The sequence below is a fragment of the Dromiciops gliroides genome, chromosome 4 (genome assembly GCF_019393635.1).
Source record: "Dromiciops gliroides isolate mDroGli1 chromosome 4, mDroGli1.pri, whole genome shotgun sequence".
Lineage (NCBI taxonomy): Eukaryota > Metazoa > Chordata > Mammalia > Microbiotheria > Microbiotheriidae > Dromiciops > Dromiciops gliroides.
In genome coordinates this window covers 239901077-240045255 of record NC_057864.1, presented here as the reverse complement: position 1 = coordinate 240045255, position 144179 = coordinate 239901077, and the positions used below count along the sequence as shown (strand labels likewise).

General features: G+C 40.3%; 6 protein-coding genes across 7 annotated transcripts; 4 read left to right on the top strand and 2 right to left on the bottom strand.

Annotated features, from left to right (window-relative positions):
* The first annotated feature begins 11478 nt into the window (after positions 1 to 11478).
* LOC122726294 (olfactory receptor 10C1) lies at positions 11479 to 12799 on the top strand. Its single transcript, XM_043963943.1, has one exon. The coding sequence runs from the start codon at positions 11853 to 11855 to the stop codon at positions 12792 to 12794; it is 942 nt and encodes a 313-aa protein (XP_043819878.1). The 5' UTR covers positions 11479 to 11852; the 3' UTR covers positions 12795 to 12799.
* Positions 12800 to 36694: 23895 nt separating this feature from the next.
* LOC122726132 (zinc finger protein 34-like) lies at positions 36695 to 54162 on the bottom strand. 2 transcript variants are annotated; one of them, XM_043963660.1, is made up of 5 exons: positions 53851 to 54162; positions 53168 to 53238; positions 52538 to 52664; positions 47073 to 47189; positions 36695 to 41984 (listed from the first exon to the last, which is right to left on the bottom strand). In XM_043963660.1, exons 2-5 carry the CDS (start codon positions 53198 to 53200, stop codon positions 40789 to 40791), a joined length of 1473 nt encoding a protein of 490 aa, XP_043819595.1. In that variant the 5' UTR covers positions 53201 to 53238; positions 53851 to 54162; the 3' UTR covers positions 36695 to 40788. The 2 variants fall into 2 exon arrangements, with proteins under 2 accessions (XP_043819595.1, XP_043819596.1); XM_043963661.1 differs by lacking the exon at positions 53168 to 53238.
* Positions 53199 to 72387, top strand: LOC122754936 (putative olfactory receptor 2I1). The gene is given in 5 exon segments (XM_044003363.1): positions 53199 to 53204; positions 53424 to 53702; positions 53830 to 53939; positions 54094 to 54214; positions 70894 to 72387. Coding segments are annotated over 5 exon segments (1485 nt in total). The 3' UTR covers positions 71863 to 72387.
* A 13458-nt stretch (positions 72388 to 85845) lies between these two features.
* Positions 85846 to 103624, top strand: LOC122754934 (putative olfactory receptor 2I1). The gene is given in 3 exon segments (XM_044003362.1): positions 85846 to 85879; positions 86413 to 86441; positions 102656 to 103624. Coding segments are annotated over 3 exon segments (1032 nt in total).
* On the bottom strand, positions 103039 to 110997 carry UBD (ubiquitin D). The gene is made up of 2 exons (XM_043999661.1): positions 110909 to 110997; positions 103039 to 105673 (listed from the first exon to the last, which is right to left on the bottom strand). Exons 1-2 carry the CDS (start codon positions 110933 to 110935, stop codon positions 105212 to 105214), a joined length of 489 nt encoding a protein of 162 aa, XP_043855596.1. The 5' UTR covers positions 110936 to 110997; the 3' UTR covers positions 103039 to 105211.
* A 10143-nt stretch (positions 110998 to 121140) lies between these two features.
* On the top strand, positions 121141 to 122079 carry LOC122755921 (olfactory receptor 2H2-like). The gene has a single exon (XM_044004884.1). It carries the CDS (start codon positions 121141 to 121143, stop codon positions 122077 to 122079), a length of 939 nt encoding a protein of 312 aa, XP_043860819.1.
* The last annotated feature ends 22100 nt before the right edge of the window (positions 122080 to 144179 follow it).

Below are 144179 nucleotides of genomic sequence, written 5' to 3'. Positions count from 1 at the left end.
GTGGTGCAGTGGATAAAGCACTGGCCCTGGATTCAGGAGGACCTGAGTTCAAATCCAGCCTCAGACATTTGACACTTACTAATTTGACCCTGGACAAGTCACTTAACCCCCATTGCTCTGGGGGGGAAAAAAAGGTTTTTTCTGATAAAAGCCTCATTTCTCAAATAAATGTAGAGAGAACTGAGTAAAATTTATAAAAATATGAATCATTCCCCAATTGTTGTTTATCCTTATTGCTTGAAGAGGACCAAAATGACATCACAATGTCAGGAATAACATATAGCGTGTCCAACTGTGGATGATAAGAGCAATATGAACTGGGAAGCTCTACCACGAGTCAGGTACAAATACAAATAGTCTCTATGGATGTTCAGAATGGAGATGCCTCTAAATTTGTACATCTCACATTTCTTTTGAACTAATTTTATTTTGCTTTGCTCATAGAGCACAGTGTCTTCTTTGATGCAGTCATGCCACGCTAGACAGTCCTTTGCCAGTGTTAGCCATGTCTCACAATCAAAACAAAGTTCTTCAGAGAGACCTTGAGAGTGTCCTTGTATCACTTCCTCTGACCTCCACGTGAGCATCTGCCTTGTGTCAGTTCTCTGTAAAAGAGTCTTTTAGGGAAACATATGTTGGGCATTTAAACAAAGTGGGCAGTCCATGGAGTTGTGATTCCTGCAGGAGAGTTTGAATGTTTGGCAGTTCAGCTTAAGAAAGGACCTCAGTGTCTAGCACCTTATTATGATAGATGACCTTCAGAATCTTCCTAAAACAATTCAAATGGAAGAAATTCAGTTTCCTGTCATGGTGCTGGTAGACTGTCCAGGTTTCACAGGCATACAACAATGAGGTCAGCACAGTGGCTCTGCAGACCTTCAGTTTGGTAGGCACCCTTTTCTCCCATACTTTCCTTCAGAGCCTCCCAAACATTGAGTTAGCACTGATAATGTACCCATCAATCTCAACTCTGTGTGTACATCCTTGGAAAATATACTGCCAAAGCAAATGAATCCACAGCATTCAAAATCTCTCCATTTGACATAACGGATGGTTCCATGTATGAATGGTGTGGTGCTGGCTGGTAGAGAAACATTTTTTTCCTTGGTGTTAATTGTTAGGCCAAAATTAGCACAAGCAGTAGAGAATCAATCCACATTTTGTTGCATCTCAGCCTTAGAGGCTACATTGAGTGCGCAATCATCTATAAACAAAAAGTTGTGCATCAACTCTCATTTCACTTTAGTCTTGTAGCCTTTTCAAGTTAAATATTTTACTGTCAGTGTGATAGCTGACCCTGAAGTTTTCATCCTCATTAAGGGCATCTGGCAACATTGCAGAAAGTATCATGCTAAAAAGCATAGAAGTAAGTAAGTAAGTAAGTACATAGCCCTGCTTCACTCCACTGGTGACTGTGAAAGCATGATAGCACTATCCATTAAATTCTGTCATGAAACTAATATACCATACTGAATTTCTCCAAGCAACCAAATTTTGCCATAATTTTTCATAAGCCCTCACAAAGGACAGTGTCGAAGGCTTTCGTTACGTCTACAAACATTGTGTACAAATTTCTGTTCTGCTCCTGGCATTTCTCCTGGAGTTGTTGAGCAGCATACACCAAATCCAACATTCCTCATCCCTTTCTGAAGCTACACTGGCTCTTGGGTAGGTGACCATGTTCCAGGTGAAGAATCAGCCTATTAAGGAGGTCTCTGGCAAGAACCTTGCCAGCAACAACTAAGAGAACCCTACCCCACACCTCCTGTGATTGTCAGAGGACAATATTTCCTTTATAGGCATGGACAATAGAAACATCCTTGAACTGGGAGATAACCTCTTGCCATATAACCCAAAACATTTCTGTCAGCTTTTATATAAGCATTGGGCTCCCTATCTTGTAAATCTCACCTGGAATAGAATAAGCACCAGGTGCTTTGCCACATGAGAGGAGCCTAATGGCATTCAAAACCACTTCTTCAGTTGGAGATTCTACTAGAGAGAGATTGACTTCACCCTGAGGTAAAGAGTTGAATGGCTTCATATTAATTGATGATAGTCTATTGAGAACACTATGGAAGTGTTCAGCCCATCTCTCCAAGATCACATCATCACTAAATCAAAGTGGCTCCATCAGCACTGAGTAGTTGAGATGCACCATAGGTCTTTGGCCCATAAATAGCCTTCCAGGCATCATAAAAGTGCTTCTGTTTGTTACTATCAGTGTAAAAGTGAATTTCATCTGCCTTCTTACTAAATTCAAGAACCCTGCATCTCTTTTGTTTTTTGTTTTTTGTTGTTTTGGGGTTGGGTTTTTTTGCATCTCTTTTGATGAAGCTAAATGCTGCCTTCTTAGAGACAGACAAACTATCCTGCTGGTAAACCCTGTGGATTCTTGTTCCTGTTCTTATTCCATTTAGCAGCTTCTGAATTTCCCTATCATTTTCATCAAACAACTCTTGATGTTTTCCAGCTTTCTGGCCCAAATGAATAAATATAGTTCTGTACACCAAATTTCCTAAAGCTTTTTTGTGCTTCACAGTTGCCAACCATGTTTTGGCTCAGCTTTCCCTTCAACTTAGCAACAAACTGTTCCCACTCAGAGAAGCACTCTAAGCTATTGACATTAAGTCTTCTGGTAAATACTTGGATATCTACCTGCCAAGACAAATCCAGGAACTATATGTCCATAACTATAAAACACTTTTCACACAAAAAAGTCAGATCTAAACAATTGGAAAAATATTAATTGTTTATGGACAGGTTGAGTCAATATAATAAAAATGACAATCCTACCTAACTTAATCTATTTATTTAATGCCATGCCAAACTATTAAAAATATTTTATAGATCTAGGAAAAATAATAACAAAATTCATCTGGAAGAACAAAAGCTCAAGGATATCATAGAAATCAATGAAAAGAATGTGAAGGAAGGTGAACTACCAGTACCAGATATCAAACTGTATTATAAAGCGGCAATTAGCTACAGGCTAAGAAATAGAGAGGTTAATTGGTGGAAAAGATTAAGTACAAATTACACTATAGTACATTACTATAGTAACCTAGTAGATGATAAACCCAAAGATCCAAGCTTTTGGAACAAAAGCTCATCATTTAACCAAAAACTCCTGGGAAAACTGGAAAACAATGTGGCAGAAACTAGGTATAGAACAACATCTCACACTGTATAATTCGTTACTTTCACATAATTCTCTTCACAATGATATTGTCTTTTAATGCCAATGTTTGCTGTGAGGGTGAAGTTTTATTGCATTTAAGTAAATAGGAGACAGTGTTGCTGGTGGGAAGTTCTTGAGATGCACAGGTCTTCAGTAGTAAGTAACCTTTACTGTTGTTTCTGATTCCATTCCTCCCAAGAACTCTCTACCAAGTCACCCAGAATCATAAGCTTGTCCTCTTTCTGCACATTGATGATAAGGATCTCTAGGTCCTCATAAAATTTTTCTTTTACCTCATCAAGGTTTGTTATGGTGAGAGCATATGCATTGAAGATAGTGGCATGACACTTTCCTGAAAGTAAATTGCATTGTCCTGAGCCTGTAATTCACTCCTTTTGATAGGCATATGAGTTTATTGATTAGATTAGTTTTGATTACAAAACCTATTCCTGCTTCACAGCACTGCTCATCACTGCCACCAGAAAAACATGCATCCAAGTCTGACTTCAGTAAGTTGGCCTTCATTCGCCAGACTTGTTTCACTCACGGCTTCTTGGAAGCAATACCTGCTAAGTTCTCTTACAATAAGAGCTATTTTTCTTTCAGGTATACTGGATTTTATGTTGTCCATAAGTGTGCACACTTTCCACGTACTGATGGTGAGTAGACTCCCTTTCACAAAAGTTTTTGTACATTTTTTTGTGTTTCAACCACAAGGTAGAATTCCCCACCTGCTGTGTAAAGCAGCCCAGGGTTGGGTGAAGCAGGCAATTTTTTCCTCCCACCAGGAAATGAGCAGTGTGGTACTTAAATAAGAATGCCCCAAAGAGTTGCCAAATTCCATTCCTGCATCAGTCCTATACAAAGATAACTCTATGGGGGCATCTAGATGGCGCAGTGGAAAGAGCACTGGCCCTGGATTCAGGAGGACCTGAGTTCAAATCTGTCCTCAGACACTTAATACTTAGTAGCTGTGTGACCCTGGGCAAGCCACTTAACCCCAATTGCCTCACCAAAAAAAAAAAAAAAACCAAGATAACTCTATGACCTGGGCCACCTATATGCAGGATTGTGACTATAACTTCCAGTGCATTTGCACCTGCTGTTTCATCACTTGCATGTCACCACAGGACTTTGAAGTAGGTAAAAATGGTAAAATTGTATGTTGAGTATCTTTTGACTTGTGCATAAATTGGATTTAAATGAGGCAGAGTTGCTCAAAGTTGTTGGCGTCATTCTCACTACCAGAGTCATCTGCGTCCAGCAATAGTCAAGCTGACTGGCAATGGCTCAGAATATAGTGGATGACCTTGGTGTCTTTGATGTCTAACCAAGTCCTAAATTCTGCATAGCACCTGCTTCAGCCATCTTCATGGCCATTAGAACAAATCTTTCTCATCTAGCCATTCCACCTGAGGAGTCTTCACATGCTTGGGATAAACACCCCCATAACTCAATGACAAGTTTGAGACTCCTCGATGACCCTTAACCTGGTTTAGCCCATCTGCCAAAACAGTTTTCCAGGATGTGGCCACTGTGCATGCTTCTTGGAGTCATGAGTGAGAATTGGGTAATTCAGGACACCAAAGGTGGAAAGTAGGTCTGAAAAGGGCTTGGCAGCCCGTCACACCAGGGGTACTAGTCTTCCCTGAACACACTACATCCCATTAAATAATGGGTGCTTAACAAAGATCAGTTCCCTTCCCTTCTCTCTCTTCTTATCAACTTTCTGATGAGCCTCTCCACATGTAATTAGATTTTCCCTTGAGCAACAATTCAATTTAATTCAGCAAGCATTTGTTACATGCCTACATGCAAAGGCATTGTGCTAAACCTTGGCACAAAAAAACCAAAATACATACAGAACCCATCACCAGGACTTACTCTGAGCCTTTCAAGGTTAACCTATCAGAATTGGTGCTCTGGTTCTAAGTGGAAAGTCAGAGGGAAGCTACTGTATCCATGTATCCCACTCCTCTATGAAGAAAAGGGAATGAATACTAACAATTAAGAGAACCATGAGAGATTGTACACAAGTTGAACCTTGAAAGAAACAAGGGATTTTAAGAGGGAAAGGTGCAGAGAGAGGAGAGGTAGAGAGATGGAGAGAGAAAAAGAGAAAGTAAATAGGGGTAACCTCAAAGGAGGGGGGGGGGGGTTCACGGGGGATGGGACAGCACACACACACACACACACACACACACACACACAGACTGAAATTTGAGCTTACACTACTACTCAAATATCTCTGCCGCCAGGCTTCCTTCAATACCAGCTACAGGAAGTCCTTCCCCTCTCTTAATTATTCCCTATTTATCCTGTACATAGCTTGTTTGTACAAAGTTATTCACATATAGTCTCCATTAGATTGTGAGCTCCTTGAGAGCAGGGACCCTCTTTTGCCTTTGTAGCCCCAATGCCTGCTTAATAAATGTTCATACTATGAGACCCTAAAGCACTATGTAAATGCTAATTGATTTTTTTTTGCTATTACTTGTTATTGTTATAATTTACATATTGTATTATATGAAGCTTAATGTCATATTACATATATTATTATTACAATTGATCCTGGAGATAATAAGAAGCCACTGGTGTAGTGGGGGAAGGGTTTAAATGATAAAATTGATTGTGAGGCATCCCAAAGAATAAAAGGGGGAAAAAAAGAATTGGTGCTCTGCTAGCACAGTCGTCAGGAACCTAGGGTCAGTTGCACAGCCCAGTGATGTTAACAGAGCAGGGCTTAATAAATAGGATAATATATCTTATAATAAAGTAACAGTCTTAGTTCCCAAACTAGTTCACTGAAGCCTACCTTTGTTCCCAAGGATATACCAGGATTATTATCCAGGAACCCTCTAAAAAATCTCAAGCACCTTCTCTCTGACCAAGACAACTAAATAGGAAAGTGCCACACCAATATTGACCCCATTATTATTGAACTGAAGAGGTTGACAGAAATGTTTTTTTTTTAAGTTGGAGGATCAAGATGATGATAGAAGGAGGGGGGGAGTTCAATAGGAACTACATCACTCTCTAGCCTCCTGAATTATTCTCAAAGGCTTAGAATGCCTTCCCCCTCCAGCTCCACAAGTCAGAGCCCTTGCTCATTCCTGCCTTCTCCAGGATGCCTTCGTAAATTGAAAGTTAGAATTAAAATGTGTCGGGGGCAGCTAGGTGGTACAGTGGATAAAGCACTGTCCCTGGATTCAGGAGGACCTGAGTTCAAATCTCACCTCAGACACTTGGCACTTACTAGCTGTGTGACCCTGGGCAAGTCACTTAACCCTCATTGCCCTGCAAAACAAAACAAAAAAGAAAATTAGTTTTGGGGCAGCTAGGTGGCGCAGTGGATAGAGCACCGGCCCTGGAGTCAGGAGTATCTGAGTTCAAATCCGGCCTCAGACACTTAACATTTACTAGCTGTGTGACCCTGGGCAAGTCACTTAACCCCAATTGCCTCACTTAAAAAAAAAAAAAAGGATTAAAATGTGTCTAATGACACAGCTGATATACATGCATATACACACACACATACTCACTGTCACTACTTCCCTTATTATGTGAATGTTTAATCCACTTTTTTCAGTCTTTAATATAATGTCATCCTTGTTCTCTTTTATGGGAAAATCAATACCATTGCCTTCCTAGTCATTACCTTTTGCATAGCCCCGTATTGGGCTGTAGAGCAGCTAGGAGAAGTAGAAAGTATGGTCCTTACTGGGTGGTATTAGGAGATAAAATCCATGTAGCCCAAGAAAGACCATAAGAACATTTAAATGTTAATATTACCAAGAAGTACAAGTGAATAGAGTACAAATTGATCAAAACGGGGTAAATTAGGTTTGCTTAGAGGAGAAGAAATATGGAACATTCAGAAGAGAGAACACACTTTAGCAAAGAAAATCCTGGAGAATGCCTAATTTAAGAAAGCAATTTATGCAAAAGTTCACAGAAAGGAACAAGAACATCATGTGTACTGAATAGGAAACAAATAAGAATGGACAATTTTTTTAATGAAAAAATATGCAAAAATCTGGGAATATATATATGAAGTGAAGCAAGGTAGCATGTAGCAATTACACAAGTTACAACTATGTAAAAATAATAATGGAAACAATTCCCCCCCAAAAAAAAGTGCAGAATAAAATTTCATGTATATGTTTTTAACAAATTTTAGATAATTTGGAGTTTGGTGTTTTATGAACTTTTTATTTTGCTAATTCATACTGTTTATCATTTAAAAGTTTAAAGATTTAAGTTTATCATTTAAAGGTCTAAAAAAAGTTTTAGAATAGCTGAATCATAGGTTCAATATAAAAATAACTAAAGATGACTATAAAATCCCTGCAGCCCATGCTCTCTGATTATCCCTCCTGAGCTCTCTTGACCTCCTGTCCCAAATTTAACTATCTCACAGAAGTTCCAACTAAAGCAGGTTAATTGTCTATATGGGGAATTCTCCTCATTAAGGTGATGAAGTTGTCTAGAGACTGAAGGCTCCAAGGAACTTAAAAAGACACCATGACTATGTGTTCCATTTTACATGATCTCTTCTATATGAAAAAGGAGCCAATTCCCAAATTTGGCTGGTGCAGGCACCATCTCCCTTCACCTGTTTTTTTCTTATAGTCCAAAGTCAGAGCAACAGATACCATCTCTTCAGCCATATATTAGAAGTGCCCTGCAGAGTTCTGAAGTAAACAAGGATTCACTTTCTGCAAAGAGATATTCACATGTGTGTTTGTATTTCTGCATATGTGTATTTATTATGTTATTTCAGGGTATGTATATTTATACATACATATGCAGGTAACAATATGGGTTCATTTTTATGTGTAATTAAGAATGCATATCAATGTGTGGGTGCTATTGTGCTGTTTTAAATGTTCACATGTACATGCTATGTGGGTTTGTATGATTGTTTTTCATGTTAGAATGTTGCCATATGCATTCATGGTTTTTGCGTATTTGTGTGGTTTTACATTATTGGTGAATATGTTTGTGTGGCTGTTTTATACACTTGAGATGAGACCAGGGAGGTAATCAGACACTTGAACAAGCAATGGAGTTTCTGTGTCTCTTTCTACAGGCACTTCCAAATACAAGAGAGCCTGGATATTTTATCTGCTGACCTGAAATAGAGGCAGGGGGGCTGAATAATATGAGGTTTTTGTGGTTCCTTCCTTCCCTAGAGGTCTGAAATCTAAGTCATGAGAAGGAGAAAGGAGACTAGGAAAAGTCAAGGCACATTGAGTTGGGAATTAATCAAAGAGAATCAAAGGAACATAAAAGACAAAGGAAAAATGAGAAAGGAGATAGAATAAAGGGTATGGAAAAGATACAGAATAAAGATCAAACAAAAGAGAAAGTTAAAAGGAAAAAGGAGAAAAAGAACAGAAAGGGTAGAAAGAGTTAAAGAACAAAAGAGAAAAATGTTGGAGGACAAAGTCCCCTCACCAGGAAAAGATTTTTTTCATAACATGAGAAAGAAGCTGATTCCTGGGTGTGCTTATGACAAACTGCCAGGAGACACAAAGTGCAGAAAAGTGTGAATGGCAAAAGAACAGTTGAAATGATCCAATCTCCCATCTTAAAGGGAAGCCAAAAATAAAAGGTTGCCCTCCTTTTCTATATACTCTCCCCTGTAGGGAGATGTCAAAGAAAAAGAAGATATAGTCCTTGCCTTGAATTGTTTAGAATCCATGGTCCAGACCTGTGATTTCATCATCATAGGGAACTCCTAGTGTGGAAATTTCCTCCACCTATGCAGATCAGGCCCCTATTCTTAACTTATAATCATAAAGAGTTCTCTGGAACACTGAGGGGATAAGCAAATTGTCCGTGTTCACATAGTATGTGTCACAAACAAGACTTTGGCCCAAGTCTCCTGACTTCGAGTCCAGCTCTCTACATCATGCTGCCTTTCATTTACAAAACACATATTGGGAGACAAAACACAAACAGGAGATGAAATTATTATGAAGAAATATGTCAACATGTACAAATGAATACAGTTCATAGAACACAGAACTGAAGAATCAAGGAAAGCCTTCTGAAGGAGAAACAATAGAAATGGCATTCATGTATCCCCTTCAATGTTCCAACTCATATGGGGTGATATAGGGAGTATACCCTTCTCCCTCATAAAATTACAAAATCTTGTAGTTGAATCCCGAGGAGCATCTAAAACTATCCATGCTTGAACCAGAATCCACTCTACAATATTCCCATCCAGCTTTTGCTTAGTCTCTCAAGAGGTAATGTTTTCCACTCTGGGACAGCTCTAACTATAAAAAAATAAAAAATAAAAAAATTTTTAAAAACTTTCTATGAAGCCAAAAAGATCTTATCAAACACTTTCACCCATTACTCCTTGTTCTGCCCTCTGGTGCCAATAAAAACCATATAATACCTCTTCCATATGAAAGCCCTTCCAAATAAATGGTGGCAAAAGGAAGGAGAACTAAGAAAGATCCATGTTCCTGGAGTACCAAGAGAACTACTTGTTATAAACAGGGACAGGGAGGATGGCAGAATTCAATGGTGATATTTCTTGTCTTGGCTCTCAGGGAAACATGTTGGTTGACTGTTCACATACTAGATCTCAATTTTTTCTTCAGCTTTGATGGAACAAAAAAGTCCTTTGACTTTTTTAACTTTCCCCATCCAAAAAAAAAAAAAAAAAGCCTAACAGAAACTAATAGGAAGAATGAAACTGCTTTGGATCAGATACTTACAAAGATAGCAGAAATAGAAACATGCTCACATTATCAGTATTGCTTCTATGATAATGAAAGGTAAGATGGCATAATAAAAAGAGTCAATATACTATACGTCAAAGAACTTGGATACTTGTCTTGGATCTTCCTATGAACTGGTCACCATGTATAAACTCTTTATGACTCAATTTCCTCATCAGGGAATTGAAGGTTATACCAAAATACCCACCCACACCCACAGGAATACTGCAAAGATCTACTGGAATATCATGTGTGAATGTGCTTCATAAAACTGTAGAGGACTATATAGGTTGTTGGGTTTGGGGTTTTTTAGTTTGTTTGTTTTTTCAGTCTAAACCTGTGATTTTATCAGTCAATGGAAAACTACCAAAATAGAAATTCCTATTATGCTGAAGAAGAAACTTTGTCTAGTTTATCATTGTAAAGAATTACTTTAAGTGCTAATTTAGTCATGGTCACAGCTAACCTGTGTCAGAAGCAGGGCTTCTTGATTCAAAGACCACACTTCTCTGTTTCTCTTCATAAATATATATATATATATATGTTTTTAATTACTATTACACAAGAAACCATATGCTTGTAAACCAGACTTTGAAAACTGTTCTACAATAAGCATTTGCATTTATGATTCCAGTCCCTAACTCACTGTTTACCATGCTATACTTCCATTTACTCCTCTGTATGATGCTAGCAGCATCTGCCACCATTGTATACTTTGAGGACACAGTGAATAAGGTAATACTATAGAAAACAAACACATGAAGTCTTGGGGAATAGAAGTATTTAGAACATACCCATGAAAAGTCAGGTGCTGTGAAAGTGCAGTATCAAAATAAGCCTAACACCAGTCAGTGGTAGAAACAATAAAGCCACACTGTAGAAATCTGAATAATTTGGTTCTCCTAGTGAATGGTGAGTGTAGGTCACAATATCCATTCATGTAATTCATTGAGGACCAAAAAAGTGCAAGGTATTTTTAAGCAGGAAAAATCAATAATGAGAGATACCTTTTATCAGCAAGGAATAAGATGCATGAAATGTAAAATGAGTTATAGCTCCTAATTTGCATTATTATGAAATCATAGCATATTTATAATTCTTTTTCTGTGATGAACAGTTTATTACAGAAACAGTAGCAATGTTTAACATGTATCTGGGTTCATTCATGATAATAATCACTAGTCTTTTTAAAAAAATTACTATCTTCACCACTTCCTTGCCAACTGTCCCCTGATTTTGCCAACAAAAACCTAGTTTTCATCTGTTTGACCTCAAAAAGCCAAAAGATACAAACAATGAGCCTTGAAATTGCTCCATTAAAAATTCATGTTTTGGGGGCAGCTAGGTGGCACAGTAGATAAAGTAACAGCCCTTTATTTGGGAGGAGTTGAGTTCAAATCCTACCTCAGACACTTGACACAAACTGTGGGACCCTAGGCAAGTCACTTAACCCTCATTGCCCCACCAAAGAAAAAAATATTCGTGTTTTATCCAGGTGCCCCCCCCCCAAGAAAATAATCCTTTGGTATAAATTCCCCAGAAGTCTCTTTTAAAACGCAAATAGTACCAGCATCATAGCATACTGAAAACAAAGCTGGAATTGGATTCAAGAAACCTGAGTCCTAACCCAGACACTTAACTAGTAGTGGCACCTGTGCTAAGATAATTCCCTTCTTTGAACCTCAATACTTTCACCTCCTATTGTTGGGGAAATTGTTCCCATGAGGGCTACAGAAATGCTTCTTATGAAGGAGTCTTAGAACAGGGGAAAACAGACACAGAAATGGGAGGTGGGGTGGGGGAAGGCAAAGTGCCAACATTCACTTGAGCATTGCGTAGGGTTGGGCTTGTGACCACTGGTCTTAAGTAACTCAGACTCTTCCTTGGCACCCTCTTCTTCGCCCAGCCCCCGGGGAATTTGTGACGCAATGTCCACCAACACCTCAGGGGTCGTAACAGATTTCATCCTCCTGGGCTTCTCTCACCTCATGGGTTTCCAGGGTCTCCTCTTCACCCTCTTCCTCACCATCTACCTGCTCACCGTGGTTGGCAACCTCCTCATCGTGGCCCTCGTCTCGGTGGACGCCAAGCTTCATTCGCCCATGTACTTCTTCCTCCGCATCCTCTCTGCTCTGGAGATCTGCTACACCTCGGTCACCGTCCCGCTCGTGCTCCATCACCTCCGGACTGGGCGGCGCCGGATCCCAAGAGTTGGCTGCGCCCTCCAGATGTTCTTCTTCCTCTTCTTTGGGGCTACCGAGTGCTGTCTCCTAGCCGCCATGGCTTACGACCGTTACGCAGCCATCTGCACCCCACTCCGCTACCCGCTCCTGCTGAACCGCCGAGTGTGCCTGCAACTGGCTGCTGGAGCCTGGACCTGCGGGGCGTTGGTAGGGCTTGGCCACACCTCTTTCATCTTCTCTCTGACCTTCTGTGGGCCCAATACAATCCCTCACTTCTTCTGCGAGATTCAGCCAGTGCTACAGCTAGTCTGTGGAGACACGTCCCTGAACGAGCTGCAGATCATTTTGGCCGCCGCCCTCATCATCCTCTGCCCCTTTGGACTGATCCTGTTCTCATACGGTAAGATCCTAGCCACGATTCTACGGATTCCATCTGCTGCAGGCCGCCGCAAAGCCTTCTCCACCTGCTCCTCACATCTGCTCGTGGTTTCCCTGTTCTACGGCACAGCCATTTTCATCTACATTCGCCCTAAGGCCAGTTATGACCCGACCACTGATCCACTGTTGTCTCTCTTCTATGCGGTGATTACTCCTATCCTCAATCCTGTCATCTACAGCCTTCGGAATGCTGACGTCAAGGCAGCCCTCAAGAGGATGCTCAAGAAGATAGGTTCCAAAGAGATCTAGGGCAGCAGTGGTCATCACCCAGCATCAGTGGAATCTTGTAGAGTAAAAAGAACCAGAAAAAAAAAAGTTACCACCACCACCAGAACACCTAACCTGCCGGGGTGGACACAGTCTCTTGACCTTGGGAATTCATGACTTTGATGTGGAAGACTGTGGATCTGTCTTTGAAAATGCCTCAGACTGAGGAAAGTACGATAAACATAAAGAATTAGGATCAACCAGCTACTAAAAAGTATGTCTCTAAATAACCCTTCTTATTAGCTGTTGTACACAATGCTGTATGGAGCTATTTATTTTTAATTAATTGAGATGTTTTGTTACCAAAGAAGTAATACATTCCCTAGCTCCCATAATAATTATAAATGACATTTATATAATTTTTATAATTTATACAACCCAGGGAATGATGGCATGCTGTTATTATTCCCATTTCACATGAGGAAAGTGATGTGAAATGACTTGTCCCACTTCCCACAATTAGTAAGTGGTATAACCCATACTCCAAGTACAGTGGTCCACTACATCAAACCTTCTCTCCATTTCAGGGATTCTTAAACTGGGGTCCGTGCATTTTTTTTAACTTTGATAACTGTATTTCAATACAACTGGTTTCCTTTCAAATCTTGTGTATTTTACTTTAGGCATTTAAAAACATTCTGAGGAGTTCATGGGCTTCACCAGACCATCAAAGAGATGTGTCACACACACACACACACACACAAAGTTAAGAACTCTTGATTTCAGAGTCTATAACTATAAGAAAAGAGACCTCTATAGAAGGGGTGAACTGAAATCTTACATGCTCACTTTACCCTGGGGAGCTGCTATTATTTAGCATGAAGTGATAGAAAGCTAAAAGACTCAGGAACTAATGGTGGCACTAAAATTTGTTGACCAGCAAAAGACCCTGAGAGAATCAAGCACAGAACAGGGAAAGTTCAGGATGGAAGACAGAGGAAGTCTGATGGCAGAAGGGAAAGGCAAAAAAAAAGAGATACAAAAATAACATTAGGGAGGTAAAAACAGCAAGATTTGGCAACTAGTAGTATATATGGCGTAAGTGAAAGAAAGGAGTCAAGGATGAATGATGCTGAGATTGCAAACCTGGTCATTGTGAAGTTCAGAAAGATGGGTTTGGAGGAAAAGGAAATGACTTCTATTTGGAGCATGCTGATACCTATGGTACATCCAGTTCAAAATGCCAATTAAGCAGTTGGTGAATCAAGACTGGAGCTCAATAGAGAGATAAGAGTAAAAGATAAATAGAAGAGAAAGAGACAGGAGGTGGGGAAGAAGTCTGGAAGTCACCAAAATAGACATGATAAGCCAATTTGAGCTGATGAGGTCACCAAATCAGAGAGTAAAGAGGACAGGGTGTGGACAAAGCTTTGGTATGCATTCACATTTAGGGAATGGGATATGGATGATGGCCTAGAAAGAAGAATGAGAAGAAGTGGTTAGGCAGGTAGGAGAACCAAAAGGGAGCAATGTTACAAAGACCCAAAGAAAAGAATTTATCAGGAGAGGTTGTCCCGATGTTGTCCATAAGATTGTAAAGTCCTTGAGGGCAGGGACTGTGTTCTGACTCTTTTCCTATCCTCAGGACTTAGCACAATGCCTGGCACATAGTAGGTGCTTAATGAATGTTTACTTAGTGACTTATTGAAATATTTCAGAGATGTCAGGAAACATGAGAATTGAGAAAAGGTCATTTCATCAGATGCAGCCATAGAGTCCATGGGTAAGTTTGGGAAAAGCAGCTACATTTAAAGAGTTGAGAAATGAGTTACAAGAAGGAAAGAGAAGCAATGCATGTAAACAGGATTTTCCAGAAGTTTCAATGAGAAACTATAGAAAACAATAGCTAGAGCAGATCATAGGGAGGATTTTACAAAAGTATGTTTTAAGGATGGGGGGTTTGGGGGACCTTTTGCCATGACTGCTTTCAAGTGAGGTGATAGAAATATTGCAAGCCTCCAGGTAGGGTCAAACTTAACAGGTACTTCCACTATCTGGTGGCCTTAGTGTCTTTTCTCCCTGCATAGATTATCATGTGACTGAAAAAGAAAATGGTGCCTCCCAGGATTCAGAAGGACTTGAGTTCAAATCCGACCTCAGATGCTTGACACTTACTTTCTGTGTGACCCTGGGCAAGTCACTCAACATTCATTGGCCCACCGTCCCCCCAAAAAAAAAGAATGAGGAAGAGGGGTATATTTGTAGATGGCAAGGAAGGTCCCAGTAAATAGAGAGAAATTGAGGATTAGACAGGAACTGATTGTGAAAGAAATCTGCTGGAGAAATGAGAAGTAATGGGACCAAAGGTATATGACCTTGGTAAGTCATTTAACTATTTACTAGAGAAAAGGTGGAAGAAAAGGGGATAATGTCAAGAGATTATGAGCTCAGATGCAAATTGAGATTTTTGAGAGGGACATGGCCGATATGAGAATTTTATAACAAGGCATTTGTTTTTCTTGCTTTCTCAATAGGGTGGAAGAGAGAAAGAAAAGATTTTTATTTGAGAATAAAATTTTCTTTCTTAAATAAGAGAATATGAGCTCTGGGAAAAAGAGACAAGGGAACTCATAGTGAATGGTCTCTAGTTTCTAAGTAAAGTATGAGACAAAGTCCTCAGCTGAGAGAGTTGGGGAAGGGGTGTTACAGGAAGCTTGAAGAGAGAAGAGGTTTGGAATAGTTACTGTGGGGATGAGATAGCAAATTAGTGAGGGGTAAAAGGACCTATTTGCTTCAGAGAAAGCCAGTGGAGAATAGAAAACAAAAAATTGTAGTGGACCTAAACAAAGTGTGACTTCCTCCAGCTCCATTGAGGAGGTGGATGTCCCTCTGATGAAGCTCTGTGCTCTATTATCTCAACAAGTTGATTGGAGAACTTATCAAATTGATCACTAAGGTTCCCCAATGATCCCCTGTCAACTGCCTGCTGGACTTTATTTGGATATTCCATGATCAAGTCATGATGACTAAAACCAAACTCAATATGTCCTCCACAACCAACCATTCCCCCCCCCCAACAAAACAAAACAAAACAAAAAACAGCATTCTCTCTCCTAACTTTCTTAGCAGTCTTCTAGTCAACCAAGTTCAAAACTTCAACTTCTTTAGACCCTCTCCTTTTTTTTGTCTCCTATATTCAATCAGTCATCAAATTTTGTGTCTTAAATCAGTTCCCTCCTTACCATTCCTACTGTCACTTTACACCTGGCCTACAATAATATAAATAAGTATTAGAAAAGAAAAAAATTTTTAAATACACAATCTGAAAGTTAAAAGAACCTAACGCTTTATATGGTCCAGTCCATATGTATAGCATAATCTACTTAATGGTATAACAATAGTAACTAACATTTATATAGTCCTTTAAGGCTTACCAAACACACTATAAATATGATCTCATTTTACCTATAAGGAAACTGAGGTTGAGCAATTAAGTTACTTGACCAGGGTCACACAGCTAGATTTGAACTCAGGTCTTCCTGACTCCAGGTCCAGCACACTATCCACTGTACCACCTAGCTACCTCCCCAGCAAATGTTTATATATCCTTTGCTTGAAGATCACTAGGTAGTACCAAGCCTGGAGTCAGGAAGACTCATCTTCCTGAGTCCACATCCAGCTTCAGACACTAGGGTGAGGAAATAATGGGTTGGGGGGAGGGGGGAGGGCCAGAAGGCCCCCACTCAAGGGCCTAACTCAGGAGCCTTGCCTGATCTCTTTCAGAGCCAGCCCAGAATCAGTAAAGTTGAAGCTAGGACTCTGAATAAAGACAATAGAGATTAAAACCACACCTACCTGAAAGCCTTTCCCCTCAGAGAGTCTATCCTCTGGACTCGGACCTCAGCATCCATTTTAATATGGACCACCCTCAAGTCCAGTAAACCAATAGATTTGAATGATGCTAGCCAATTAGCTTTGAGCAGTATATAAGGGCTGTCTTTCCTCTGCACCACAGGGAGCTTAAGATCTCTCACACAATCTCTTGGCCTGAGACAAAGGAGGAGGCAGACACACTGCCCTGGCTCTCTTCTTTATCTAACTAGGTATGTAGGGCTTCTGAACTTTTGGAGCCATGTGCTCTTTACTGACATTTAATATGCTTTAATAAATGCTTAATGCCAAAGACTAGGGATATAGCCTCTAATTTATAAGTAACAATATATTAGAAACCCGAGCTAAGTTCCCTAAAACCTAGAACAGAGACAGGCACCCTCATATATTTTCAAATGACATACTAGCTGTGTGATCCTAAGCAAGTCATTTAACCCTTTTTGCCTTAGGTCCTCATCTGAAAAATGAACTCGAAAAGGAAATGGCAAACAACTCTAATATCTGTGCCAAGAAAACCCCGGGGACAACTAGGTGGCACAGTGGATAGAGCACCAGCCCTGGAGTCAGGAGTACCTGAGTTCAAATAGGGCCTCAGACACTTAACACTTACTAGCTGTGTGACCCTGGGCAAGTCACTTAACCCCAATTGCCTCATTTAAAAAAAAAGGAAAACCCCAAATTGCGTCATAAAGAGTCAGATATGACGGAACAACAGTAGGAACAAGTAAAGGAAGAGATTCTCATAAAACCCCAAGTCCATTACACCTTGGAACACTACACTTAGTCATTTTTTTTCTTATATCAGTCCTAAAATACTCCTTTCCAACTTTCATCCATCACTCATAGTGTTGTCCTCTAATGCCAAGAAGAAGAAGCATAATTCCTTTTCTACAATACAATCCTTCAGATATTTGAGCACATCCATTATGTCATTCCTACACCTTCTCTTCTCTAGGTTAGAGATGCAAAGTTCCTTCCGTTCTCATAAGGAAAGGAATTGATGGCTTTCACTGTCCTGCTTATTTGTCTCCTTACCCTCCAGCTTATTAAGATACTTCATAAAATGGGATATGCAGCACTTAACATAATACCCAAGATGTGTTCTGCCAAGGCAGAGTATAGCAAAACTATCACCTCTTTATTCCTAAAAGTTATGCCTCTCAAAGCAGGCCACAATTTCATTAGCTTTTTTTGTTGTTGCTATGTAATAATAACTAACATTTATATAGTACATTAACATTTCTAAAGAGCCTTACACACTTACTTATTTGATCATCACAACAACCCTGTGAGTAATTTGCTATTATTATCTTTATCTTACAGATGAGGAAAACAAGGTTGAAAGAGGAAAGGGATTTGCCCAGAATCACATAATGAGTAATTGTCTGAGAAAGGATTAGAACTCAGGTCTTTCTGATTCCAAGTCCAGCACTCTCTGCTATGCCAGCCAGCTATGTCACACAATTGATGCATACTAAGCTTACAAACCCAGAAATTCCAAATTTTGCTCAGAAAATATCTGTCCAGCCAACAATCTCTTTTGATTATTGCTCTGTAATCCAATATACTAGTTTTCCCTCCAATCTTTATGTCCTCTGTAGATTAGGTAAGCATGCCTTCTATGTCCTTATTGGTTCCAAAGGTTTGTCATGCCCGGATGGGAGTGGGGATAAACTCCCACTCTCTATAAAATGCTCCAATAGCCTGCGTCTCAAATAGCCTCTGAAAACCGAAGCCCAACTCCTGGACTTCTCTTGGCAGAACTGAAGGTGAGTCACTGGCACCTTAAAACCAGTTGCTTCAGCAGGTGGGGCTCATTAGCCTTGGCAGGCAACCCACCTAGGGGAAGGAAAGCCTGATTTTAAACCTCCACTGCCTTGTGGCTATATCCATATATGGGAAAGGCTTCAGGAGTTAACCCGAGGAAAAGTCAGGAGTCGGAGTCCCTTAGGCAGTTGGATGTTGGACATCACATCCCTCTGGCAACTCCTGCAGTGGCACTGGTGCCAAACTATATTGGCTCTGCCTCTCCTTTGGATCCACCAATGTCACGGAGAGGGAAAACCTGCTGCATGGGCAACAGCTTGTTTTGCATATTGATCTGCCCAGGCCAGTGCCCTGGAGAGGACACTCCAGCTACTCCTCATAGGGTAGATACAACACGGGATGCGGCAATTACCGGTTCTAAGTCACTCAGGAGCTGCAGCTCCCATATCAGACTGCATAGCCACACGGTGGCCTGTGGCTCTTCAAGGTGCTGATCCATGGTCGTCTGAGACTGGTGGAGGCCTACTAGTACTACTACTATGTCCTTATTGAAGACCCTGAGGGCTGGGGGTGGGGGTGGGGCAAGGAGGGAAGTGTTGAACAGCAGAGGGTCAAGGGCAGATCCCTAGGGCACTCCAATTAAAAACTTCTCTCCAATTTAACACTGACACATTAATAATCTTTGGATTCAATAATCCAACTACTTCTAAAATCTCTCCATCTTCTTCACAAGGATAGCATGAGAGTTTGTCAGATGCTTTGCTAAAATCAGTGTAAATGATTTGCACTGAATTCCATTGAAAGACCCATCTAGTTACTTTATCAAGAAAATGGGATATTAGGAGGCAGAGAGGTGGAAAAAAAAACTATTAAAATAGAGGGAAAGAAAGGAGGGGTGAACATTGTTTCAACCCTACTCTCATTAGATTTGATTCAAAGAGGGAATAACATATACGTTCACTGGGATAAAGAAACTTAGCTCATTCTTTAGGGAAGCAAAAGGGGAAGGGAAAGGGGAGGACTGATAGAAGGGAGGACAAAAGCAAGGGAGAAAAGGATAAAGATAAGAGAGGGGAGTGATAAAAAGGGAGGGCAGATTGGGGGAGGCAGGGGTAAGAAGTAAAGCGTTGGTGAGGAGGAATAGGGTGAAAGAAGGGGGGGAAAGTACAGAGGGGGTAAACAGAATGGAGGGAAATAGACAGTCAGTAATAATAACTGTGAATGTGAATGGGATGAACTCTGCTATAAAATGGAAGCAAATTGCAGAGTGGATTAAAAACCAGACTCCTACAATATGCTGTTTACAAGAAACACATTTGAAGCAGATACACACAGGGTAAAGGTAAAAGGCTGGAGCAGAATATATTATGCTTCAGCTAAAGTAAAAAAAAGCAGGGGTAGCAATCCTTATCTCAGACAAAGCGCAGGCAAAAATAGATCTCATTAAAAGAGATAAGGAAGGAAATTACATCTTGCTTAAAGGTACTATAGATAATGAAGTAATATCAATATTAAATATGTATGCGCCAAGTGGTATAGCATCCAAGTTCTTAGAGGAGAAGTTAAATGAGTTACAAAAGGAATTAGACAAGAATACTATACTAGTGGGGGACCTGAATCTCCCACTCTCAGAATTAGATAAATCTAGCCAAAAAATAAATAAGAAAGAAGTGAATGAGGTGAATAGATTACTAGAAAAGTTAGACATGATAGATGTCTGGAGAAAATTGAATGGAGATAGAAAGGAATATACCTTTTTCTCAGCAGTACATGGCACATTTTCAAAAATTGACCATGTATTTGGGCACAAAAACATCATAGTCAAATGTAGAAAGGCAAAAATAGTAAATGCATCCTTCTCAGATCATGATGTAATAAAAATTACATGTAAGAAAGAGCCAGGGAAAAGTAGAATGAAAATCAATTGGAAACTAAATAATTTCATTCTAAAGAATGAATGGGCCAAACAAGAAATCATAGAAATAATCAATAACTATATCCAAGAGAATGACAATAACAAGACAACATACCAAATTCTATGGGATGCAGCCAAAGCAGTGCTTAGGGGAAAATTCATAGCTCTAAATGCTTACATGAATAAAAAAGAGAAAGAGGAGATTAATGAATTGGGCATGCAACTTAAAAAGCTAGAAAAAGATCAAATTAGAAATCTCCAATTAGATACTAAACTAGAGATCCTGAAAATTAAAGGAAAAATTAATAAGATTGAAAGCAAAAAAACTATAGAATTAATCAATAAACCTAAGAGCTGGTTTTATAAAAAAAAAACAATAAAATAGATAAAATATTAGTTAATTTGATTTAAAAAAAAGAAAGAAGAAAACCAAATTACCAGTATCAAAAATGAAAAGGGTGATGTTACCACCAATGAAGTGGAAATTAAATCAATAATTTTGCCCAACTGTATGCCAATAAATTTGACAATCTAAATGAAATGGATGAATATTTACAAAAATACGAACTGCCCAGGTTAACTGAAGAGGAAATAAAATCCTTAAATAAACCCGTATTAGAAAAAGAAATTGAACAAGCCATTAATGAACTCCCTAAGAAAAAATCCCCAGGGTCAGATGGGTTTATGGGTGAATTTTACCAAACATTTAAAGAACAATTTATTCCAATATTATACAAATTATTTGGAAAAATAGGTGAAGAAGGAGTTCTACCAAATTCGTTTTATGACACAAATATGGTGGTGATACCAAAACCAGGCAAAGCAAAAATGGAGAAAGAAAATTATAGACCAATTTCCCTAATGAACATTGATGCTAAAATCTTAAATAAGATATTAGCAAGGAGATTACAGCAAGTGATCACCAGGATAATACACTATGACCAGGTGGGATTTATACCAGGAATGCAGGGCTGGTTCAACATCAGGAAAACTATTAACATAATCAACCACTTCAATAAGAAAACCAACCAAAATCATATGATTATCTCAATAGATGCAGAGAAAGCTTTTGACAAAGTACAACACCCATTCCTAATAAAAACACTAGAGAGTTTAGGAATAGGTGGAGCTTTCCTTAAAATAATAAACAGTATCTACCTAAAGCCATCAGCAAGTATTATATGCAATGGAGATAAATTAGAGGCCTTCCCAATAAGATCAGGAGTGAAACAGGGATGTCCATTATCACCCCTATTATTTCATATTGTACTAGAGCATTTTTTCATATGGGAATAGATAGCTTTGGTTTCTTCATCAGAAAACTGCCTGTTCATGTCCTTTGACCATTTCTCAATTAGGGAATGACTTGGATTCTTATAAATTTGATTTAGTTCTCCATATATTTTAGAGATGAGGCCTTTATCAGAAGTACTGGCCACAAAAATTGTTTCCCAGCTTTCTGCCTCCCTTCTAATTTTGAATGCATTGCTTCTGTTTGTACAAAAATTTTTAAATTTAATTTAATGTAATAAAAATCATCCATTTTGCATTTTATAATATTCTCTATCTCTTGTTTGGTCATAAACTGTTTTCCTTTCCTCTCCTAATTTTCCTATGGTATCACCTCTTATGTCTAAATCATGTATCCATTTTGACCTTATTTTAGTATAAGGTGTCAGATGTTGGTCTATGCCTAATTTCTGCCATACTATCTTCCAGTTTTCCCAGCAGTTTTTGTCAAATACTGAGTTCCTATCCCAGAAGCTGGAGTCTTTGGGTTTATCAAACACTACATTACTAGTGTCATTTACTACTGTGTTTCCTGTGCCTAGCCTATTCCATTGATCCTCCACTCTATTTCTTAGCCAGTACCAGATAGTTTTGATGACTGCCACTTTATAGTAAAGCTCCAGGTTTGGTACCACTAACCCACCTTCCTGTGATTTTTTTTTCATTATTTCCCTGGATATTCTTGATTTTTTGTTTTTCCAGATGAATTTTGTTATTATTTTTGTTATTATTTTTTCTAGCTCTATAAAATAATTTTAGGTAGTCTGATTGGTATGGCACTGAATAAGTAGTTAATTTGAGGTAGCATTGTCGTTTTTACTATATTATATGAAAAAATGCTCTAAATCTCTAATGATTAGAGAGATGTAAATTAAAACAACTGAGGTACCACCTGACACCTATCAGATTGGCTAAAATTACAAAAAAAGGAAAATAATAAATGTTGCAGAAGCTGTGGAAAAATTGGAACACTAATGAATTGTTGGTGGCGCTGTGAACTGATCCAACCATTCTGGAGAGCAATTTGGAATTGTGCCCAAAGGGCTATAAAGCTGTGCATACCCTTTGACCCAGCAATACCACTTTGGGGTCTTTTTCCCAAAGAGATCATGGAAAGGGGAGAAGGACCCACAGGTACAAAAATATTTATAGCTACTCTTTATGTGGTGGCAAGGAATTGGAAGTTGAGGGGATGCCCATCAATTGGGGAATGGCTGGACAAGTTGTGGTATATGAATACAATGGAATACTATTGTGCTGTAAGAAACAATGAGCAGGAGGAGTTCAGAGAAACCTGGAGGGTCTTGTGTGGGCTGATGATGAGTGAGATGAGCAGAACCAGAAGAACATTGTACACAATATCATCAACATTGTGTGTTGATCTACTGTGATGGACTATATTCTTCTCACCAGTGCAATGATACAGAAGAGTTCCAGGGAACTCATGATAGAAGAGGATCTCCAAATCCAGGAAAAAAAAGAAGAACTGTGGAGTATAGATGCTGAATGAACCATACTATTTCTTTTGTTTTTTGGTGCTGTTGTTTTTCTATTTTGAGGTTTTTCATCATTGCTCTGATTTTTCTCTTATAACATGACTAATGAAGAAATATGTTTAATGTTATTATGTACATACACACACACACACACACACACACACACACACACACACACACACACACACACACACATATATATATATAACCTATATCAGATTACCTGCTGTCTAGGGGAGAGGGGAGGGAGGGGAAGGAGTGAGAAAAATCTGAAATTGGAAAGCTTGTATAAACAAAAGTTGAGAACTAGCTTTACATGTAACAGGAAAAAAAAATAAAGTACTTTATTAAAAAAAAGAATCGGGGGCAGCTAGGTGGCGCAGTGGATAAAGCACCAGCCCTGGATTCAGGAGTACCTGAGTTCAAATCCGGCCTTGGACACTTGACACTTACTAGCTGTGTGACCCTGGGCAAGTCACTTAACCCCCATTGCCCCACCAAAAAAACCCCAAAAAAACCAAAACAAACAAAAAAGAATCCATGGCGTAATCAACAGTGAATAACAGCTCACCTCAGCAATACAGTGATCCAAGATGATACCAAAGGACTCATGATAAAAAATGCTATACACATCCAGAGAAAGAACTGATGGAGTCTGATTGCAAACCCAAGCAGACTATTTTTGCTTTCTTTACCTTTTTCATGTTTTTTCCCCTTTTGGTCTGTTTTTCCCCCACAACATGATTAATATGGAAATATGTTTTACTTGATTGTATATATTATAACATATTTAAAATTCTTACCTTTTTAGGGAGAAGGGAGGGGAGGGAAGGCAAGGAGAAAATTTGAAACTCAAAAAAGTTTTTAAATGAATGTTAAAAATTGTCTTTACATGTAATTTGAAAAAATAAAATACTATTTTTAAAAAATAAAAAATATATTGTACTAGAAATGTTAGCTTTAGCAATCAGAGAAGAGAAAGGAATTAAAGGAATTAGAATAGGCAAGGAGGAAACAAAACTATCACTCTTTGCAGATGATATGATGATATTACTTAAAGAATCCTAGAGAATCAACTCAAAAATTACTTGAAACAATTAACAACTTTAGCAAAGTAGCAGGATATAAAATAAATCCACATAAATCATCAGTGTTTCTATACATGACCAACAAAGTCCAGCAGCAAGAGATAGAAAGAGAAATTCCATTTAAAGTAACAGTAGATAATATAAAATACTTGGGAGTCTACTTGCCAAGACAAACCCAGGAACTCTATGAACACAACTACCAAACACTCTTCATACAAATCAAATCAGATCTAAATAATTGGAAAGATATCAATTGCTCATGGATAGGCAGAGCTAATATAGTAAAAATGACAATGCTACCTAAATTAATTTACTTATTCAGTGCCATACCAATCAGACTACCTAAAAATTATTTTATAGAGCTAGAAAAAATAATAACAAAAATAATAACAAAATTCATCTGGAAAAACAAAAAATCAAGAATATCCAGGGAAATAATGAAAAAAAAATCACAGGAAGGTGGGTTAGTGGTACCAAACCTGGAGCTTTACTATAAAGTGGCAGTCATCAAAACTATCTGGTACTGGCTAAGAAATAGAGTGGAGGATCAATGGAATAGGCTAGGCACAGGAAACACAGTAGTAAATGACACTAGTAATGTAGTGTTTGATAAACCCAAAGACTCCAGCTTCTGGGATAGGAACTCAGTATTTGACAAAAACTGCTGGGAAAACTGGAAGATAGTATGGCAGAAATTAGGCATAGACCAACATCTGACACCTTATACTAAAATAAGGTCAAAATGGATACATGATTTAGACATAAGAGGTGATACCATAGGAAAATTAGGAGAGGAAAGGAAAACAGTTTATGACCAAACAAGAGATAGAGAATATTATAAAATGCAAAATGGATGATTTTTATTACATTAAATTAAATTTAAAAATTTTTGTACAAACAGAAGCAATGCATTCAAAATTAGAAGGGAGGCAGAAAGCTGGGAAACAATTTTTGTGGCCAGTACTTCTGATAAAGGCCTCATCTCTAAAATATATGGGGAACTAAATCAAATTTATAAGAATCCAAGTCATTCCCCAATTGAGAAATGGTCAAAGGACATGAACAGGCAGTTTTCTGATGAAGAAACCAAAGCTATCTATTCCCATATGAAAAAATGCTCTAAATCTCTAATGATTAGAGAGATGCAAATTAAAACAACTCTGAGGTACCACCTGACACCTATCAGATTGGCTAAAATTACAAAAAAGGAAAATAATAAATGTTGCAGAAGCTGTGGAAAAATTGGAACACTAATGCATTGTTTGTTGGTGGAGCTGTGAATTGATCCAACTATTCTGGAGAGCAATTTGGAATTATGCCCAAAGGGCTGTAAAGCTGTGCATACCCTTTGACCCAGCAATACCACTTTTGGGTCTTTTTCCCAGAGATCATGGAAAGGGGAGAGGGACCCACGTGTACAAAAATATTTATAGCTGCTCTTTACGTGGTGGCAAGGAATTGGAAGTTGAGGGGATGCCCATCAACTGGGGAATGGCTGGACAAGTTGTGGTATATGTTTTGTTTTGGTTTTTTTGTCGTTTTTTTTTTTTAGTGAGGCAATTGGGGTTAAGTGACTTGCCCAAGATCACACAGCTAGTAAGTGTTAAGTGTCTGAGGCCGGATTTGAACCCAGGTACTCCTGACTCCAGGGCCAGTGCTCTATCCACCGCACCACCTAGCTGCCCCTAAGTTGTGGTATATGAATGTAATGGAATACTATTGTGCTGTAAGAAACGATGAGCAGGAGGAGTTCAGAGAAACCTGGAGGGTCTTGTGTGGGCTGATGATGAGTGAGATGAGCAGAACCAGAAGAACATTGTACACAGTATCATTAACATTGTGTGTTGATCTACTGTGATGGACTATATTCTTCTCACCAATGCAATGGTACAGAAGAGTTCCAGGGAACTCATGATAGAAGAGGATCTCAAAATCCAGGAAAAAAAAAAAAACTGTGGAGTACAGATGGTGAATGAACCATACTATTTCTTTTGGTTTTGGTGCTGTTGTTTTTCTATTTTGAGGTTTTTCGTCATTGCTCTGATTTTTCTCTTATAACATGACTAATGCAGAAATATATTTAATGTTATTATGTATGTATATATACATATATGTATGTATGTATATATGTATGTATGTGTGTATGTACGTGTGTGTGTGTGTGTGTGTGTGTGTGTGTGTGTGTGTGTGTATATAACCTATATCAGATTACCTGCTGTCTAGGGAAGGGGGGAGGGAGGGGAAGGAGTGAGAAAAATCTGAAATTGGAAAGCTTGTATAAACAAAAGTTGAGAACTATCTTTACATGTAACAGGAAAAAAATACTGTATTTTAAAAAAAGAAAATGGAAATGGGTTATGCTGCAATGAACTAGTCTTGACAAAGTCATGCTAGATTTTCATGATCCCTGTTTCCCTTTCTAGGTCTTTGTGTCATTTCTTTAATAAAATGTTTTAGAATTTTGCTAGGAATCAGGTGGGGTGCCTTAGAGTCTATTATTTGGAGTGTGGTGATAAATGGGTTAAATAGTTTTATCCCCAGAGCAGCAAATTTTGAGAGCCTTGTACAGCTTCAGCATTCATAAACAAGAGAATTCCACATGGAGACAGTAAGTAAAATTAGTGTAGTGAGGAGGGGGGAGTGGCCAGTGAAGTCCCAGACCAAGTGGAACATTTGGAAGTCTGTTTCCAGAAATAAATGGTTATGCCTAATTGGGAAGCTAGAGCATTTTGCTCCAGGTTCACAACATTGGGCAGGTATACGGTGGCTGTTGCCTATCAGCTTGCCACATCATGACTAAACACTCTTTGATTGGCTGCTGAGCCAAAACCAAGTGTGCATACAAAAAGGACAAGCATACAAAAGACCTTTTGCCCTGGCTGCTTTCAAGTGAGGTGATAGAAATATTGTAAGCCTCCAGGTACGGACAAACTTAACAGGTGCTTCCACTGTCTAGTGGTCTTGGTGTCTTTTCTCCCTGCCTAGGTTGTCATGTGATTGAAAAAGGAAATGGTGCCTTTTATTATTCCTATCTCTATTGTGTTTCTTTTTTTCCTGATCTTACATGAATGGTATCAGAGATAGAACAGACAAGGTCATGATTTTGTGAGTTTTGAAGATTAGAAGAAACACCAAAGGTCCAGCAACTAAAGTCCACAAAAGATTCTTCAGATAATTGCATCAACCAAGTCAGCCCTGATGAGCAACCTGCTTGACCCAGACCTTTAGTGAATCTCCCCAGCCACCAAGAAACCATGTTCTACACCCAAGGGAGGGATTTTTCCATCAGCTATGCCATATCTAGAAGTGAACTTCATATGGGCATGCTGAGTACACTCTTACCAAGGTGGTAAAAGGAAGTATACTCCCAGTTTCAGAGGTTTTTATATTTCAGGTCTTGATATATCTTCTCCATAAATATCTCTTTGCAAAAGCTAATTGGTAGTAAGTGATTAATTGATATTATGGGGAAATCAACGAGTAAATTGATTTGGTGATAAGGAGATGGTAACTGGTTGATACTGGGAGAAAACAACAGATGGGGACTTGTGAAGAATAGCATTAGAAAGACACTCCCAGGTTCCTCAGAGTTATTCCTAAAATTCTGAGGGGAGAAATAGCCATGCTCTGTGATCCTAAATTGCTAGTGTAGCTTCAGAGAGTAAGCCTAGAAACTAAGTGGTACATTAATCATAACAGTAATGAATTAATAAATAAAAAATTATTAAGTACATAAGTGCCAAACACTATCCTAATACAAATAGAAATTTGAAAATATTTCTTCATTATGAAGATTTCACATTCTTAATGTGTCAGACAACGCATAAAAAAAAAAAATTCAGATGAAGGACAGATGGTAATGTCCAAGGGTCTGTAAGGTATATCAGCAAATGAGGGTTCTTGATGGCATGGGAAAAAGTCAGATTGTGAATCTAGGTAATCCTCCATCTCCCAAGAATAATTAGAGTTGGTGACTCCTGTCAGTGTGAACTGTCTCATCGAGATTCCCACCTGGATACCTCATGGGGTCAAGGTCGGGGGAATGGGGAGATGGCATGGAGGGATAAAAGGATAGCAAGGAAGAAGGGCACACATGATAGCAAGTGCATATACCAGATGGGGCTTCCTTTTTCATAATAGCAGCAGGATCCTACAAGAGTTCCTCTTCAGCTAGGTGGTACAGTGGATAAAGCACTGGCCCTGAATTCCGGAGTACCTGAGTTCAAATCTGGCCTCAGACACTTGACACTTACTAGCTGTGTGACCCTGGGCAGGTCACTTAACCCTCATTGCCCCTCAAAAAAAAAGTTCCTCTTCAGACTGGCCCACACATTGTTCCCCACCATCACCCTTCCCCTCCCATCTGAACAGTAGTATTACAGTGCCCTTATTTCTCTCTCCCCATGGAGACTTGCATTTTGAGGTCTCTCACCACCCCTTATTTGAAACTTCTCCTCTTCCTTGTTATAGCTCTGGTTTATAGATCTCAATCTCTTTCCTACCTAGTACAGACAAACAGACTGACTCTCTCTCTCTCTCTCTCTTTCTCTCTCCCTCCCCTCCCCCCCAACTCTCCATCCCCATAATTTTTCACAGTTCAGTAACTTCTCAAATTAATTAACCAATTCTTTCACTGCCACCAGATATCATTTGTCTGACCTTAACTGACTTGAACCCACCATGATTATCTCTTATGGTCTTCTAATTCACCTTGTGTTTCAGTTTCCTATTAAACATTTTTGTTCTGTCCTTTCTGGCCAAAAATTCACTGTCCTTGTATAACTATAAATAATGATAAAGTGAAATAAGTGGAACCAGGAGAACAATTTGGTTGATGATTATAATAATGTAAAGGAAAACAACTTTGAAAGATGACATAATTCTGACCAATAACAGTGACAAATCATGGTTTCAGAAAACTAATGATGAAACATGCTACTACTCACTTCTTAGCAGGAAGATGATGGACTAATGGTACAGAATGAGATGTATTTTCAGCCATAGTTAACGTGTTAGACTGTTTTGCTGGACTGTTACAAAAGAGGATTTAATTTATTAGGGGGAGGGAATTAGTGTGTAATGATAGATGCAAAAAAAATTTTAAGAGAATGATATCAAAAAATTCTAAATACAAGGAACAACAAAATTTATAAGGGGACAAAACCATAAAGGTCAATTCTGTTACTATGTTAAATTTCATATTTTTTAATTTAAAACTATAACATTGTTTTATATGCAATCCTTATTTTGTCCTTTTGGGCATATTGAAATATTCATGTTTGTTGAAAGTTGTTAAGGTTAAATAGAAATCAAATAGAAAATGTTTTAAAAGTAAACAGAAATAAAAATAACAGTTGAGTAGTTATACCTCTTCTCTACCATTTGCTATTATCATTGCATCTACCCCCAAGCAGTGGTTCCCATTACTCCTTTTTGCTTCTTTCACCCCAATGAAACTTTTTTTAAAACTTTGTTATCCTTAGAATTTATCACCAGGCTCAGTTCAATCTGAGGTTTAGAACTTAAAGGAATATGGCAGTCTTTTGAATATGTGCCACATTATTAGCACTTGAATCAATCATTTATCTATATTCTTTGAAATGTAAGTTGATAAGTTCATTTCATGATCCACATCACCATTTCTAGACAGCCTTCCCATTTCTTCCTTTTTAAATTAAAATTTATTTTATTCAACCAACAAAAATCTACTTTCTTTCTCACTTTCCACCTTCTCCCACCAATTAACAAAGAAAAGGGAGGGGAAAAGAAACCCTGTTATAATTGCATATAGTCAAGCAAAACATATTCTGTTTTAATCATGTCCAAAAAATATTTCTCAATCAACATATCACCTTCTTTATCAGAAGGTTGGCAGCATGTTTCATCATGGGTTTCCCAAAGTTGCTCAGACCATCTAAGATGGGTCAAAGTTTTTTGTTTTTACAGTATTGCTATTATTATATAAATTGTTCTGGTGCTCCTCACTTCACTCCACACTAGCTCATACAAGTCTTCTCAGGTTTTTCTGAAACCATCCCCTTCATCACTTCTTATAGCACAAGAGTATTCTATCACATTCACACTTGTTCAACCATTGCCCAAATAATGGGTTCCCCTCAGTATCCAATCTTTGCCACCACAAAAAGGGCATCTATAAATAATTCTGGACATCCTTAGAGGCTGTTTGACTTAGGACTTCTCTCTCTCTTAAGCTATCCTTTTTCTTATTCCTCCCCTTTCCTCTCTCCTTTTTCTCTCCTGTTTTCCTATAGAACTAAATGTATTTTTGTACTCAATTGTATGCATGAATTTTTGAAAAACCCCAAAATTCCAAATTTGACTAGTTCCTAGTGAGATTTAAAATATCAACTACTCCCCCACCCCTTATTCCTTCTTTGTGTCACATAACTGGAGTGTACTTTTACTTGTTCAACTTGATTAAGTGATATGGTTTTCCTCATCCTCACTCTCCCTTTTTACCTCTCATGTATTCCTCTTCTCTTTCCTTTCTTATTTTAAGATGATCAAAACATAACAGAAGCATTTCCCAGGTCCTCTGTTTGATTAGACTCTCTATGACCCTTGATGATGCGTTTTGAAATGACGCATATATCATCCTCTCCTACTAAAATGTAAATAATTTATCCTTGTTTAATCCCCTATGTTTACCTTCTTGTGTTTCTCTTGGTGGTGGTGTTTGCATTTCAAATTTTCTATGCAGCTCTGGTCCTTTCATCAGGAATACTTGGAAGGCTTCTATTTTTAAAGGTCCTTTTTTTTGCTTTATAGAATTATATCACATTTTGCTTGGCAAGTTTTTCTTGGTTATAAATTTATATCCTTTGCCTTTTAAAATATATTATAAGATCTTATCTCCTTTATAGTAGTGGCTAATAAATGATGTGTGATCCTCAGTATAGCTACTTATTATTTACATTCTTTCTTTCTTACTTGCAGTATTTTTTCTTTGACTTGGAAGCTCCAAATTTTGGATGTTTCTGGGAGTTTCCATTTTGCAATTTCTTTCAGATGACTGGTGGATAAGTTCTATCTCTATTTTGCCCTCTGATTCTAAGATATCTGAGCACTTTTCTTTAAATTTTTTGAAATATAACATCTTGACTCTTTTTGTTCATGGCTTTCATATTATCCAATGATTCTTAAATTATCTCTCCTTGATTTTTTTTCAGATGAGTTGTTTTTGCTATAAGAAATCTAATATCTATTTAATTCATTCTGATTTTCAGAGGGTCTGTTGGTGAGGCAAGATTTAAAGCCTTCTGCCTCTAATGGGGGAAAAACCCCTGTTAATTTATGTTCCAATTTTTTCTTCCATAGTTTTCATTTCTAATCAAATTTTTCCTTCAGAGCTCTCATTTCATTTGTAATTTTTTTTAACTCTTGCTTCATCTTTTCCAGGATTTCTAGCTGAACTTGTGCCCAAGCTATATTTTTCTTTGAGGCTTTGCCTGTAAATAGTTTGGGATAATTCTTTTCTTCTGGGTTTGTGTCTTGAGCATTCCTGTTAGCATAGTAGCTATTTAAGTTGGAACTATTTCTTCGATCATTATTCCAGCCTACTTTATAACTTCAGATTTTGTTAGGGCTGAACTCTGGAGAAAATGTCTAGGCTGGTCTTGCTGCTGCATTCTTGGCATATTAAGAATTGCGTTATTCCAGTATTTTGAGGACAATTCAGTCCAGGGACTTGCAAGCTGTCAGTGTTTTCAAAGTGCTCTGATTCAGAGAAAAGTGTCATTTCTGCCCTCCTTATTTAAGTTCTGCAAATTCTTCACCTGGATGTGTCTAAGCAAAATATACGTGGGTTTGACTTATTTGTAATTCTAGTAAAATGCTGCAAGACTCAACCACTATAAGCTACCTAGAAAGCTCTCCTGATTCAGAGTGATAGAACTTCAGGCTCCCTTTTTAGTCTGGGATTCCTGACATGGTTATTCTATTGCAGGCTTCAAATTGACCTGGAGGCTGGAACTGAGAACCTGTTTCAATTCAGGAGTAAGGACCACCCAGCAGCTTTCTTCTTCTGGATTTTCTCCTTGATCAGTAAGGTCCACAGATCCACAAATGGTCCTCATCCGGGACTGCCAACCCTAGGCACAGATCCCCACATCATTCTGCCTTGGAGCTATGACTCAGAACTGAGCAGTGAACTGCCACGTGGCATCTGTTCCTCCATCCTACAAAAGGTTGGGCCTATCTGTGCTGTATTTGTAACTTCTTGCCTTGTGCGTAGCCTTTCCTCATGCTGGAATGCTCTGCATTACCATTTCTGGCAAAACTTTTATTCCCTGTGTCTAGAGACATCTCTCTGTCTCCCTATGCCAAACTAGGCTGGGAAAATGATTCACTGGTTTTTTTCTTATATTTTTTTTTTATTCAGGACTCAATCTGGTATATTTTCTAGATCTGATTTGAGGTATTGGGCAGGATGGGGGGAACCAGCTCAGCTAAATTTCTTCCTGTTATTCTACCAACTTGGCTCTGCCTCCCCCTTTTCTTCTCATAAAAAATCAATTATGTTCATGTCTTCAGGATTTCAGTCTTAAGGGGTCTTGTTGAGAAATGATAAGGATACAAGAAAGGATATAGATGAATGTTGTTACAAAAGTTGAAGAGGATCATGTTCAAAGATGTTATGAAAAATCATAGGATCACTGATTTAGAAATGGAAGGAACCTCAGCAATCATCCAGACCAGTACCTCACACACACACACACATACACACACACACACACTCTTCAGATGCAAAAACTGAGACCCAGAAAGGTTAAGTGATTTATCAAGGGCACACAGGTATTAAGTGGCAGAGCTGGGATTTGAACCCACATCCAATATTCTTTACACTATACAAAGATATTAAATTTTATCATTGTAGTTCCTGATGTATCTCACAACAATAAATTGTTTTTGACAGTCAAAAAATTAATCAGATCACAGCCAACCTAATGATAAGCCTCTCTGAACTGAGTCAGGGCAATTCTCAAACAATAGACATATAGCCCATTACAAGGCCCATACTGGTAGCATAACCTATTGAGGAAGTAAAAATTAGAATTGGAAGACAAGTGTGATGAAAGAGGCTACACTGTGTGTTGTTAATCCCAATCATCCCCATGTACAAAAATATTTATAGCATCTCTCTTTGTGATGGAAAAGAATTGGAAATCAAGGGGATGCTCATCAATTGGGAAATGGCCAAACAAGTTGTGGTATATGAATGTAATGGAATACTATTGTGCTGTAAGAAATGATGAGCAGGCAGATTTCAGAAAAACCTGAAAAGACTTAAGTGGACTGATGTTGAGTGAAGTGAGCAGAACCAAGAGAACATTATACACAGTAACAGCAACACTGTGATGATCAACCATGATAGACTTAGCTCTTCTCAGCAAAACAATGATCCAAGACAATGCCAAAGGACTCCAGAAAAAAAGAACTGTGGAATCTGAATGCAGATTGAACCATACTATTTCTACATTTTTGTTGGGTTTGTTTTGTTTTTTGAGGTTTTTCTCTTTTGTTCTGATTCTTCTTTCACAACATGACTAATGTGGAAATAGGTTTAAGGTGATCATACATATCTAACCTATATAAGATAGCTTTCTGTCTTGGAAGGGAGGAAAGGAGGAAAATTCAGAACTCAAAAATCTTATAAAACAAATGTTGAAAACTATCTTTAGATATAACTGGAAAAAATAAAATAGTATTATGATTTTTTTTTAAAGTTAATCCCTATCTTAAAAGAAGTTCTATAAAGACCCAAGATGATAGGATTCACATAACTATTCCTGTTCAAATATCAAGTAATCTGGAAGAGAGATTACCTCAACCATGAGACATCCACAAACACTGAGTTGAACCCTGTTCAACTACTGGATACTTGTATAAATGTCTTAGTGACCAATAGAATGCTGGCCCAGACTCAATCCTACTGTCTCCCAAATAACCTACTAAAGAAAAAACAATTATAGCATGTTCTGCATGTGCAGGAAAAAACAAAAACAAATTTATAAACAAATTTTATGGGCTGGATGGTGGAGCACAGGACTTGTGGTCAAATCCTGCCTCAGACACATACCAGCTATGTGACCCTGGGTAACTGACCTCTCTGATTGTTTTGTCATCTATAAAATGAAGGGGATGGAGGGGCAGCTAGGTAGTACAGTGGATAGAACACCAGTCCTGCAGTCAGGAGGACCTGAGTTCAAATCTGGCCTCAGACACTTGACACTTACTAGCTATGTGACCCTAGGTAAGTCACTTAACCCCAACTGCCTCACCAAAAAAAATTAAGGGGATGGATATGATGGCCTCTAAAATCCCTTCTGGCCATGATCCTTTGAGGTGTAAGGGCGTGTGTCTGCATACTACTGGACAACATGCTTCCCCCCTACAAAAGAGTACAAAGGCATTGGTCCAATATTCAAGGGGCTCCAGTCTAGCCCTAACCTGAATCTCCAGTCTTTTCTCTCACTAACCTTCTTCTATAGTTTAACTGGTCTGATCACTCTGTTTTAAATGCCCTTTTCTATCTCTGTACATTTGTTAACAAAGTCTCCTCTGCTAAGAATGCCCTCTGTCTTCCTATCCAAATTGTACCCATCCTTTAAGGCCCAAGTGTTCCAAGAAGTCTTCCTGGAACCCCAGCCAAGAACCCATGATAGTATCAACTATACCTCTCAATTAGAAATATGCATTTACTGCAGAATATTCATTCCCTTGTCCTATGGTTGTCTGGTCTGACTAGGCTGTAAAGTCCTTAAGAGAAAGGGCCATATCTTTTAACTGTATCTACATCAGCACCTAGTTCAATGCCCTGATCACAACTAGACACTCAACAAATATTTTTTGAGTATCTTTCAGTTCTTCCCTTTAAACAACATAATTCTCCACACTGAGAAGGAACTTATTATCCCAACAGTAAATGACCAAAATGCACATCTGTTTAGCTTTGAAATATTTAGGGGTAGGAGAAGGGGAAGGCAGTTTACTTACCTTCTTGGTCATAAGACTCCTCTTTCAGAGTCCATTTTAATTTTTTTTTGAGGCAATTGGGGTTAAGTGACTTGCCCAGGGTCACACAGCTAGTAAGTGTCAAGTGTCTGAGGCCAGATTTGAACTCAGGTCCTCCTGACTCCAGGGCCAGTGCTCTATCCACTGTGCCACCTAGCTGCCCCTTACCTTCTTTAAAAAAAAAAAACTACAACTGAAGAAGTAGTAATAGTAGTGGTGATGTGGTGGTAGTGGTGGTAGTGGGTAGTAGTAGTAGTAGTGGTAGTAGTAGTAGTAGTAATGCTTTCATCTACAGAGTCAGCATGGCTGAATAGATAGAGTTCAAGTTGGAAACAGACAAGATTGTTTCAGATCCTGTCCCGGAGTATAGTGTCACATAACCTTTCTAAACTTTTACTTCCTCACTATGACATAGGAATAAGAGTACTTGTAAGTTATTGTGGAAAACTGCTTTGCAAATATTAAAATGCTATGAGCACTTAAAGGTCTACAAAGTGCTTTCCCCACAACCCTATAAAGTGTTATTATTCCTGTTTTACAAGAAAGAGACTTCCCCAAGCTCCTGATGTTAAGTGTCAAAACACAGATTGAAACCAGGTATTCTGGCTCCAAGTCCAGTGGTGTTTCCACTACATCATGTTTTCAATGCACATATTTTTTTTTAAAGAGAAGGTATTCAAGGTATTGTTTCCTAGGAAGAGGGAAATGTATCTTATGGACACTATAACATTAAAGTCACTGAAAGAGGAAATTATGCAAAAGGTCTCTTCTTCCTGTGAAAATTCAATCAACAAGCATGTATTAAGTACTTGCTATGGGCCAAATACTATGCAAGGCACTATGTATACAAAGATATGTAGTTAATTTTCTAATTAATAAGATGTAAATATACCTCCTGGTTTTCCTAGGAATCAGGATAAGAATATGAAAATGATTCAAATTAAAAGTTTTAGTGAAGGGCAGCTGGGTGGCGCAGTGGATAAAGCACCGGCCCTGGATTCAGTAGTACCTGAGTTCACATCCGGCCTCAGACACTTGACACTTACTAGCTGTGTGACCCTGGGCAAGTCACTTAACCCTCAATGCCCCACCCAAAAAAAAAAAAAGAGACACATTTAAAAAGATGGAGAACAGACTTAAAACATTCTGTCAGAGGTAAAAGAACATGGTAAAGGAAGAGTAACATGAGGTAGGAGTTTCCATTTCTTTTGAGATCTCTATTTAGGAGCTGTATCCCACCTGCTCTTCTCCTATCCCTTGCCATACCATCATTGGTAGATGATCTTCCTTTGGGGACTGTGACTCATGACTCTTGAATTGTTTTGTCTCCAGAAAGAGGCAGGTAAAGCTTCCATTCACTAGAGACTGTAGCCATTCTGTTGGCACGGCTGCCACCAAATCTGAGCTCAAACCTAAGCCCTAGCTATGGCCCAAATGAAGTCAATCTAGGAGGCCAGAAGATTTTTAAATATTTTATTCAGTCCCAGCAAAATTAACAAATAAGCACATCTCAGGTAAGGGAGGGAAGGGAAACAGTGGCAGAGTTGGGGCAAGACCGACCAGAGAGACTCTCACAGAGAGCAAGAATCCACTTTCCCTATAAGCTATACACCTCCTCCCACCCCCTAAGTTTCTTTCCACTTCTTTCTGGCAAAACCCCCAATTAATAGAAATGGATTAAATGATCTCAATCTGAAAAGAACCTTAGACATCACCCTGACCAACCTCACTTTAAAAACAAGTAAACTGAATCCCACAGGTATTACCACAGATAATAAGCATCCAACTAATGATCTAAACCTAGATCCTCTGATCCTAACTTCTCAAGTCTTCTTAGAAGACTAAAAAAGATCACCTCTGGTGTCCTGTAAAATGGTCAGAAACTCCACATCCGGCCATTCATCCCTACATGCTATCTCTAAAGAGTCATTGAGGGGCAGCTAGATGGCGAAGTGGATAGAGCACCGGCCCTGGAGTCAGGAGTACCTGAGTTCAAATCTGGCCTCAGACACTTAACACTTACTAGCTGTGTGACCCTGGGCAAGTCACTTAACCCCAATTGCCTCACTAAAAAACAAAAAAAAACCAAACAAAAAAAAAGAGTCATTGATGGGGGCCAAGAGGCTGGAGACCAGGGCCATTTTTCTAAATAGGCAATCAATTCTGAGATGTGATGAACGGAACTCCAGCCATCAACCACAATGGCTACAAATGATAGCAGAATTTTACCATTATAGATTTATTCCATTGGAAATAAATTGCTCCAATGCATCCCTCCCTCCAGGAGAAAGAGAGCGCCCCAAAGGCAGGATTATTGTGGTTTTTGTCTCTGTGTCCCAGTATCTAGTGGGCTACCATTGCACACAGCAGGCACTTGATATGTAAATTGTTAAATTTGAAGGTCTTGAGTGTATTTTATTAAAAGAAAAATACTTCTGGGAGGGGCAAAAATTAACCCCTTTTTCAGCTTAAATCTTTCTGAGGAGAGTAGGTTGTTAGCTGGCTGAAACTGCAGACCTGGAGAAACAGAACAAGGAGAAGACAAGGAAAGGCAGGGCTCTAGGAGAATGAGGGACAGAAAGGGTTTGATGGGGGTATATCAAAAACAAATGGCTTAATTAACATTTTTGCCCGGCCTCTTGGAATCAAAGATTTACAATGGGGAAGGGCCCTTAGAGGTCAAAAGTACAAGTCTCTCATTTCATATGAGAAAACTGAGCAAAGAGATTAATTAAAATCTTCACCATAGGGGGGCAGCTAGGTGGCGCAGTGGATAAAGCACTGGCCCTGGATTCAGGACTCCCTGAGTTCAAATCCGGCCTCAGACACTTGACACTTAACTAGCTGTGTGACCCTGGGCAAGTCACTTGACCCTCATTGCCCTGCCTAAAAAAAAAAAAAAAATCTTCACCATGATCAGAGATGGTAACTCCAAGATGCCACATTCAAACCAAGTCTTCCTGACTACGTCCATTGCTCAGTGTACTACAGCACACTGACTCAAGGCAGTTATTTCAACTCTACTCTCGTTTCATAGTCTCTGCCTCTATCTTGTATACATATAAAAATATCAAGATACAAGCCTTGGCATCTCCATCACCTGCAGCCTACTTTTAAATAATTTGACACATTGTTCTTTTGGGTGCAATGGGACATGGGGTCATAGGACTAATGACCCAGCAAACCTGTTGTGAGGTGCGGTGCTGGGGAGGTGGGATGAAGTCCTGATCTTGACAAACTTCATCTAAAAATAAAAATGCAACAAAATGCAACTGCATTCATTAGGCTATTCCTAAATTTCTGTGGTACCAAGTCTGAGTAGAAATTTTAGCAGGAGAGAGTAATTAGATATTAAGATGAACTGTCTCTCATAGAGGGAAGAGTAAGTGGGTCAGACCTATCTCTCTTCCCAAACCAAAGATGCCTTCCTCCTGATGATTAGTAATATGCAGACATCCCACTGTGGCCAGTGGCACACAAACATGAAGACTGACACCCAGTTGTCTTTGGCATGTCCACAATCACTCTGTCTCTCTCTGTCTCTCTGAGAGATTCTGTAACTTCCACCTTCTAAAATGCAGCTTTCTTAGGTTGAGGTTAGAAAACAGGATCCTTCTACCAGCATCTTGCCTCATCCCCAATCCTCCCCAACTCTCTAGGTTTTAACTTTTCTGGGCATCTCTACCCTTCCCTTCATGAGGGACAATTCATCTTGATATCTTACCACTCTCTCTCTCTCTCTCTCTCTCCTGTTAAAATTTCTACCAGGATCTAGTACCACAGAAATTTAGAAATGATCAAATGAGTGCAGCTGCTAGAGAGAAAAATTAGATGCTGAGCCATCCTGTTTGCCCCAAGTTTCCTGTTGTTGATGTTTATCAGTCAAGAAAGTCAACAATGTCAAAGTAAGAATAGGAAGGATGTGTTTTGGAAGGGTTGTCAGGAAATCATAGAGTTCAGAACAGCCTTTTGGTGGTAAAATCTAATTTAGTTTTTTTGCAAGGCAATCATGGTTAAGTGATTTGCCCCGGGTCACACAGCTAGTAATTGTCAAGTGCCAGATTTGAACTCGGGTCCTCCTGACTCCAGGGCCGGTTGTTCTAACCACTGCATCACCTAGCTGCCCCTAAAATCTAATTTAATTTTAAATGATGTTAGTCAATTGCTTTCTCCCCCTCCTCTTCCCGCACCCTCTTTATCAGCCCTCTTAAAGATCATCCATAATGCCAGGCTGTCAAACTCCTCACAGCTCTTTGGTGTTAACTACATTTAGAAGAAAACCTGTGACCAGTTTGTAGGAGGAACATCTAAAACTAATTTGGATAGAGGAAGAATGTGCAATAGGGAATGAAAAACAGATTAACCACTAACATCAGTTAGAGAAACTTAAAAATAAATAAACGCTGAATGCCGAATATCTTCCTTCCCAGCCCTACATTACCTCTTGTCCTTTTACTCCACATTTTATTCTCTTAGCTATTCCCTTTAGAGTTGAGATCCCCACACACAAAAAAAAAACCCACAATTGAGCAATTCAGCATTTGCATTCTAATCACTGGGGCTACCTATATTTCTCCAGGGGAGGGTGACAGGTAAGAAGAACAAGCATCAAGGGCTTCAGCCACTGGATATTTCCTACTATCACCTTTGCCTTGACTGCTTTGCAAAACTGATTTCCACTAGTTGCCTCAGTTTTGCAAAGTTCTTCCCTAGGATGTATTCAACCTACTTTGCAGAAAACCAATTCAATCCTTCTAACTTCTCAATCTCTTTTGCAACTAGATGGTGCAATAAAGAATGCTGGATCTGGAATCAGGAAGACCTGAGTTCAAATTCAGCCCCAAACACTAGCATGTGACCCTGGGCAATTCATTTAACCTCTTTTCTGCTTCCTCAACTGTAAAATGAGAATAATAACAGCACTTACCACCTAGAATTGTTGTGAGGGTCAAATGAGATGACATTTGTACAGTACATAGAACAGTGCACAGCACATAGAAGGCACAATATAAATTCTTATTCCTTTCCCCCTTTTCCTGCATCCAATCTCTAATGCTCACATAAGCATATGACACAGATCATCGAGGCTTAAAGAGACCACTAAAATAATCTGGTAAAAACTCCTTCCTATTATAATGAGGAAACCAAGCTCCAATGAGAGGAAATTATTTACCTGAGGTCACAAGGCCAGTGCCAGAGCCAGAACTTAAACCCAGATCTCCTGATTTCCATGAGGGGGTTCTTTCTACTATTACCACTTTGAGAAACTCTTAAGATTCTGCTCAGGAAATAATGGGGTACAAGGATCAGCAAATAACCAATCCCCCATTTGGAGCAGGAAGCAGCTCCTGGAAGCCCTGCATAATGGGAATATCAAGAAATTTTTCCCTTCTCATTCTCTTGCCTTCACCCTAGAAGTCCCCCAAAAGGAGCCATTGAAGCTATTAGGCAGTAAACTATTGAGGGCAGAGACTGTCCTTTTTTCATCTTTGAATCTGTATTATCTCATAGGCAATTAATAAGTATCCACTACATTAAATGTGTGGGACAGGAGCTCAAGCTTCTCCCCCTAGCCTGGTAATCCCCTGGGAAGCTGCCCCTCTTACTACCCCCTTCTCCATCCCATGTAGCTTCTGGTGTGTGAGAAGATTGGTCCTCTGGCTGAAGTTCTTCCCACACACTCCGCAGGAATATGGCTTCTCACCAGTGTGGACTCGGCGGTGGGTAATGAGGTAGGAGCGGCTGCTGAAGCTCTTCTTGCAGTCACCGCAGCGATAAGGGCGCTCTCCAGTGTGCCCCCGCTGATGAATGATGAGGTGTGAGCTCTGGCTGAAGCTCTTCTCACAGTCTTGGCACTTATAGGGCTTCTCCCCTGTGTGCACTCGTTGGTGGGTAATGAGGTTAGCTCGATGGCTGAAGCACTTGGCACATTGGCTGCATTTGTAGGGCTTCTCACCTGTATGGATGCGCTGGTGCTTGATGAGGTCCGGACTGAGGCTGAAGCGTTTGCCACAGTCTCGACACTGGTAGGGCCTCTCACCAGTATGAACACGCTGGTGTGTGACCAGTGATGAGCTGCGGCTGAAGCCCCGGCCACAGTTCCCACAGCAGTAGGGCTTCTCGCCCGTGTGTGTGCGTTGGTGCGTGACCAAGTCCGAGTTGCGGCTGAAGCACTTGGGACACTCTGAACATCTGTAGGGCCTTTCACCAGTGTGTGTGCGCTTGTGGCGCGTGAAGTCAGAGCTGTGGCCAAAGCGCTTCCCACAGAGTGGACAGCTGAAAGGCCTCTCGCCACTGTGTATGCATTGGTGGCGGGTGTAGTCAGAGTTCCAGCTGAGCTGCTTGCTACACTGAGGGCACTGATAGGTTCGCTGGTAACTAGAAAAGTTGGAAAGTTGGAAATCTCTGCTGCTATGAGAGCACTTGGAGGGGTTGGGGAGGTCTGGGGTTGGCAGTGGAGTGAAGTCCACAGAACAAGGGATCAGCTCCTTGTTGTCTGATGCACACCAGTAGATAATTTGGGTCGGAGCAGCTCCAAAGGTCTTGTTCCCATCCAATGGAGCTCTGGAAAGTTGTCTTTCACAGGTTCCCACTTCTTCCAGGCCCTTCCAGACCCTGGGAGGAGTGCCTAGCTTGTCCTCTGCTGGAAAAAGTGAATTATCTGTCTGGGCTCTGGAAATATGTCCTTCAAGGGCCCCCACTTCTTCCAGGCCTTTCTGAAGCCTGGGAGGAGTCCATGGCTTGTCCCCTGCTGGTGAACATGAAAAAGAGTTAGAAAGGGGAAGGACTGTTTGTGAGCCATCTCCCTAATCATTGATCAGGACCCAGTGGGATGGGGCTTGCAACCTGAGGCCTGCCGGAACTCTCTGGTCAGCAGATTTTGTAGGTAGCTATTGGCATATGTTTAACCCCATTAAAATGTGAATTCCTTGAGAGCAGGGACCATGTTTTTGCATTTCTTAGTTTCCCCAGTATTTAGCCGTGTCAAGAACATACCGGGCACTTAATAAGTATTTGTTAGCTGACTCTACTCTGTTACATTGGGTTAAGTCACAGAATCTAGTTTTTTTTAAGGAAGAAATCATCCAACCAGCACAAAGTTGTTAGAAAATTAAAAAAGGATCAGATATTTAGAAGTAGAAGGGACCTTAGATATGATCAGGTCCAAATCTTTCATTTTATGGATGCAGAAACTGAGAACCTGAGTGGTTACGGTACTTTCTCACAGTGTGGCAGGATTTGAACCCAGGGCTTCCTGACTCCATGAAGCTGGGAAAACACTATGGAAAAAAAAATAAGAAGAAGGAAAGAATTGACCTAGATAATCCTAAATAAAAATCATTCTATTTTGGGGGGGTGGAGACAACAGGGCAATGAGGGTTAAGTGACCTGCCCACAGCTAATAAGTGCCAAGTGTCTAAGGCCAAATTTAAACTCAGGTCCTCCTGAATCCAGAGCTAGTGCTTTATCCACTGCGCCACCTAGCTTCCCCACAAAAATCATTCTTAAAGCCACTTCTGTGTGGTTCAGTCTAGATTCAAAGACAATTAGAGCTAAAAAGGACCTTAGAGATCGCCTGACCTAACTCATCTTACAATTGGGAAAATGGCTAATGAGGAAGTAAACTTGCCCATCGTTAACATGATTCAGTCACACAACTAAAACTCTCAGACTGTGATTTTTCCACTAAGCCCACTGCCTCGAGTATGTATCCCTAGATAATTCTGCTGCTTGACTTGCCAATTCTGGTGAGCTCTGACTGATCTAAGATCCTCTCAAGGTCTATAATCCTATGGTTCTAATACTAAACAAGGGTGCATTTCCAAAGTACCAAACAGTGATGAGAAAAAGAGGAGCACTGAGGAAAGGCAGAAGGGTACTCGGATGTCACCCAGACTAAGACTAAACAGTTGCCAAATAAAATAATGTTTAAAGTAGATAATTTGATAGAATTGGCTAAACTCTTCACATTATCAAGAGGTTCAACAATGCAGAAAAACCAAAGAAGGAACTTAGCCCAAATGTGTCTTTTCTCTGGGGAAGAAATGCCTTTTTCTCTTTGTCCATAAAGTTGGGCATGTGTAACACTCTGAGAACTCGAACTCAATTAATTCATGACAATAGTAACTGGAAAACTATTGAGTTTCCCCATGCAGCCTCTCCCACCCATTTAGGGATGAATGGTATCTCCTCTAAAATAAATGAAAAGCACAAAACTAAAAAAGATGGGCTTTCTTTCTCTCTAAATGTGCTATTTTTCCTGGAGGGAAATACAGTTGGCAATAGTAACTGTGAAAAAAATTTGAAGTAACTATGTTTGATAGGCCTCAGTTCTCAAACATATAAAGAACTGAGTCAAATTTGTTCAAATAAGAGCCATTCCCCAACCGATAGATGATCAAAAGACATGAAGTGTTCAGATGAAATACTCAAAACCACCTATAGCCATATGAAAAAAATGCTCTAACTCATTATTAATTGGAGAGATTCAGGCCGAAACAATTCTGAGTACTACCTTATACCTACTGGATGGGATAATAGGACAGTAGAGGAAAAGGACAAATATAGTAGGGGATATGGGGAAAATGAGACATTAATACACTCTTTTTTTTTTTTTTTTTGCGGGGCAATAGGGGTTAAGTGACTTGCCCAGGGTCACACAGCTAGCATTGATACACTCTTGGTAAAATTGTAAACTGATTCAAACATTCTGTAGAGCAATTTGGAACTATGGCCAAAGGGTTATAAAACCATGCATACTCTTTGACCTAGTAATTTCACTACTAGGTTGGTATCCAAAGAGATTTAAAAAAAAAAAGTTGAATATGAAATTGGGGAGATGCCCATCAATTGGGGAATGACTGAACAAATTGTGGGATGAGATTACGATGGAACACTACTGTGCTATAAGAAATGATAAGCTGATGCTCATTCTCATGCTATCAGAAAAACCTGGAAAGACTTACATGAGCTGCTGCAAAGTGAAATGTACTGTATACAAAATAACAACAATATTGTAAGATGATCTGCTATAAATGACAGTTATTTTCAGCAATGCAATGATCCAAGACAACTCTGAAGGACTAATGAAAAAATGCAATCCATCTACAAAGAAAGAACTGATGGTATCTGAATACAGATTGAAGCATAATGTTTTGCTAGTTCCTTTTTCTAAAGTTTTTGTCTGTTTTCCTTTACAACCTGACTAATAAGGAAATGTTTTGCATGACTACACACATATAACTTATATTGAATTGTTTGAATTCTTATGGGGGGGGGAGGGAGGGAGGAAGAGAATGTGGAGCATAAAGTCTTAAAAATCAATGTTAGAGGGGGCGGCTAGGTGGTGCAGTGGATAAAGCACCGGCCCTGGATTCAGGAGTACCTGAGTTCAAATCCGGCCTCAGACACTTGACACTTACTAGCTGTGTGACCCTGGGCAAGTCACTTAACCCCCATTGCCCCGCAAAAAAACCAAACAAACAAACAAAAAAAAAATCAATGTTGAAATTTGTCTTTACATGTAATTTAGGAAAAAAATAAAATAAAATTCTAAATAAACTTGCTATCTTTCCTGGATCATGCCCTCCGTTTCCTATGTATGGGGAAGAGTAAGGAGGTGAAATGGGGGAGTTAAGTGTTTTGTTTTGTTTTTGCTGCTATGGTGAAAAAGAGAGAAATTATGTCCAATAGAGCTAGAAGTAAACTTATGTAAGTAAATTTTATGGATGAGGGAACAGAGATAAAACGTCTCACCCAGAGTAACACAGTAGATAAGCCTAAAAATCCCCAAATTCTTAGTTTAGTACCCCTTCTAAAATACCAGTCTACCTCCTGAACACAAGTGGTACTGAAACCAACAAAGAATTTAAGAAAGAATAAAGAGGGGGCAGCTAGGTGGCACAGTGGACAGAGCACCGGCCCTGGATTCAGGAGGACCTGAGTTCAAATCCATCCTTGGATACTTGACACTTACTAGCTGTGTGACCCTGGGCAAGTCACTTAACCCTCATTGCCCTGCAAAAAAAAAAAAAAAAAATGAATAAAGAGTAGTTTAAATTTGAACTTGAGACAAGATTTACCATAGAGAATCAAACATTCCCTAAGGTGCTCTAACAACTATTTTTTATGGACCGATAGAATCCTAGCCCTTGAATAAAGCTTAGAAACCATTCTCTCAGTCTACTTAATTTATAAATAAGGAAACTAAAATTCAGAAAGATCAGGCAGCCAGAATCTATTTTGGTTTGTTTTTGAGATGGAATTTCCCCTTCTTGCTCAGACCTGAAGTTAAGGGGCTACTCGTACTACTAATTGGCCCAGGGAATTGGATCTGTCTGTTTCTGACCTGGGCTAGTTCATCCCTCCTTAGACAACATGGTGTCCCATCTTCCACCCCATTCCAATGACCCATAACACTGATGCAAAATAGTGAGAACTCCCCATGGGCACAGCTCCCTGCAGTTCAGAGCTCCCAAGATTAAGAAATCTACCAGTTCCAGCCTCCCTGGTGGATGGGATCCCAGAAGTACACCACGCTCAGCTCAGAGACAGAACCTGAACCAGCCTATTAAGGCATCCAATCTAATGAGGTTTTTTTACATTATAACATTATCACATTTCCATATGACAGCTAAGTGGTGCAGTCTAAGAGGGCTGGGTCTAGAATCAGGAAGAGCTGAGCTCAAATCTCTCCTCAGACATTAGCCCATGTAACCCAGGGCAAGTCATTTAAACTCTGGCAGGCTCTGTTTCCTCATCTGTAAAATGAAGATAACATCACCTGCCTGCCAGGGTGAAGGTAAGTAAAGAGAAAATTAGACAATATTTGTAAAGGATTTTTGCAAACCTTAAAGCAATATATAAATGCTAGCTAATGTTACTACTGGGCTGGCTCTAGATGAAACCCCCCAAACATCTCCATCACCAACCTGCCTTTGGGACCCCTGTTCCTTTAGATGTGGTCAGGAAATGCTTTCATTAGAAATATTCAAGGCTTGATAACAAAGATGGAGCTAGTCTGAAGTCACTATTAAAATGTAACTCATTCCCTTGATAGGAGAAATGTGGACACTGTACATGAAACTCCTCTTCCACATATTTATTAGGCTAGATCAATTTGCCAAAGCAACTTAATCATCTCTCTTAAAAGAGAGAATAAGGGGCAGCTAGGTGGCGCAGTGGATAGAGCACCAGCCCTGGAGTAAGGAGTACCTGAGTTCAAATCTGACCTCAGACACTTAACACTTACTAGCTGTGTGACCCTGGGCAAGTCACTTAATCCCAATTGCCTCACTTTAAAAAAAAAAAGAGAGAGAGAATATAAGATGAAGGAAAAGGAAGCTTCACTTGGCTGTGGGGAAAAGAGAGACCACAGGCAGCCACAGGACCACAGATGTAGAGCTGGACAGAGCTTAGAGTTCATTGAAACCAACTTCCTCATTTGGCAGCTGAGGCAGGCAAACACATCAAGAGAGGAGAAGTCATTGGCCCATGGTCACACAGCTTGGTCAAGATGATATCCAAACTCAGGATCTCTGATCCCCAGATCCAGTATCCTTTCCACTACACCAGGCTGCTTCCCAGGTAGGACGAGCAGCACTGGTCATTGAGACAGGTAAGGACAAACCCAGAACAAAACCCGGTCCAAGATGTTTTTCTGGCAGGGGGTGTCAGATAATACTATCACCTCCCCTTCATAATTGTGATCAAAGCAAAAGTAAACAGGCTATATGACTAAGGGAAAAATTTATTTTTTCTCACCCACAGCCTTTTCTTCTGGAGCATGAACCCTCCCTCCCCAAGTTCTTATCCTCCTTTCTGCTACCAGTCTCCTCACCTATGCAGAAGAATAGGATCCTTCTCCTTTCTGAAGATCCCAGGCCATCAGGTAGCCACGGTTCCTCACCTCGTTCTAGGCATAAGATGAGCTCTGGTTTGGGAAAGGGAAATCCTACTTCAGAAGAAAGAGAATCAGATCAGGGACCAAACTCATCATTCAACTTTGCTTCACCCCCCACCCCCCCACCCCCGCCTCCCCACCCCCCACCCCTCTGACCTCTGAAAGCTCAAACTCAGGCAATTTTCCAACCTAGGCTCTCCTCCATCTCAGAATCTCCACATCCTCCCCACCCCTACTCCATACACATATGATTTACTCAGCCCCTCTTCCTCCTCAAAAACACTTAATGGCTCCTCAGTGCTTACAATTCAAAGCTTTAGCTCACTAGGAAAGGAAGAGAATTTAGATGTCATCCTGTCCAAACCCCTCATTTTGTAGGTGAGGAAACTGAAGGTCAGGTAGGATCAAGCTCAAACTTCTAAGCCTGATAGTCAGAGGCCCCCTGAAACATACCCCAACCTTACTTTTGCAGGCTTTTCTCCTCTACCTCCCTATCTGAACCTTCCAGTCTGGCAAAACTGTACCACCTCCTGTTCCTGCAAAAATGTGGGTGGAGATTTTCCAACTCAAAAATCTTTGTAGGCATTATTCTCCCCACATGAATTATCCTCCCTATACCCTATCTGTTTACCTGAATTCTTCAAGGCCCGGATCAATTTATGGGCAATTTCTTTGCCCATACAAATACATGGCACCCCTAAAACATATCTAGACCAGGTTAAGAATCCCTATTATCTAGACCAGATTAAGAACTCCAATCTAGACTATAAAAATAACATAGCATAAATTATTCACTTCCCCAAGACTATAAATTCCAGGAAGACAGGGATTACATCTTATACTACTATCCCCTTGGCACAGTGCCTTGCAATTAAGAAATATTTAATGACTGTTGATAGAAGTTGGGATTGTTTGGGAGAGAGCCCCAACCTCTGAGAAGAGTGTCCTGGAAGACAACTGTCATGTTATCCTATAAACTGTTCCTTGGTGTCTGAAAGACAACACTAGACTGAATGGACCATGAGCTTGACCTAGTGTGGCACTAAGTCTTATTACTGGCACCCAAAGTCATCAACCATCTCAATGTATACTGTTTCCCTAACCTACCACCCTCCCATTCCTCCCATCAGCACTTAGCAACTATTACAAGACTCTGGAAAGAATCTGCAAAGGGAAGAAACATAACTCTGGCTTTATTCTCCTCTCTAATTTCAAACCATGAGTAAATCACTTCAACTCTCTATTGTCCTGTAAAGTCCCTAGCCCTGGATTACTCCTACCTTCCACCCACTCTTGTGCTGCTGGAGGAAGTCACAAAATCTTGCTGATGGGGCCGCTACAAATTTGTTATCCAGGCCCTCATTGCAATATGGCAATCCTAATCCTCATTAACTTATTTTTCTATCCCACTCACCACAATGGCTGTTTCAATCTTTCTCTTTTCCCCTCAAGTCAAACACAGGACCCCCCTCTCATCACCCTCTCAGCGAATGACCTCACCTCATACTTCACCAAAGAGGCCATGTGACCCACATTCCCTCATGTTCCCACCTCCTCACATCACTGACCTTTGTCCCTCAATATCTCTTCTTTTAGCCTCTGATAAAGAGGTGGTCATTCTCCTTGCCAAGGCCAATACCTCTACATGCCTTTCTCTTCCACTTACTTCAACACAATGTCCCTATCATCATCATCTCTCCCTGTCATTCTTTCTCCATCAATCTCACCCCTCTCTGTCAATCTTCTCAGTTAATACCTCCTGGTCAGTCTCTCTACTGGTTCCTTCCCTGCTGCTTACATGCTGTCTACCATCCTTTAAAAAAAAAAACCTCACTAGACCCTACCATCCCCACTATCAGTTTTGTATTTCTTCTCTTCTCATTTAAACTCTTTGAGAAAGTCTTCTGCACTGGCTGTTCTCACTTCTTCTCCAACTCTTCTTTAAACCTTCTATAATCTGGTATCTGAGATCATTCAACTGAAGCTGCTCTCTCCAAAATCATCAATAATATCTTAATTCCCTAATTCCATGGATTTTTTTCTCAATTCTCATCCTTTTTTCACAACATTTGACAAAGCTGACTATTTTCTCCTCAAACAAAATCTGAGTTTTCATAACACTGCTCTAACATCAAGCTCCTACCTGTCCAAATGATACTCAGACTCCTTTGCTCAATCTCCATCTGTGTCATACCCATTAACTATGATTGTACCCCAGAGCTCTCTTCTGCACTCCCTGTCTCTTCTATTCTTATTCTTTCTCTCTCCCTAGGTAATCTCAGCAGCACCTAGGGCTCTTATCATCTCTATGATAACTGATAATGATCCCAGCTCTAGGTATTCAGCCCCTTATCGCCAAACTGTCTAGTCAACATTTCACACTGGATGTCTTGAAGACATCTCAAATTCAACATATCTAAAACAGAACTCATTATTTTTCCTTCAAAACCTACCCTTCTTCCAAATTTCCTTATTGCTATGAACAGCACCCAATCTGATAGGTATAAAATGATATCTCAAGGTTATTTTAAGTTGCATTTCTCTAATCAATAATGATTTAGAGCATTTTTTCATATAACTATAAATTGTCTTGATTTCTTCATCAGAAAACTGCCTGTTCATATCCGTTGACCATTTATCAAATAAGTAATGACTCATATGCTTGTAGATTTGACAAAGTTCTTTACATATTTGAGATGTGAGACCTTGATTTGAGAAAATGTCTATAAAAATTTTTTTCCAATTGTAGTGACAAAGAACTGGAAATTGCGGGGATGCCTATCAACTGGGGAATGGGTGAAAAGGTTGTGATATATGATTGTGATGGAATACTACTGTGCTATAAGAAATGATGAGCTAGGGGGCAGCTAGATGGCGCAGTGGGTAAAGCACTGGCCCTAGATTCAGGAGTACCTGAGTTCAAATCAGACACTTGACGCTTACTAGCTGTGTGACCCTGAGCAAGTCACTTAACCCCCAATCCCCCGTGCCAAAAAAAAATAATGAGTTCATTGATTGTAGAAAAACATGAATCCACTTGCATGAAATAATAGAGCTAAATGAGCAGAACAAAAAGAACACAGTACATAGTAACAGCAACATTGTTTTAAGAAAAACTTTGAGCAATTAAGTCATTTTGACTATTATAAATACCCAAATTAACTACAAAGGATATGAAGGAAGACACTGTCAGTTCAGAGAAAGAAATGATAGATAGAAGTATGTATAGAATGATTTTACAAATATATACATATTTTTTTTTCTAATGGTAGCCATGGGGGAGGGGAAAGGGGGAAGGGAAAGAAAGAAAAAAGAAAGTTACATGATAATTTCATTATGTATTTATGAGAAATAGCAAGTTGTATATAATATATTTGCAGTTTTGTGTACAATCTTTTTTTTATTCTACCATGTTATGGAAATACTTGTGTTATTTCATAAATTAAAAATAAAATGATACACACAAAAAAGGGGCAAAAAGTACCCCTGCTCTCAGTTAACTCACATCCGATTGGAGAAACAATCATGAAGATAAATAGGTACATACAGGATAACACAGAGTACATAGAAGGTAATCAGAGTGGGAGGCACTAGCAGCTGAGGAAACAGGTAAAAGTTTCCTATAGGGACTGGGATTTGGCTTGAATCTTGAAGAATGTCAGGGAAACTAATAGATGGAAATGTGAAGGGAAGCACTGCAGCCATTGAGAAGAGCCAGAGCAGGGAGATGAAGGGTCATGTTTGAGGAAGAAAAAGTAAACCAGTGTAGCTAGATTATAGCGTTCATGGAGAAGAATTAAATGTAAGAAGAAGGGAAAGGTAGGAAAGGAACAGGTGTAAAGAGCTTCGAGGGCAAAATCCAGGACTTTATATTTGATCCAGAAGGTCAATAGAGAGCCACTAAGTTGATGAAGAGGTAGAAGAAGGGTGACAGATAGACCTATGTTTCAAGAAAAATTACTTTGGCAGCTGAGTGAAAGATGGAATGAAGCTGAGGAGAAATTTAAAGCAGAGAGCCCAGTTAGCAAAAATTGATCAACGCTGAAGCTGGTCTTTGAAAGGGCCAGGCTACATATCCTAGTCTCCTTAAATGGAGATTATGAAGAGAAAAGAAAAAGAGGGACGATGGTACAGTTGAGAGAGTCCTAAGCCTGAAGTCAGAAAATATGGATTCTAGATCAATCTCTGCCACTTACTGGTTGTGCAGCTACGGGTACCTTAGCCTCTCTGAGCCACAGTTTCCTCTTCTATAAAATGTGGATAATATTTGCATGAACTCATATGTCATAAGAACAAGGAATCCAGAAGTATGAATAATTATTAAATGGTTGAAGGAAAAATAGAAAAAGAAATAGAAGAGGGTGGAGAGGAGAAATAAGAGAGTGAGACAAAGAGATAAAAGAGAAGAGGTAAAAATGTTAAAGGAGTTAAATCCCTAGTTCTTCTTGACTTCATTGGTTGGTTAATGTCCAGAGTAACCTTGGACAAGTCACTTAAATCTATATGTAATCACAACACCAAAGATTTAGAATTTGAAAGGTCCTTGGAAACCATCTAGTACAATCCAATCATTTTGCAAATGAGAAAAACAAAGCCCAGAGTAGTTAAATTACTTGACCAGGGTGGTTACAAAGGCTGTGACAGAGTCAGAATTTGAACACAAGTCACAGAACTCTCTGACTCCAAATTAAACTTTTTTTTTAACCATACCAATCCAACTTTATACCAACTGATCAGGGAACAATTTTACTACTGTCTTTATATACCCAGTGCTAGGCACAGTGCCTGACACATAGTAAGAGCTAAATAAATGCTTATAGAATTAAATTGATGCTTTGAAATGTTTGTTTTATCTCCCCACTTAACCCCTATTGGTAAAATGAGGGAATTCAATGGGGGATCTCTGATCTCTCTTCCTATGATCTGAATTTGCTTCTGGGTAAACAGATTTTCTGACTTAGGGCCAGCACTTGGGATGTTCCAGTCTTCTAAGGACAGAGATGAAGGGGGAAGGGAAGAGGAAAAGGAAATAAAGAGGAAGGAGAAAGAGGGAAGGGAAGAGATGGCCATGGGTCAGAAGGATGGAGAAGGTCACTATTGCTGAAGAGCCAGTGCTTCAGAATCATCTGGCTAAGGCTATCTGGATACCAGATAAATTATGGAGCTTAGCTGCTTAAACTAGATTCCTAGGGAAAGAAACATGAGACTAATATTGACTTCAATGGGCTTAAGCTCATCCATAGGGTTTTTAAAGTGCTCTGCACAATATATTGCATACAGTTCTTCACTCCCTGTCCAATTATCCATTCACCTGGGAGGAAAATGTCAGGGAGCAGGGTACCTACAGGAAGTTAATGGAGGATCAGGATTTCTAAGCCGTGGCAGGAGAAATGAAGCCTCACCCACAGATGCCAGGTTCCTGTAGTTTTCCCACATAACATCCTTGTAGAGTGTTCTCTGAGAACAGTCCAGGTGCTTCCATTCCTCCTGGGAGAAAATGACTGCCACATCCTCAAAGGTGAGCAGCCCCTGAAACAGCCAAGAGAGGAAAAGATAGGGATGGGGAGGCAAAGGAGGAGGGTAGAGTGACTCACACAAGTAGATAACCATGAGAAACAGACCAAAGAGGGGGAAGGGGCCGATGAGAATAAAAATGAGAAGGAAAGAGCATAAAGACAGACACAGAGATGAAGGAGAAGAGCCATGTTTTTAACTTATTTGCCTTTATCCACCACAGGGAGCAGTACTTTGCACTCAAGTATGCGTGTATAAATGAATGTATGAATCTGGACGCCCAAGAAATCTTCCCCTCACTTAATGCTAAGATTCTGGGCCATGTGGGTCTGGGCCTGAGAAGGTGTGAAGGAAAGTGAGCTGAGGAAGTGGAAGGAGAATTTCTCCTCAAACACACACACAATCACCCCCCTCCCCCCTACACCCCACCCCTAACACACCCAGGATGGAATAAAGGAGTGGAGGGGGAGGGGACCAAAGGAAAGTAAAGGGGGAGGAGTGAGGGGTCCACATCTCACCTGAGCCCCATTTGGAGGGCATCTGGATACCATGGCTGTTTGTAGGGAATGGAGCTGAGATGAAGGTCAAGCTAGGGAGGAGGAGACTGAGCCATCAGAGAGGACTCCCCATCCTACTCCAACCTCCTTATCACGCCCCACACCCCAGGAGCCCAAGGAAACCCCTCCCACTTTCATACTTCCCCAAATCCCACCCCCCATCTCCCCTCCAAGGTGTCATCAGCCCACACTCCACTGCTGGCTGTTCTCCCCGCAGGCTCCAGCCTCCTCTCGGGGGCATCCCCCCCCCCCTTTACTGCCTTCCTCCCCCATCGCACTCCCAGAGTACCCAGTCTTTGAAAACGTCCCCGGGCCCTTCTCCCTTGAACCCCGCCCCCACACTTCAGCCCACAGTGAGATGAAAATCAGTGGAAAGAGGGTGGGCCAGACAAGAGGAGAAATGTTTGAATTAAACTGGAGGACGGGGTGGGGGAAGAAAGCTGATGACTGGAGAGGCACAGGAGGGAAAGCTGGGGCCAGGTCTGCGGGTGGGAAGGTGAGCTGTCCGTCAGCCTAGAGCTGGTCTAGCCTTGGGGGAGCAATCAGTCCTTCCTTCCTCGCCGCTTCCCCTCCCTTCCCTACGCTCGTGTCCCCCATTCCCTCCCCGTGCCCTTCCTCATCAGCTGGACCCCCGCTCCTCTCACCTTTTCTGGACAGGGCTTGTCCTCTGGGTGCCCTATGGCACTGGTAGGCAGGAAGCCGGGAGGAGGCGGGCACAATGGGGTCAGAAGCCGTACCAGCCAAGGCCAGGAAGGAACCAGGGAGGGGGGCACGGGAAAGAGGGCAGCTAAGAGACAAAGGCCCCCGCCCGGCCTGGCCCAGTAACCAGGAGGGCAGGGATGCGTGTACGGGTCAGGCGGGTCTGTGGGCTGCGGCGTCCTTTCTAGGGATCACAGATGGATCTCGGTGCCCTTAACTCCTTCGCGTCTGGCCAGCAGAAAGCGCCTAGGATCCCGAGTGGGGTGGGGGGGGGGTGGGGGGAAGTTCCGAGGCCGAGGGGAGCTGGAGGTAAAGGGGAGGAGCCGGGGGAGGGGGAAGGGGGCGGGGAGGAGTAAGGAGAGCTAGGAAAGGACACGTGGGAGAGGAGGGGAGGGGAGGGGCGTCCTGGGAGAGGAGGAGGGGTTGAAGAAGGAAGGTAGGAGGAGCTGACCTGGCCGCCACGTGCTTTGGGAACTACCTGAAAGGATCTGGAGCTTAACTCGTAGTTAGTGGGCAGACAACTGGACTGGGAGTGTTAGCATGGGAGGAATCTTACAGAAACTCAGTTCTCCTCCTTTAAAGGGTGCTCCTTTTCTTCTAGCTGCGTTCCCCGTTTCTTCTTCTTTGACCCTGTCCCTTCCAAGTCAACAAATATTTGTGCCTACTATATATTCTAAATGGCTTTCTTCATATTGCAGAGCTACCCACCCCCTACACTTGGTGCCTTTGTCTCTTCCTCCCTTGTTCTTTCTCCAACTTCACCTTGAGGCCTCCTCCAACCCTTCTCACCCCCTTGAATTCCCCTTCCCTCTCTGTTCCCTAACCTCCCTTAATTCCCTTTTCTTTCTCCAGCCTCTTTTTTTTTTAAGTGAGGCAATTGGGGTTAAGTGACTTGCCCAGGGTCACACAGCTAGTAAGTGTTAAGTGTCCGAGGCCCGATTTGAACCCAAGTACTCCTGACTCCAGGGCCGGTGTTTTATCCACTACACCACCTAGCTGCCCCTCCCCAAACTCTTTTTAAACTCTCAAGCTCCTAGCCTCTTAAACTGTGGTTCTCAACCCTATGGGGTGGAGTAACTGAATTACGAAAAAAATTGGCAATAGTAAAAGGTTATGTATACCTATATAACTATATACCCTGCGGCTGGTAAAAATTGTTTTCGGTTGAAAAGGAGCAGCGAGTAGGAAAAGTTTAAGAAGCCCTGGGCTAGAGCAGATTCACAATCAGATTCACTCTACCTAGTGAGCCTCACCTTCAGTAAGGATATTTCAGGATAGGGAGCGCTGAGTCCTCAGGGCCAGATAAATATGGAAGTCTCTTGCTGAAGCTCTTGCAGGTATCATCGTAGTACAGACAATAAATAGTGAGCCTGCCAAGACCAAGTCCGCACCACTTTCTTTCTACCTCATTTTCTCTTACAACCAACACCCACTAGCCCTGCAGCACCTCTTAAGCTTTCTGCTCTGTGGAGCCTCTGCACCCAATCAGAGTCCACAGCCAAATGATAGCACCAAACTCACAAGCAGGCTTTACTGTTTTTTCAGTACAGTGAATTTTCCCCAATGAGTGATTCTCTACACTCTAATCTCACGGAGTCCATGAGCATGCTCTTTACAAAATTCTCTGATCCTAAAAGATGTACTAGGGCCAGAGAGGAATTAAGAGGGATAGAATTTGAGATCAGAGGTTGGGGAGGGAGGCATAGGGAGAGGGGAATGCTTTTCCCTCAGATAGTGTGAAGAGATAATTGGCAGGCAGAAATTAGTTGTCGGTGAAGTTGTAGAAAGCCTTATTTGGGGTGAAAATTTATTGAGGTGACCAATAAGTTCCCTTTTATATCTAATGTTCCATGATTATGATTGAAGTTCTTTAACTGTCAGCTCTCCCATCCAAAAAGAGATCTTTGACATCTTCATTTATCTTCCCTTGGTTCCCATCCCATCTGGTGGCTGTCTGGTCAACTGTACATTCTTCTTCACCTCCAACTAATACAGTCAGGTCGTGTTATTCCTTCTCAGCTTCTGCAGAGTTTATCCCTCTCCTTCCTGTCTCCCATAAAATCTATATGTTGTGTGCCTTAAAGGAAAAAGCTGCTGCACTAAGACACACACACACACACACACACACACACACACACACACACACACACACACACCCCTCCCTTCGACCTGTATTTGTCTTAGGGATTCCTCAATCCTTATGTCACTGTAAAAGGTACTAGAGGTGATTCATTGAAGTAAAACATGAGGTACCTGTCTTAAAGGATTGAGCCAGGTGGGTGGTGGGTCTGGTTCTTAGGTATTCCTCAGTAAAGAATTATACTCTTGGGGCAGTTAGGTGGCGCAGTGGATAGAGCACTGGCCCTGGATTCAGGAGGACCTGAGTTCAAATCCAGCCTCAGACACTTGATACTTACTAGCTGTATGACCCTGGGCAAGTCACTTAACCCCAATTGCCTCACCAAAAAAAAAAAAGAGAGAGAGTAAATAAAAGAGATAAAAGTAAAATATTGCATTTGGGTTAAAAAAAGTAATTTAAAAAAAGAGAATTATACTCTTGCACACAGTCCAATCAATCAGAATTAAAGTAATCTTTATTTGGTGCTAGGGAAAGTAACCAAGAGCAAAGTCAAAGAGCCTCTTGGGGAGGAAAAAAAGTTCTAAAGCATTTCCTGTAAAGACAGAAGGAAGGGCAAAGCTTTTATAGAGGATAGATGGGGGTGAAACTGAAACAGTTGGTATCACATTTCCTGAGCTCTGGGGTCCAGAGGGACTTTTGATATGATAATCCTGATCTCTGGGATTGTTTCTATCTCCCGGCTCCAGCCAGGTAGTAGACACACCTAGTTAACATTTGGCTTCCTGCTATCCTGTGGTCTGGTAGATTAATCATTTTTCACAGGAAGAACTTCCCAGGCCCTGCTTTTTGCTTGATTTTGTTTCTCACAGGAAAAACCTCTTCTGATTGATTTTAGGCCCATCAGGATCTTGCATTTCTAGTTGTTGAGATCACATACAAAAAGATCATTAATGACACAAAATCAGTCAACGAGCATTTGTTAAGTGCCTACTATGTGCTATGTGCCAAGCACTGTGCTAAGCTCTGCGTATTTCCAAAAAAAATGGCAAAAAGAGCCCCTGCCCTTGTATGAGTGCATTTGTAAATGAGTACACTAACTACCTTGCCTTGCTTGAGCTCCCTAATTATCCAGGTAACTGAGAAGAGCTGTATGAGGACCAGCTATATTGATTAAGGAGCATAATTGCTTGACAACCCTTTGCGGTGACAGAGAATAAAACTAGCTGGACATGAGGAAAATAAGTAACTCTGAAGTCAATTAAGCTCATATCACCTTTGAAGCAGATCCTGAGCCATTTGGTTGTAGTAGTTTATAGACCTTCAAGAGATATTCCTTATCTGATTGCTGCAGGTTATGAGACTATGAATATATCCAGTTTATGGTCTTTTTCTGGAGACAGGCTTCTCTTCAAGGCACTTCCCTACTTTGGTTATGGGACTTTCAGAATTATCCTGATTTTTGAAAGATCTCCTTATCAAGACATCTCCTAATCAAGCCTTGAACAATGAACTGCTTATCAGCAAGGATGCTTTCTGATTTGTGTATCAAAGGCCACCTCCTGGACCCCTGGAATTCCTCACTCCTCCTCCCCTTAGGAATGGGGACTATGGAACCATTCCTTTCTAAACCTACCTTTCCCTCCAATATTCCTTATCTACCTTTGTTTAAAATATATATAAGCCCACACAATCTATTAACTTCATGTCCTATTCAGCATAGGCTGGATAATACCCATGCAGTATGTTAATTTTTTTCTTCCCTGCTTAATAAAGACCTTTCTTTAATTTTGCAAACATTGTCTCTCTCTGGTTTCCTTCCCTTTTGGGAAGAAAGGACTTAAATCTCAAGAACTGGCCTTAGCATTCTGTTGTCTTCCCTTTTGGGGAAAGAAAGATAAAAATTCCATCAAAAGAGTGTTTGCCTCAGTTTACACCCTCAAGGAACTCACAATCTAATGGAATAGAAAACATGAAAGCAATTATATACAAATCAAATAAATATATGATAAGCTTGTAGAGAATCACAGAAGTAAGTGTTATAGGGAAATAGATGGGGGTTTGGGATAGGGGATAGGGGTTTGGGTTAGGGGTTCTTAGGAATTCCTCTTTAATGAATTACACTCTCTTGCACACAAATCCAATTAGAATAAAATAATAGTCTATTTAGGATACTAGGGAAAGGAAACCAAGAGAGAAATCCTAGGACTTCTCATGGGGAGAAGGCATAGCCCAGAGGCATGGCTCTGAGATACCTATCTCTCAAGCAGGAGACGGGCAGATACTTTTATAGAGGACTGATGGGGGTGATCATCTGACTGTGGGAAGTTCCCTTATTGAGGGAGGACCATCCCCCACTGGTAGTGGCTGGGGGAGTTGGGTGAGGGGTGGCTGTGGATCTCTCAAGCCATCTCTCTCCTCCTCACACCACAAAGGCAGCAGCCACACCTAATCTTATCTCCCCAGGGGTGGGGGAGACTGGAATGAAGGATGGTGGTCCTAGAGCTAGCTCAGTCCAGATCCCGTGCCACTTATCTCTTTAGGTGTGTTTGTCCTTTGGTTTGGTTTCTCAAGAAGAAGGTTCTTTGATTTACCCCAGAGAACTTCTGGAGTACTAGGCCCATAACATAAGGAACCACATCAATGAAGATTGGGAAAGGTTTCTTACAGAAGGTAGGATTTTAACTAAAATTTGCAGGAAACTAGGGAAACCAGGAGAGGATTCCCTGAACTAAGGACATTGAAAATATAGAGTCAAAATGAAATGTTGCATTTTAGGAACAGCAAGGAGGCCAATGTCACTGTGATTACAAAGTATGTGGAGAAAGGTATAAGAAGATGGGAGGGGGCAGCTAGGTGGTGCAGTGGATAAAGCACCAGCCCTGGATTCAGGAGTACCTGAGTTCAAATCCAGCCTCAGACACTTGACACTTACTAGCTGTATAACCCTGGGCAAGTCATTTAACCCCCATTGCCCCGCAAAAAAAAAAATTGGAAAGGGCAGTCAGTCAATATACATTTTTTTTTTAACCAGATGACAGCTAGTGAAAATGTCTAGAGTCAATAAATGGAGTGTCTTTCTTGTTCAAGGAACAGTAGAGAGGCCAGTGTGAGTGGATTGTAGAAATGGGAGAGGAGGTGGGGTTAAGACTGGAAAAATGATGTAGGAGGCAAAAAAGGGGTTAATAGAAAAACCTAAGATCCAAGCTCTAATTCAGATATTAGCTCCAAAAGGGAGTCAGACCCCAGTTAATGGATAACTTACAAGTCAGGATACTAGGTTCTTTTACCCATAGTGATCAGCACCCATAATGGGACCATAAAGGGTCAGGTCATATATAAGACACAAGACAAGAGTATAGAAATTCTAATGAAAAATGTAAACTAGTCATGGGAATCAGAAAGAGACATGTGCAGAAAAGGCCAAATTTGTCCCCAGATTCACCTTATGACATGTAAACCCCCAAAACACACCTCCACTGAAAAAGGTACCTGCCTCAGGGGTTGGCTTAGGACCCGAGAAACTCCAAATTAGGATAAGCCCTCCCTTGTACCTCCCCAAGGTGGAGATTATTACAATGAGACTGATAATCAATTTATCTATACTATAAATATAACTTTCCTTTCACTATTCGTGTTGTGTTTTGGGGGTTTACACGTCATAAGGTGAATCTGGGGACAAATTTGGCCTTTTCTGCACATGTCTCTTTCTGATTCCCATGGCGAGTTTACATTTTTCATTAGAATTTCTATACTCTTGTGTCTTATAGTTATATGACCTGACCCTTTATGGTTCCATTATGGGTGCTAATCACTGTGGGTAAAAGAACCTAGTTTCCTGACTTGTAAATTATCCATTAACTGGGGTCTGACTCCCTTTTGGAGCTAATATCTTATTAGTGGCTAGTTTGAAAATATCTTCATTTTTCATTAGAATTTCTATAGCTTGTCAGTGTATCATTGTAATATGACCTGCCTCTATGTTCTTGTTATGTTTGTGTTATGGGTAATGATTAATGTGGGTACAGGAAAACCTAGCATCCTGACTTGTAAATTATCCATTAACTGGGGTCTGAATCCCTCTTAGAGCTCATATCTGAATTAAAGCTTGGATCTTAGGTTTTTCTATTAACCCCTTTTCCACCTCCTACATCAGTTCCAGATGAATGATAAGGTCAGAAGTCAGACTATAGAGAGTTAAAAATAGAATGAGGGAAACAAAGTAGAAGTACTCAATAGGAGACAATCTTCTCAAGAAGTTTAGCCACTCAGTTTTCAGAAGAAAAAATCAAAGCTATCTACGGTGATGTAAAAAAATGCTCTAAATCACTATTGATGAGAAAAATGCAAATTAAAACACCACTTCACACCTAGCAGAATGGCTAATATGACAGAAACAGAAAATGACAAATGTTGGAGGAGATGTGAAAAAATTGGGACACTAAAGCACTATTGGTAGACTTGTGAACTAGTCTGGAGAACAATACACCTAAAGAGCTATAAAACTATGCATATCTGTAAGAAATGATGAGCAGGATGCTTTCAGAAAAACCTGGAAAAACTTACACAAACTGATGCAAAGTGAAGTGAGCAGAACTAGGAGAACATTGTACATAGTAACAGCAATATAATAATTATGACTAACTGTGGAAAACAATGATCCAAGGCAGTTCCAAAGGACTTATAATGAAAAATGCTATGCACCTCCAGAGAGAGAACTGATGAAGTCTAAGTGTAGAATGAAGAATAATTATTTCACTTTCTTTTTCTTTTCTTTTTTTTTTTGCAATGGCTGATTTGGATATGTGTTTTGCATTATTTCACATGTATAACTGACATCAGATGGCTTGCCTTCTTATTAGGTGGGGGAGGGACAGGAAGGAGGGAGAAAATAGTTTTAAATGATTGTGAAAAATAAAGAATAAAGTTTTTTTTAAAAAAAATTCTGTGAGACAATAGTAAATATTAAGATAAAGACTGAAAATTTTTTTAAAAAGTTTAGCCACAAAAGGTGGAAGGAGAAATATGGAATAGTAGATAACAGGGAAAGGTAGGAAGGGACCATGTTCTGAAAGGTCTTTAAAAGCCAAACAAGATTTTATATTTAGTCCTGTAGGCAATAGGGAGCCACTATACAAAGTATTTGCTAAACAAATGCCAAGTGAATAGTGTAGAGAGTGAGTGTGAAATGAAATCACAGGTCAGAGAAGATTATTGTACTGGGGGAACATCAAGCAAGGCTTTGCAGAGGAGGTATAGCTTAAGCTGAACTTTGAAAGATGGATCATGGTATTTAGAAAGCTGAATGCACAGGGAAGGGATTTCCCAGGGAAGACAGAAATTTAAGACAAAGGAAGTATAGCAGAGGTCAACATTTTCACAGGTTCTCCCTGGGCCTTTTCAGGCCAAACTGATTTTCAAGGTAAGTAGGAGCATTAATAAAAATTGAAGAGGGGGCAGCTAGATGGTGCAGTGGATAGAGCACCAGCCCTGGAGTCAGGAGTACCTGAGTTCAAATCTGGCCTCAGACACTTAACACTTACTAGCTGTGTGACCCTGGGCAACTCACTTAACCCCAATTGCCTCACAAAAAAAACAAAACAATAAAGAGTGAAGAGAATCTGATCCCAAGAACTCTCCCAAACTGCTATTTGGGAGTTTTGATAAGTACAATTCTCAGGATACAGACTAAATAACCAGGGGATAGGACAAGATTTAAAAGCAATTTTCTAACCCTAAATCCTACAGGAAACTGAGAATGTGGAGGGCAAAGACTGTAGGAGAAAATTCATTTCTAAGGCCTGACTTAATCTAAGCCTGAGGACTTCTGCTGGCTTTTTCTAACTACCTGACAGGGTGAGCCTAAAAATGCCTGGATTTATTTGAGTCTTCCTTCTGCAGAGGACAGGCTGCCTGGCAGCTACAATCAGCTAATAGAGAACAGAAGACCTAAAGAGGCTAAATAAATACCAGTAGATGGCAGTAGAGAGCAGCTCAAAGGAGGCAGCCTGGACATGGCTAATGGAGACAGCAATTTAGCTAATGACATTCATTACCAAAGGACATTAGTGGCTCACATGTAAATAGTCAATAGTCAATAAACATGTATTAAGCACCTACTACCAGACCAGGTACTGTACTCTCCCTGAGAATTTTGTAGTATGGTAGGTGGCCTTTGCATATTGGCATGGTGGGGAGTGGGGATGGGGAGAGGGTATTTCTTATCACTTATTTTGCTATGCTATTTGTTTAAATATCTTTTATTTTGAACTGTGTTCTCTGATGTAGTGAAAGAAACCAATCATAATTCATTAAGCTGGACCCATGACATGCTTCTTAATCTAGGGAAGTTTTCTGGGGGCCCATGTATGAGAGGAACTCCAAGTATTACATGTGCAAAGCCACAACTAGGAGATGCTCAGTCTATTTCAAGAACAAGGAATAGGATTGTTCAGTTGGAGCAGATGGATTGTGTTAAGATCAGTGAAAAATAAGTCTAAAAAGTCTAAAAATGAGTCTAAAAGGTTTGATGGGGATGTGAATCTAGCATGTTTTGGTGTGCCTTCCATATCAGGACAAAGGTTTTGACAAATACCCTATCTTATCTTGCTGAGACAGAAGTGACTTATAGTTTGGGGAGGGGGGCGGGGTGTAGAATTTTAAACAAGGAACGAGTATACAGAACTCATAGGATGAGTGGGGGAAGATAGGAGATAAGGGAGGAAACAGTGACATAGAGAGCAGAGGTAGACAGCTTTATACTGTGAGAAAATAATGGGTTTTGGAATGCCCAGTGGCCTGCTCCAGGGGATAATATTAAGATTGATTGGATTGACTTTGCTGATTAACTCACTTAAAGTTAACTTAAAACCACACCTACCTGAAAGCCTGGCCCTCAGAGGGTGTGTTCTCTGAACTCTGACCTCAGCACATTCTGCTCATGGATGACCATCAAGTCCAGTAAACCAATAGATTTGAAAGATGCTAGCCAATTAGCTTTGAGCAGTGTGGAAGGGCTGTCTCTCCTACAGACCCAGAGGAAGTTTACACACACACACACACACACACACACACACACACACACACACACACACACACACGATCTTGGGGGACTTGGAGAAAGAAGGAAGCCAGGCTGAGCTGTATCTCTCCTCTAGGCTAGATAGGCCTTCTTAACTTTCTGAGCCACATGTTCTCTTATTACTAATATTTGGTGTGCTTTAATAAATGTTTAATGCCCAAAACTGGTGCTAAAGCTTCGAATTTATATGTAGCAATATATTTAAAATTCCAGCTAAGTTTTCCTAAACTTGGGACAGAAATAAGGCAACCACATATAATTTTACTTGCCACAACACAAAAAATTATCAACATTGTATATTCTGTAATATGTCAATAATGGTCTATTTACTAATAGACCCAGTGGTCACACATTTCCTCATTTGTTCAGGTTCTCTTCCTCTCTGTTTACCTAAATGTTATCTGTCCTTCATGCTCTACCTGAAGACCAGCTAATGCCCCCCCTCTATGAAGACTTCCTAGATTAGTAGAGTCCTCATGATTTCCCTCCTCCTCAGAAGACTTCTCTGAGGTCTGGAGTCCACCATTAGTGTCCATGCCATAAATTTTATATTTGGCATCTATTGCTTGTATTGTTACTTTAAAAAGATAACTGTTCTTGGAGTCAGGAAGAGCTGGGTTCAAGGTCTACATCTGATATATACTAGCTGTGTGACCCTGTTGAAGTCATTTAACCTAAAGTTATACTCTATATGGAAGTTGCCAATGTGCATTCATGGAGGGTGCTTCCGGAAATCCTTATGTGTATGTAATAAAAATTGTTAGTGGAGCATCTGAAGACACCTCTCTTTCTGAGCATGTCATCCCCACCACCAGATAAATGTCCCTAACCTCATATAGAGGCCCCAAGCTAGCACAATGGATAGAGTACTGGACCTGAAGTGAGGAAGACCTGAGTTCTAATCCTATGTCAGGCACATATTAGCTATGTCACCCTGTGTGAGGCACTTAACATCTGTCTCCCTGATTTTCTTCAACAGGGTTTCCTCACAGCATCATTGTGAGCCTCAAGTGAGACAGTATTTGTAAAGATTTTCACACAGTGCCTAGCACATAATAGGAGCTTAACAAATACTGACCCTCTTCCCCCTTCACAAGTGATTGAAATCTGTTTACTTTTACCAGTCACCTAAAGGATACAAATAGTTGAAAGCAAAGGCATTTAATGAAATACCATAGGAAAAAAAATAGTAACAGAACATTTTCCCCATAAAACATGCTCTCCAATAAATAGACACTATTAGTGGGAAGACTGGACAGTCTTAAGAGGACACACATGAAGAGACATAAAAAAGGAAGAGAGATTAAGATCCTACCATGGGGGCAGCTAGGTGGTACAATGGATAGAGCACTGGCCCTGGAGTCAGGAAGACATGAGTTCAAATCTGGCCTCAGACACTTGACACATACTATCTGTGTAACCCTGGGCAAGTCACTTAACCCCAATTGCCTCACCCCCCTCAAAAAAAAACAAAACAAAAAGATCCTACCATGTGCCAGGCACCATGCTAAGTGCTTGACAAATATCTCATTTGATCTTCACAACAACTCTGTGAGTTAGGTGCTATTATGATTCCTATTTTGCAGTTGAGGAAACTGAGGCAGACAGCAGTTAAGTGACTTGCCCAGGGTCACACAGGTAGGACATTATTGTGGCAGGATTTGAACTCAGGTCTCCCTGACTCTAAGCCCAGAGCTCCCTAGAGCTTATGGCAAAAGCACATTTGAGGAGAGGTTACTTACATCTCCAATATTTCAGTGCTACTGACACCTTTTGGTAATGTCATTGTGCTGCTGCTCCTGCTTGAGTTCATCTTTACTGGTCTCCTATGTTATAAAGTATCTGTCTGATGAAGCTCAGCTTTCCCAGATGATGCTCCTCTGGTCTCATAGTCATTGTTGAGTGTGGCTCCACTGGGGATGAAGTTATGGAGGTTATCTCTGTTTCTCAGTTTTACCTAGAACTGGTGTGTATGTATGTGTATGTGTGTCTGTGTCTGTGTCTGTGTATATACACATTTTATATATAAACACATTATATGTATATACACTATATATGTATACATACTATATATGAATATACCCTTTATACACACACATACATATACATATAAATGTGCTTCTTCTATGTGTGTGTGTGTGTGTGTGTGTGTGTGTGTGTATGTATGCTCATTCACTACCTCTTCACCATAAAAGGAAAAGTGGGCTTTATCATTTTGCTTCTTAGAACCCAGTGGCTTAAGCTTCTCTTTATGAGAGAAAAGCATCAGACTAGGGAAAATCCCTGAGAAATTTTGCTCCCATAATGAAGCCTATTAGTTCCCAGATCCTTTTCTGTGGAAGGCTTTTCCCTCTGGATGGTAAACCTTCACTCCAAGAACCAAGCTCTTTTGGAACACAGAATAGCCAAAGAGTTTAAGAGCAGCTAAATGGTGCAGTGGATAGAGAGCTGGCCCTGGGGTCAAGAAGACTTGACTTCAAATCTCACCTCAGACACTTACTACCTGTGTGACCCTAGCCAACTCACTTAACCACAATTGCCTTAAATATTTGAGGCTATCTCTAGTTGTCCTGATATCTATATAGCTATATCTGTATCTATATCCCTCTATCTATATTTATATCATCTCTATCTCTATCTTGCCACTAGACCCATATGGCTCTGGAGGAAAGAGTGAAGTTGCTGACCTTGCACAGCCCTCCCTCGCTTAAATACATTCAGTGCAAGTCATGACATCACCACCATGTCATGGTCCTCTTCAAGGCAGCCAAACAGATTAGAAAAGCCCAGAGGCATTTAATCTGTCTTTGAACCTCTACCCCCCTATTCAAGTGGTGCAAGCTCTTTTTCTACTGCTCAGTCTGATCTTGGAATAGAAAGTCCTCATTCTTCTAATTAATTCCCTTATGAAGATCTTGTACCATTCAACACTAAAAGAAGCCAGACTAGAGGAATCCTCTATTACTCAATACTTTATTCCCAATTCCTGCCTCCCTCATGTATGTTGTAGCTGGTATACTTGTTACAGAGGGATTGTTTTTATTTTTTTCCAATGGGGAAAAAGAGGGGGGAAATAATGTCTTGTTAATATAAAAAATAATTTTTAAAATGTATAAATGGCTGGCCCTAAACTGTGAGCCACCCTACATCAATTATCTTTTCATGCATACAAGTCCTATGTCACTAATTAGTATGTGACTTCCTCATAGGCAGAAATCATATTTTAAAATCATAGAATCTAATTGTAAAAGGGGGCCTTAAAGGTAATTTAATCTAACCCCACCCAAAACCAGAATTCCCTCTATAAGAGCCCTGGCAATTGGGTGTCTGAACTTCACCGCCCCCCCAGTGATGAGACATATCATCCCCAAACAGCCCATTTCATATTACCTATGGAAAGACTAAAATAATTCTAACACAGTGCTTTGTACATAATAGGTGCTTGATAAATGTTAGTTGATGATGATGCTTGGAGGAAGAGAGAGGGTCTAATTCAATTTGATTCATTTCAACAAAGTCTATCCTAAGTGAATGGAATTCCTAGCCTCCCTATGTCCCCACACCTTCCAACACTAAAACAACAGATCAGAGTTTTCTTGGCATAGGAGAAAAAATATCCATTGGCTAGAAATAGCAGAATGCAAATGACACAAGGTAATTATTCTGATAATGAGTCATATGAGAGAAGATCAGGGTCTTAATGATAAAATTTAGGTAGGGGGAGGCAATGCTAAAGGAGTAATGTTGGTGAAAAAATGAACATGAATAGTACTAGGTTAATTCTGGCCCCCAAGCCCTACATTTCCCCCCACCCCCAATACATCCTAATTCCTGATGCCTAAGACACAATGTCCTACAGGGATTTCCTTTCCTAAACTTCCCTTCCTTTACCTTCGGGACTGCCTCTCTGGACACCTCCAAACCAGCCACTAATTGTTGGAAAAGGATGAATGGTTGCCCCCAGGGTTAAAGTGTTCCCTTCCAGGAGACTGAAAACTCTGACTCTCCCTCTCCTCTCTTCTTACTCTCCATCAATAGTCTCCCTGTCCTTCAGAATCAGGAGAGAGGTTTCTGCTGCTCCCAGGAAGATGATATACTCTCTCACTAACCCTTAGTTCTTCTCCTGCCAGCTCTCAACCACTGGATTTTTCCCACAATCATTACCACTCCTGTTCAGATTAGACAGAGAAGGATCACATCCTCCCTTTGCTGTCAGGAGAGATGGCATTCACCCTATATGCACCTCCTCCTTAAAGACCTAGGAAGTAATATCCTGCAGTCTCCTTCCAACCCTTAGCCATGCCTTTCAACACCAACTAGCATTGACATCTACCTTCAATTTATTTTACTGAAGTTTCACACACAGAGGAGCCAGAGAGAAACCACAAGACCAATGTGTTAGCCCAAAGCTTTGAAATTCAACTCCAAAGAGTAAAAGTGAGATGAAAGTGAGAGAAGACATAAAGGTGAGTTTGGTCTTCTATTGTTGGCAGAATGAGGATAAGGACAATATCTTAGATTTCCATTTTTCTTCCTAACATTGTGCTCTTCCTATTTAAATGGATTCCCTGAGTTTACATTAACAAATGGCAGGAGGGGAGCAAGAAGTAACAGGAGAATTCATTTTAATGTCCTGGAAGAGTCCTAGACAAAAAGTTCAGGAGATCTGGATTCCAGGCTGAATTTTTTTTCACCAGCTGTAACCTTGTAGGAAGAAGTCACTTAAATATTTGAGGATTCAGTCCATCATCTATAAAGTGAAAGAGTTCTAAAGGGTTCAAAGGTCCCTTCCAGCTAAGAACTGTACAGATTTATAATACACAAACCAACCTGAACTTTGAATCAAAGACCTAGATATAAGCCATAGTTAATATTCACATTGACTATGTCACAGGATTGTTTTGAAAGCTCTTTGTAAACCCAAGAATATAAATGTGGGCTATGATTATTTTGCATTTAGGTGGCACAGTGGAGTAGTGGACCTGTATTCAAGGTAGACCTGATTTCAAATCTGACTTCAGATACTTATTAGCTGTGTTACTCTGGCAAGTCACTTGACCACTTCCTGCCTCAGTTTCCTCATTTGTAAAATGTGGATAATGACAGCACTTACTTCCCAGAGTTGTTGTGAGGACAAAATGAGAGATTATTTGTAAAGCACGTCACACTAGGATAGATACTTGAGTGGTAGCTCTCAATGTTTTCAGAATAAAACTGAATTTTGAGAGAAAATGGAGGGTGGGGGAGAGCCAGTGACTATCCTAACAGACCACCAGCAAGCTCCTTGGGAAATTTTTCTGTACTAGCCTGTCTAATACAAGGGAAGAAAACAAATGGTACATGACTTCCATCTCATATAAGTCCTCCCCTCATAGAATCAGACTGTGAGAACTGTTCAGCCTCCTATTTTTATAGATGAGGAAAAGGCCAAGAGAAAGGAAATGATTAGCCTAAAGTCATATACAGTAGCAAGACCATTATTTTCTCTTGTTCTGTCAGGTAGTGATAAGGCCCTAAGCATGGTAATTCTAGAGATATGAAAATATATAAGAAAAGAGAAATATTTGGAAGGGAGGAATTCATCTCACCATTTTCCTATTCACTTATCTCATTTTGTTTTTCTGTAAAATTGAAAGTAATTCTGATTATGACTTTTCCTTTGGAATGATAAGTAAAATGTTTAAGATTATTTAAACAATCTAATGGAAAATACTTACATTACATCATTATTATAATCTTGTATTATTTATGTCATATAATGTATAATATTATAGCATATCATGTTATATTTTATCGTTATAATATATTTATCATGCAAAAAATAATTTAATTAAGATATATGCACGAATGATATGATTTTCATTTTCAAAGCAATTTTTACAAACTGATCCATATTTTATGCACAACAGTAACAAGTCATTGGTTATGTTCCTATACTCTGTTAACAAGCTGCAAAGTACAAACACCAGATGCCAGGACAGGAGGCATAGCCATACCATAATATTAGAAGTAGATAGATCGATAGTACTTAGCTCTAAAATATAAAATAAGAATGTGAGACTAAAAGATCTCAAAAGCTCCATTTCTCTCATTCTCTCATTCTTTGATTCTATTATTTGCTTGTGGGTTTCCTTTTTGTGAAGTTTTGTTATAGATGTAGGTTGGTCATCTCTTGACTACCCCTCAGCAGAGTGAAAATGGAGATGATGACCAGGAGAAGTGAAAATTAGAGAAAAAAACATTACTTATTGCCCATCATATGGTGGAAAGATCACTGACTATTGATTGAGTCAGATCATGAGTTCAAATTCCATCTCTGATGCTTACCAAACAAAAAAACCCGGGTTGAAGCCTTCATTTCAGTCATAGAAAGAATTGTAAAGAACAGCTAAAATTTCATTGCAATGGTATCTGCTGGATATTCACATTGTTTTGATCTGATGTAACTCGGATTTTTAAAAAAACATTATTGACATTTCCAATTTAGAGAAGTAGATCTTGTAATGAAAATTCCCAAACCACCTCCCCCAAAATTGTAAAGTAATTGAACAGTGAATTCAATTAGGAAACTTGGAATTTATTTAAATTTTGAAATATTAAGTTTTATTATCAAACCAAGATATACATTATACATATCTTTCTGTTACTCAACTTACACTGGTGTCAGACTTGTGAAGTCTGAAAAATAAGAGTTGCATACATGTTTTTGTTCCCAAACCTTGACCCTCATCTCCAATTTCTGCTCCTTCAGAGTATAGGAAGTGCTGCATTTGAAGCCAAAACAGCATAGCTATAGAGTTGGTAGGGAAGTCGGTTATTTCCTCAAAGCTTTTATTTTACAGATCAAGAAACTGAGATCTTGAGAAGCAAAGTAAATTGACCAAGACCAAAGAGGTGATGAGTAGCAGAGCCAGGATTTCAGTGGCAGAAGGAGAGGAGATTGTTTTCTGACTCCAAAATTTATGGTGCTTTCTGTTACAACAGATCAGCTCCCCCACCCACCACCACCACCAAACACACACACACACACTCTCTCTCTCTCTCTCTCTCTCTCTCTCTCTCTCTCTCTCTCTCTCTCTCTCTCTCCCTCTCTCTCTCTCTCTCTCTCTCTCTCTCTCTCTCCAGATCTAGGCCCAGGCCCTGTCAGTTTCTTAGCCCTATGATTTTGGACAAGTCACTTTCAATCCAATCCATTTCCACAAATGTTTATTAAACACTTATTCTGGGGAAGGGAAAGAGACTACAAATTTTGGAAAAAAGAGGGGGAGGGGCAGCTGGATAAAGCACTGGCCCTGGATTCAGGAGGACCTGAGTTCAAAGCCAGCCTCAGACACTTGACACTTACTAGCTGTGTGACCCTGGGCAAGTCACTTAACCCCCATTGCCCTGCAAAAAAAAAAAAAATGTAAGCTCCTTAAGAGAAGGAGCTGTAACCTTTGGGGCAGCTAGATGGCACAGTGGATAGGGCACCGGCCCTGGAGTCAGGAGTACCTGAGTTCAAATTCGGCCTCAGACACTTAATACTTACTAGCTGTGTGACCCTAGGCAAGTCACTTAACCCCAATTGCCTCACTAAAAAAAAAAGACAAAAAACAAAACAAAAGAGGGGGAAAAGTGATTCCTAACCTTCTTGGGGATTACTGTCCAAAGTGGGGCCATGGTGAAATAACCTCACAGCTTCTGCCTCTTCATATGTAAAAAGGTGGCATAGTTGCCAAGAAAGGCTTTGTAAAATGCAAAGTTCTACATAAATGTGAGCCCTTGGGGGCACAGTGGGGAATTGGGGAGGGAGGGGAAGAGGGTGTTTGGCTTGGTTTGGGTTTTCCACAGGGTCTCAGAATTCTGGGTCATTTTCTGCCTTCCTAGACGAACTACAGCACTAGTGACAGCTTCTTTCTGCTGGGATTCTCCGACTGGCCATCGCTCCAGCCGCTACTCTTCGCCTTGATCCTCTTCTGTTACCTCCTTACCCTGGTTGGCAACTCAGCCCTCGTGTTCTTGGCCATCCGTGACCCGCGCCTCCACGCGCCCATGTACTACTTCCTCTGCCACCTCGCCCTGGTGGACGTTGGCTTCACCACCAGCGTTGTTCCGTTGCTGCTGGCCAACCTCTGGGACTGGGCCAGGGTGCTGTCCCGCGCCGGGTGCGTAACCCAGCTCTACGTCTCTCTGGCACTGGGTTCCACCGAATGCGTGCTTCTAGCCGTGATGGCGTTGGACCGCTCGGCCGCCGTGTGCCGGCCGCTCCATTACACAGCCCTGGCCTCGCCCCGCCTCTGCCGGACGCTGGCAGCTGCCTCCTGGCTGGGGGGGTTCACTAATTCGCTGGCGCAGACCATACTACTGGGCACGCGGCAGTTTTGCGGGCCCCGGCGTCTGGACCACTTCTTCTGCGAGCTGCCAGCCCTGTTGAAACTAGTCTGCGGGGGCGGGGGCGCCGTGGAGAGGCAGATGTTTGCTGCTCGGGTAGTTATCCTGCTGCTGCCATCCTCTGTCATCCTGGCTTCCTATGGGGCTGTGGGCCGGGCCGTGTGGAAGATGAAGTCCCAGACAGGGAGGAGAAAAGCAATGGGGACCTGTGGTTCCCACCTCACGGCTGTCTGTCTTTTCTATGGCTCTGCCATCTACACATATCTGCAGCCCACACACAGTTACTCCCAGGGCCAGGGCAAGTTTGTCTCCTTGTTCTACACTGTGGTCACCCCCGCCCTCAACCCCATCATCTACACCCTGAGGAACAAGGAGGTGAAAGGGGCGGCAAAAAGGCTTCTGGGCAGAGTAGAGTGGAAGGAGAGGTAAGATTTGGGCTTAGGGAGAGCTTCTCATCTCAACCCAAGGATCACATTGTTTGTCACTGGGCCAGTCCATCACTCTGAGTCCTCATGGATTGTGGAGTGATGAACTCAGAGAAATAGTTCTCAAGAAATTCCAGAACTAATGGCATGAATAAATCTTGTCCACTGAATGCTCCCAGACTGATGAAGGAGAACAAATCCCCAACATCCAAGTCCACATTTGATAAGAGAAACAGTTTTCACCCTAGATATTCTCCCAGTTGATGGAGTCTAAGGATGAATAAAGATGTGCCTGCTGTTCTAAAGAAGTTTCCAGTCTGATAAAGGATCTACAGCCCCTAACTTCGGGGAACTGGAAGAGGAGACTAAACAAACATAGAAGAAGCAGACAAAACACATAGACAAGGGTAGTCTATACAATCAATAGACTTCCATACATAAATGAGCAGAGAGGGGATACAAAAGGGATTAGGGTGAGAAATGTCCAGTGGGAATATGTTAGTGCTGGAAGAGGAAGGACTTTTTGAGATTTTTTAAAACACCAAAAGATTTTAGTAGTGGACAGAAAACAAAAGGACATCTAAGAGAAAAGACATCACCCATATGTCAAAGGTATGGAGGTGAGAGATGTTTAAATGAGGAAAGGGCAATCATGGGAAGGAGAGAAAGGGGTTGGGTGGACTCTCCTGAAACTTCAAAGCCCCATTAGAGGGCTGGGGATTGTTAAAAGAAAGAAGCTAAATGGAAATGGCAATACATAAGGAGTCCCCCTTCCTTCCTAAACTCTTGTCATAACTTTGGACACAACAAAAAGAGCTATTATAAGTATTTTTGTATATATGAGTACTTCTCTTTTTTAAATCTCTTTGGCATTCAATCTTTTCTTACAGACCTCAAAGAGAAGAGAACCGAAATATTGATTGAGAGAGAATGTTAGAACTGGAAAGGATCTTGGAATCATCTAGTTCAACTCTTTTATTTCAGAGATGAGAAATATGAGTCTTAGGAGGGGAAAATGATCATCTAAGTGATTCCCCAAGGTCAAAATAGCTATGTTGTACAGCAGATGGAAAACTGGCTTCAAGTCAGGAAAACCTGATTTTAAAGCCTTCCTTAAACACAGGACTAGCCCTGTGACTCAAGGCAGCTCATTGAAGCTCTCTCAGCCTCAGTTTGTCATCTGTGAATTGATGGGGCTGAACTCAATGACCTCTAAGACCCCTTCTAGCCCCAAATCTATGAACCTAAATAGCAGCATCATGATTCAAAATCTAATTACTTCCAGGTTCATGACTCTTCTAATGTATTAATAGCTAGCATTCAGATAGCACTTAAGATTTGGATGCATTATCTCATTTGATCATCACAACAGCCATGGGAAGGAGATGCTATTGTTATCCCATTTTGCAGATGGAAAAAAACTGAGTTTGAGAGAAGTTAAGTGACTTCCCCAGGATCACACAACTAATATCTGAGGCAGGATTTGAAGTGAGGTCAGCCTGACTATAAGCCCAACATTCCATATCTACTATACCATCTAGCTTCCTGAAGCACAGAAAAGTTCACTAACTTGCTCAAGAGGAACTTAGTAAGTCTAAAGTCTAGATCTCTTGCCTCCCAACATAACACTTTCCCTACTGTATCTGCCTACTTTCATACAATAATCACATTCCCAACTATTATATGGTCTAGGACTAGAATGAAGTATAAGGGGAGAGTCATATGATCTCTTGCCATTGTGCTTCATTCCTATAGAATACTTTAGAGGTTATAAATACAAATGTAAAGGACCTAACACAGTTTATAAAAAGCCAACTGTTTAATGAGGGAGAAACCACTTGGACAGTTTCCCCAGGTAGCCTTTAATAATAGGGATTCTCTTGCCCTCTGGTGGTTGTGTAAAGTATGGTACCTGGAATTCCTTCCTCCTAGCCCCAGGTCTTTCTCAGCATGATTCAGTTCATGAGTAGATCTCTGATTCTCCAAACTATTGAGAAAAAGCAAAGGACCCATCCTACTTGGAGTTTTCACTTATTTTTTTCTTTTATTGTTGATGTTGATCTCCCATTTTGGGGATATAGGTATTTCCCTTTCTCATGAGGTTCATTGAGACCATTGTGTTTAAAGAGGCTCTGGAAAGATCTTTGGCCTGAAAATACATGCTGTCTCATCAAAGACATGGTGATCTGGTTTGTGGGAGGTATGTTGTTGTTGCTGTTATTGTTCAGTCTTTCAGTCATGTCTGATTCTTCATGTTACCAATTGGGGTTTTCTTGGTAAAGATACTGAAGTGATTTGCCATTTCCTTCTCCAACTCATTTTATGAATGACGAAACTGAGGCAAGCAAGGTTAGGTGACTTACCCAGGGTCACACAGCTAGGAGGTAGGTAGCAGGCCACAACTCAACCCCTACAACTATTCTTGGGCCTTATAAGAGACACCTACTTTGCTTCATCTCTGTACTTTTTGGCACTGCCTAAGACTTCCTTGTTGTTTTGATATCTTTTTCAGTCAATGAACTAGTAGCTACTGTGTGCACAGGCACTGTGATAAGCACTAAAGATACAAAGAAAGACAAAAAAATAGCCCCCAGTCTCAAGCTCATAGTCCAATTGGGGAGATAAAATGCAAATAATAATGTACAAATAAAATATATACAGGATAAATTGAGGGTAGTCTCAGTGGGAAAACACTAAGATTAAGGAAGACTGGAAAAGGCTTCTCACAAAAGGTGGTACTTTAATTGAGGCTTGAGGGAAGCTGAAAAGTAGAGATGAGGAGGGAAAATATTGTAAGCATGTCAAAGAGTCACCAAAAATGATCAGTTAGGATGGAATGTTCCCAGAACAATGAAGAAACCAGTGTCTCTCCATTATAGAGGACATGAAGTAGAATGAGATGTAAGAAGACTGGAAAATAGAGCCAGTGCCAGATGGAGGAGTAAAGATAAGAACTCACATGAACTCTCCTAAATTCCCCTCCAAACAACTTTAAAACAATGCCTCAAATAGAATTCTAGAGTGGCAGAAGCAACAAAAGGTTGGGGAAAAAGAATTTTCCAGCCAAAGACAGGGTGGGAGGTTGGCCAGAAAGGTCCATCTCACTGGGGTGATTGGGTCTGTAGTAAAGTTCAGCAGAGGTCATGCCATGGAAAGCCAGCAGGATGCATTGAAAGTGACTACATCGGGGCAGCTAGGTGGCGCAGTGGATAGAGCACCAGCCTTGGATTCAGGAGGACCTGAGTTCAAATCTGGCTTCAGACCCTTGACACTTACTAGCTGTGTGACCCTGGGCAAGTCACTTAACCCCAATTGCCTTACCAAAAAAAAAAAAGAAAGAAAGTGACTACAGGGACATATAGATGGCACAGTGGATAGAGCACCGCACTGGAGTCAGGAGTACCTGAGTTCAAATCTGGCCTCAGACACTTAACACTTACTAGCTGTGTGACCCTGGGCAAGTCACTTAACCCCAATTGCCTCACTTAAAAAAAAGTGACTATATCAGTACTAGCAGTAGCTTTGGGGGCTCTCAGCCCACAGTTGGTAAGGGGGTTGGACAATTTTTAGCATTCATTTTTCCAAGATTTTGAGTTCCAAATTTGCTCCCTCCCTTCCTCTTTCCATTCCCCTCTTCCTAAAATGGTAAGCAATTTGACATAGATTATATATTATAATCATGTAAAATGTATTTCCATATTAGTCACAGTTATAAAAGACAAAACAAACCAAAAGGGGGAAAATCCCTAAAAAAGATAAAGTGAAAATATTATACTTAAATCTGCATTCAGAGTCCACCAATTCTTTATCTGGATATGGATAGCATTTGTCATCATAGATCCTTCAGAATTATCTTGGATCATCTTAATGCTGAGAAGAGCTAAGTCATTCATAGTTGATCATCACACAATGTTGCTGTCACTGTGTATAATGTTTTCCTGGTTCTGCTCATTTCACTTTCCATCAGTTCATAAAAGTCTTTGAGGTTTTTCTTAAATCACCCTGCTCATCATTTTTCATTGCACAGTAGTATTCTATTACATTCATATACCACAACTTGTTCAGCCACTGCCCAGTTGATGGGCATCTCCCCAATTTCCAATATTTTGCTACCACAAAAAGAACTTCTATAAATATTTTTGCACATGTAGATCTTTTTCTCTTTTTATGATCTCTTTGGGATTCAGACCTACTAGTCATATTACTGGATGAAAGGGTATGCGCAATTTTATAACCTTTTGGGTATAGTTCAAATTGCTCTACAGAATGGTTGGATTAGTTCACAAATCCACCAAGTTAGTGTCCCAATTTTCTCACATCCTCTCCAACATTTATCATTTTCCCTTTTTGCCATGTTAGCCAAACTGATAGGGATGAGGTGTTTGTCAGATTTATTGGTATATAATTGGGCAAAATATTTCCTAATGATTGCTTTAATTTCTTCTTCATTGGTGGCTCCCTTTTCATTTTTGATACTGGGTATTTGGTTTTCTTCTTTCTTTTTTTTTAAATCAAATTATCTATCTTGCTGGGATGGTGGGTTTGTTTTTTTCATAAAATCAGCTTCCTAGTTTTATTTGTTACCTCAATAGTTTCTTACTTTTAATTTTGTTAATGTCACTTTTGGTTTTCAGGATTTTCAATTAGGTGCTCAATTGGGAATTTTTAATTTGTTCTTTTTCTAGTTCTTTTAGTTATATACCTAATTCATTGATCTGGTCATTCTCTATTTTGTTGATTTAGAGAAATAAATTTTCCCCTAACTAGTGCTTTGGCTGCATCCCATAAATTTTGGTATGTTGTCTCATTGTTGTCATTCTCTTTAATGAAATGGATTGTTTTTATGATTTGCTCTTTCCCATTTTAGCATTAGATTATTTAGTTTCCAATTAATTTTTAATCTATCTTTTCCACTGCCATTTGTTGAAAGTAATTTTCATTGCATTATGATCCAAAAAGGATATATTTTATATTTCTGCCTTTCTACATTTGATTTTGAAGTTTTTAATGCCCTAATGTATGGTTGCAGTTTTTGTTTTGTCTTGTTTTGTTTTGTTTTGTTTTTTTGTAGGTGCCATGTACTGCTGAGAGAAAAAGTACATTCTTTTCTATTCCCATTCAATTCTGTCATACCTAGCTTTGCTAAGATTCTATTCACCTCCTTAGTTTGTTTCTTTCTTATTTATTTTTTTTTATCAGATTTTTCAAGTTCTTAGAAAGTACAGTCGAGGTCCCCTACTAATATAGTTTTGCTGTCTATTTCTTTCTATAACTCACTTAACTTCTCCTTTAAGAATTTGGATGTTGGGGGCAGCTAGATGGTGCAGTGGTTAAAGCACTGGCCCCGGATTCAGGAGTACCTGAGTTCAAATCCAGCCTCAGACACTTAACACTTACTAGCTGTGTGGCCCTGGGCAAGTCACTTAACCCCCATTGCCCCGCAAAAAAAAAAAAAAAAAAAAAAAAGAATTTGGATGTTATTGAGTGTTGATCTACTGTGATGGACTATATTCTTCTCACCAATGCAATGGCACAAAAGAGTTCCAGGGAACTTGTGATGGAAGAGGATCTCCAAATCCAAGAAAAAAAAAAGAACTGCGGAGTATAGATGCGGAATGAACCATACTATTTCTTTTGTTTTTGATGCTGTTGTTTTTTTCTATTTTGAGGTTTTCCATCATTGCTCTGATTTTTTCTCTTATAACATGACTAATGCAGAAATATGTTTAATGTTATTATGTGTATATATATATATATATATATATATATATATATATATATATAACCTATATCAGATTACCTGCTGTCTAGGGGAGGGAGGAGGGAGGGGAGGGAGGGAGAAAAATGTGAAATTGTAAAGCTTGTATAAACAAAAGTTGAGAACTATCTTTACATGTAACAGAAAAAAAATAAAATACTTTATTAATTAAAAACAAACAAAAAACAACAAACAAAAAAAGGAATTTGGATGTTATACCACTTGGTGTGTATATATATATATATATATATATATATATATATATATATATATATATATATATATATGTTTAGTATTAATATGGCACCTTTTAGGAAGATGTAGTTTTCTTCCTTATCTCTTTTAATTAAATCTATTTTTGTTTTTGCTTTGGCTGAGATTAGGATTGCTATGACTGCTTTTTTTTTTGCTTCAGCTAAAGCATAATATACACTGCTCCAACCTTTTATCTTTACTCTATGTGTGTCTTTCTTCTTCAAGTATGTTTCTTGAAAACAACATATTGTAGGATTCTGGTTTTTGATCCATTCTGCTTTCCATTTCCATCTTATGGGAGAGTTTATCCCATTCACATTCTCAGGGATGATTAATAACTATGTATTTCCCTCCATCCTATTTTTCTTCCTGTTTGTCCTTCTCCTTTCACCCTTTCCCTTCTCAGCAGTGTTTTGCTTCTGTCTACTGCCTTCACCAATCTGCCCTCTCTTCTGTCAGTCCCTCCCTTATTTAATCTCCTCCTCTCCTACTTCCTTGTTCAGTAAGATAGATTTCTATATTTAACTTATTGTATATGTTATTCTCTCATCGAGCCAATTCTGATGAGAATAAGGTTCAAGGTGTGCCCAACACCCAGCCTCCCCTCTTTCCCTTTGCTATACTAGGTCTTTCATGTCTCTTTATGCAAAATAATTTATTCCATTCTATTTCTCCCTTCTGCACCCAGTATACTCCTCTTTCTCATACCTTAATTAATTATTTTTGTGGGACAATAAGGGTTAAGTGACTTGCCTAGAGTCACACAGCTATTAAGTATTGAGTGTCTGAGGCTGGATTTGAATTCAGGTCATCTTGAATCCAGGGTTGGTGCTTTATCTACTGCGCCACCTAGCTTCCCCTCTTAATTAATTTTTAATATCATTCCCTCAAATTTACCTTGTACCCATACCCTCTGCCTATGTATATTCCTTCTGTTTGTCTGGTTGGTTGGTTTTGTTTTTTGTTTTGGGGGTGTTTTTGTTGTTGGCATATTCCTTCTAGCTGCACTATTAGTGGTACAGTTTTAAAGAATTACAAGTATCGCCCTCCCATGGAGGGATGTAAACAGTTTAGCCCTATTAAATCCCTTATGATTTTTTTTTACCTTTTTATGTTTCTCTTGAATCTTGATGTTGGGGATGAAATTTTTTGTTCAGCTCTGGTCTTCTTCTTTAGCTTGAAATCTATTTCACTGAATGACCATTTTTTTTCATTAAAGTATTATGTTCCATTTCACTGGGTAGGTGATTCTTGGTTGTAGTCCTAGCTCCTTTCGCTTGCACAATATCATGTTCCATGCCTTCCAATCATTTAATGTTGCAGCTGCTAAGTCCTGTGTAATTCTGATGATAGGTTCCCAATATTTGAATTGTTTCTTTCTGGCTGCTTACAATATTTTTTCCTTGACCTGATAGTTCTGAAATATGGCTATAATGTTACTTGTAATTTTCATTTTGGGATCTCTTTCCAGAGGTGATTGGTGGATCCTTTCAAAATATCTATTTGCATCATAGAAAAGGAAAAGGACCCACATGTACAAAAATATTTATAGCAGCTCTCTTTGTAGTGACAAAGAATTGGAAATCCAGGCAATTGGGGAGTGGCTGAACAAGTTGTGGTATATGAATGCAATGGAATACTATTGTGCTGTAAGAAATGATGACCAGGCAGATTTCAGAAAAACCTGGAAAGACTCGAGTGGACTGATGCTGAGTAAAGTGAGCAGAACCAGGAGAACATTGTACATAGTAACAGCAACATTGTGTGATAATCAACTGTGATAGACTTGACTCTTCTCAGCAGGGCAATTATCCAAGACAATTCCAAGGAACTTGTGATGGAAAATGTTCCCCACATCCAGAAAAAAAGAACTGTGGATACTGAATATAGATTGAACCATACTGTTTCTACTTTGGGGTTTTTTTTCTCTTTTTTGAGGTTTTTCCCTTCTGTTCTGATTCTTCTTTCACAACATGACTAATTCAGAAATATGTTTAATGTGATTGTACATATATAACCTATATCAGATTGCTTTCTGTCTTGGAGAGGGGAGAAAGAAGGGAGAGAGGGGGAAATTTTTGGAACTAAAAATCTTATGAAAAGAAATGTTGAAAACTATCTTTACATGTAACTGGAAAATAATAAAAATAATTTTATGGTAAAAAAAAGGAAAGGGGGCAGCTAGGTGGCACAGTGGATAAAGCACTGACCCTGGATTCAGGAAGACCTGAGTTCAAATCCAGCCTCAGACACTTGACACTTACTAGTTGTAAGACACTTAACCCTCATTGCCCCACCCAAAAAAAAAACAAAAACAAAAAATATATATATTTGTCCTCTGATTCCAGGATATCAGGGCAGTTTCCTTTGATAATTTCTTAGAGTATGATATCCAGGTACTCCTTTTGATTATGGCTTTTGGGTAGTCCAGTGATTCTTAAATTATCTCTCCTAGATCTATTTTCCAGGTCAATTGTTTTTCCAATGAGGTATTTTACATTTTCTTCTATTTTGTATTCTTTTTATTATATTTGATTGATTCTTGATGTCTCATAGAGTCATTAGCTTCCACTTGCCCAATTCTAATTTTTAAGGAATTATTTTCCTCAGTTAGCTTTTTTAACTTCTTTTTCATTTGGTCAATTCTACTTTTAAGGAGTTGTTAAGGAGCTTTTTCCAAGCTGTTGACTCTTTTTTCATAATTCTCTTGCATCAGTTTCATTGTTTTCCCCAATTTTTCTTCTACCTCTCTTATTTGATTTTTAAACTTCTTTTTGAGCTCCTCCATGACTCTTTCTGGACTTGAGACCAATCCCCATGGAGAGACTGGGGGCAGGGGGTAAAACTTTTGATCATAGGTGTTTTGTTTGGGTTTTAGGGTTTTGAGGGGGGTTGGGGTTTTTTTTCGGAGCAATGAGGGTTAAGTGACTTACCCAGGGTCACACAGCTAGTAAGTGTCAAGTTTCTGAGGCTGGATTTGAACTCAGGTCCTCCTGAATCCAGGGCCAGTACTTTGTCCACTGTACCACCTAGCTGCCCCCAATCATAGATGTTTTGACATTGTTGTTCCCTTCTGAATTTGTGTGTTGATTTTCCCTGTCACTTATGGTCAGATTTTTTTTTTGGTTGCTTTTTGCTCATCTTTTCAGTCTTTTCTCTTACTTTTAAATTTGAGTTCTATTCCTGAGGTGAAAGGGGCCAGCTTCTTGTGCCAGGGATTGCAGGCCCTAGCTATTTACCTGGTGATGCACTGGTATTGACCAGAAGCCTATGGGGGACCCTTGTGTCTGGTGCAGCTCTGATGTGGTGGGCTAGAGGGTAGCTGGTGCTGTTGGAGGCTGCTTACCTGGTGCTGATCCTGGGTCCTTGTGCTGTCACCTGACAGTGTGCTGAGGCATTGACAGGATTGGGGGGGGGTGGCAGTGGTCTTGGAGTTGGTGTCTGCCTGTTCACCTGGCTATGCTGGGCTATGTGTGGAGTACCTATGCTGGTGTCTGCTTGTTTGCTTAGGCATGTGCAGGGTCCAGGTTTGATGAGGTATGTGGGTAGGTCCCAGCACTGTCATATGCCCATTGACCTGACTATGATGAGAAATGTGGGAGGTCCTGGTGTTGATGTTTGCCTGCTTCCCTGCACTGGGATGCAGGACCTCCCACTGGTTTGCTGAGGCAGGGCTTGCTACTGGCTTGCCAGGATGCTTCCTGTCCTGGACTGCACTACCCTTTTACCCAAGTGAGACAGACATTTCCTGATGACCTTCCAAGTTTCTTGGGCTAGAAGATAGTTTTATTTCATCTTTTTGCTGGTTCTACTGCACCAGAATTCTTGGGGGCAGGGGGATGTTTTTTATGTTTGTTTCCAGGTGAATATGATAAAGTTAAGGCAATTTCCTGCATACTCTACTATCTTGGCTCCCAGAAGCCTATACCAGATTTCAAGCTGTATTACAAAGTGATAATTGCAACAACAACAACCAAAAAAATCTGGTACTTTCTAAGATATAGAGTGGTGGATCAGTATAATGGATTAGGTACACATTTACACTGTAGTAAATTACCCTAATGATCTAATGTTTGATAAACATAAAGGTCCAAGTGTTTGGGGGGAAAAAACTCATTATTTGATAAAAACTACTGGAAAAACTGGAAAGTAGTTTGGCAGTAACTAGGTATAGACCAACATCTGTGTTGAGTAAAATTAATAATCAATCAATGCCTTGAGTACTTTATTTTGCATTGCCTTACCAATTATCTATTATTTTAATAAGATAAGAAGTAACTCTGTGATTTATAGTAAGAATATAGTCCTGGGTGAAAGCCTATGCATAATAGAAAGTAGGGTGTAGTCTTAGAGAAATCCCTGTGTTAAGTGAATCTTAGGAGTATAATTATAATCATCTTTATATTAAAATACTGGGTAAAAGGCGGACCTATCCTATTCTGTAAAAGGGTTTATTGTAACACCATAAAAAATGTACATGTGATTTACCATAACATCAAAGGTAATGAACAACTTTACTATAACATCAATAAGATATAAGCTATGTTTTGAGAAATCATGACCTGCTTGAGCCAAGAGCCTATTTGAGTAAAAGGGCACTGATTGGGGCAGCTAGGTGGCGCAGTGAGTTTAACAGTTCAACTTAAAGCAAATGCTATGATTAGATTATGTGGAAACAGGAAGGTTTTATCAAAGACTAAGAAGCCTATATAGTTGATAGGGAGAATAATAAGATCTATTTACTCTCTTGGGGAAAGAAAATAGTGAATGGGTACTTCAAAGGGGTATTTAAATTTGTTTATTCTCTTGGGGAAAGTAGTGAATAGGGACTATCTGGCTTCAGTTTGAAGTTTTTGTCAAAGGGCATTTTGTTCCTATTAATCATAAAATCCATTTGGATAAAACGGCAGCTCCATCAAATCCAGGTGATCCATACATTCCTATTAACACAGGACAACTGGAGATGGTAGTGGGAGACCTTAGCCTTTTAAACAAAGGCCTTTCCCAGGACTCAGTTTGCCTGAGACAACACCCATTCAGTGATTAAAGCTAGGTAAAAAAGGAGGCAAAGAAAGATCCCTTTTACCTAGTCCAAAAAAAAAAAAATAGATAGATGGGGGGAGGAGGGGAATAAAGGCACAGAACAAAGAAGACAAAAGCCTGATTTTAATTCAAATCATAATCCAAATAAATTTAATTCCAATGTTATTCCTAACTGTAATCCTAACTCTAATCTTAACCAACTCCCCATTTTTCATCAGTAGCCCTGTTTGTTTTGGACATCCACAGAACATCATGCCTCCCCTGGGATAAACTCATCACCTAAAATCTCATTATCATGCAGACTGACTCAGTTTTTGATGCCCAACACCTTCTCAACTCCCTCAATTGCCTTTTTGAAGGGCAGAAAACTCCTCCTTTCTTTATAGAAGGCTCAGAACTTTCCAGGAAACTTCATTTTCCATCAGGGGCTCTGGCTTCCTTTTGACTTCAGGAGTAGATTGTAAACTCCTTAAGGGCAGAGACTGTCTTTTCCTTATTTTTATCCCCAGCACTTAGTGCTGTGCCTGGCATAAAGTAGGTGCTTAATAAATCTTATTGAACTAAATTGAACTATAAACTTTCACTAATCACATAAACTCTAATTATAACCTCAGCATTGAACTCAGGATTAATTCCAATACTGATCTTCATTTTGTTATAGGAGGATTATGGGCCTGGTTACCCCACAAAGTTTCTAGATGGCTTTATGTCTGTGACCATGCAGTTTGACCTTTCTTGGTCTGACTTGCAAGTTATCCTTGGTAGTTGTTGTACTCCCTATGAGAAAAAGCAGATCATAGACCTGGCTATACAAGCCGGTGACAAATACGCACAGGCTGGGAGTTGGGCAAGGGGTTCGGGGGACAACAGCAATACCATCTGGCAATCCCAGCTGGGACTATCAAGACAGGGAGGATAGAGCTCGGAGGGACCACATGGTTACTTGTCTCATTGAGGGTATGAAAAGAGGGGTCAAGAAACAGGTCAATTATGAGAAGGTAAAGGAGACAACACAGGGGCCTGACGAAAATACTGCTGTTTTCATGAGTCACCTCGCAGACTCTATGAAGAAATACACAAACTTAGACCTGTCATGGGGCGCAGAGCACCCCAGAATTTCTCTGGGGCACACCGAGGAATCTTCTCCTTGAGAAACTAAACCAGAGGACAGATAACGCCTAGAGAGATAAGCTGAACCAAATCAGACGGAGCTAACTTGGGATTCCTACCTTTCATTCTGGTCTCCCTTATCCTGGGGAGATAAGTTTGGGTGTGGCTTCGGCCTTTGTGTTCTGAAGAGGGATCTGTAGCCACCCCTCACCCAATTCCTTTAGTCACTATCAGTGGGGGATGGTCCTCCACTCCACACCCAATTCCCCCAGCTACCACCAGTGGGGGATGGTCCTCTCTCACTAAAGGAACTTTTCACGGGCAGATGGGCCACCCCCATCAGTCCCCTATAAAAGTACCTTCCAGTCTCCTGTTCGAGGAGATTTGTTACCTCTGAGCCATGTGCTTTATGCCAAATCTCCCCATGAAAAGTCCAAGGATTTCTTTCATGGTTTCCCTCCCCCCACCCTTCCCTTCCCTTGCTCCTAAATAAACTATCACCTTATTCTAACTACATTTTGTGTGCAAGAGGGTGTAATTCTTTAAAGAGGAATTCCTAAGAACCCCAACCCGTACCCCATTTCCCACTATATCAGACCCAGAGAAGGAGGTAGGAATTACCGTCCTCAATATGCATTTTATAAGTCAATCTGGGGGGCAGCTAGGTGGCACAATGGATAAAGTACTGGCCCTGGATTCAGGAGGACCTGAGTTCAAATCCAGCCTCAGATACTTGACATTTACTAGCTGTGTGACCCTGCGCAAGTCACTTAACCCTCATTGCCCTGAAAAAAAAAAAGTCAATCTGCTCCTGATATTAGGAGAAAACTCCAGAAATTGGAATTGGACCCCCAAACCCCATCCTCACAGCTCCTTGATGCTGCTTTTAAGATTTTTAATAACAGGGACCTTGCGATAGCTGTAGAGAAAGAAGGATAGAGCCCGCTCAATAGAGCAAGCCTCTCTGATAACAGCGGCCATAAGGTCGGCAATCAGCTCTCCAGGTGGCCAAGGTCAGGGCAACTGTTTCAACTGTGGTAAGTCAAGTCACTGGAAGGGGGAATGCCTCTCAAAAGGGAACTGTCTCCCTACAACTCCGTGTCCGAAATGCCACCGAGGAGGCCATTGGTCTCGCGACTGCCCCCAAGGGGTTGGCCGAAGGAAAACCCAGCTCCCTGCCATCCAGTTGTCATGGGGCGCAGAGCACCCCAGAATTTCTCTGGGGCACACCGAGGAATCTTCTCCTTGAGAAACTAAACCAGAGGACAGATAACGCCTAGAGGAACCAAATCGGACTGAGCTAGCTTGGGATTCCTACCCTTCATTCTGGTCTCCCTTACCCTGGGGAGATAAGTTTGGGTGTGGCTTCGGCCTTTGTGTCCTGAAGAGGGATCCATAGCCACCCCTCACCCAATTCCTTTAGTCACTACCTGTGGGGGATGGTCTTCCACTGCTCACCCAATTCCCCCAGCTACCACCAGTGGGGGATGGTCCACCCCCATCAGTCCTCTATAAAAGTACCTTCCGGTCTCCTGTTCGAGGAGATTTGGTACCTCTGAGCCATGTGCTTTATGCCAAATCTCCCCATGAAAAGTCTAAGGATTTCTTTCATGGTTTCCCTCCCCCCACCCTTCCCTTCCCTTGCTCCTAAATAAACTATCACCTTGTTCTAACTAAGTTTTGTGTGCAAGAGGGTGTAATTCTTTAAAGAGGAATTCCCAAGAACCCCAACCCGTACCCCATTTTCCCACTATATCACAGTCCTCTGTGGACCAGGACTGAGGGTGCCCAGGGGCCGGCCAGGCCCCAATAAAGATCTCCATGGCTGAACTCCGGGCAACACTTGAAATTGCAGGTGAGAAAATAAATTCCTCCTTCCAATGACTTGGTTTACCACAGTGCCTTCTCAATCTTAATCTCTCACGCAGGACCCACTATTCCTTCAAGGCATAAGGTTGTGGGGATCAGGGGAAGGACCCTAAATTGTAGGCAGACAATTGTATGTATGAGGACAGCATGTTCCAACATTCCTTCCCGATTCTAAGCTCCTCACCCTGCCCCCTACTGGGGAGAGACATTATGGGAAAACTGGCGTCGCAATTCACCTTAATACCTCTTCTTCCCTTACTCCCTGAAGCATCTGTCCCCCACAGACCAGATAACATCCCATTAGAAACCTGGGAACAAATAGACTTAGGAATCCCAGGGCGGGCAAAACGAATAGATCTGATCATGATCCAGCTCAAGTCTTCAGTCCCTGATCCAAATAGAAAGCAATACTGCATTTCTCAGGCGGCAAGGGAGGGGCTCCAGCCCCTTATGGAGAAATTCCTGGCTCACGGGCTTTTGGTTCGATGTAATTCTCCTTGCAATTCCCCGATATTCCAGTACAGAAACGGGACGGGTCTTGGAGGATGGTACAGGGTCTCAGGGCAGTCAGTGTGACCTCACTGCACCCCCTTGTTCCAAACCTTTATACACTAATAACTCAAATTCCAGGGAACTCTTGTTGGTTCTCTGCAACTGACCTTAAAGATGCCCTTTTTTGTATTCCCCTGAAGAAGGAATGTTGGTTTCTTTTTACATTTGAATGGACTTTCCCCCACAAACCTCAACCTCAGCAATTAACACGGACCATCCTTCCCCAGGGACAGCCCACACCTCTTTGGGAATGCCCTCAGGAAAAACTTGGGTGGGTTATCTTTAGGAAACAGCTCCATTGTTCAGTATATAGATCATATACTCATTTGCATTCCATCCTGACCAGCTTGTCTTAGGGATACTATACATAGCCTAAATTTCTTAGGGGAGAGAGGTTATAAGGTCTCAAAAAGAAAGGTGGGTTTTGGGAATGGCTGGCTTTTGCTGTATATGGATCCCATCCTTTGGGATAATTGCTAAACCCTTATACAAGGCCACTGCTGGCCCCAACTCAGACGCACTGGAATGGGGGGGAGAGCAGGAGCAGGCCTTTAAAAAGCTTAAAGAAAAACTTATCTCAGCCCAGGCTCTTGGCATTCCAGACCTTGAGAAGCCATTCACCCTCGATGAAAAGAGACATTTTGCCTTAGGCGTGCTCGCCCAATCCTTAGGGTCTGATATCTTTTACCTGTGTACCTCCCCCTCACTATCACTCCATTATGCTACTCCTCTTACTTGTGCTTTTTTGCTTCTTTGCCCTCCTTCCCCTCCTCACTCATCAGCCCTGACACCTGGCAGGATAATGCAATTGTCCAACTAGGTGATGCAGTCACCAGGGCTGGACCATCAGATTGCTGGGTGTGTAAGAGACATCCCCAGAATAGTGATGGGTCCCTTCCCATAGTTCATGGTGCTAATTTTTCTACTTCTATGCCTCTTCCCTTTATGTCCCCTCGATATACAACCCTCCCTATATTCGCAACACCACTGTGGGAGACCTTTAGGGGCATTTCATGTTTCACTGCTGGGAAATCTTTTACTAATATCACCTATCTCAGGAAGCAGTACACGGGGACAATGTTGATTAAGGGAGGAAAGGTAATCAATGGACCTCACCAGCTTACCTGTCCTGAGGGGAATTGGAAAGGCATCTCCTTTCCATTTAACCTCACACATGCCCTGTGCATAAATTGTACAGGATCACCAGTCCCTTCCAGTAATAAAGAGGGTCCATTTTACTTGTCCAAGTGCACATACTGGCAACCCGATTACACTGTCCTGACTCCAGGTGACAGTTTTAAAGATTATTCCACCCCTTCAGCAGCCCTCTCGACCTCCAGCTTCTTGGGGTATGTTAAAGACCCTTAAGAACAGCCAGACATGGCCTGGCATTATACCCTCATGCAATCCAACCTCAAAATGGGGCAAGGAAATTGAGACATTGCTCAGTAACACCAAGGGGTCTCTATGTGCCCCTCAGGGGGTATGTCTGTGTCTGTGGACACCAGAATCTGCCAATTTTTGTTACAGGCCTAACTCCTGAAGAATACCCCCAGAAAGTCATGACAACTTCATGTCTCAGCCCCTATAAACACTATGGGCAATGTACAATGGGATTTTTAGATCCCTGAGAAAAGGTTTTCCACAATCCCTCAACCTTTCCTGCCAATCACCCCATAAGAATTAAACAGGTGATATGGGAGAGCCGATAGGAGAAAGCACGTGGGTCCTTAGGATTCCTCTGTAAAGAATTACACTCTCGCACAAGACCTAATCAGGAATAAGAGAACAGGTTTATTGGGGTACAAGAGAAACCGGCCGGGAGGAAGGGTTTGCCAGAACAAAACGCTTCCCCCCAACTGACTTGTGGGGTGCCATTTTATAGGGTTTCGATGAGGGGTGGGTAAGAGTCTCTTATTGGGTGAGGGGCTGGTGGTCTTCCCGCGTTGTGCTGTGGTAGGAAGAATCCCTCGTGAGAGATCTGGTGGTGGGTGTCAACTTTGTCCTGATGGGTCTAAGCAGTCTGCTGATGGGCGGTTCCAGGTGGTCTTCTCCTGGATTACCTCATCCAGATGCTTAGGAGGACTGGAATGTGGGGTGATGGTCCTGGAGCATGCTCAGTTCAATCTGTGCCGCTTATCTCCGTTAGGTGAGTGTGTGTGTCCTTGATTGTGTTCAAGGAGAGGCCTACTTGATTTCAAGGGAAAACCCCTGAGGTTTCAAGGAAAAGGTTCCTTGAACCCCCCAGAGAATTGTTGGGGTGACCGGGGCCCATAATCCTCCCATGACACAGGGTTCTTGGGATAATTTTCTCTGGTGGGTTAAGAAGGCAGCAGCTCTCACCATCCCTTTTATAGGCTATATTAAACAGGACGCTATTAACCAATCTTACTCTGGCTATTGAAAGACTCTCGAATGAAACAGCAACTGGGCTAGAAGATTTACAAGAGTCCCTTGACACTCTAGCAAATGTAGTGTTAGATAACAGAATAGCCTTAGACTATCTCCTGGCAGCTGAAGATGGTGTGTGCATGGTTTAGAATACATCTTGGTGTGTGTATATATATATATATATATATATATATATATATATATATATATATATATATATATATATTGCAGGGCAATGGGGGTTAAGTGACTTGCCCAGAGTCACACAGCTAGTAAGTGTCAAGCGTCTGAAGCCAGATTTGAACTCAGGTCCTCCTGAATCCAGGGCTGGTGCTTTATCCACTGAGCCACCTAGCTGCCCCCTTGCTGTGTGTATATTAACAATTCAAAGAAAGTTGAGACCCAAGTACAAAATCTCCGTGATATCTCTCACTGGATGACAGACACACGTGAGCAGCTTTTCTCTCCTCACTCAGGTTCCTGGAGTTCTTGGCTCTTTTCTTGGTTAACTCCCTTTATTCCAATAGTGATATTAGTCATTGTTATTTTGATCTTAGGCCCTTGTCTTTTTAACCTTTTTGTAAAATTTGTCTTAAGCAGACTCAAGGCTTTCAACCTCATGGCACAGCCACTACCCCTGCCTACATGCCCCTTCACTCCTTGGACCAGGCCCATAAAGACTTCTACTGTACCCCCAATGATTCAGGGACAGCTCTACATCCATAATCAGCAGGAAGCAGATACAGAAGACCAGACTGCCGCCCTTTTTCCCTAGATATAAAGAAGGGGGTAATGTTACGGGAGGATTATGGGCTCCGGTTACCCCAAAAGTTGTCTGGGGAGGTCAAGGAACTTTTTCCTTGAAACCTCAGGAGTTTTCCCTTGAAATCAAGTAGGCCTCTCCTTGAGCTCAATCAAGGACATACACACCCCCCAAAAAGATAAGAAGCACCAGATCAAACTGAGCATGCTCCAGAACCACCACCCGCATTCCAGTCTTCCTGAGTACCTGGATGAGGTAATCCTGTTGTGAGTGACTATACTGGGAGAAGACCACCTGGAACCACCAGCAGACAGCTCAAACCCACCACGATGGAGTTAATGCCCATCACCAGATTGCTCACAACCAATCATCACCTACCTCAGCCTACCACCAGAGCACCCCCAGCCCATTACCCAATAAGGGACATTCTTACCCACACCATCTGAACCCTATAAAAGGGCGCTCTCCAAGCTAGTCAGAGAGGAAAGCATTTTGTTTCTCCAAAACCTTCCTCCCATCCAGTTTCTCTTGTACCCCAATAAACCTGTTCTTTTATTCCTAAATAGGACTTGTGCGAGAGTGTAATTCTTTACAGAGGAATCCTAAGGACCCACGTGCTTTCTCCCCATATCAATTTTATTCTTAAATTTTCCCAACCATGACTTCAGAACTAACCCTAACCAGCCCATAAAGTGGGAAAGAGCTAAGGAAATTTTAGTACATGAATGTAATGGAATATTACTAAGTCACAAGAAATGGTGAATATGCTAAATACAGAAAAGCATGGAAAGATATATAAACTGTTTCAAAGCAGAGTAAGAAAAATGCAAAAATAATATAGACAACAAATATCTCTCCAACTATAAGAATAACAAAAAACTGAACTCTGAGTAGTTATACTAAAAGTTTGATCCTAAAGAAGAGATAAAAAAAATATATCTCCCTTCTTTGCAGGGCTGGGGAACTATGGGTACAGAACATTGACTATGTTGTCAGATATATATTATTGATTATTAATTTTGCTGAACTGCCTTTCTTTTCTTTCTCATTCTTTGTCACAGGAAATGTAAGTTCCTTGATAGAGGAGGGGAAGGGATATAGAGATAGAGATAGAGATAGAGATAGAGATAGAGATAGAGATAGAGATAGAGATAGAGATAGAGATAGAGATAGAGATAGAGATAGAGATAGAGATAGAGGTAGAGGTAGAGGTAGAGGTAGAGGTAGAGGTAGAGATAGAGATAGAGATAGAGATAGAGATAGAGATAGAGGTCGAGGTATATTTATGGAAATGAAGGTTAGGTTAAAAATAAAGGACCAATATTTTTAATAAACTAATAACTTTTTATAACACTTTCCAAAACAATACTTTCGCAAACCTCTCCTGACTACAATACTATCTTATAAATCCTTCAAAGGCAAAGACTATTATTTTTCATCACTGTAACCCTAGCACTCAGAGCATCACACATAGTAGGTATTTTATAAACATGTTTAGTATTCAAATATGAATATTTTCAGTGGGGCTTCCTTGTTTTTTCTTTCCATCCCATACTAGCAACCCCCAATTCTTTTCTTCTGTTGATATCTCACTACTCAGAGATGCTAATGTCTGCATGAAGAAAATACACAAAAGGTCCTTTCCAGACACAAGGCCCAGAAAAGTACAAATGAGCATAACAGAGAGGCTACAGGTGAATCTGCTTCATTAACTAAATGACTGAATTCCTGGTCATTTTTAAAGTAACTTTTAAATTGGTGTGTATTAAAATTAGAAACAACGGAATTAGAAACAAAGGAAGTGCAGCAGAGGTCAACATTTCCACAGGTTCTCCCTGGGCCTTTTCAGGCCAAATTGATTTTCTTTTCTTTTTTTTTTTTTAAATTTATTTTCTTTTATTTTTTTGCGGGGCAAATTGATTTTCAAGGTAAGCAGGAGCATTAATAAAGATTGAAGAGAATCTGATCCCAAGAACTCTCCCAAACTGCTATTTGGGAGTTTTGATAAGTACAATTCTCAGGATACAGACTAAATAACCAGGGGATAGGACAAGATTTAAAAGCAATTTTCTAACCCTAAATCCTACAGGAAACTGAGAATGTGGAGGGCAAAGACTGTAGGAGAAAATTCATTTCTAAGGCCTGACTTAATCTAAGCCTGAGGACTTCTGCTGGCTTTTTCTAACTACCTGACAGGGTGAGCCTAAAAATGCCTGGATTTATTTGAGTCTTCCTTCTGCAGAGGACAGGCTGCCTGGCAGCTACAATCAGCTAATAGAGAACAGAAGACCTAAAGAGGCTAAATAAATACCAGTAGATGGCAGTAGAGAGCAGCTCAAAGGAGGCAGCCTGGACATGGCTAATGGAGACAGCAATTTAGCTAATGACATTCATTACCAAAGGACATTAGTGGCTCACATGTAAATAGTCAATAGTCAATAAACATGTATTAAGCACCTACTACCAGACCAGGTACTGTACTCTCCCTGAGAATTTTGTAGTATGGTAGGTAGCCTTTGCATATTGGCATGGTGGGGAGTGGGGATGGGGAGAGGGTATTTCTTATCACTTATTTTGCTATGCTATTTGTTTAAATATCTTTTATTTTGAACTGTGTTCTCTGATGTAGTGAAAGAAACCAGTCATAATTCATTAAGCTGGACCCATGACATGCTTCTTAATCTAGGGAAGTTTTCTGGGGGCCCATGTATGAGAGGAACTCCAGGTATTACATGTGCAAAGCCACAACTAGGAGATGCTCAGTCTATTTCAAGAACAAGGAATAGGATTGTTCAGTTGGAGCAGATGGATTGTGTTAAAATCAGTGAAAAATAAGTCTAAAAAGTCTAAAAATGAGTCTAAAAGGTTTGATGGGGATGTGAATCTAGCATGTTTTGGTGTGCCTTCCATATCAGGACAAAGGGTTTGACAAATACCCTACCTTATCTTGCTGAGACAGAAGTGATTTATAGTTTGGGGAGAGGGGTGCAGAATTTTAAACAAGGAAGGAGTATATAGAACTGATAGGTTGAGTGAGGGAAGGTAGGTGATAAGGGAGGAAACAGTGACAGAGAGAAGAGGTAGATGGCATTATACAAATAATTATCGACATTGTATATTCTATATTATGTCAATAATGATTGGTAAGGTAGTGAATTCTGGGTGTTTACTAATAGACCCAGTGGTCACACATTTCCTCATTTGTTCAGGTTCTCTTCCTTCCTCTCTGTTTACCTAAATGTTATCTGTCATTCATGCTCTACCTGAAGACCAGCTAATGCCCCCCCTCTATGAAGCCTTCCTAGATTAGTAAAGTCCTCATGGTTTCCCTCCTTCTCAGAAGACTTCTCTGAAGTCTTGAGCTTACCATTAGTATCCATGCCACAGATTTTATATTTAGTATCTATTGCCTTGTATTGTTCTTTAAAAAGATAGCTGTCCTTGGAGTCAGGAAGAGCTGGGTTCAAGGTCTACATCTGATACATACTAGCAGTGTGACCCTGTTGAAGTCACTTAACCTAAAGTTATACTTGTTAAGGGCTAAAATTCTAGCTAAACTGTCTAAAATATCTAATGAGTGGTCGCCAATAAATTATAAGCTTTAGCAAGAGTTAGACTTTTAAGCATTTATTAAGGAAAACAAGAATTTGGTAAAGAGAGAGAGAAAGGCCTAGATTCCTATCTATTAAAGGGAGAGCACATTTCTAGCTCCGCTCTCCACCAGAGTCCAAAGGAAAGAGCCCGAGAGCGAGCGCCAGTCTCTTCCTTCCTCCTCCCACTAGCCCGCGTCACTTCCTGATGCCAAAGAAAAGACTCCTGGTCTTGCCCTCAAAGACCTTCGCTTCATGGTAGGAACTCTTCTACAGTAATTCTCCAGCAGGTGGCGTTATTCCAATCGTTACATACTCTATATGGAAGTAGCCAATGTGCATTCATAAAGGGTGTTTCCACATTAGGAAATCCTTATGTTCATGTAATAAAATTGTTGTTGGAACATCTGAAGATACCTCTCTTTCTGAGTGTGTCATCACCACCACCAGATTAACCTCCTCAGCTCCAGTGTACTCTATGGGTCTGCATCCACTCATACAGGGGCCCTAAGCTAGCACAATGGATAAAGCACTGGACCTGGAGTGAGGAAGATCTGAGTTCTAATCCTATGTCAGACACATATTAACTATGTCACCCTGTGTGAGGCACTTAACCTTTGTCTCCCTGACTTTCTTCAACAGGGTTTCCTCACAGCATCATTGTGAGCCACAAGTAAGATAGTGTTTGTAAAGATTTTCACACAGTGCCTAGCACATAGTAGGAGCTTAACAAATACCCTTCTCCCCTTTCACAAGTGATTGAAATCTGTTTACTTTTACCAGTCAGCTAAAGGATATAAATAGTTGAAAGCAAAGGCATTTAATGAAATACCATAGGAAGAAAAATAGTAATAGAACATTTTCCCCATAAAACATGCTCTCCAATAAATAGACACTATCGGTGGGAAGACTGGACAATCTTAAGAGGAAAAACATGAAGAGACATAAAAAGGATAAGAGATTAAGATCCTACTGTGTGCCAAGCACCATGCTAAGTGCTTGACAAATACCTCATTTGATCTTCGCAACAACTCTGTGAGTTAGGTACTATTATGATTCCTATTTTGCAGGTGAGAAAACTGAGGCAGACAGCAGCTAAGTGACTTGCCCAGGGTCACACAGGTAGGACATTACTGTGGTAGGATTTGAACTCAGGTCTCCCTGACTCTAGGCCCAGAGCTCCCTAGAGAACATTTACGGCCAAGGCACATTTGAAGAGAGGTTACTCACATCTGCAATACTTCAGTGCTACTGACACCTTTTGTTAATGTCTTTGTGCTGCTGCTCCTACTTGAGTTCATCTTTACTGGTCTCCTATGTTATTTAGTATCTGTCTGATGAAGCTCAGCTTTCCCAAGTGATATTCCTCTGGTCTCACAGTCATTGCTAATTATGGCTCCATTGGGTATGAAGTTGTGGAGGTTATCTCTGTTTCCCCATTTTACCTAGAGTGGTGTGTGTGTGTATGTGTGTGTGTGTGTGTCTGTCTGTCTGTATGTATATGTGTATATATATATTTGTGTGTGTCTGTATGTGTATATATATATATTTGTGTGTATATATACACATTTTATATATATTATATGTATATATACTAAAATGTATACACCCTATATACATATATACATATTCATCTAAATGTGTGTGTGTATATATACATATATACATACATATATATGTGTGTGTATGTGTGTATATATATATATATATATATATATATATATATATACTCATTCACTACCTCTTCAGCATAAAAGAAAAAGTGGGCTTTATCATTTTGCTTAGCTTAGAACCCAGTGGCTTAAGCTTCTCTTTATGAGAGAAAAGCATCAGACTAGGGAAAATCCCTCAGAAATTTTGCTTCCCATAATGAAGCCTATTAGTTCCCAGATCCTTTTCTGTGGAAGGCTTTTCCCTCCGGATGGTAAACCTTCACTCCAAGAACCAAGCTCTTTTCGAACACAGAATAGCCAAAGGGTTTAAGGGCAGCTAAATGGTTCAGTGGATAGAAAGCTGGCCTTGGAGTCAAAAGGACTTGAGTTCAAATCTCACCTCAGACACTTACTAGCTATGTGACCTTGGCCAACTCAACCCCAATTGCCTTAAACATCTGGGGCCATCTCCAGTTGTCCTGATATCTATATCTATATCTATATCTGTATCTCTATCTCTATATCTATCTCTATCTCTATATCTATCTCTATCTCTATCTCTATATCTATATCTGTATCTCTATCTGTATCTGTATCTGTATCTCTATCTCTATCTCTATCTCTATATCTGTATCTGTATCTGTATCTGTAACTCTATCTCTATCTCTATCTCTATCTCTATCTCTATCTCTATCTCTATCTCTATCTCTATCTCTATCTATATCTATATCTATATCTATATCTATCTCTATCTCTATCTCTATCTCTATCTCTATCTATATCTATATCTATATCTATATCTATATCTATATCTATATCTATATCTATCTTGCCACTAGACCCAGATGGCTCTGGAGGAGATAGTGAGGTTGGTGACACTGCACAGCCCTCCCTCACTTAAATCCAATTCACTGCAAGTGGTGACATCACCTCCATGTCATGGTCCTCTTCAAGGCATCCAAACAGGTTAGGAAAGCCCAGAGGCATTTAATCTGTCTTTGAACCTCAACTCCCCTATTCCAGTGGTGCAAACTCTTTTTCCACTGCTCAATCTGATCATGGGTGAGAAAGTCCTTATTCTTCTAATTAATTCCCTTATGGAGATATTGTACCATTCAACACATTTCATGGAGGATTCTGCCAAAAGGGCTAGAGGCAGCTCCACTTTCCTTCAGCCCAAGATGGATGAAAATGAAAGGAAGGGAAAAGAGCAGGGAATAAAAGCCCACTAAGAGGAGCCAGAGTAGAGGAATCCTCTATTACTCAATACTTTATTCCCAATTCCTGCCTCCCTCATGTATGTTGTGGCTGGTATACTTGTTACAGAGGGATTGTTTTTATTTTTTTCCAATGGGGAAAAAGAGGGGGAAAATAATATCTTGTTAATATAAAAAATAATATTTAAAATGTATAAATGGCTGGCCCTAAACTGTGAGCCACACTACATCAATTATCTTTTCATGCATACAAGTCCTATGTCACCAATTAGTATGTGACTTCCTTATAGACAGAAACCATATTTTTAAATCATAGAATCTAAAAGTTAAAGAGGGCCTTAAAGGTAATTTAATCTAACCCCACCCAAAACCAGAATTCCCTCTATAAGAGCCCTGGCAATTGGGTGTCTGAACTTCACCGCCCCCCCCCCCCAGTGATGAGACATATCATCCCCAAATAGCCCATTTCATATTACCTATGGAAAGACTAAAATAATTCTAACACAGTGCTTTGTACATAATAGGTGCTTGATAAATGTTAGTTGATGATGATGCTTGGAGGAAGAGAGAGGGTCTAATTCAATTTGATTCATTGCAACAAAGTCTATGCTAAGTGAATGGAATTCCTAGCCTCCCTATGTCCCCATACCTTCCAACCCTAAAACAACAGATCAGTTTTCTTGGCATAGGAGAAAAAATATCCATTGGTTAGAAATAGCAGAATGCAAATGACACAAGGTAATTATGTTGATAATGAGTCATATGAGAGAAGATCAGGGTTTTAATGATAAAATGTAGGTAGCAGGAGGCTATGCTAAAGGGGTAATCTTGGTGAAAAAATGAACATGAATAGTACTAGGTTAATTCTGGCCCCCAAGCCCTACATTTCCCCCCACCCCCAATACATCCTAATTCCTGATGCCTAAGACACAATGTCCTACAGGGATTTCCTTTCTTAAACTTCCCTTTCTTTACCTTGGGGACTTCCTCTCTGGACACCTCCAAACCAGCCACTAATTGTTGGAAAAGGATGAAAGGTTGCCCCCAGGGTTATAGTGTTCCCTTCCAGGAGACTGAAAACTCTGACTCTCCCTCTCCTCTCTTCTCACTCTCCATCAATAGCCTCCCTGTCCTTCAGAATCAGGAGAGAGGTTTCTGCTGCTCCCAGGAAGATGATATACTCTCTCACTAACCCTTAGTTCTTCTCCTGCCAGCTCTCAACCACTGGATTTTTCCCACTCCTGTTCAGATTAGACAGAGAAGGATCACATCCTCCCTTTGCTGTCAGGAGAGATGGCATTCACTCTATATCCACCTCCTCCTTAAAGACCTAGGAAGTAATATCCTGCAGTCTCCTTCCAACCCTTAGCCATGCCTTTCAACACCAACTAGCATTGACATCTACCTTCAATTTATTTTACTGAAGTTTCACACACAGAGGAACCAGAGAGAAACCACAAGACCAATGTGTTAGCCCAAAGCTTTGAAATTCAACTCCAAAGAGTAAAAGTGAGATGAAAATGAGAGAAGACATAAAGGTGAGTTTGGTCTTCTATTTTTAGTAGAATGAGGATAAGGACAATATCCTAGATTTCCATTTTACACTTTGGATGCATTCTGGGGCAATTAAAGTAGTAGGTTTTCTTCCTAACATTGTGCTCTTCCTATTTAAATGGATTCCCTGAGTTTACATTAACAAATGGCAGGAGGGGAGCAAGAAGTAACAGAAGAATTCATTTTAATGTCCTGGAAGAGTCCTAGACAAAAAGTTCAGGAGATCTGGATTCCAGGCTGAATTTTTTTTCACCAGCTGTAACCTTGTAGGAAGAAGTCACTTAAATATTTGAGGATTCAGTCCATCATCTATAAAGTGAAAGAGTTTTAAAGGGTTCAAAGGTCCCTTCCAGCTAAGAACTGTACAGATTTATAATACAAAAACCAACCTGAACTTTGAATCAAAGACCTAGATATAAGCCCTAGTTAATGTTCACATTGACTATGTCACAGGATTGTTTTGAAAGCTCTTTGCAAACCCAAGAATATAAATGTGAGCTATGATTATTTTGCATCTAGGTGGCACAGTGGAGTAGTGGACCTGTGCTCAAGCTGACTTCAGACACTTATTAACTGTGTTACTCTGGCAGGTCACTTGACCACTTCCTGTCTCACTTTCCTCATCTGTAAAATGTGGATAATGACAACACCTACTTCCCAGAATTGTTCTGAGGACAGAATGAGAGAATATTTGTAGAGCACTTCACAAACTATAAAGTGCTCTATAAATGCCAGCTATTATTCTTATGGAATCAAAGTCAAGGGTTTTCTGGGGAGAAGGCAGCTTGGAATGTTATATTCCATATACAGACCCTGCAGAGTAGGCAGGGAACTAGGAACAGATTATTGGGCTGTTCCTGGGTGCTTTTATGGTGAAGGAATACAAACCTAAAACCTGGTAAAAGTGTATAATATGATGCTCATAGGTCATAGTATCATAGATGTAGAGCTGAGAGGGTCTTCAGAGGTTATTTGGTCCAATCCCCTCACATTACAAATGAGGGAACTAGGACTTAGGAAGTTTAAGTGATGATGGGATTTGAACCAAGTTCCTCTGACTCCAGAATCAGTGTTGCAAGTCTGGGAGTGTATGTGAATATGTAAGGTATGTCTGAATTAGGGCATGCAAAATCACAGAATGTGAAAGTTGGAAGAGCCCTTAGTGGTCTTCTAGGCCAACCCCTCCCCCCAAAAGAAAACCCTTTATTACCCCCCTACAAGTGATCAACCTCTTAAAACCCTCTAGTGAAGGGAAGCCTACTCCCACTGGTTTTTCCAAGGGGAGCACAGAAGGATACAATTGTTCTGGGAGGGCTTGGTGGCTATCCTAATGATGGTTACTTTATATCCTACCTCTCACTTCCTTGAGTACAGGATTGTTGTAAAGGAAGGCCTTTATAAACTGCAAAGTGCTATACAAATATGAGCTAGTTGGAATGGATCTTCCACTCTCTGTCTCTGTTTCTCATACTCACTTTTTTCTTATATTCTTTTTCTTTGTTTCTATCTCTCTCTTCTAGGAATAAAATTTCAGTTTCCCCCCAGATTCATTATTTAAATGATCTCAGGCTTCTTTCAGTCTGAGTTTTTCTCTTCCTTCTATTTCCTCTTCTTTTATAGAGGAGATAGTGCTGAGCAGAACTTGAAGAAAGGAAAAAAAAATGTCAACAGTCAATAATGAAGAGGGAGTACATTCCAGGCACCAGGATAGATGGACTTTGAGTGGTAGCTCTTGACATTTTCAGAATAAGACTTAAGTTGGAGAGAAAAAGGGGTGGGGGAGCCAGTGACTATCCTATCAGACCACCAGCAAGCTCCTTGGAAAATTTTTCTGTACTAGCCTAATACAAGGGAAGAAAACAAATGGTATATGACTTCCATCTTATAAAAGTCCTCCCCTCATAGAATCATAGACAGAGAACTGTTCAGCCTCCTAATTTTATAGATGAGAAAATGGCCTAGAAAGAGGAAATGACTTGCCTAAAGTCATACACAGTAGCAAAGCCATTATTTTCTCTAGTTCTATCAGGCAATGATAAGGCCCTAAACATGGTAATTCTAGAGATATGAAAATATATAAGAAAAGAGAAACATTTGTAAGGGAGGAATTCATCTCACCATTTTCCTATCAACTTACCTAGTTTTGTTTTTCTATAAAATTGAAAGTAATTCTGATTATGATTTTTCCTTTGGAATGATGAGTGAAATGTTTAAGATTATTTAAACAATCTAATGGAAAATACTTTTATTACATCATTATTATAATCTTGTATTATTTATGCCATATAATGTATATTATTATATCATATCATGCTATATTTTATTATAATATATTTAACATGCAAAAAATAATTTACTTAAGATATATCATATGCATGAATGATATTTTCATTTTCAAAGCAATTTTTACAAACTGATCCATATTTTATGCACTACAGTAACAAGTCATTGGTTATGTTCCTATACTCTGTTAACAAGCAGCAAAGTACAAACACCAGATGCCAGGACAGGAGGCATAGCCACTATAATATTAGAAGTAAATACAAAAAAAACCCCAAGAAGTAGATAGATAGGGGGCAGCTAGGTGGCACAGTGGATAGAGCACTGGCCCTGGATTCAGGAGGACCTGAGTTCAAATCCATCCTCAGACACTTGACACTTACTAGCTGTGTGACCCTGGGCAAGTCACTTAACCCCAAATGCCTCACTAAAAAAAAAAAAAGTAGATCAATAGTACTTAGCTCTAAAATAGACCTTTAAGGACCATCTGGTCTACTCACCCTCTTAGACACACACATACACACAATTTACAGATGAGAAAACTGAGACCGTGAGAGGGGGAGTAATTTGGCCAAAGACACACAGCAAAACCATGACAAGAACTTAAATTTCCAGATATATAAAATAAGAATGTGAGGCTAAAAGATCTCAAAAGCTCCATTTCTCTCATTCTCTCATTCTTTGATTCTATTATTTGCTTGTGGGTTTCCGTTTTATGGAGTTTTGTTATAGATGTAGGTGGGTCATCTCTTAACTACCCCTCAGCAGAGTGAAAATGAAGATGATGATGATCAGGAGAAGTGAAAAACAGAAAAAAAAATGATTACTTATTGCCCATCATACAGTAGAAAGATCACTGACTATTGATTGAGTCAGATCATGAGTTCAAATCCCATCTCTGACGCTTACCGTCAGTGACTCTGGACAACTTATTGTATCTTCCTGGGTCCTAGTTTCTTCCTCTGTAAAAGGAAGAGGTTCAGCTAGATGGCCTTTGAAGTTCCTTCTGGCTCTAGATCTAGGATACATTTATAGCCCCGTACTGGAAAAGGCCAGACCAGTCCTGTTGTTGGTATTAACGTTGCGGCTGCTCCTTCATTTTCAAAAAGGACCAGTAGCATCACAAGGGTGATGTCTTGACTTGCACATGAATTGGATTTCTGTAAAGTGGCCTCATTCTCTCTTCCAGAGTCATCAAAGTCCAGTAGCAAGACAAAAGTCAGGACCACCAGTGATGGCCCAGGATGCAGTGGATGACCTTGGCCTTTCTAAATTGAGGTCTTTCCCAGGCCTCAGTTTGTCTGAGACAACATCCACTCAGTGACTAAGAGCTAAAACTTAGGAGTCAAATCAAGTGAAATGCTTTTATGATCAGCATTTTAAATCTTCAAATTATAAAAGATTAGGGCTGGAAGGACCCCTAAAGATCATCTGACCCAAGCTTTGAAACCAGATATTTTGTGGTGGTTTACACACTAGGTTTAAAACCTGGGTTGTGAGGCACAGTGGATAAAGCACCAGCTCTGATTCAGGAGGACCTGAGTTCAAATCTAGCCTCAGACAATTGACACTTACTAGCTGGGTGACCCTGGGCAAGTCACTTAAAACTCATTAACTTGGCAAAAAAACAAAACTAAACTAAACAAAACCTGGGTTAAAGTCTTCATTTCAGTCATAGAAAGAACTGAGATGCAGATAAAATTTCATTGCAATGGTATCTGCTGGATATTCACATTGTTTTGATCTGATGTAACTGATTTTAAAAAAAACATTATTGACTTATTTCCAATTTAGTGAACTAGATCTGGTAATGAAAATTCCCAAACCCCCTCCCCCAAAATTGTAAAGTAATTGAACAGTGAATTCAATTAGGAAACTTGGAATTTATTTAAATTTTGAAATATCAAATTTTATTATCAAACCAAGATTTACATTATACATATCTTTCTGTTGCTCAACTTACACTGGTTTCAGACTTGTGAAAGGTCTGAAAAATAAAAGTTGCATACATGTTTTTGTTCCCAAACCTTGACCCTCATCTCCAATTTCTGCTCCTTCAAAGTAGTATAGGAAGTGCTGCATTTGGATACAAAAGAGCATAGCTATAGAGTTGGCAGGGAAGTTGGTTATTTACTCAAAGCTTTTATTTTACAGATCAAGAAACTGAGACCTTGAGAAGCAAAGTAAATTGACCAAGACCAAATAGGTGATGAGTAGCAGAGCCAGAATTTCAGTGGCAGAAGGACAGGAGATTGTTTTCTGATTCCAAAATCTGTAGTGCTTTCTGTTACAACAGATCAGCCCCCCCCACCCCCACTCCCACCCCCCATCACCACCAAACACTCTCTCTCTCTCTCTCTCTGTCTCTCTGTCTCTCTGTCTCTCTCTGTCTCTCTGTCTCCAGATCTAGGCCCAGGCCCTGTCAGTTTCTTAGCCCTATGATTTTGGACAAGTCACTTTCAATCCAATCCATTTCCACAAATGTTTATTAAACACTTATTCTGGGGAAGGGAAAGCGACTACAAATTTTGGAAAAAAGAGGGGGAAAAAGTGATTGCTAACCTTGGGGATTACTGTCCAAAGTGGGGCCAAGGTGAAATAATCTCACAGCTTCTGCCTCTTCATGTGTAAAAAGGAGGCATAGTTGCCAAGAAAGGCTTTGTAAAATGCAAAGTTCTACATAAATGTGAGCCCTTGGGGGCACAGTGGGGAATTGGGGAGGGAGGGGAAGAGGGTGTTTGGCTTGGTTTGGGTTTTCCACAGGGTCTCAGAATTCTGGGTCATTTTCTGCCTTCCTAGACGAACTACAGCACTAGTGACAGCTTCTTTCTGCTGGGATTCTCCGACTGGCCATCGCTCCAGCCGCTACTCTTCGCCTTGATCCTCTTCTGTTACCTCCTTACCCTGGTTGGCAACTCAGCCCTCGTGTTCTTGGCCGTCCGTGACCCGCGCCTCCACGCGCCCATGTACTACTTCCTCTGCCACCTCGCCCTGGTGGACGCAGGCTTCACCACCAGCGTTGTTCCGTTGCTGCTGGCCAACCTCTGGGGCTGGGCCAGGGTGCTGTCCCGCGCCGGGTGCGTAACCCAGCTCTACGTCTCTCTGGCACTGGGTTCCACCGAATGCGTGCTTCTCGCCGTGATGGCGTTGGACCGCTCGGCCGCCGTGTGCCGGCCGCTCCATTACACAGCCCTGGCCTCGCCCCGCCTCTGCCGGACGCTGGCAGCTGCCTCCTGGCTGGGGGGGTTCACTAATTCGCTGGCGCAGACCATACTACTGGGCACGCGGCAGTTTTGCGGGCCCCGGCGTCTGGACCACTTCATCTGCGAGCTGCCAGCCCTGTTGAAACTAGTCTGCGGGGGCGGGGGCGCCGTGGAGAGGCAGATGTTTGCTGCTCGGGTAGTTATCCTGCTGCTGCCATCCTCTGTCATCCTGGCTTCCTATGGGGCTGTGGGCCGGGCCGTGTGGAAGATGAAGTCCCAGACAGGGAGGAGAAAAGCAATGGGGACCTGTGGTTCCCACCTCACGGCTGTCTGTCTTTTCTATGGCTCTGCCATCTACACATATCTGCAGCCCACACACAGTTACTCCCAGGGCCAGGGCAAGTTTGTCTCCTTGTTCTACACTGTGGTCACCCCCGCCCTCAACCCCATCATCTACACCCTGAGGAACAAGGAGGTGAAAGGGGCGGCAAAAAGGCTTCTGGGCAGAGTAGAGTGGAGGGAGAGGTAAGATTTGGGCTTAGGGAGAGCTTCTCATCTCAACCCAAGGATCACATTGTTTGTCACTGGGCCAGTCCATCACTCTGAGTCCTCATGGATTGTGGAGTGATGAACTCAGAGAAATAGTTCTCAAGAAATTCCAGAACTAATGGCATGAATAAATCTTGTCCACTGAATGCTCCCAGACTGATGAAGGAGAACAAATCCCCAACATCCAAGTCCACATTTGATAAGAGAAACAGTTTTCACCCTAGATATTCTCACAGTTGATGGAGTCTAAGGATGAATAAAGATGTGCCTGCTGTTCTAAAGAAGTTTCCAGTCTGATAAAGGATCTACAGCCCCTAACTTCGGGGAACTGGAAGAGGAGACTAAACAAACATAGAAGAAGCAGACAAAACACATAGACAAGGGTAGTCTATACAATCAATAGACTTCCATACATAAATGAGCAGAGAGGGGATACAAAAGGGATTAGGGTGAGAAATGTCCAGTGGGAATATGTTAGTGCTGGAAGAGGAAGGACTTTTTGAGATTTTTTAAAACACCAAAAGATTTTAGTAGTGGACAGAAAGCAAAGGGACATCTAAGAGAAAAGACATCACCCATTTGTCAAAGGTATGGAGGTGAGAGATGTTTAAATGAGGAAAGGGCAATCATGGGAAGGAGAGAAAGGGGTTGGGTGGACTCTCCTGAAACTTCAAAGCCCCATTAGAGGGCTGGGGATTGTTAAAAGAAAGAAGCTAAATGGAAATGGCAATACATAAGGAGTCCCCCATCTTTCCTAAATTCTTGCCATAAGCAAGAAAATAATCCCCCAAAAACTATTTCCTCGAAGACTTCTTTTCCCTTTATGACACCAACAACTCTTGTAGGCAAGAAAAGCAGAAACACATCTTTCCTTGTTGCCCCTATTTCTCAGGACATATGAAGGATTATTTATTTTAAAGAATGAGGAGAGTAATAAAATGTATCATTTCGCATAAGATACAGTCAAAAAGAGGACAAAAGAACAATTTTCTTTCCTTCTTTTTAATGGTGGCAGGATAATTATCTCTCTTCATGATGAATTATCTTCACTGATGAATAGGATCAGAAAAGGGGTGTCTTGTCTGTCAACCTGGAGAAACCAAGATAATCTCCTTGTTCCCACCATCCAATTTACTGTAGTGAAGAATTCTTCAGTTGAGAGTCAAGAGAAGTAAATTCTAATGTAGTCTTTACAATTTCCTTGCTACATTACCTAGGATGAATTCATTTTGTATCTCCTTCAATAACTATAATCTAATAAATCCCTGTCCACAAAAGCATTTAAAGGATTTCATTTAAACATATTAGAAATATAGTATTATGTAATTATTAAGCTTGAAATTAATTCTTTAGTTACTTTTCCTCCATCCATCTCTTTTTCTACTTGCTCTCTACTACTCTACTATACCACCACCACTACTCCTATTCTTCCTTCTCTACTTTATCTACTTCCTTCTGATTTTTTGTTGCAAGGGATGAAAGGATCATAGATGTTTGGGATAAGCAGGAATTAGCTGGAAGATTTTGAACTGCATTTCCTCCTGACTGCAGGTGCCCTTCTCTCTGGTTAACCCCCTATGCACTTCTTGGACAAGAAGAAAATGTTCCCCTTCTTGAGGCGGTAATCAGCCATGATCTTCCCATTCTCTAGCACCTTGCCATTGCAATTCACGATCTGATCCTTGGGGGGCATTGCTGTTATGGCTCCAATCGCCTCCTTCACCTGAGACACTGAGCTTGTCCGTCTGATCTGAAACGGGTGCTTCTTTCCTTCATCCACCTCCATTAGAAACACCTGCAGCTCCTCATCACTTGGTTTCACCACCTTCAGGGTGAGGTGAATAGTTGTACTGGGGTCCAACCAGTAGTAGGACAACTTTTTTTCAGGTTTTAGGGTCTTAGAGCCCAAGAAGAGAATCTGGTTTTCTACAGGGACCTTGGTTTTAGACCGAACCGCTTCATTAATCTTCTTGACCCTGTCATCCTTCTGAACAGTGAATTTCATGGGCCCCTGTTCTTCAGAATGTACCTAGAGACAAAGGACAAAGGAATAAATATTTGAAAAGCTCATGACTTGCTTCTTTCCATTTTGGGGGTCATTAATCAGGTTAGCATTTAAGGTCCTCCACATTTATTCTATAGACTGTGTCCTAACTAGACACTGGCAATTCCTGTTGTATTTGATGTATCCTTTCTTGCCTCCATTCTTTTGCTTACCTCATTCTTTTCTTTTTTTTTTTTACTTTTTTTTTTGTTTTTTTGTTTTGTTTTGTTTTGGTTTTGGTTTTTTGTTTTTTGTGGGGCAATGGGGGTTAAGTGACTTGCCCAGGGTCACACAGCTAGTAAGTGTCAAGTGTCTGAGGCCGGATTTGAACTCAGGTACTCCTGAATCCAGGGCCGGTGCTTTATCCACTGCGCCACCTAGCTGCCCCCTTACCTCATTCTTTTCATCTGAAATGCCCTTCCTCTACCTCTGACAGTTGATATCTTACCATCATTGAAGATCCAACTCCCATGCCACCAGTCTTCCATGAATCCTTCCCTGATACCCCCAGTCAGAAATTGTCTTTCCTTCTTTAGACATTTCATGTCTCTGGAGGAAGCATTTTATACCTCATACTTACAAAGCTCAATTTTTATATGTGTCTACTACACTATGAACTACCTTGAGCCTACACAGTGCCTGCCAAATAGTAATTAGGCTCTTAATAAATGTGTATTGACTGACTAATCTTTTTTTTTCTTTTTTTTTTTAGTGAGGCAATTGGGGTTAAAAGACTTGCCCAGGGTCACACAGCTAGTAAGTGTTAAGTGTCTGAGGCCGGATTTGAACTCAGGCACTCCTGACTCCAGGGCTGGTGCTCTATTCACTGCACCACCTAGCTGCCCCCTGACTAATCTTGAGGCGGAGATGATTTATTTTGCATTTCCCTCAGTGCCTATCACAACGATGGGCTTAGAACAGGTCCTTAATAAGTCTGTTGGCCATCTCCAGTCATCTTGCCACTGAACCCAGATGGCTCTGGAGGAGAGAGTGAGGTTGCTGAAATTGCACAGCCCTCCCTCACTTAAATCGGATTTAGTGCAAGTCAGGACATCACCTCGATGTCATGGCCCTCTTCAAGATCAAAGGACAAAGAACAACAACAAAAGGTCTGTTGAGTTCGTAATGCCTTGTCCTCTGCCTGGACTGGCCTCTGCTTCTTGTCATTCAGCAATTCTTATAAAGCTTTTAGTACGTGCCAGTCGCTGAGTCAAAAAAGAAATAGTTTCTGCCTTCAGGGAGCTCTTCTCCACCAATCATAGATTCACAGATTGTTAGAGCTGAAAGAAAGTACCTTTGGAAGGAGATGGTAGTGTCGACCTCCCTCATTTTATAGAGAAGAAATTTAAGTGCAGACAAGGAAAATTCAATAAGCATTTAATAGCCACTTATTATGTGCCAGACACCGTGCAAAGTGTTGAGAATAACAGTGTAGCTAGCTGGTACAGTGGGTAGAGCAATGGAATTGGGGTCAGGAAAGATTACCAGCTTTGTGACCCTGGATAAGTCACTTGACTACTTCCTGCATCAATTTCTTCATCAGTAAAATGGAAATGATGAAAGCACCTGCCTCTCAGGATTATTGTGAGAATAAAATGAGATAATGTTTGTAAAGCATTTTGCAAACCTTAAAGCACTTTATAAGTGCTGGCAATTATCATTATTATTGGAAAGAGAAGAAAAACAGTTCCTGTCCTCAAGGAGCATATATTCCAATGGGGGGAGGGGAGGAGGAACAACATGTAAATAGCTGGGTACTTGGAGATACATGCAGGATAAAGGTCATTTGAAATCGGAAGACATTGGGAAATAGAGGGACTGGGAAAGGCCTCCTCAAAATCAAAGAGCAAATTTATGGCTAAGCTGGTACTCAAACTCAGGCCCAGGGTATCCTAGATTAATGCACTAGACCAGGCACTTCTGTCCCCCTTTCTAGGAAGCACTACCTGAGTGACATCCCATTCATATTATCCCTTTGCCCCATTTTCCCTTATCACATTTCAAAGATACTGCCCTTGTTTAAAAAATTGTTAGAGCTCCTCTTTTGGAATTGTCTTCAGAGCCAGTCTACAAGCCTGATTTGCAAGCTACACAAGATGACCATAACCTCATTTTTTTATTGAAAATGTGATTCCTCGATTTGATTACTCACTTTATTTATCTCAAAATGACTTGAGGAAGTTTCCAAAAATCAAATCCATTCCCCCAAAGATGGAGATTTATCACTATTGAGGCTCCTCCAAGGAATATGTGATTCTATATACATTTCCAAAAGAAGAGTTCCAAATTGGCTCTGAGCAATGGCAGCATCATTCAAATATATTTTTCTTTTCTTTTGTAAATAATGTTTTATTTTTTCCAATTATATGTAAAGAAGGTTTTCAACATTCATTTTTGATGGATTCTTTGTTTTTTCTGGGGCAATGAGGGTTAAGTGACTTGCCCAGGGTCACACAGCTACTAAGTGTCAAGTGTCTGAGACCAGATTTGAACTCCGGTCCTTCTGAATCCAGGGCTGGTGCTTTATCCACTGCACCACCTAGCTGCCCCCGGCAACATTCATTTTTATAAGATTTTGAGTTTCAAATTTTTCTCCCTTCCTACCCTTTTCTCTCCACAAGATGACAAGCAATCTGATATAGGTTATATATGTACAATAATGTTGAATGTATTTCCACATTAGTCATGTTGTAAAAGAAGAAATAGAACAAAAGGGAAAACCCATAAGAAAAAAAAACATACAAAAAAAGTAAAAATAGTATTAGTCTACATTCAGACTTAATAGTTCTTTTTCTGGATGTGGAGAGCATTTTCCATCATGAGTCTTTTGGAATTGTCTTGGATCATTGTATTGCTAAGAAGAGCTAAGTCTATCATAGTTGATCATTGCAACAATGTCACTGTTGCTGTATACAATGTTCACTGGAGTATGTTTAAAGCCACCCTGGGTATAATTTTGAAGAACAATGCTTATCTGGATGTACAGGTTCTGGTCTAACTAATTAATGATTTTTCACCTCATCAATATCATTTGCACCATACTCAGGTATACTTCTTGGTCTATTTATTGTTGGTCTAAGTTCTTATGACTACACCTAATGCAGTTAAGAAGCCACTTGGAGTCAGGAAGAACTGAGTTAAAATCCTGCTTTACACTGTACTAGTGTATGACTGAGTAAATCGTTTAACTTCTCTCATCCTCAGTTCCCTCATCAGCAAAATGAAGTTACCTACCTCATAGGGTTATTGGGAGGATCAAAAGAGATAATATATTTAAAGTACTTTGTAAACCTTAAAGCATGACATAGTTTTTTATAAACTAGCTAATAATGCTAGCTATTATTACTATCCTGAGAATTATGCCTGTTACCCCAGGAGTCTGCTCTTTGGGTTGCCTGCCTCAAATCTCTCTCCATTCCAATCTAACCTTCTGATTTTCCTAAAGCACAAGTCCAACCACATCATTCCCCTACTTGGCTCCCTATTGCCTCCAGGATCAAATACAAAATGCTCTGTTTGGCATTCAAAGCCCTTAGCCTACTCCCCCTCCTACCTTTCCAGTCTTCTTATACCTTATTCCCTGCCATGCACACTTCAATCAACTGACCTCTTTGCTTTTTCAAGAACAAGATACTTGGGCAGCTAGGTAGTGCAGTATATAAAGCACCAGCCCTGAATTCAAGAAGACCTGAGTTCAAATCCGGCCTCAGACACTTGACACTTACTAGCTGTGTGACCCTGGGCAAGTCACTTAACCCTCATTGCCCTGAAAAAAAAAAAGAACAAGATACTCCATTTCTCAGCTATGGGCATTCCCTCTGGAGGTTCCCCATACCTAGAATGATCTCTTTCCCCATCTGTACCTCCTGGCTTCCCTGACTTCCTTTAAATCCCAACTAAAACCTCAACTTCTATAGGAAGCCTTTGCCATCCCCTCATAATACTAGTGCCTTCTCTTTATTTATTTCCTATTTTTTCCAGTATACATATTTTCTGGTTTTCTTTCCTATTAGATTGTGAGTTCCTATAGGGTAGGGGATCGTTTTGCCTTATTTTGTATCCCCAAAGCTTAGCACAGTGTCTGGAAAACTGTAGGCACTTAATAAATGTTGACTGACTGACTGACTAGTTTCTGTGTCCTCTCCCAGTACTGTAGTGGAAGCTCCAAAAAGATAAAGGAGTCCAAAGTGCCTGAAATTCCACCATTTGAGTTTTCTTCCTCTGTTTTTCTTTCCTTCACTGCCTCCTCTTTGAAAAGGCAAATACCCAGAGAGGGTCAAAACGTCAAGCTATCAGCACTTTTATAAAAATACTACTAGTAACCGATATTTATAAAGCTATTTAAGGCTTATAATGTGCTTCGCATACATTATCTGATTTAATCCTCTCAACAACTATATGAGATAAATAGAACTTGATTTCCTACTTGACAGGAGGGATACAGCCTGCTCTTTAGCCTAAAAAACCTCTGAGGGGGCAGCTAAGTGGGGCAGTGGATAAAGTACTGGCCATGGATTCAGGAGACCCTGAGTTCAAACTCGACCTCAGACACTTGACACTTACTAGCTGTGTGACTCTGGGCAAGTCACTTAACCCTCATTGCCCCACCAAAAAAAATGTTTTTAATTAAAAAAAAAAAACAAACAAGCCTCTGAGAAGGGTAAGGAAAAAGAATGTTGGACTAGATCTCTAAACTCCTTATAGGATTATAGGTTTTGAAGCTGCATGGGTCCTTAAAAGTCACCTACATGAGGTCCATAAATGTTAGGTTCCCACAGATATAATAGTAACAGACCTGGAATCTGAAAGAAGAACTTCTAGCCACAAAAGCAGTGCTCTTTCCACTTCTCACAACTGGAACATTCCATTCTTATTAGAGGGAGAAACTTAACCTATGAAGTAGTTCAAACTTTGCCAGGGGACAAGCCTGAAGCAGACTATCTCCCCCCCATCCCAGTGGTCCCTAGTTCAAGTCTAGAAATAAAGTTATGTTTAGGACAGCAGAATAACTGATTCTTCTTTATTAACCCATGTTCTTTCTCTCCTTTAAAAACTAAGTTCCAAACTCTCCTACTCCCAAACGCCAAAAAGCCTTCTTTGCTAAACATCTCAAATCTAGAACCTCATCATCACCCCACCCCAGTTCACTAAGGTATCTCCCCTTATCTTAAGGCTTTGTCCTACATACACACATATGCACATATATACAAATTGACTTACGTATACACAAGTGCCATTAGGTGCCATCTCTGAAGCTGAGAAGGAATAGAATAAGGAATGAGCCTCCCTCCCAGTCTTTTAAGTGGCTGGGAAGTTGGAGGGTGGAAATTCCCTGCCTTAGTACAAACATGTGCCAATTGGCTTTATTTCAACCTTTGGTCCAGTGCTATTCTCATAAAGGAATTTACTTTCAGTTTTCCTTTAGAGGTTGGGGGAGAAGGATGGAGAGCAAGGGAAAGAGAAACAAGAAAGACCATAACAAGAGCATCATTCACTTGAAGGGCCAGCTGTCTCCACATAGTCAATCTCTGAAAGTTTCTTCCCTGGAGGTGGGAGGGGATGAACTTCATCCCAAGATTATCTACTGGTGCCACACTCTAGCTTTTATCCCCAAGGTCCCAACAATAAGGGCCTCTTTCTTAGGTGTTTCCTTTCCAAAAACCCTCACCCCATCTTGCCTCCTTCCACATTGGTTCAAGTCTATTCCATTTGGAAAAGTTTCCCTGACTGATCTCACTTGGCTAAGATATATGATTCTGGAACTCTTTAGCATTTAGAAAATTTTTATAATATTTATTTGTACTCATTTTGTTGCTTTTTAAGAATCTTCAGCAATATTCCTGTGGCTCTCCCATATTATTCCAGTATTTCAATGAAGTCAAGACATCTGTCTCCCTTTTCCATAAATCATCCACCATACCTTCAGGTTAGGACTGTGCATGTAGGATGTACACAGTGGGATCATAAGATCCAAAGCTATAAAGGACCTTAACCATCTAGTCCAACCCCCTCATTTTATAGATGAGTAAACTGAAGCCCAGGAAGGTTAATGGATTTGTCTAAGGTCAAACAACTGGCAAAACCAGGTCCTCTTACTACAAATCCAATTTTTTTCCCCACTATTTCTCTACAAATTATTGAATGGTTGACTGGAATGGATGATTGGAATGATTAGTTGCAGTGTGGCAGAGGAGGATGGTCTCCATGGTCTGAAGAAACAAGTCCTTATTGTTTGTTTGCTTGGGGGATTTTTTTTAGGTTTTTTTTTTTTGCTGGGCAATGAAGGTTAAGTGACTTGCCCAGGATCACAAGTGTCTGAGGTCGGATTTGAACTAAGGTCCTTCTGAATTCAGGGGTGGTGCTTTATCCACTGCGCCACCTAGCTGCTCCAGAAACAAGACTTTAAAAAATTTCTTGAGTATTCTTGAAGATCTCACGAAGACACCCCGCCCCATTTCAATCTATTCATCCATCCTATGCAGCTGTCATTTAGATGGCTCTTCAGTCCAGTAGAATGATATTGACTTTCACACTTTCCCTACACATGCATGATACAGTCCCTCTCGACCTACCTCTCCAAGTCTCCTACTAACATCTAAGAGCTGAGAACTTCAGGCAAGACAAAGATTACTACTTCATTTGGAAATACTGAGCAGAAGAGGAAGAAATATACAAACTACAATCTTAACCAACTCACTAAACCTCTCTGAATCTTGGTCTCTCCATCTGCCCATGCAAAGAATCATCATCCTTCTTACTCTACCAGAACTGGTGTGGGGATGAATATATATGAGGTTTTTGTGGGTGTTTTATCACACAGCTAGAAGGTATCTGAGACCAGATACAAACTCAGATCTTCCTGACTCTAGGCCCAGTCCTCTATCCACTGTACCACATATAAAAGTTCTTTCTGGTAAATCTTCAAATGAAAAGTACTTTTAAAATGTTTTATTTTTACTGTTAAAATAATTCTTCATCTTAACTTTGTTATTGTATTATTGTTGAACCCATAGACTTTGCTCATTTGGATGATTTCCCTCTTGGTTAAGGTCCCTCTTGTTTCCAAGCCTGGGCTGCATCTTTTAGCCATATAGCTGCATGGCCTTGGTCTTCCAATAAGATTTCAGGATTCTGACACATCACCAGTGGCTAGGAGGAATTCCCTAGAACAAGTTGAAAGTGATAATGAAACAGAATAGTGTTTCAAGAAATTCAAGGTGAATACAAGAAATAACAGCACCCTAATAGTAGTCTTTACTAGAGAAGTCTTTACATTTGTTGAATGCTTTATGCTTTGCCAAATGGTTTCTTGTATATTAATGTGCTAGACCTTTATACCAACCTTTAAAGGAACAGTTAAGAGTCCAGCATTAGCCATTCTCCTCCCTAGCAAAAGTTTTGTCTCTCTAGTTCAAATCAGAGTGGGGAAGGCAAAGATCAGAGGACATATAGATGACAAATATGAAGACAGTCAGCATTCATGTATTAAGTATTTACTATGTGTCAATCACTGTGCTAACCACTGGGGATACAAAAACAAGGGGGGGGGCAAAACAGATCCCTTCCCTCAAGGAGCTCACACTCTAAAGGGGGAGAAAAGCCTATATTTGTCCATACAAAATATATAAATACGTACATATTTACATATACATTTATAGTATAAATGAAAAGTTATCTCAAAGGGAAGGCATGAGGGAAAGGAGGAAGGGAAGAGATGAGAGACAGAGAAACAGAGTAAAAGAGAGACTGAGGAAAGACCTCCGATAAAAGGTGAGATTTCAGCTCAGACTTGGGGGACAGCAAGTACAGTCAGGAAATGGAGTGTTATATACAAGGAATAGCCAGAAGGCCAGGGTTATTGTATCACAGAGCAGAGAGGAGTAAAGTACAAGCAGACTAGAAGGGTAAGAAGGGATTGTGAAGGGCTTTAAATGACAAAGCATTTAATATTTGGACCTAGAGGTAATAGGAGAACCACTGGAATTTATTGAGTAGGCAGCTGACATGGTCAGACCTGAATTTTTGGACAATCACTTTGGCTACTGAGTGGAGGATGAACTGAAGTAGGGAGAAAACTGAGCAAAGAGACCAATAGGTTTTGTGATAGTCCAAGCACACAGTGATGATGAGGGCTTGTATCAAGGTAGTAGTGTGTGAATGGAAAGAAAGTGGCATATATGAGAGATGTCTGCATATGGAAATAGTAATAATAACAACAGCAACAATAAAAACAATAATGTTGCTCAGTTATGTCTGACTCTTAATTACTCTATTTGGAGTTTTCATGGTGAAGATACTTGGAATGATTTACCATTTATTTCTCCTGCTTATTTTACAGATCACAAAACTGAGGCAAAAAAGGTTAAGTAACTCGCCCAGGGTCACACAGCTAGTAAGTGTCTGAGGCCAAATGAATCTCTTTGACTCCAGGCCTAGTACTTTATCTACTTTATCACCTAGCTACCATAACAATAATAATAATAATATCCAGAATTTATATATACTTTAAGGTTAGCAAAGTATTTTGTAAACATCTCATTTTATGCTCATAATAATCCTGAAAGGTAGGTACAATTATTATCTACATTTTATAAATAAGGAAACTGAGGCAGAGGTTAAATGACTTGCCAAGAGTTACATAGCTAGCAAATATGTGAGGCAGTATTTAAACTCAGATTTTGCCTGCTCCACGTCCAAAGCTCTTGGCACCACAGTGGCAAAGGATTCTCTAGAGAGAAAGAGAAAAAAAAGAAAGCTAGAGAGTAAGAATTAGGAGGCAGCAGAGAAACTAGGCAGAGGAAATTATTAAGGTAATGTTGATGGAACACATCCAGAAATATCACAGAGGGTGAGAACAGAGAGTTAAATCTAATAGTTCATCCTGGGGATTTCCTGATCCTGAGTGTGCTCAGCTTCTGATAACATTGACCATTTCTAGGAAACTGAAAGTAACATTGGTTTTCTTCTTCCTGTGTGGCACACTCAATCCTCAAACTAGCTTTTGTAATGATTGGAATGACGCCACCTGCTGGAGATTTACTGTAGAAGAGTTCTGCCCATGAAGCGAAGGTCTTTGAGGGCAAGACCGGGCGTCAGGAAGTAACGCGGACTAGTGGGAGGAGGAAGGAAGAGACTGGCACTCACTCTCGCTCTCGCTCTCTTTCCTTTGGACTCTGGTGGAAAGCGGAGCTAGAAATGTGCTCTCCCTTTAATAGATAGAAATCTAGGCCTTTCTCTCTCTCTTTACCAAATTCTTATTCTCCTTAATAAATGCTTAAAAGTCTAACTCTTGCTAAAGCTTATAATTTATTGGCGACCACTCATTAGCTATTTTAGACAGACTAGCTAGAATTTTAGCCCTTAACACTTTCCAGAGGTTTTCCAGGTAAAGAGGTGCTCTAGTTCTCTTGCTCCTCATCTCTTTAAATCGAAGTCTTCATATTCATGGTAGTATGACTTATTCTCTATTATCTAATAATGCCATTCAGGGATTAGGTCATAAATGTGGAGTAAGAAGGGATTTGGTGACTCTTAAAATCCTTTTTTTTTTTTTTCAGGGCAATGAGAGTTAAGTGACTTGCCCAGGGTCACACAGCTAGTAAGTGTCAAGTGTCTGAGGCCAGATTTGAACTCAGGTCCTCCTGACTCCAGGTGCTCTATCCACTATGCCACCTAGCTGCCCCATAAAAGCAATATTTTGTGATGATCAGCTGTGATAGACTTAGCTCTTCTCAGCAATACAATGATCCAAGAAAATTCCAAAGGACTCATGATGGAAAAAGTTCTCCACATCCAGAAAAAAGAACTGTGGATTCTGCATACAGATTGAACCATACTGTTTCTACTTTTTTGAGGTTTTTCCCCTTATGTTCTGATTCTTCTTTCACAACATAACTAATGCAGAAGTATGTTTAATGTGATTGTACATATCTAATCTATATCAGATTGCTTTCTGTCTTGGGGAAGGGGGAGGGAAGGGAGGAAGGAAGAAAAATTTGGAACTAAAAATCTTATGAAAACAAATGTTGAAAACTATCTTTACATGTAACTGAAAAATAATAAAATAGTTTTATGATTAAAAAAAAAGAACCAGGATCTGAATCCAAGTTTTCTGACTTCAGATACAGCACTCTGTAGTGCATCATTCTGACCCTGAACATAATAGGCACTTAATAAATGCTTTTTTGATCGATTCCCCTCTCTATTTCACCTCCCATTTCTTAGTTACCCTTCAATCAACTCTAGCAATAGTAGTAGGCCTCCACCAGTCTCGGACAACCATGGATCAGTGCCCTGAAGAGCCACAGGCCACCGTGTGGCTATACAGTCTGATATGGGAGCTGCAGCTCCTGAGTGACTTATAACGGATAACTGCCACATCCCGTGTTGTATCTACCCCATGAGGAGTAGCTGGAGTGTCCTCTCCAGGCGCTGGCCTGGGCAGATCATTATGGAAAACAAGCTGTTGCCCGTGCAGCAGGTTTCCCCTCTCCGTGACATTGGTGGATCCAAAGGAGAGGCAGAGCCAATACAGTTTGGCACCAGTGCAGCCACAGGAGATGCCAGAGGGATGTGATGTCCAACATTCAACTGCCTAAGGGACTCCTGATTTTTCCTCAGGGTTAACTCCTGAAGCCTTCCCATATATGGGTATAGCCGCAAGGCATCAGAGCAATAAAACAATAAAGCAGAGAAAAAGGGGGAAGAGGGTTAAACTTAAAGGGGGAGGACAGGGAGTGATGGTATGTATGGTAGCTATCTTTAAATATTTGTAGGAATGCCACCCAGAAAAGACATTAGCATCATTTTGTCTAGTTTCAGAAGAGTGCAAGGTGGAAAGGGCAAAACAATCCAATACCCAGAGCCATAGCTTTTCTAATACCCAGTATGACTTCTCTCTCTGCTCCAGAAGCCTTCTCACAGTGCCAGCCCCCACCCCATGGCCTCTTCCTCCCACTGAGTTTCACCCCAAGTGAAGAAGTTCCCACACCATCCAAGCTCACTTAAAACCCCAACTCAGCTCCAGACTCTCCCCATTAATTTTCCACCTTCTTCCCTTTTATTTATTATATTCCCCCATTAAAATATAAACTCCTCGATTAAAGAATAGATTTTGGTTTTTAATTTGTTTGTTTTGGTGGGGGGTTTTATGGGGGACAGGTTGCTTCTATTTGTATTCCTAGGATAAATTAAGGTGCCTAGAACAGGATAAGTATTTAGTAAATGCTTAGCTAGCTAGCTTAGGCAGCCAGGTAGCCCAGTGGATTAGAGGCCTGGCTCTGGAGTCAGGAAGACTTGAGTTCAAATCAGGACTAAAAAGTAGCCTAAGTGACCCTGGACAAATCTTTTAACTAACCTCTCTCTGCCTCAGTTTCCTCAAGTGTAAAATGGGGGTGATAATAATAATAATGCCATCCTCCCAGGGTTATTGTGAGGATCAAATAAGTTCCTATTTGTAAAGTGCTTACAAAGTAGGCACCTAATAAATATTCTTTCCATTCCCTATCTACTTTTTACATGTGTCTCTATGCTATATTACCTGGCTATTAAAGTACATAGCCACTAACTATGATTTATGTCCAAGCCTATAAGTATTGAATTGGGAATTGAGAAAGGGAAACCTATCCCAGAGGAAAAAGAGAATTTTAGCAGTCAGACTGGGGTGGGCGTGTGTTGCTTAGAGGTTTCTGCAATTTGGGATAAATTTCTGAGCATATTTCAGGATATACCAAAGATTGCCTTATGAACCCAGAGGGGAAAAAATAGCAAGGAATTGAGCCTATAAGCAGAACTGATGGAAGGTTGGTGATGTTTCATCAGGGTGCACCTTTTGACATTGCTGTTGGTGGTATCTGGCTTTTCATAGCATTAGAGAGCTCCTAGCACCATTCACCTTATATACACCCAAACAGAGAGATAGAGACACATAATAATGACCAAGATTGACCCTGGAGAACAAATGAGAAAATATATCTCCCTCCACCATATATAAGTGACTAGTGGTGTGAAAAATCAAATGTGTTTTTTTTTTCTAAACTGTTATTCTCCCTTTAAAAAAAAATCTTTGGCAAGCGATATACTCTAATAGAGAGGGATATATTAAGGAAATATGATGTATTTTAAAACTGTCAATAAAAATCGATTTTTAAAAGTTCTACTAAGTGCATGACATGGGGCTTAGTATAAATCAGAAGTTTCTCCTGTAAGATGTGACCAGAGCTAAGGAGACAGAGATAACCCCAAAGGTCAGGAGCATCATTTAAAAAAAAAATCCTCCTCAATTCTCAGGAATATGACAAGCATCCAAGCTTTCCCCGCCCCACCTCAAAAGAGAACTCTCTAGTTTTCAAATAGACACCCCATCTATCCTCTACAAAAGCTTTTGCCTTCCCTCTGTTTGTGGAGGAAGAGAATGTTTCTAAGCTCTCCTTCCCAGGGGTGAAGTCTTTGAATTCCCACTTGGTCACTTTTCCTAGCGCCAACTAAAAGACCGCTTTAATTCTAATTGGACTGTGTGCAAAAGTGTAATTCTTTATTAAGGAATTCATAAGGACCAGCACAAATGACAATGTACTTCCCCCCTTCATGTCCTGTGTTCATTCTAAGCAACTGCCTACCTTGCCTACCTCTAGCCTTGCCCCTCCTCCTTGGTTGCTTTTCTCCCCTCCATAAGTGCATATCTAGGAAAATCTTTACAAAATTACTTAGGACTTTTCAGAAGTTCTGCAATGTCATAGTATGATAGGAGGGAGTCTGACTGGACGCAGGGTCAATTTACACCTGGCCATTTCATTGAAGTAAAAATGTGATTTAGTCTACAAAGTGCTCCACTTTCAATACCTTTTTCCTGACCAGTTTTGTTTCTAAGATAAAGCATGGTCAGAAAGCTCCTCTGGATTCTGGACAGAGGCATGGACAAGCTTGTCTGCCAAGGCCATAATAATGACAACCTAGATAGAAAATGAAAATTATCGGATTTCCCTGGGCTCTTCCTCCCTTTTTGCCCTCATCAAAAGCCCTAGAGGCTAATTGCTAACCTGGGGCCAAGATCCTGGGCCCAGCCCATCCTCTCCCTTGTGTCTTCACAGAATTAATGAGCTATGTCTCTCCATGGGATGGGAGACCTGGGATCTGTTCCTCCTCACTCATTGTAACCTTCCTCTAATACTACAATTCTTTCTCTAGTGTCTTTCATTTCCTCCCACTTAGCTGGTGAAATTGTAAGGTGACCATTACTCTGTGTCTGAATTTCTCCCCCCACCCCCAAAAGAAATCAACTGTTACTTAAGATTTTGCCAGTCCCCTGCACCAAACTACTGAGACCAGGGAGATTTTGTTGAGTAAGACACCCCTCACCCCAACAAGATAAACTCCTGAACTTCTTTGGTCTTACTAGTTCTCTCTAAAGTATAACCCCCATTGCCTCTGACAAAGGAGTTTATAGCAGTATCCCCTCGTTCTCTCTTCTGTTCTCATCTTGATGGGTTAATTGGGGCTAGACACTAGGTCAAGAGTTCTTTGGCATAATGGAGCTCCAGCAGCAAGGAGATTGTTGGCACTGACAGGTAAGTGGAAAATTCAATCCCTAGTTGTCTGAGAGGATTGGGTTTGGCAGTTAGAAAAAAGGAGTTTTTGTCTCTTGTGTATGGAACAAACAAGAATCTCTGTGTGAGGTGATTTGGGGAGAGCTGTAGACAAAGAGGTAGGGAAAAAAAGACAGAAGAGGGAAGAGAGAAAAGAAATCGCATAAGACAATGTATGTTCAAGTAGTATAGACAAGGTCTTATTAAATGAGAGAGACAGAGAAACAAGGGTAAAGAAAAACAAGTCACACAAAGAGAGACAAACAAGTCAGAATAAAAAAAATTGAAAGGAAATGAAAGAGAAGAAAAGAAGTGAGATAAGTTCAGTATGCAAAGAAGATGGTTAGATAGCTAGATGATGAAGATTCCTTCAAGCAAGGAATTGAGGGAGACAGAGACAAAAAAAATAGCAAGATCCCACAAGGAAAGGCCCTTTAAACACATGATGGACTCTCATTAGTCAGCAAAGAGTTCATTGTTATCCTGCCTAAAGATAAGACTATGAACAAGATGGCCTCTCAGGGATGGTTGACCCCACTATTGACCTCACCATTATATTGCATCTACCCCACCCCATACCTCACACCCTCCCTCTGCTTAAACTGACCTATGGCCTGGTATCTATCTCTTACCTCTGAGATCCTAGCTCCTCCCAAAGCCTTCTCTCTTACTTCCTGATTCCCCAAGACTCTAATCTTCATAAAGGGTACCTAGGTGGCACAATACATAGATCACTGGCCCTGAAGCTCGGAGGACCTAAACTCAAACCTCACCTCAGACACTTACTAGCTATGTGACTCTGGGCAATTCACTTAATCCCAACTGCCTTAAACATGGAAAACTATCTCCAGTTGTCCTGATATGTATCTTGCCACTGCATCTAGATGACTCTGGAAGAGAGTGTGAGGTTGCTGACCTTGCACAGCCCTCCCTCACTTAAATTCAATTCATTGCAATTCATTGCAAGTCATGGCATCACCCCATGTCCTCTTTGGGATTGAAGAACAAACAACAATCCTCATGAACTTGTGTCCTCTACGTCCAATTTATTTGGTTTTTTTATTAAAATGTTTATTTTCCTTCTAATTTTTTCCATTACTGTATTTGTTCTGTCTCTTCAAAGTGCATGGATTATGTCTCCCATTTTCTTTTCTCTGGGTCATTTCGGTGGGTTTTGTATATGGTGTGAAAGAAACATTCAGTTAGTTTCCCAAAAGAGGAAACTTCTGTTCCCCAAGCTCAGAACAAATGACCAAATCTAGCCATTTGCCCCAAGTTTGTAGACTAGTGATAAGGGAGAACAGGGTAAAAATGTGTGGATGGCACTACCATGCATTTCTGCTCCCCAAAAAACAAATTCCAAGCAGATATCCTATACACACATACTCTTGGTGATGAATTTCATTTTCTTAAATGAAGGATTTTTTTACTATTATATTTTTGGTAACATTTCTGTCATCTAAAAAGAGCAAAACATAGACGGGGAGCGGGGGACACAGTCCATGTTCTTCTTCCCTTTACTCAACTAATGAATCAAGATATCTTGGGTTTTCTTCCTCACATTTTCAAATTTCTTATCAGAAGGGTAGAGGATGGTGGTGGTAGTTAACAGAGTTGAAAGGATGGCTACTGTATGCTATGTAACATTTATCTATGGGAAGGGGGTGTCAGTGGAGAGATAGGTGAATGGAGTTGGATCACTGGATAAGAAAAGGGAGGAAAAAATACCCCCATTGCTGTTTTGACAAGTTCACAGGTAAAAACAACATACATTTTAAAAGCTTGTGAAATATCTCAATTAACTCTCTTTTCCTCCCTCCCTCTCCTCCCCCCCCCCTTATTTTCCAGAGCCCAAGTCAAAGCCAGGCCATGAATAACAGAAGCTCCCTAGGAAGTTTTATTCTCCTGGGCTTCTCTGACTCTCCCAGGCTAGAGAAACTCCTCTTTGTGGTAGTACTGATTTCCTACTTCATGACTCTGGTTGGCAACACACTCATCATCATACTGTCTATCCTGGACTCCAAACTCCATACTCCCATGTACTTCTTTATTTCCAACCTCTCCTTCCTGGATCTCTGCTTCACCACAAGCTGCGTTCCCCAGTTGTTGTCCAACCTCTGGGGTCCAGAGAAGACCATCAGTTTTAATGGCTGTGCCATTCAGCTCTTTGTGTTCCTGGCCTTAGGGACCACTGAGTGTATCCTCCTGGCTGTCATGGCCTTTGACAGATATGTGGCGATCTGCCAACCCCTCCATTATGCCATCATAGTGCACCCCCGCCTTAGCCAGAAACTAGCAGCTATAGCCTGGATCATTGGACTATTGGAGTCTGTGGTCCAGACACCACCCACTCTTCGTTTGCCATTCTGCTCCCACAGAAGAATAGATGATTTTGTATGTGAAGTCCCAGCCCTTATCCGCCTTTCCTGTGAGGACACCACCTACAATGAGATCCAGATGGCTATAGCCAGTGTGCTCATCCTGGTTGTGCCATTGACACTCATTTTGATTTCCTATGGTGCTATTGTCCAGACTGTGCTAAGGATTAACTCAGCAGCAGGACGGAATAAAGCTTTTGGAACCTGTTCCTCCCACCTCCTGGTGGTCTCCTTCTTCTACAGTTCTGTCATCACTGTCTATCTCCTGCCAAAGAACCCCTATGCCCAGGACCAAGGAAAATTCTTTGGTCTTTTCTATGCTGTGGGGACTCCTGCACTAAACCCCCTCATATATACCCTGAGAAACAAGGAGGTGAAGGGGGCATTTGGGAGGCTGTTGGGGAAGGTCAAGCAACCAAGAGAGAGCTGAGACATTAAGACTGAGATGTTTCTGAAGTGAGAGGTATGTTTCCAATGCTTTTCAATTTCACCTGGAAATCCACAACTGACTGCCTACCCAACAACCAACTCAACATATAACCTCAGAATAGGGAAGGACTCTGTTTAGGACAGGACTCTCTGACACATATATGAAATAATTATATATCTAATTTCCTTTTATTTTTCTTCTCTACCTTATATCCATCTTTACCTTCCTTTGTCTTCACCTTAATTTTTATCCTAGTTCTGTCCTAACTGGCTATCTCCTGCCATTTCTGTCTTCTATCTCCAAACAATCTCTGTTTACCACATGAATCTTCTTTGACCTGTGTAACCCTAAGCAAGTCACCCACTCTCTAGACCTATCTCATCTGCAAAATGATGGCCTTTTAAAAAATGATAGCCTTTGAGGTTCCTTCAAACTTGAAATCTGCGATCCTATAATCCTGTCATCTTTTTCAATGGTATCTACATTTTAATTCCCATTTTGCTTCTTCATGGTTTTTCCTTTTATTTTTCTCCCCTCCTTTTCTCTCCTTAATGGAAAAAAAATTACAGATTCACAGATGGTCTCTGGGCACAAATAAAAATTATCTCTCTAATTTGACTGGTACCTAATTAAGAATACCTAACAAGCTGTATCCAGACTTTTATTTTTTCCTTTTGATTAACTTTTATTTTTTTAATTCAATTTTATTTTTAGTTCCGAATTCTTTCCCTCCCACTTACACTTACCCCTTTCTCAGTCATTGAGAACAAAACCTATTACAAATATATATAGTCAAGGAAAATAAATTCCTGCATTAGCCATATCCAAGAAAAGGAAATATGGGGAGCAGCTAGGTGGTACAGTGGATAAAGCACCAGTCCTGGATTCAGGAGGACATGAGTTCAAATTCGGCTTCAGACACTTGACACTTACTAGCTGTGTGACCCTGGGCAAGTCACTTAACCCTCATTGCCCCACACACAAAAAAAGAAATTAAAAAAAAAAAAAAGAAAGTAAATATACTTCAGTCTGCACTCTGAGTCCATTAGTTCTCTATATGGAATTGGGTAGGATGTTTTATCCTGAGACCTTTGGAATTGCAGTTGATTCATCATATTGATTAAAGTTGCTGAGTCTTTAAATGTTGTTTGTCTTTGAAATATTGTTGTCATTGTATACATTATTGTCCTGGTTATGCTCACTTAATTTTGTATCAGTTCATATATATTTGCAAGTCTTTCTAAAACCATGCTCTTCACCATTTCTTATAGCACAATAATACTTTATTACATTTATAACTTGCTTAGCCATTCCCCAATTTATGAGTACCTGTCAATCTCCAATTCCTTGGAGACTAGAGACTTTGGACACTACAAAAAGAGCTACTGTAAGTATTTTGTATATATATGAGTACTTCTCTTTTTAAAATCTCTTTGGCATTCAATCTTTTCTTACAGACCTCAAAGAGAACCCATATATTGACCGAGAAAGAATGTAAGAACTGGAAAGGATCTTAGACATCATCTAGTTCAACTCTTTTATTTCAAAGATGAGAAATATGAGTCTTAGAGGGGAAAAAAAGATTGTCTAAGTGATTCCCCAAGGTCAAAACAGATAAGCTGTACAGCAGATAGAAAACTGACTTCAAGTTAAGAAAACCTGAATTTAAATCCTTCCTTAAACATCGGACTAGTCCTGTGACTCTAGGCAACTCACCAAACCTCTCTCAGTCTCAGTTTGCCATCTGTGAATTGAGGGGGTTGAACTCAATGACCTCTAAGACCCCTTCTAGCCCCAAATCTATGAACCTAAATAGCAGCATCATGATTCAAAATCTAATTACTTCCAGGTTCATGACTCTTCTAATGTATTAATAGCTAGCATTCAGATAGCACTTAAGATTTGGATGCATTATCTCATTTGATCATCACAACAGCCACGGAAAGGAGATGCTATTGTTATCCCCATTTTGCAGATGGAAAAAAACTGAGTTTGAGAGAAATTAAGTGACTTCCCCAGGATCACACAACTAATATCTGAGGCAGGATTTGAAGTGAGGTCAGCCTGACTATAAGCCCAGCATTCTATATCTACTATACCATCTAGCTTCCTGAAGCACAGAAAAGTTCACTAACTTGCTCAAGAGGAACTTAGTAAGTCTAAAGTCTAGATCTCTTGCCTCCCAACATAACACTTTCCCTACTGTATCTGCCTACTTTCATACAATAATCACATTCCCAACTATTATATGGTCTAGGGCTAGAATGAAGTATAAGGGGAGAGTCATATGATCTCTTGCCATTCTGCTTCATGAAAATCCTATAGAATACTTTAGAGGTTATAAATACAAATGTAAAGGGTCTAACACAGTTTATAAAAAGCCAACTGTTTAATGAGGGAGAAACCACTTGGACAGTTTCCCTAACCAGACTTTACTAGGTAGCCCTGATAATAAGGATTCTCTTGCCCTCTGGTGGTTGTGTAAAGTATGGTACCTGGAATTCCTTCCTCCTAGCCCCAGGTCTTTCTCAGCATGATTCAGTTCATGAGTAGATCTCTGATTCTCCAAACTATTGAGAAAAAGCAAAGGACCCATCCTACTTGGAGTTTTCACTTATTTTTTTCTTTTATTGTTGTTGCTGATCTCCCATTTTGGGGATATAGGTATTTCCCTTTCTCATGAGGTTCATTGAGACCGTTGTGTTTAAAGAGGCTCTAGAAAGATTTTTGGCCTGAAAATACATGCTGTCTCATCAAAGACATGGTGGTGATCTGGTTTGTAGGAGGTATGTTGTTGTTGCTGTTATTGTTCAGTCTTTCAGTCATGTCTGATTCTTCATGTTACCATTTGGGGTTTTCTTGGTAAAGATACTGAAGTGATTTGCCATTTCCTTCTCCAACTCATTTTATGAATGAGGAAACTGAGGCAAGCAAGGTTAGGTGACTTACCCAGGGTCACACAGCTAGGAGGTAGGTAGCAGGCCACAACTCAACCCCTACAACTATTCTTGGGTCTTATAAGAGACACCTACTTTGCTTCATCTCTGTACTTTTTGGCACTGCCTAAGATTTCCTTGTTGTTTTGATATCTTTTTCAATGAACTAGTAGCTACTGTGTGCACAGGCACTGTGATAAGCACTAAAGATACAAAGAAAGACAAAAAAATAGCCCCCAGTCTCAAGCTCATAGTCCAATTGGGGAGATAAAATGCAAATAATAATGTACAAATAAAATATATACAGGATAAATTGAGGGTAGTCTCAGTGGGAAAGCACTAAGATTAAGGAAGACTGGAAAAGGCTTCTCACAAAAGGTGGTACTTTAATTGAGGCTTGAGGGAAGCTGAAAAGTAGAGATGAGGAGGGAAAATATTGTAGGCATGTCAAAGAGTCACCAAAAATGATCAGTTAGGATGGAATGTTCCCAGAACAATGAAGAAACCAGTGTCTCTCCATTATAGAGGACATGAAGTAGAATGAGATGTAAGAAGACTGGAAAATAGAGCCAGTGCCAGATGGAGGAGTAAAGATAAGAACTCACATGAACTCTCCTAAATTCCCCTCCAAACAACTTTAAAACAATGCCTCAAATAGAATTCTAGAACCAACAAAAGGTTGGGGAGAAACAATTTTCCAGCCCAAGACAATGTAGGAGGTTGGCCGGAAAGGTCTGTCTCACTGGGGTGATAGTTGGGCCTGTAGCAAAGTGCAGCAGAGGTCATGCCATGGAAAGCCAGCAGGATGCATTGAAAGTGACTACATCGGGGCAGCTAGGTGGCGCAGTGGATAGAGCACCGGCCCTGGAGTCAGGAGTACCTGAGTTCAAATCTGGCCTCAGACACTTAACACTTACTAGCTGTGTGACCCTGGGCAAGTCATTTAACCCCAATTGTCTCACTAAAAAAAAAAAAAAGAAAAGAAAAGAAAGTGACTACATTAGCACTAGTAGCAGCTTTGGGGGCTCTCAGCCCACATATGGTAAGGGGGTTGCACAACTACTCAGAAAGAGAATACATGAAATCCTTTGCTAGTACTAGGTATATATTACCCATACACAGTTCTGGTGACAGTCCCAGGATGAAGAGAAGCACTAGTGCATGAGGGGAGTAGGGACCCAGGTCACAGTTCTAGGGCAGGGAAGAGTACTTGTGGTTGCTCACAAGGGAGCAGAGGCCCATGTCTCAGGTCCAAGGAAGAAAGGAGCACCAGCAGCCACAGAAGAGCAGGAGCCCAAGTCACATTTCCAGGGACATAAAAAGTGATGGTACTGCAGCTGCAGAAGAAAGTAGGGGTCCTAGTCACAGTTCCAGGGTGAAAACTACATGTCAATGGGGGCAGCTAGGTGGCGCAGTGGATAAAGCTCCAGCCCTGGATTCAGGAGGACCTGAGTTCAAATCCAGCCTCAGACACTTGACACTTACTACCTGTGTGACCCTGGGCAAGTCACTTAACCCTCATTGCCTCTTAAAAAAAAAAAAGAGAGAGAGAGACTACATTTGGTCACTCAAAGAATAGAGCACAAGCCAGGAGAGCAATGGCCACCCTTTCCTTAGATCACACCACCTGGGAAGAACTGAAATTTACAGACATCCAAAACTAACTCTGAAAACAGCAGCAAGAAAGGCCTGAAGCTTGTAAAAATGCCCCTTCCACCCTGGAAGCAGAGCCCAACTATAACATAAAGTTATAACTGAAGAAACAGGCCAGGGGCAGCTAGGTCGTGCAGTGGATACAGCACTGATTCTGGATTCTGGAGGACCTGACTTCAAATCCAGCCTCAGACACTTGACATTTACTCTTTGTGTAACCCTGGGCAAGTCACTTAACCCTCATTGCCCTTGAAGAAGAAGAAGAAGAAGAAGAAGAAGAAACAGGTTGGAAAAATGAACAAACCACACAAAAAAAAAGAATATGACCATAGAATGTTACTATGGTAACAGGAAAGATCAAGACACAAATTCAGAAGACAACAAAGTCAAATCTGCCATATCCAAAGCCTCAAAGAAAAATGTAAATTGGGCACAAGCCCAGAAAGAATTCCTAGAAACTCTCATTTTTTTTTAATCAAATAAGAGGTGAAGGGAACATTGGGAAAAGAAATGAGAGTGAAGGAGGAAAAATAAGAAAAGAGAGTCAACAGCTTGGTAAAAGAGGTACAAAAAATTACTGAAGAAAATAACACCTTAAAAGTCAGAAATAGCCAAATGCAAAAAGAGGTACAAAAATCCATTGAAGAAAAAGAACTCCTTAAGAATTAGAATTGGACAAGTGGAAGTTAATGATTCCATGAGACATCAAGAAACAACAAAACAAGAATCAAAAGAATGAAAAAAATAGAAGAAAATGTGAAACATTTCATTTTAAAACAACTAACCTGGAAAATAAATCAGGAAGAAATTATTTAAGAATTATTGGACAAGGAGGATGATCTGAGTTCAAATCCAGCCTCAGACACTTGACACTTACTAGCTGTATGACCCTGGGCAAGTCACTTAACCCTCATTGCCCTGAAAAAAAAAAGAAAGAAAGAAAAGGAAAGAAAAAAAGAATTATTGGACTACCTGAAAGCCATGATCAAAGAGTCTAGGATATCACATGCTTGAATCTTATTATCATCTAAATTGGCTCAAAGAGAGAATAACATAAACACTTAGTTGGGTATAAAAACCTAGCTTAGGGGCAGCTAGGTGGCACAGTGGATAAAGCACTGGACCTGGATTCAGGAGGACCTGAGTTCAAATGTAGCCTCAGACACTTGATACTTACTAGCTGTGTGACCCTGGGCAAGTCACTTAATCCTCATTGCCCCACCAAAAAAAAAAAAAAGAAAGAAAAGAAAAAAGAGAGAAGAAAAAGAAATTAAAAGAATAAGAATAAGACATGAAGGGGAAAAACTATCACTTTTTACAGATAGTAGGATGGTATACTTGGAGAATACCAGGCTATCAACAAAAAAACTACTTGAAATAATTAACAACTTCAGCAAAGTTACAGGATATAAAAAACCCTACACAAATCATCAGCATTTCTAAACATTACCAATAAAATTCAACAGGAAGAGGAAAAAATAAGAAATTCCATTTAAAATAATTGTAGACAGTATAAAATACTTGGGAATCTACCTTCCAAGACAAATCCAGGAACTATATGAACACAATTGCAAAGCACTTTTCACACTAATAAAGTAAGATCTAATATTAATTGCTCACAGGTAAGCCAAGCCAACATAATCAAAAGAGAGTTCTAACTAAATATATTAATTAATATATTTACTCAGTGTCATACCAAACTACCAAAAAATTATTTTATAGAGCTAGAAAAAGTAACAACAAAATCCATCTAGAAGAACAAAAATTTAAGAGTATCAAGTAAATTAATTTTTTTAAAAGGTAGCCTAGCCATACCATATTTCAAACTTTATTACAAAGTGGTAATCATCCAAAAAATTAAACAATATGGTACTAATTTTAAAAATAGAGCAGTGGAGATACAAAATACACAGTAGGAAACAACTATAATAATCTTGTATTTCATAAATGCAAAGATTCAGATTTAGGGGACAAGAACTCACTATTTGGCAAAAACTGCTGGGAAAACTGGAAAGCAATTTGGCAGAAACTAGGAATAGACAAACATCTCATACCATATACCAAGATATGGTCAAAATGGGTTTAGACATAAATATTGATACCATAAGCAAATTAGGGGAGCATGGAATAATTTACCTGTCAGCTCTATGGATAAAGGAAGAATATGTTACCAAACTAGAGATAAAGAGCATTATGGATAATTCTGATTACACTAAAATAAACAAATTTTACACAAATAATAACAATGCAGCCAAGATTAGAAAGAAAGCAGAAAACTGGGGGGACAGGGCAGATTTTATAGAAAGTTTCTCTGATAAAGGCTCATCTCTCAAATAGAGAAATTCAAATTAAAACAACTCTGAGGTACCACCTCACTCTTATCAGATTGGCTAATGTGATAGAAAAGGAAAATTACAAATGTAGGAGGGGATATGGAAAGATTGGGATACTCCACTGTTGGTGGAGTTCTGAACTGGTTGAACCATTCTGGAGAGCAATTTGGAGCTATAAAACTGTGCATATCATTCAACCAGCAATACTACTACTAGTTTTGTAGATCAGTATCCCAAAAAAATAAAATAAAATAAAAAGGAAAAGAACCTATATACCCAAAAATATTTACAGCAGTTATTTTTGTAGTGGCAAAGAATTCGACACTGAGAAGATGTGCATCAATTGGGGAATGGCTGAATAAGTTATGGCATATGATTGTAATGGAATATTATGATGCTATAAGAAATACTGAGCCAGGATACTTTCAGTAAAAAACTGGAAAGACTGACATGAACTGATGTAAAGTGAAGAGAGCAGAATTGGAAATCCTATGTAAACAAATGCTGAAAGCTATCTCTACATGTAACTGGAAAATAATAAAAATACTTTTATTTTAAACAAAACAAGAAAGAAAGAAAGTTTCCCCTAACTAGTGCTTTGGCTCCATCCCATAAAATGTTGGTATGTTATTTCATTGTTGTCATTCTCTTTAATGAAATTAATGATTCTTTCTATGATTTGCTCTTTCACATACTTTTTTAGGATTAGATCATTTAGTTTCCAATTAATTTTTAATCTATCTTTCCACTGCCCTTTGTTGAATGTAATTTTCATTGCATTATGATCCAAAAAGGATATATTTTATATTTCTGCCTTTCTACATTTGATTTTGAAGTTTTTATACCCTAATATATGGTCAGGAGTTTTTTTTTTTCTTTATATAGGTGCCATGTACTTCTGAGAGAAAAGTACATTCTTTTCTGTTCCCATTCAATATTCTCTAAAGGTGTGTTATATCTAGCTTTGCTAAGATTCTATTCATCTCCTTTTTTTCTTATTTTTTTTTTGTTGGATTTTTCAAATTCTGAGAGAGGACAGTTGAAGTCCCTGACTAATATGGTTTTGCTGTCTATTTCTTTCTATAACTCATTTCACTTCTCCTTTAAAAATTTAGATGCTATACCACTTGGTGCATTTATGTTTAGTATTAATATGGTACCTTTTAGCAAGATGTAGTTTTCTTCTTTATCTCTTTTAATTAAATCTATTTTTGTTTTTGCTTTGACTGAGATCAGGATTGCTATGACTGCTTTTTTTTTTTTAGCTTCAGCTAAAGCATAATATATACTGCTCTAACCTTTCACCTTTACTCTATGTGTGTCTCTCTGCTTCAAATGTGTGTTGTTTGAAATTAGATGGGGGTGCCTGTCTCTGTTCTAGGTTTTAGGAAACTTAAGTTTTCAATATATTGCTGCTTAGAAATTAGAGGCTACTGTGCCAGTTTGGGGCATTAAGTATTTATTAAAGCATATCAAATATTAGTAAAGCGAGACCACATGGCTCCTAAAGTTTAGAAACCCTATATACCTAGGAAAGAGAACAAGAGCCAGAGGGTAGCGTGGGAGAAGGAAGAGAGCTCCAAGAGTGAGAGGCCCTCTTCTGCAAGGGTTTTTATCCTCCTGCAGATAGAGGTGGGTCACTCTGCACATTGGTCCAAGCTAATTGGCCAGTAACATTCAAGTCCATTGATTGGCATGACTTGGGGGTAATCTAGGTGAGTTAACTTCCTTTAGTTAGTCAAGAAGGTCAATCTACATTTCCTTTGAAATTCTCCTGACTCTGGGCCGGCCTTAAGAAAGGTTAGGCAAGGCTCTCTGGATCTCCCAGAACCCCATTATTTTCTCATAAGTGTGTTTCTTGAAAATAGCATATTGTAGGATCCATTCTGCTTTCCATTTCCATCTTATGGGAAAATTTATCCCATTCACATTCTCAGGGATGATTAATAACTATGTATTTCCTGCCATCCTATTTTTCCTCCTGTTTGTCCTCCCTCTCCTTTCACCCTTTCCCTTCTCAGCAGTGTTTTGCTTCTGTCTACTGCCTTCACCGATCTGCCCTCTCTTCTGTCAGTCCCTCCTTACTTATTCTCCTCCCCTCCTACTTCCTTGTTGGGTAAGAGAGATTTCTATATTTAACTTATTGTATATGTTATTCTCTCTTTGAGCCAATTCTGATGAGAATAAGGTTCAAGGGGTGCCCAACACCCAACCTCTCCTCTTCCCCTTTGCTGTACTAGGTCTTTCATGCCTCTTTATGCAAAATAATTTATTCCATTCTACTTCTCCCTTCTGTACCCATTGAACTCCTCTTTCTCATACCTTAATTTTTTTGGGGGAGGGCTATGAGGGTTAAGTGACTTGCCCAAGATCACACAGCTAGTAAGTGTTAAGTGTCTGAGGCCGGATTTGAACTCAGGTCCTCCTGAATCCAAGGCCAGTGCTCTATCCACTATGCCACCCAGATGCCCCCCATACCTTAATTTTTAATGTTATTCCCTCAAATTCACCTTAGCTGCATTATTAGTGTTACAGTTTTAAAGAATTACAAGTATCACCCTCCCATGGAGGGATGTAAACAGTTTAGCCCTATTAAATCCCTTATGTTTTCTTTTATCTTTTTACCTTTTTATGCTTCTCTTGAATCTTGATGTTGGGGATCAAATTTTTTGTTCAGTGCTGGTCTTCTTCTTTAGCTTGAAATCTATTTCACTGAATGACCATTTTTTTCCCCTTAAAGTATTATGTTCAATTTCACTGGGTAGTTGATTCTTGGTTGTCATCCTAGCTCCTTTACCTTGAACAATATCATTTTCCATGCCTTCCAATCCTTTAATGTGGCAGCTGCTAAGTCCTGTGTAATTCTGATGATAGGTTCCCAATATTTGAATTGTTTCTTTCTGGCTGCTTGCAATATTTTTTCCTTGACCTGATAGTTCTGAAATATGGCTATAATGTTACTTGTAATTTTCATTTTGGGATCTCTTTCCAGAGGTGATTGGTGGATCCTTTCAAAATATCTATTTGCATAATAGAAAAGGAAAAGGACCCACATGTACAAAAATATTTATAGCAGCTCTCTTTGTAGTGACAAAGAATTGGAAATCCAGGCAATTGGGGAGTGGCTGAACAAGTTGTGGTATATGAATGTAATGGAATACTATTGTGCTATAAGAAATGATGACCAGGCAGATTTCAGAAAAACCTGGAAAGCCTTGAGTGGACTGATGCTGAATGAAGTGAGGAGAACCAGGAGAACATTGCACACAGTAACAGCAACATTGTGTGATGATCAACTGTGATAGACTTGACTTTTCTCAGCAGTGCAATGATTAAAGACAATTCCAAGAAACTCATGATGGAAAATGTTCTCCACATCCAGAAAAAAAAAAAAAAGCTGTGGATTTTGAATGCAGATGGAACCATACTGTTTCTACTTGTTTGGGTTTTTTTCTTTCTTGAGGTTTTTCCCTTGTGTTCTGATTCTTCTTTCACAACATGACTAATGAAGAAATATATTTAATGTGATTGCACATATATAACTGTGAGGGCCAAAATTTGATATATACGGAGCATTATTTGGGTGACTCACCTTAATATTGGGGTCCTGGAAATATGAGGGACCCTTTTAGGTTTAACCTCCCCTCTGAACTGCCCTTTTTAGATATTTCTCCCAGACCAATAAGAAAGGAGCCTCTAAGCTTTAGTTCACAAAAGGATCAGATTTTATTACTTGGGAATTAATTAAACAACAAAGGTGAAACTAATAAAAATCAAAGATAAGGAAATAGGAAAATAGAAATACAGAGAAATGCTCTTAACTCTAAACTTAGCTTAAGCTGGTTCAAAGGAATTTAGGATTTTCAGTAACTCACTGACCTGAACAGCCCGCCAGTCTAAGGTTGCTCATGTGCCACCAGGACCTCAGTCACTAACCAGAGAGAGCGAACTCGCATTCCGGAAGTCACTCTAAAGTTGGCATTCCAGAAGTGCCTCGAGAGCTTAGCTTTCTGGAAGTGCCCTTTAACCTCCCTTCATAACCTATATCAGATTGCTTTCTGATTGCTTTGGGGAAGGGAGTGGGAAGGGAGAGAGGGAGAAAATTTTGGAACTAAAAGTCGTATGAAAACAAATGTTGAAAACTATCTTTACATGTAACTGGAAAATAATAAAATACTTTTATGATAAAAAAACAAAACAAAAAAATCTATTTGTCCTCTGGTTCCAGGATATCAGGATATCAGGACAGTTTTCTTTGATAACTTTTTGGAGTATGATGTCCAGGTACTCCTTTTGATTGTGTCTTTTGGGTAGTCTAATGATTCTTACATTATCTCTCCTAGATCTATTTTCCAGGTCAGTTGTTTTTCTAATGAGGTATTTTGCATTTTCTTCTATTTTTTTATTCTTTTTATAGTATTTGATTGATTTTTGGTGTCTCATAGAGTCATTAGCTTGCACTTGCCCGATTCTAATTTTTAAGGAATTATTTTCCTAAGTTAGCTTCTTTATCTCCTTTTTCACTTGGCCAATTCTACTTTTTTTTGTTTTGTTTTGTTTTGGTGGGACAATGGGGGTTAAATGACTTGCCCAAGGTCACGCAGCTAGTAAGTGTCAAGTGTCTGTGGCCAGATTTGAACTCAGGTACTCCTGAATCCAGGGCGGGTGCTTAATCCACTGCGCCACCTAGCCGCCCCCTATTCTACTTTTTTTTTAAATTTTATTTTTTCCGTTACATGTAAAGATAGTTCTCAACTTTTGTTTATACAAGCTTTACAATTTCAGATTTTTCTCCCTCCCTCCCCCCTCCCCTAGACAGCAGGTAATCTGATATACGTTATATCTATATATCTATATACATATACATAGATATAGATATATTTATACACACATATATATATACACACAATAACATTAATCCTATTTCTACATTAGTCCTGTTATAAGAGAAAAAATCAGAGCAATCATGAAAAACCTCAAAATAGACAAAAAAAACCAACAGCACCAAAAACAAAAGAAATAGTATGGTTCATTCAGCATTTATACTCCACAGTTCTTTTTTTTTTTTTTCTTGGAATTGGAGATCCTCTTCTATCATGGGTTCCCTGGAACTCTTCTGTACCATTGCATTGGTGAGAAGAATATAGTCCATCACAGTAGATCAACACTCAATGTTGATGATACTGTGTACAATGTTCTTCTGGTTCTGCTCATCTCACTCATCATCAGCTCACGCAAGACCCTCCAGGTTTCTCTGAACTCCTCCTGCTCATCATTTCTTACAGCACAATAGTATTCCATTGTATTCATATACCACAACTTGTCCAGCCATTCCCCAGTTGATGGGCACCCCCTCAACTTCCAATTCCTTGCTACCATGTAAAGAGCAGCTATAAATATTTTTGTACATGTGGGTCCCTTTCTCCTTTCCATGATTTCTTTGGGGAAAAGACCTAAAAGTGGTATTGCTGGGTCAAAGGGTATACACAGCTTTATCGCACTTTGGGCATAATTCCAAATTGCTCTCCAGAATGGCTGGATCAGTTCACAGCTCCACCAACAATGAATTAGTGTTCCAATTTTCCCACAGCTTCTCCAACATTTATTATTTTCCTTTTTTGTCATTTTAGCCAATCTGATAGGTGTCAGGTGGTACCTCAGAGTTGTTTTAATTTGCATCTCTCTAATCATTAGAGATTTAGAGCATTTTTTCATATGGGAATAGATAGCTTTGGTTTCTTCCTCAGAAAACTGCCTGTTCATATCCTTTGACCATTTCTCAATTGGGGAATGACTTGGATTCTTATAAATTTGATTTAGTTGCCTATATATTTTCCTATTCTACTTTTTTAAGGAGCTGTTTTCTTTTCCAAGCTGTTGACTCTTTTTTCAAAATTGTCTTGCATCACTCTCATTTCTTTTCCCAATTTTTTTCTACCTCTCTCATTTGATTTTTAAACTTCTTTTTGAGTTCCTCCATGACTCTTTCTGAACCTGATACCAATTCCCATTGGTGGGGGGGTTGGGGGGGGAGTGAAACTTTTGATCATAGGTGTTTTGACATTGTTGTCTTCTTCTGAATTTGTGTCTTGATTTTCCCTGTCACTATAATAACTTTCTATGATCAGGTTATTTTTTGTTGTTGCTTTTTGCTCATCTTTTCAGTCTTTTCCCTTACTTTTAATTTTGACTTCTATTCCTGAGGCGAAAGGGGCACTATCCCAAGCTTCTTGTGCCAGGGGCTGCAGGCCCTAGCTATTTATCTGGTAATGTACTGGTGTTGACCTGAAGCTTATGGGGGACCCTTGTGTCTGGTGCAGCTCTGATGTGGTGGGCTAGTGGGTGGCTGGTGCTGTTGGAGGCCAGAGCGGATCTGTCTGCTTAACTGGTGCTGAGCCTGGGTTCTTGTGCTGTCACCTGACAGTGTGCTGAGACATTGGGAGGGAAGGTCCTAGAGTTGGTGTCTGCCTGTTCACCTGGCTATGGTGGGCTATGTGTGGAGTACCTATGTTGGTGTCTGCTTGTTTGCTTAGGCATGCGCAGGGTCCAGGTTTGCTGAGGTATGTGGGTGGGTCCCAGCACTGTCATATGCCCATTGACCTGGCTATGATGAGGTATGTGGGAGGTCCTGGTGTTGGCATTTGCCTGCTTCACTGCACTAGGATTCAGGACCTCCTACTAGTTTGCTGAGGCAGGGCTTGCTATTGGCTTGCCAGGATGCTTCCTGTCCTGGATTGCACTACCCTTTTACCCAAGTGAGACAGACATTTCCTGATGACCTTCCAACTTTCTTAGGCTAGAAGATTGTTTCACCTCATCTTTTTGCTGGTTCTACTGCACCAGAATTCGGGGGGGGGGGCAGTGCTTTTTTATGTTTGTTTCCAGGTGAATATGAGAAAGTTAAGGCAATTTCCTACGTACTCTATTATCTTGGCTCCCAGAAGTCCATACCAGATTACAAACTGTATTACAAAGTGGTAATCACACACACACACACACACACACACACACACACACACAAATCTGGTGCTTTCTAAGATATAGAGTGGTGGATCGGTATAATGGATTAGGTATACATTTACACAGTAGTAAATTACCCTAGTGATCTAGTGTTTGCTAAACATAAAGGTCCAATGTTTGGGGGAAAAATTCATTATTTGACAAAAGCTGCTGGAAAAACTCGAAAGTAGTTTGGCAGTAACTAGGTATAGATGAACATTTGTGGTGAGTAAAATTAATAATCAATGCCTTGAGTACTTTAATTTGCATTGCCTTGCCAATCATCTATCATTTTAATAGGATAAATAGTAACTGTGTGATTTATAGTAAGAATATAGTCCTGGGTGAAAGCCTATGTGTAACAGAAAGTAGGGTGTAATCTTAGGGAAATCCCTGTGTTAAGTGAATCTTAGGAGTATAATTATAATCATCTTTATATTAAAATAATGGGTAAATTATCCTATTCTGTAAAAGGGTTTATTGTAACACCATAAGAAATGTACATGTGATTTATCATAACATTAAAGGTAATGAACAACTTTACTGTAACATCATAAGATACAAGCTATGTATTGAGAAATCATGACCTGCTTGAGCCAAGAGCCTATTTGAGTAAAAGGGCACTGATCATTTATATAATAACTAGCCTGTTTGCACCAAACATGAATCAGAACTATAAATAGCTGTGAAATGTGCTATTGAAGTTCTCAGACTTAGAGTCAACCTTTGTTTCTCTTAATAAAGTTTGGTTTCTTTGTCCAGAAAGACTTTCCAGTTCTTTATTTCACATCTTACACCATATATCAAGATACCACCTCAGTAAGGGGGGGGGAGGGAAAGGAAGACGGGAAAGAGGGATAAAAATGTTTAATAAGATAAGATGGGGGCAGCTAGGTGGCACCAGCCCTGGATTCAGGAGGACCTGAGTTCAATTTCAGCCTCAGACACTTGACACTTACTAGCTGTGTGACCCTGGGCAAGTCACTTAACCTGCCAAAAAAAAAAAAAAGAAAGCATGGAATAGTTTACCTGTCAGCTCTAAGGATAAAGGAAGATTTTATTTTTTTTGTTTTGTTTTGGTTTTTTGTGAGGCAATTGGGGTTAAGTGACTTGCCCAGGGTCACACAGCTAGTAAGTGTTAAGTGTCTGAGGTTGGATTTGAACCCAGATACTCCTGAATCCAGGGCCAGTGCTCTATCCACTGCGCCACCTAGCTGCCCCTAAAGGAAGAATTTATTACCAAACAAGAGAAAGAGAGCATTAGAAAGAATCAAACACTGGGGAAAAGCTGGACATATATTCATTTGAACCAATGGAGGATCTCAAGTTTCTCTTCCACCAACAGACACCCTGGAATGAGTACTTCTGTATTCTTTGTACCCTCTTTATTTTTACCTTTTATTTTTTTTTTAATTTTTAAAATTATTACCTCTTATTTTTACTTTCTTGTTTCTATTGTTCCTACACTGCCTGCTGCCTCAGGGACTAAAACATCCCACCTATGGTTACTCCCTTTGCTATCCTCTGGGCTCTCCCATACCTTTTGAATCATGCACTCTCTGCCACCTGGAGTGATAATGCCCTGATTCGATTAGGAGAAGCAGTGGCTAAGGCAGGCCCTTTGGACTACTGGGAGACATCCACAGAGCAAAGAAAACTCCTAGCCCCTAGCTCATAGCCTTAATGCCTCCAGGCCATATCCCATGCCTGTGGTTTCAAGGAAACACCCAGTCTCAGTCAGACCTCAGACCTGGTCTTCTGTGACAATTCTTCTGAATGAGGGGTTAATGTTACTCGATTGTTAAGGTCAACCAAGTGATCTATCCATGCTCCTCCAGGATAGAGGTTTATTTGTGGTAATTATACAACAACCCTGGCATCTCAGAGAGCAATACCATTCTTTGCACCAGGATGGTCTCCTGAGGAAGCTTTTGTGTCCATGGTCCTAACCACTTCCTGCCTCAGCCCCTATATCAATTATTTTCAGTGTACCTTGGGTTTTATAGATCCTCATGTATCCCTATTATCGGAACCCTATGAGCCCTCTCCCTCCTGAGGAAAGGCATAAGGCAAAAAGGAGGTCTTGGGACAATTTCCTGTGGTGGACCCATAAAACTGTGGCACTTGTCATTCCCTTGGTGGTGTACCTAGAACATGAGGCAGTGCTGACTAACCTGACCTTAGCAATTGAAAAGATTTCTAGGAAACCAATTTGAGCCTTGAGGATCTCCAAGAGTCCCTAGATTCTTTGGCCAATGTGGTAATAGCCAATAGGATAACTTTCTGTGTGTCCCTTGTATTTCTAATACTGTATGGTTCAGAACACCGGCTGCTGCATGCTCCATATACAGAGGTTGCACTATGTCTCCACCTGATTGGCTGACAACTGTTTGCTCTGTTTTGTGGTTTGTTTTTTTATGGATATCTTGGATTCTATATTAGGGTCCCTGTTGCCCCTTGGTCTATTAATCATTTGTGTCTTGTGTTGTGGTCCTTGCATTTATGGCTCTGGCTCCTAGATCTCCCTCAACTCATAGACCCCCCATGGGTCCCTACATCACCCCCCCACTCAGCAGGAAGTAGTTACAGAAGAAATGATCTTCGTCCCTTTTCCTGTGGTATTTGAAAAGGGGGGAGTGATGAAGGAGGCTAAAAGGGTTAACAGATAACCTAAGATTTGATCAATAGTGCCTAAAAGGGTTAACAGAGTTAACCTTTTAAGTTAAGGTTTGTGTTCTTACAGTAACCAAGAGGGTTTGTCCTTATCAACCCTCACCATCAACAGACAGTAACCAGGGACCATTAACCATTAATAGTCATTAATATTCCTAGATTACAGGACACCTAGAGACCAGATCTTAAGTAAAGAGATATCATAAACACAGAGACTCTCTGGGTCTGACAAATTTAAGCATGTCTTTAGGAACATGCACAAAAAAGGTCAAATGTGTCCTTAGGTTCACCTTATGATGCGTAAACCCCAAAAACACACCTCCAGGGAAAAAGGTACTCACCTCAGACATTGTCTTAGAACCCCAGGAAGTCCAAATTAGGATAAGACCTTCCATGAACCTCCCACAAGGAGGAGACTAAGATAATGAGGAGATAAGCCACTTTTTCTCACTATGACTATTCTTCTTCCCCCTATTCAAGACACCTATCTTCATGATGCTCTCCCTGTGATCAGTAGTCTCTCATTAAAACTTGGGAAAATGGGGGGCAGCTAGGTGGTGCAGTGGATAAAGCACTGGTCTTGGATTCAGGAGGACCTGAGTTCAAATCTAGCCTCAGACACTTGACACTTACTAGCTGTATGACCCTGGGCAAGTCACTTAACCCTCATTGCCCTGCAAAAAAAAAAAAAACAACCAACTTGGGAAACTGAGTCACTGTGTCTTGTAATTCTTTGGGATGCCTCATGATCAATTTGATCAATTAAACCCACCCCCCCACTACATTATGACCAAGGAAAATAATAAATGTTGGAGAAGATGTGGAAAAATTGGAGCACTAATGCATTGTTGGTGGAGTTGTGAACTGATCCAGCTATTCTGGAGAACAATTTGCAACTATGGCCAAAGGGCTATGAGACTGTGCATACCCTTTGACCCAGCAATACCACTACTAGGTCAATATCCCAAAGAGATCATAATAAAGGGAAAAGGATCCACATATACAAAAATATTTATGACAGCTCTCTTTGTGGTGGCAAAGAATTGGAAATTGAGGGGATGTCCATCAACTGGGGAATGGCTGAACAAGTCGTGGTATATGAACATAATGCAATACTGTTGTGCTATAAAAAACGATGAGCAGGTAAATTTCAGAAAAACCTGGACAGCCTTAAGTGGACTGATGCTGAGTGAAATGAGCAGAACCAGGAGAACATTGTACACAGTAACAGCAACATTGTGTGATGATCAGCTGTGATAGACTTTGTTTTTCTAGCAATACAATGATCCAAGACATTTCCAAAAAACTCATGATGGAAAATGCTCTCCACGTCCAGAAAAAGAACTGTGGAATCTGAATGCAGATTGAACCATACTAATTTTGTTTTTTCTCTTGTTGTTTTTTTTTCTTTCCTGAGGTTTTTCCCTTTAGTTCTGATTCTTCTTTTATAACATGACTAATACAGAAATATGTCTAATGTGATTGTACTTAAATAAATAACCTATATCAGATTGCTTGCTGTCTTGGGGATGGGGAAGGTAAGGGAGGAAGGGAGAAAAGTTTGGAACTAAAAACCTTATAAAAACAAATCTTGGAACCTATCTTTACATGTAACTGGAAAAAAATAAAATACTATTAAAGAAAAAAAAAAGAATAGGTCATGCCAGACTAACTTAATTTCCTTTTATCACTGCATTATTAAACTAGTAGATTAGGGGAATTCTGTGGATACATTTTGCCTAGATTTTAGCAAAGCTTTTGATACATATCTCATATTCTTCTTGGCATGAAAATTGAGGGATGTATATTTGGCAATAATACATTCATATTTATGGCTGAACTCAAAGAATAATTAATGGTTCGATATCAATGTGGTAAGAGATCTCCAGTGGTAGTTGTGCTTGTCCTTGTGCTGTTTAACATTTTTTTCCAATGGCATAGATTGTATGTTCATTGCATTTGAAGATGATACAAACTTGGGAGTGGGGTGCATAGCTACCACAATGGATGAAAAGGCCAGGATCCAAAAGAATCTTAACAGGCTAGAGCATTAGGCTAAATCCAATAGGGATAAAGTCTTGTTCTTGGGTACAAAAAAAAATCATTATCACAAGCATAAGATGGTGGAGACATGATATGTTAGGATCAAAATTTTCTAGGGTTTTTCTCTGCCTCCTCCTACCCTGCAATGTAGATTAGACAAGTTCTTTCCCTAAATGACAAGGATGGTGACCCCAAAACATCAGGGTTGACCCAAACAGCTAAGGCTCAAGCCACAGTTTCCTAGTGGAATCAGGTCATTTTAATATGGTGTTCTGGTCACACCTAAGAAGGCCCCCACACTTGGTGGATATCTCAAGACAATATAGTTCTCCTTACTTTGCCCTGATGACCAGACGAGCAGTACAGAGAGTTTCCTTCAATGAAAAGGATGACAACTAATAGTAAGAACAACTCAAGCCCTGGCATGACCAGCCAGAATCCCTTAGAATTGCCTGAGTTGTACCATGTGAGGGGACCTGACCTCATCAGCTATGATGGACCAACCAGGGGCAGTGACATTCTGGCCTGCAGGACCTGACCCAGCATGGGGCAGGGCAGGGTGGGGTTAGAGTGAGAGGGAAGGATAATTAGGCCCAAGAAATAAGGAACAACACTTGCCCCAGCATGGTAGGGGCACACTTTGCCTTGACATAGGGGACAGTCAGGCCTCTGCACTGAGCAGATCTCAGGCTTGGCAAATGAAATGGAAGTACCATAATATCACTCAGGCCACTTTCCCACAGGGGGATAACAGTTGATACAGTGAGGCAGGCACCAATGACCATGGCAGTAACAGAGTGGGGGACCCCACAAGTGGGAACTGACATAAGCCCTGGTCAAATAAGACTCTCTTCAGCCCTTTGCTTAATGTAATTTAAAACCAACTGGCTCCATATTGCTGAAAGACAACTCCTTATGGAAGACCTAGAGAACCAATGGATGACATTGTTGGAAGGTGGCTTGCTTTCTGGAAATAAAGGGGAGGTGAATATGAACCTATCCCCTGCAGAAGGAAGGACCTAATCCTAAGAAGCCCCTGATGGGGCAAATATTTGAGATTCCCCTCCACCATGAGGCCTGCAGAGAGAGGAAGGTCCTGGATGTGGAAACATTAAATGGGTATAAGGCAATTCTTCCTGACCCAATAAGGATCAGTGACTTTACAAGAAGTGTTATCATTTTGGCTGTAGCCCTAATTTCCCTGTTGCTGCTCCTGCTCAGTCACCCCTTTATTGGGAGATAAACTCTAAACTGCAAAGATATGGCATCACCCACCCCATAGTTCAGATTCAAGAATTCTGATCTTTTCAAAGGGGAAGATAAAGCCTGGGATTTGTTACTTCTCTCATATTGAGACACTCCCTCAGGAGGCTTGCATTATTTGTTTTCTTTTGTTATCTAATTTAGTGTTTCTTTTCCTCTTTTAGTACTACTTATGTCGGGCTGCTTGCATTCCTGAGCTAAACTACGACCAGTAACAGCCCTAAAGTTATTTAAGTGGTAGAAAGTCTTCTAGAAGACCTTCTGGATCTTGCCACCAAAGGGTAGGGTGTGGTGAATGCAATACTCTAACTCCTCATCCCCATGCAAGTAAGGCTAGTGTTTCCTTAAAAGATACTGAAATCATCCTTCAATTTAACTGGCTCAGGGGACTAAAAGCATCATTTCCTGATTGTTTGAGTACTAAAAGGCCTAAAAGAGTTCCAGTCTCTCTCCCACATTTGGCTGGTAGGCCCCTATGGACAACTCAGAGGCAGGAGAGCTTCACCCAGCTGAATCAGTTCTCTGTGTCCCTAGACCATATCCTTGATGAATGTCTTTCCCCTGCTATGGCTATGTAAATGTTCTTTTGTTAACTGTTGAATGTCTTGAGTATCTCATTTTGCTCCAATATGGTACTTAACCAAGAGGGAAATGGCCTGAGTCAGACCCAGCCCAGAATATCCACAAAAATGAATTCCCATTGCAGCCAGTTTTCAGATGGGATTCTGTAAGGGAAGAAATAGTTACTAAGGAAAATGGGTTTGATAGATTGGATCCATACAACCTGCCATGAACTTGGTAGATGATTCTAAAAATAGTCCAGAATAATCTGAAGCTCTGTTCCCCAAGAAGGAAGCCCAGAGTCTTATTGTACTTTTAGAGAACCCACATTCCCCACCTGGGTATGCTGACAGCCTTCATATGTGAGGTATACCAAAACAGGTTACAACCCTGGGAGACCTAAAGTGAGGCATTCAATAGTCTCTGCTCCTAGACCCTCTTGACCATGTGAGGTACATGTTTTTGGAGTTCTCTGATCATAAAGACCAAGCTGATTAGAGAGTTTGGCAGGCACCTGAACTGCATCAAGAGAAGCAAAGCTTCCAAGAATAAGGGTGATAGTTCCTCTGTACTCTCCCCTCATATTGTGTCCAGTTCCAGACTTTACAATTAAAGGAAGATATTGGAAATCTTGAGATTATCCAGAGAAGAGCTAATGATAGTGAAAAGTCTTGAGTCCCTTTCATATGAGGATTGTTTGAAATTACTGAGCATGTTTTACCTGGAGAAAATAAGATTTGGGAGGAGAGGAAACATGATGACTATCTTCAAGTATTTGAAGGGCAAGGCTGTCATGTGGAGGGATTGATTCCATTTGGCCACAAAGAGACAAACCAGGAACAAAAAGTAGAACTTACCAAAAAAGTATATTTAGGCTAGATATCATGAAAACCTTCCCAACATTTAGGGCTATCCAAAAGTAGGAATGGGCTATGTAGAAAGGTGGTGTACAGTACAACTGAGCCAGAGAAAAGCTCTGTCATACAAGGGTAGCAATAGAAAGAAGATATCCAAAAAAGGGCAAGAATGTGTTCTTTAAGAGTTGAAGGGGGAGCAGCTAGGTGGTGCAGTGGATAGAGCACTGGCCCTGGAGTCAGGAGTACCTGAGTTCAAATCCAGCCTCAGACACTTAACACTTACTAGCTGTGTGACCCTGGGCAAGTCACTTAACCCCAAATGCCTCACTAAAAAAAAAAAAAAAGAGTTGAAGGGACTTTTTTGTCTTTTTTTCCTCAATAGTATTTTATCTTTCTTCCAACTACATGTAAAGATAGCTTTCAAAATTAATTTTTGTAAGATTTTGAGTTCCAAATATTTCCCCTCTCTTGCTTCCTTCCCCCTTCCCCAAGATAGCAAGTAATCTGATATAGGTTATATATGTACAATCATGTTAAATGTATTTCCACATTAGTCATGTTGTGAAAGAAGAATCAGAACAAAAGGGAAAAAAGCACAAGAAAAATGCAAATAAAGTGAAAATAGTATGTTTCCATCTGAATTCAGACTATATAGTTCTATTTCTGGATATGGACAGCATTTTCCGTCATGAGTCTTTTGGTATTGTCTTGGAACATTATATGGCTGAGAAGAGCTAAGTCTATCACAGTAACAATGTTACTTATTACTGTGTACAATGCTT

Bases quoted from the DNA above. Each gene is read 5' to 3' on its own strand.
- LOC122726294 (XM_043963943.1), top strand. From the start codon at position 11,853: ATGTCCACCAACACCTCAGGGGTCGTAACAGATTTCATCCTCCTGGGC.
- LOC122726132 (XM_043963660.1), bottom strand. From the start codon at position 53,200: ATGGTATCCAGATGCCCTCCAAATGGGGCTCAG. The intron at 47,190-52,537 runs GTGAGGCTTCAT...TTTCTTCTGAAG, and splicing joins CAGGAACCTGGCATCTGTGG to TAGGATTTCCCTTTCCCAAA. The intron at 41,985-47,072 runs GTGAGGAGACTG...CATGTTCACCAG, and splicing joins GATCCTATTCTTCTGCATAG to CAGGGGACAAGCCATGGACT.
- UBD (XM_043999661.1), bottom strand. From the start codon at position 110,935: ATGGCACCTAATGGCACTTGTGTATAC. The intron at 105,674-110,908 runs GTAAGTCAATTT...CTTTGTCTCTAG, and splicing joins CTAATGGCACTTGTGTATAC to GTACATTCTGAAGAACAGGG.
- LOC122755921 (XM_044004884.1), top strand. From the start codon at position 121,141: ATGAATAACAGAAGCTCCCTAGGAAGTTTTATTCTCCTGGGCTTCTCT.